Source organism: Henckelia pumila, chromosome 4 (assembly GCF_033568475.1).
Source record: "Henckelia pumila isolate YLH828 chromosome 4, ASM3356847v2, whole genome shotgun sequence".
Lineage (NCBI taxonomy): Eukaryota > Viridiplantae > Streptophyta > Magnoliopsida > Lamiales > Gesneriaceae > Henckelia > Henckelia pumila.
Window position 1 is genome coordinate 208782843 of NC_133123.1, and position 144179 is coordinate 208927021.

General features: G+C 36.7%; 4 protein-coding genes across 9 annotated transcripts; 3 read left to right on the top strand and 1 right to left on the bottom strand.

Moving 5' to 3' along the window:
- Positions 1 to 28518: 28518 nt before the first annotated feature.
- LOC140862689 (uncharacterized) lies at positions 28519 to 29571 on the top strand. The gene has a single exon (XM_073265721.1). The coding sequence runs from the start codon at positions 28519 to 28521 to the stop codon at positions 29569 to 29571; it is 1053 nt and encodes a 350-aa protein (XP_073121822.1).
- Positions 29572 to 58575: 29004 nt separating this feature from the next.
- LOC140864210 (protein DETOXIFICATION 35-like) lies at positions 58576 to 70478 on the top strand. 4 transcript variants are annotated; one of them, XM_073268219.1, is made up of 8 exons: positions 58860 to 58999; positions 67328 to 67398; positions 68385 to 69010; positions 69330 to 69386; positions 69453 to 69691; positions 69789 to 69907; positions 70002 to 70088; positions 70201 to 70478. In XM_073268219.1, exons 3-8 carry the CDS (start codon positions 68391 to 68393, stop codon positions 70300 to 70302), a joined length of 1224 nt encoding a protein of 407 aa, XP_073124320.1. In that variant the 5' UTR covers positions 58860 to 58999; positions 67328 to 67398; positions 68385 to 68390; the 3' UTR covers positions 70303 to 70478. The 4 variants fall into 4 exon arrangements, with proteins under 4 accessions (XP_073124317.1, XP_073124320.1, XP_073124318.1 ...); XM_073268217.1 differs by having other exon boundaries at positions 58867 to 58999; positions 67289 to 67398; XM_073268220.1 differs by having other exon boundaries at positions 58898 to 58999; positions 67293 to 67398.
- Positions 70479 to 77052: 6574 nt separating this feature from the next.
- Positions 77053 to 78520, bottom strand: LOC140862690 (uncharacterized). The gene is made up of 5 exons (XM_073265722.1): positions 78185 to 78520; positions 77960 to 78101; positions 77669 to 77824; positions 77466 to 77554; positions 77053 to 77127 (listed from the first exon to the last, which is right to left on the bottom strand). Exons 1-5 carry the CDS (start codon positions 78518 to 78520, stop codon positions 77053 to 77055), a joined length of 798 nt encoding a protein of 265 aa, XP_073121823.1.
- A 16474-nt stretch (positions 78521 to 94994) lies between these two features.
- Positions 94995 to 100802, top strand: LOC140863046 (mitogen-activated protein kinase kinase kinase YODA-like). 3 transcript variants are annotated; one of them, XM_073266155.1, is made up of 11 exons: positions 94995 to 95401; positions 95603 to 96052; positions 96389 to 96467; positions 96632 to 96694; positions 96976 to 97136; positions 97252 to 97336; positions 99126 to 99185; positions 99262 to 99369; positions 99455 to 99694; positions 99960 to 100051; positions 100116 to 100802. In XM_073266155.1, exons 1-11 carry the CDS (start codon positions 95121 to 95123, stop codon positions 100507 to 100509), a joined length of 2013 nt encoding a protein of 670 aa, XP_073122256.1. In that variant the 5' UTR covers positions 94995 to 95120; the 3' UTR covers positions 100510 to 100802. The 3 variants fall into 3 exon arrangements, with proteins under 3 accessions (XP_073122256.1, XP_073122255.1, XP_073122257.1); XM_073266154.1 differs by having other exon boundaries at positions 94996 to 95401; positions 96389 to 96476; positions 100116 to 100800; XM_073266156.1 differs by having other exon boundaries at positions 94998 to 95401; positions 96389 to 96476; positions 100134 to 100798.
- Positions 100803 to 144179: the final 43377 nt, after the last annotated feature.

The window sequence follows — 144179 nt, forward strand, 5'->3', positions numbered from 1 at the left end:
TATTGTAAAAAGTTCGTTGTCCACAATACTTGTCCTCCAGAAACATTGAGGGTTACACCTGAGGACCAATTTCCAACCTGTTAAACACTCAAGTTGATTAATACCACTCTCGATACTAATAATCCTGATTGAATAATTACATTTGTATCCCAGTGTACAACTTGGAATAATATTACCAAAATGTCGATCAAATGATGTTGATTATCATCTCACTGACAGAAATAAACCTTTATCAAATCCTGAATAACTGGTCTTGAGAAAAACAAACTAAGTCACTCGATAATTGCAAAATGTTATAACCCTACTCGAATCGACTCTATTTATCCTGTCACAACAATGATCTAGTGCATCCAAAAGACACCCTAGAAAAATCGGTGACAATAATCCCGCCAGACCCGGAAACTATAAGTCTCAGATACTGTCTTTTTCCCATGACTAATCACTTGATGCTATTCTGTTGGATCAAAACCTGTTGATGATAATCTCAAAAAAATTGCAGAGATTCCTGAGTACCATGCTCTATGTACCATCCCTCAAACCTGACATTCTATAATATGCTCGTATCAATTATCTAGTCTAGTCTCGGATTACTGGGTTGACAGCCTCTGGTACCAAGCTAGGTATAAAATTGAGTCAACCTTTTCTAATAGGGAAATACTTACCTTGTCTGATACTGGTTTCCTCTATCTGTGTTCTTGCAACAGATTTTCTTAGAAACACATTCCGACTGAGTCACGTTCAAGACTATTTAACATCAAACTGTTTGACCACAAAATATCAAACCATACTGATCCGTTCATCTTATTACTGACAATTTCCAGACTATAACAAACTAAAGTTAATATTGTCATGTAAACAAGAGTTGAATCTCAACTATTCTCCTTAGGTAGAAGACAATTATGAAATATCTAGCATAAGAATTCCCAATAGTTTCCACAGATCTAAGGAATTTTGATTATAAACAATCTATATGGATCTAAACATCCTTTTGAGGCAACATCAACTGGCTAAATCCCTAAGAACTACAGGCTTACAAAAATATCATATTTACCTCAGGAACCACAATATCCCATTACCTAACTACAAGTCTATACTCATCGGACTTGATGGTATCATCTCCTGATATTGATCTATTGCGGCTCATGCTTATCCTGAAAGGATTAATAAATTTATGCAATCACTAATTAGTTCCCGATCACTTAGAACTTACACTGTTGATAAACAAACTCCCATTACTAAGTTCATTTCACCTATATATTACATAGTCAGACAATAACCAATATTAATCACTGGCACCGATTCTGTACCAGTCTGGATTCTATTAAAAAAGTTGTTCCTGCCCAATCAGAAATGAACATTAAATCGCATACTGAGCCCTGGACTAATTCCAATCAAATAATCATCCACTACCTTGGAAAATCTATCACAAGAATACCTCATTCCATATATATGACAAAGTCAGACGATAATCTAAATTATCACTCATATTAATTTGTCCACATACTAAATTTATCCATCTAGTTAAATCCCAATAACAAATGCATAACCTATCTGGTTAGAACTATCACTCGTCAAGGGATATCCATTCCAAGAATATTCTGACAACATAAATTCTTAGTCTGTATCTCTGACGACTGACGAAGTCAGACGATAACTAATTTTCTTTGATACTAAATCTGGCATCAAACTATATCTCCTACGAGAGAATTTGAATGACTAATTGTTATCCCCTTTCTGTGACTGTTGCAAAACAACTACACTAAGGTAGCCTCCCCCAAATACAACATCTCCCTGAAACAGTAAAGGTTTCCAGAGTAATGCTGACATATGGTCTGTAGTGACCCGCACAGTGATCACCTTCTAATCAGAACTTAAGCATGCATTTAAATTAAATAAATCTTAAGCAGAGTAAAAAGCAGAAATTAAATAAAGTATGTACCAGAAAGAAAATCCTATTGGTCAACACTGCCATCCAGCTTGGTCACCACCTAATCTCTCATTTCTCAGGAGAACTACCTCCATCTGCCCCATTGAATGGGGTATCCAGATAACATAAAATAATCGGAAGTGAGCATAAAACTCTCAGTATAAGAGTATGAGTATACGGTATTATACATGCATGTATGCAAGTGAACTGGGTACCAAGACACTCAGGTCAAGAAACAAGCTCATAGACCCGGCTTAGGGTATATAGCACACTGCGCCATTGCATCAGGAGGTGGCTCCTATACCCAGTGGATAATGGTGACCTGATACTAGTACAAGTGTCCAATCATAATGGTGACCTGACACAAGACTTATGTATCCAACCATCCATAAACTCATAGGGTGATTGTAATGGACTGGGCTCTCACCTTTTCTCAGGCGGCCCAGCCATATTCAAACTTATGGGCCTTCTCCCCACCTAGAAAGGGGAGTTTCATGTCCTCCCCATGAATCGAACATGTACCATCAGGCTTAAGTACATATTCTTTCAGATTCCTGGTACCACTAAGCTGATCAGATAAAGTTTTGAGAGTTGTTGCAAATAAGGATGTAGGAATAAGAACAATCTCAGTCTTGGGAATTGGGTCTCTGTATAATACCAATGCCCGACTGGTGTGATCAAAATATTCCGTCATAGAAGAATATAAAACTGGACTCTCCAAGTCCATGAGTTGTTCTTGGTGAGGATCAACATTTTGTTCCATTTGTTCTTGCAACTGAAGATATTCTTAAAGAATTGAGAGCTTTAGTTCGGATTTGATTTTGCCTTTCACCTGCTGCAACACTTAATCCACATTTATCCGAGTGACTTCAGGCAAAGATGAATCACCCAATAGTTGTTCTTGAACTGGATTTAACAAAAATTCAGTTGGGTGAACTGCAGTTTGCTGATTCATCTGATTAGTTTCTATTTCAACCTCCTAAAACACGTGATCAATTGTGTGTTTTAAAGACTCGGTATCTTGTTGAACGGGTTTGGAAGCAGATTTTGTCTTAGATTTGAGTTTTTAAAACTTGTAAGGCTCAAAGATAACCAGCTCTTGGTCTTGTTCCTAGAAATTAAATTGTCGCTGAGGAGAATAAAGATATGTATCCAACTGAGTAAAAAATGTTCTATCTTCATATGTTGTTCTAGACGTTGGATCATAATTCTCATTCAATTGAGCAACTGAAACATCAATTGTTTTTAATATTCTCAAAACACTTTCCTCCAAAAAGATAAAAGTCCCGAGTTTGCCCTTCTTCTTCAAATTCCTGCCTAGAGTGAATGTTTGAACTTGCACCAAACATCAAATACGACATCTGTAGCATTTTTTTGCATATTTCAATACCTCATCCATAGTTAAGTCAATTTGATTTTGGATGGCATTGGTTGGCATGTCAGCATCAGAAGAAGTAGCCACTGTTGTTTTATCTTTCCCAGTTGTCAAATCGAGACTAGAATGAGTATATTGAGAAATTTGACTAGTGATAAGACCTCCAAAAGGTGTAGCTGGCGGCAAGATAGTAAGAGTAAAAACAGACTGGAGAGGAGCTGGACTTCTTTTAACAAATTCTTCATCTTCTTCAGGACTAGTTTGTTGATCAGCTACAACTGACTGAATAGGTACATCCATTGGTATTTCTTCCCCTTTTAGATCTGAATTGAGCTTTGTGCGCTTTTCAAATGCTTCATATGATGAACTCGGACCAGGTTTAGTCATGGTGACTGTAGTTTTTGAAATTGGGTGGACGATCAGTTTTGATGGTGAGGTAGTTGGTCTATATTTAGAAGTCCTGGCTTTATTGGTCAGAGGTTTGACTGTTACACCTTCTTGTTGACTATCATCAACATCACTTTGATGAACAATTATCTTTCTTTCAGCCTTGGAGATCTTCTGGACTGCGGTCTTGGTCACTCTAGAATAATTTGAAGTAGCAAGCACCTTAGCTGTGGACTTAGCAGCTTTACGAGTAGACTGCTTCTCAGAAATGTTCTTTGAACAAAGATCAATAAAGTATTGACCATTAAGAACCCTATATTTGTGCATAGAGGTGGTCTGCTGCATAGGAATACCGAACTGGTCCAGCAAACGGCTAAGTTGTAGAGCATAGCCAAAAGATTGCTTAGATTCGACCAGCATGTTGTGGAACACTTTGAAAAGAACATGCAGCCCAGTTTACTTTGACGTTCTTCAATATAGCTGTCATGACTCGAAACTTCTCTACAGTCAGTTTAGAAAATGACCCAGCCTTAGCAAGAATACTTTTAGCCACAACATCAGCCAGAATTTTAAATTACATTTTCACTTATCTCTTGAAGTCTGATAAACTCACAGCTTGATTGGAGTTTGAAAAAAACATTTGCATTTCATTCAGATCCTGAGCTAAGATAGTGTTGAAATCACAGATTCCTTCAGTTGTAGATTGAAGACTTGGGAAAAATAAGATTCATCTATTATGAGTTGATGTATAGCAATGGATAGTTGTATAGATCCATTTTCATTCTCAGTACACTTCTGATACAAAGAAGTAAGATCTTTTTCAAAGATATCCAGAGATTTTGCTGTAAGGAAGAACCGAAGTCCAGATGCTTCAATTTGGGAAAGACTGAGGAGATACCCTCATCGTTCATCTCATATAAGGACTCAAAATCTACTACCATTGCATTTAAAATGTATGCTGGAGGTGAGTTTGCCATTGAAATTGTTGATTATGCAAAAACAAAAGGATTTTAGGGTTTTGCAATTTTTTCGAGTGAAGCAAGAGTAAATAGTGGAAATCAAATAAGGCGGTAATACTGAATATATCAAATTAGTGGTATATATGTACGATGAACCGATTCAAATTCCCTGACATCACACGTGGCAGTCATTCATAGGCAAAAATATTTTAATACGAAAAAAGAGTTTCATATGAGATAAAAATAAATAAAAACTTAAAAAATTTCAATTGGTTCATCTATTTTGATATAACAAAAATAAGTCACTAAATAACTAACGTAAGTGATAAGATCAGTTGGTCCAAAAACTTAGTTGACTAAGATCAGTTTTCCAACTAGACTAAGTCAGTTGACCAATCTATTTGCGAAACTAAATTGAGTCTTCTTAGTTTGAAGACAACTAAGTACTGGCTTATCAGTTGATCTTTCAACAACTCAAAATTCACCCTGAATGAATGCTTTAAGATAAATCAATGAGCCCTAAAATATTTCTAAAGTAAGAAAACTTAGTCTCCAGAAGTGGATTAGTGAAGATGTCGGCTGCTTGTTGTTCAGTTGAGATGTATTCCAATCGGATGTCCTTCTTCAATGAATGATAACGAGTGAAATGATTTCTGAAATCAATATGCTTCGTTTTGGAATGAAGAATAGGATTGTATGTAATCTCGATTGTGCTAGTATTGTCACAAAAAATCGATGACTCCTTAGCCTCGATCCCATAATCTCTCAACTGTTGTTGCATCCAGATCGGTTGGGCACAGCAACTTCCTGCAACTAGCTAGGTACTTTTCTTCAATTTTGGAAGTGTCAATGGACATTTTTTCTTGCTAAACCAAGAGATCAGTCTATCTCCAAGAAACTAATAGGATCCACATTTATTTTTCTGTCCAGTTTACTCCCTGCATAATCTGCATCTTAATAGCCAAGTAAATTGAAAGAATTATCCTTAGCATACCGATAAGTGCATTTTTTGTGCATTATTTTATGTCTATTTTCCATGCATTCGTATGGTCTCATATTGTTTTATGTGTGTTTTTATGTGATTTATTGCTTATATGTGTATTTCACTCTCCAGGTTAATTTTGTAGGAAAATGGATTTTTGAATAATGAATTACGGAGCAGCCATGATACAAAAATCATTTTTTATTTTAGAGAAATCCAAATCCAATCTCCACCGTTCAAAATGAAGTTCAACTGTTGTCCAAATTTCAGCTCGATCCGAAGGCTAGATCTCGAGATATGATTTTTTCAAAAACGCTGTGCATTGGACAGAAACTTGCTCGCTCGAGCGAGATTTTCTACCGCTCGAGCGAGTTGGGAGATTTTGAGAAAAATAAAACAGAAGTGTGCTCGCTTGAGTGCAAATTTTTGCCCCTCGAGCGAGGCGTCGTGGATAATCAGAAATTAGAATTTTCGGGAATTAAAAATCTTAACTTTCCGGTCTTTATTTCGTGGCCTTTCAAAGACATATAAATAGGAGAGTTGAGATCAGATTGGGGGAACACACACATCAGACAGAGAGGCGGCTAAAGGCTGGGAGCAGAGAATATTTCTACACTTTTTCTTCTTCTATTCTTCTTTATTTATTTTATTTTTGAATTATAGTTTCAATTATTGAGTAATTTGTTTTCAACCAAGACAACGAGGTTGGGCCGAAAAATTTTATGTCGAACATGTGGATTCTGATTTGGGATTTTTGATTTCTATCTAGATTATTTATTGTTGGATTTATGTTTTGTCTTGGGAATAACCTGATCAATTGTTTTCTTGCTTTTTTATTTTTTCTGAGTCGACAGAGGAGGAATTGATTTCGATCGCTCCAATAATTGACATATGGCAAAATCGACTAGAAATAGTATTCGGTTTCAGTATGCGATTTTAGGTGAAAACTGAATTATCACAAATATTGAATGCGTTCATGTTTGATTAGAATTATGAAAATTAATCTGTCATAACTTGAATAGGTTTAACAGGTTATAGAAATAGACTGTTAAAAAAGATAGGATAATTCTCCGTGATTTAGATTAAAATTGGATCTTAGATTTTGCCACTTGTTTGCATAAATTGTTCGGTATCTGCGTGTCTTGGTTGTCTCATTTTAATTAAATTTACCTTTTAGCTATTTTAATTATTATTTCTTTTTAGTAATTATATTTTTATTTAAATCATCTAAACATTTTTATTATTTTGTCTAGATTAAGTAAAATAATTAAATCTTGAGAATTGACAGCAGTCCCTATGGATCGATACTTGGACTTATTGTCCACTTACTATTACTTGACCTAGTGCACTTGCTAGTTGACACCGAATTAAGTGGTCAAGGTTTTGGCGTCGTTGCTGGAGACTGTTTAGTTAATATTATGATAGATTATTTTCTTGAAACTAGACATTTTTATTTCTTGCATTGTTTAATTCTTAATTTTAATTTTAATTTTTCTTACTTTTGAGGTATTTGGAGATGGATCATCGACAGGTGTTCACAAGGTTTGACCAACAATACTCAGAGCCTTTTTATGATGCTTGGGGGAGATTCAATGATTTGGCGAACAAATTTCGATGCCATGATTTTTCAAACTACACTCTAGTTTAGATTTTTTATGATGGTTTGGATGCGACAACAAGAAGTTGGGTAGATTATGGAGATTTGTCAACTGGAAGTCACTTGTTTCAAAGAGATTACGACATTGATATGCACTTGTTAAATGATATGACAGATTTCGACTACCATTGGCATTCAAACCAAACACCTAAGTATCAAGAAGAGTGTATAGGGTGTTTTGAAGATCATGTGGCTCAGTTGGAGAACATTGTGAAAAAACAGACTGAGATAAATAAGTTCTTCAAAAGTCACATCAACTCTGTGAGTTTCTTGGATGAACAGATTGCGCTTCTTATAAAAACATCTTCTGAGATTCGCCAAGAGACTGAAGCGATTTGTGTTGATCAGTTATCATGGGCATGTGATCCTACAGCAGTAATTGAGCCAGATCAAGAAGAAATATTTTTTGAAGAATCTTCATGTGACGAGGAGCCTAAAGTGAAAGTGGAGGAGAAAAAAATATACAAGGAGACAGATATGACATCGTCAATGGATTTTACATGTATACCATTAAAAGATCCGTTCTTGCCATTGACGCCAACTCCACACTATTACGTCCTCTATGAGCTTCAGCCTGAATTCCAAGTCTCTTCCCAAATAATCAGTTCGTGAAGACTATTGTTGGACCGACGAGCTTACAAAGTCAATATCACGCCAAGCTTGAGGGCGTAGAAAATCAAGACCCATACGTAGAGTCGTATGATTCTTACTATGGGCGGCAGCCGCTCTTTGATTGCTGCTACAGGAAAGTCGGGCAATAGACTATAAACATAGCGCTGACTGAAAGATAACCCAGTGTTTTCTTTCTTTTATCTATTTTTCTTATTTTCTTTTCTATTTTTTTTTGCTAATCCACGGCCTTACCCGTATCCTTTATATGTTCAATAGGTTTCCCCGATAAGAGAAGTTGCTTTGAAATCTTTCAGATGGAGGAAGAGGACGAATCATAGACGAGGGGAGTGTTATTTTTATTTTGTTTCTTGTATTTTGTTTGTCTTGCATATGTTTGTTCGTTTTTGCATTCTGTTCATGGTTATATATATAAAGCATTGAGGGCAATGCTTTGGATAAGTATGGGGGGCTAGTATATTTTATATTTCATTGTATTTTATTTTTGTGTTGCATATAGTTCGTTTTGTCTGTTTGCATCTTATTTGTTTTGTGTTTGTTTGCATGTGTGTTGAGTAGGATGATAATTGGGAGCCAGTGATGATATGAAGTTATGATATTTTGTAGAAAAATTTTAAATTTTTTTTCTTGACTTGACATGAGAAACTATAGGTTTACCCGTGAATATTTTAAGCACTCATGTTAGACCAGTGAATTGTAGCAAAAGATTTGATGAAGTTTCTGTTTGTTTGATCATTGCATGGCAATAGGTGTTTTGTGGATCTTAACTGTGTTCTGTGAATTTTGATGAGTCTCTAACATTGCACTTATGATCATGGGTGCACCAAAATTATTGAAAAAAAAAATTGATAAAAAAAATTTTTAGTTTTGAAAAACTCAACTCCATCGGGGTCATGGACGAGGAATTGAAGTCCTAATTACCACGTCCAAGGCTAAGTATGCGGATTCAATGGGGTTGATGCTCCATCCGGGCTATAGACGAGGGGATTGAAATTTAAATCCTTTCAAAGTTATAGCTAACTATGCGGGTAATTATTGGGGCTTAAGAAAGTCGGTTGAAAAATCTAGCGATGCGTAAAAATAATCTCAAGGAAGGTGTGTTTGTTAGAGGTTGTTGGAAGAAATGGACACTTGAGAGTGAAACTTGCACTGATATGTTATGTGTCGCTAAGCAGTCTTGAAACGGATTCTTTTTAAGTTTCATGTAGTTGGAATAACATTTCACACACACACGTTCACGTTAAACTGAGGGTGTATTGTGAAGAGTTGAGGGCGTTGTTTTTTAGTTGATATAGAAATTCTCTGAGGCTATTTATCCTATGAATTTTCCCTGCTCGTTGCATTGTCTGTCTTGCTCGAGGGCGAGCAAGATTTAAGTATGGGGGTGTTGATAAGTGCATTTTGTGTGCATTATTTTATGTCTATTTTTCATGAATTCGTATGGTCTCATATTATTTTATGTGTGTTTTTATGTGATTTATTGCTTATATGTGCATTTCACTCTCCGGGTTAATTTTGTAGGAAAATGGATTTTTGAAAAATGTATTATGGAGTAGCCATGATACAAAAATCATTTTTTATTTTAGAGAGATCCAAATCCAATCTTCACCATTCAAAATTAAGTTTAACTGCTATCCAAATTTCAGCTCGATCCGACGGCTAGATCTCGAGATATGATTTTTTCAAAAACGCTGCGCGCTGGACAAAAACTTGCTCGCTCGAGCGTGATTTTCTACCGCTCGAGAGAGCCTGGGAGATTTTGAAAAAAATAAAACAGAAGTGTTCTCGCTCGAGTGCAACTTTTTGCCGCTCGAGAGAGGAGTCGCGGATACTCAAAAATTAGAATTTTTGGGAATTAAAAATTTTAAATTTTCGGGCTTTATATCGTGGGCTTTCAAAGACATATAAATAGGAGAGTTGAGATCAGATTGGGGGAACACACACATCATACAGAGAGGCGGCTACAGGCTGGGATGAGAGAAGATTTCTACAATTTTTCTTCTTCTATTCTTCTTTATTTATTTTATTTTTGAATTATAGTTTCAATTATTGAGTAATTTGTTTTCAACCAAGACAGCGAGATTATGCCGAACAATTTTATGTCGAACATGTGGATTTTGATTTGAGATTTTTGATTTCTATCTAGATTATTGATTGTTGGATTTATGTTTTGTCTTGTGAATAACCTGATCAATTATTTGTTTGCTTGTTAATTGATTCTGAGTCGACAGAGGAGGAATTGATTTCGATCGCTCCAATAATTGAAATATGGTAAAACCGACTAGAAATAGTATTCAGTTTCAGTATGCGATTTTAGGTGAAAACTGAATTATCACAAATATTGAATGCGTTCATGCTTGATTAGAATTATGAAAATTAATTCGTCATAACTTGAATAGGTTTAACATGTTATAGAAATTGATTGTTAAACAAGATAGTATAATTCACCGTAATTTGGATTAAAATTGGATCTTAAATTTTGCACTTGTTTTCATAAATTGTTCGGTACCTGCATGTGTCTTGGTTGTCTCATTTTAATTAAATTCACCTTTTAGCTATTTTAATTATTATTTCTTTTTAGTAATTATATTTTTATTTAAATCATCTATACCTTTTTATTATTTTGTCTAGATTAAATTAAATAATTAAATCTTGAGAATTGACAGCAGTCCCTGTGGGATCGATATTTGGACTCATTGTCCACTTACTATTACTTGACCTAGTGCACTTGCTAGTTGACACCGAATTAAGCGGTCACATACCATAACCCAACATTTTGAGTTACTTTAAGATATTTCAAAATATGCTTGGAAGCTAAGTAAAGTAGTGAACCTATGAGACCACAATACATGGTTACCTCAACTGGAATTTTCCCAAAAGTTCGAGGTGGACTTAGGATCAAGTGTTGTTGCAACAACTCCCAAAACTTCGTTGTACCATTGAACCAAAATCTTGGAATGTGAGACCTCGTTTTTAAACCATTATTCTTGGAGTAAACAACAATTAAACATACAAGAAACCAAGAATCAAAGTGATCACAATATTTTTTTTTTTTGGAAAACGACCGCGCGCCCGCGTCGAAGCCAACGCGCCCGCGCTCTCAGAATGCGCGCTCGCGCCCTTACCTCGCCAAAAGGCCGCGCGCCTACGCCAATATCCACGCGCCCGCGCCGTCCTCTCGCCTAGAAATCCAAGGCACCGAAAATAAATCCAACCAAACCTAAACACTTGCATTTAAAGTATCTGACAAGCCAATACTTCAACAATTCTAAAACGATTCGAAACCCAAAACTCAAACCGGCGGCATAACGGCTAAAATTGAACAAACCAAAAACGCAAACAGCAGTTCAATAACGATATAACCTCATATCAATGCCCAAAACAACAACAACAAAGCAAATCCATCAATCTCAAAATCCACATTTTCGAAAATGGATTCCGAAAATCATAACAAATCCGAACGTCGTTCTAATTCAAAATCGACAGATAATAAACGATCAGAACTCTATCAAGAACAACATACTCGAATCTCGAACGATTCTAACAACAGCCAAAAATTAGAATGTATCCGATCGTAGAAGAACTTACAATATAACAGAGCTCTCACTGCAGTGATCGATAATCTGCCTTCAGAAATAAATTCCAACGGCCGGATCGAGCTCGGACTGAAATTTGGAAGATTGGAAAAGCTTGGAGGCGTCTTCAATGGTGCTTCTTGGTTGGGAGGAAGATGAGGGAAGACTTCTCAATCAATTCTAAGTGTAGATATTATATAAAATCCAATAATTGCGTTTTAGTCCCTGAAATTTCCAAAATTTGCAAAAAGGACCCTGATCAAAATCAAGTCGGCTCTTGAACTCTGGAAACTCAGATTAACTCAAATAAACTCATTTAAGATAAAAACGGGGCATTACAATTCTCTCCCACTAAGAAGAGATTTCGTCCTCAAAATCAACGAGAACCACAACTCATAAGATAGAATAAAGAACTGAAAACAGTAAGAAGAACTCACGTCATCCGAATAACTCTGGAAAACGCTGTCTCATGTCAGATTCTGTCTCTCAAGTCACTTCCTCGACGCCGTGACGGCTCCACTGCACTTTCACCAACGGAATCAACTTGGTTCTGAGTTGTTTCTCCTTCCGATCAAGGATCTGAATCGGTCGCTCAAAGTAGCTCAGAGTCTCGTCTAACTCGGCTTCGTCAGGATGAAGGATATGAGAAGGATCTGGATGATACATTCGCAGCATAGAGACGTGAAAAACGTCGTGAATACCAGATAAATACGGAGGAAGTGCAAGTCTGTAGGCAAGATCGTCTATCTTCTCGAGAATCTCGTACGGCCCGATGAATCTCGGAGATAACTTCCCTCTCTTCCCAAATCTAACAGTGCCTTTGAAAGGTGAAATCTTCAGAAAGACTCGGTCTCCCTGATCAAAACTCAGAGGTCTATGTCTGACATTTGCATACTTTGCCTGTCTATCTTGAGCTGACTTCATTCTGGTCTGAATGATCTTAACTTGCTCTGCCATATCTCTAAGCATATCCGGTCCCAAATCAGGTGACTCAAACAAATCATCCCAAAACAACGGAGATCGGCATTTCTTACCGTACAATGCCTCAAAAGGCGTCATACCGATACTCGCTTGGAAGCTGTTGTTGTAAGAAAACTCAACAAGAGGCAAAGAATCCTGCCAACTAGTGCCAAAGTCTAGCACTACCACTCACAGCATATCCTCTAAAGTCTGGATAGTCCGCTCTGAGTGTCCATCTGTCTGAGGATGATAAGCTGTACTCAGATGCAATCGAGTACCCAGTGCCTCCTGAAGACTATGCCAAAAGTGCGAAGTGAATCTAGGGTCTCTATCTGAAACGATCGACTTCGGCACCCCATGCAATCTCACAACATTGCTAACATATAACTCAGCCATCTGGTCGTGACGATACATCATCCTATACGGAATGAAACAAGCAGACTTCGTCAATCGGTCGATCACTACCCAAATAGCATCGCATCCTTTAATGGATCGTGGTAGCTTCATGAAGAAATCCATAGAAATATGATCCCATTTCCATTCAGAAACAGATAGACTGTGCAATAGACCATCTGGCCGCTTCCGTTCTGCTTTCACTTGCTGACAATTCAAACACCGAGATACAAAACTCGCTACGTCGCTCTTCATTCTCTTCCACTAGAACTGGTTCTTCAGATCATTGTACATCTTATGACCTCCAGGATGAATACTAAACCGATTGCAATAAGCCTCTAGGAGAATACGCTGTGTCAACTCCGAAATATCAGGCACAACAATACGGTTATTCACAAACAAAACATCATCTCTAACCTGGAATTCATACTGATGTCACGATCTGACTTTCTCTACTGAAATCTGAATGCTTGGCTCAGACTTCTGTGCTTCTCTGATCGCAACAAACAACTCCGGCTCGGCTTGAATAGCAAACACTCTGATATTCTCCCTATCTGTTTCAAACTCTAAACCAGAAGTGCAACAATCATCGATCAACTGAGAAACAACAATAGTAGAAAGAGATAAAGAACATAGCTTTCGGCTCAAGGCATCTGCAACTGCATTAGACTTCCCCGGATAGTACTTGATTTCGCAGTCGAAATCTTTCAACAGATCTAACCATATTCTCTGTCTCATATTCAGCTCTGCCTAAGAAAACAAGTACTTAAGACTCTTATGATCAGAAAAGATCTCGAAAGACTCACCATAAAGATAGTGACGCCAGATCTTCAGAGCAAATACAATCGCAGCTAGTTCAAGATCATGAACCGGATAACGAGTCTCGTGCGGTTTCAGCTGCCTCGATGCATACGCTATCACATGCTTATGCTGCATAAGAACACAACCCAAGCCTTGGTTAGAAGCATCGCAATAGATTATGAAACCTCCAGTACCTTTCAGAATAGAAAGAATCGGAGCACTGGTCAGTCTCCTCTTCAGATCAACAAAACTAGCCTCACAATCTGAATTCCAGACAAAAGGCGCATTCTTCTGAGTCAGCTGGGTAATAGGCTTGGCAATAGACGAGAAACCCTCGATGAATCGGCAATAATAACCAGCTAAACCCATGAAGCTTCGGATCTCAGGTACTGATGTCGGTCTAGGCCAATTCATAACCGCTTCAATCTTGCTGGAATCGACAGAAATCCCATCTCCAGAAATGATGTGACCAAGGAAGACAACTCGATCCAACCAGAATTCACACTTAGACAACTTGGCAAACAACTGCTCAACTCGCAAAATCTGCAGTACGGTCCTCAAGTGCTCTGCATGGTCAGTACGGTTCTTCGAGTAGATAAGAATATCATCGATAAAGATAATGACGAACTCATCTAAATAATGCTGAAAGATACGGTTCATCAAACCCATAAAAACCGCGGGAGCATTAGTCAAACCGAACGGCATGACTATAAACTCAAAATGACCATACCTTATTCTGAATGTGGTATTAGGAACATCTTCCTCTCGCACTCTCAGCTGGTGATAACCTGACCTCAGATCGATTTTAGAATAGACAGAAGAACCCTGCAGCTGATCAAAAAGGTCATCTATTCTAGGTAAAGGATACCTGTTCTTAACTGTAGCCTGATTCAGTTGACGGTAGTCAATACAGAGCCGCATAGAACCATCCTTCTTCCGCACAAATAAAACAGGAGCACCCCAAGGCGATACACTAGGTCTGATGTATCCCTTGGCAATCAAATCCTCAAGCTGTTCCTTCAACTCTCTCAGTTTAATAAGTGCCATACGATAAGGAGCTTTTGAAATAGGTTGAGTTCCTGGCACTAAGTCAATACTTAATTCGACTTCTCGAATAGGTGGCAATCCAGGAACATCTTCCGGGAACACATCAGCAAAATCTCTAACCACTGGTAAATCTACCAAAGCTGGGCTAGATTTTAGTACATCAATTGCATAGACCAAAAATCCTTCTACACCTCTCTGTAAAAAATGAGTCATAGATAACACTGAAATCAAAGGAATTCTAGATCGAGAACCCTTACTAAAGAATTTCCACTCGTCTGCCATTTCAGGTCTGAACCTGACAACTTTCAGAAAACAATCGATTGTTGCCCTGTACTTGGTTAAAGCATCGATACCGACAATACAATCAAAATCTGACAGCCCAAGTACAATACAGTCGAACTCTAAAATATTACCCTCAAAACACAGTTCACAGTTCCTGGCTAATCTGACAGAAACAATTCCTCCACCCAAAGGTGAAGTAACAGCTACTACAGTAGGCAACAACTCAGTAGGCAAAGCATGCAATAACACAAATTTCTCAGAGATAAAGGAATGGAAAGCACCTGTATCTATCAAGACATGAGCAGAATAACCTAAAATCGAACAGTTACCTGCTATAACATCGTCAGGTGCTGCCTGAGCCTGATCCTTTGTCAATGAAAAGACTCGTGTCTGCTGTCTCGGAGGCTGGTTCGCACTAGAGTTACCTCCTTGTCTGTTCTGCTGCTGAGGCTGGAAAGAGTGCACTGCAGAAGACTGCCTCTCAGGCTGAGCTGCAGGTCGAGATGAACTCCCACTCTGTTACGCTGAGGGCACACCTTAGAGAAGTGTTCCGGTTGTTGACAGGTGTTACAGTTCCCAAAGACTCCCACACACTGATCTGGTGAGTGTCTACCTCCACACTTGCTGCAATACAAGGAAGATGATCCGGAACTCTGTCCAGAACCAAACTGTTTGGAACCACTGGAACTAGAAGAACTGTTCCCCTGCCTCTTGAATTGTTTACCTCTTGCTTTATACTGATCCTTTCTGTTTCCCCCACTGCTTCCACCTTCATATCTCTGCTACTGGTTCTGATGCTGAGGTGGCGGATTCTGATACTGAGATGGTTGATTCTGATACTGCCTCTGCTGCTGAGGTGCTACCTGATTACCACTTTGCCTCCACAAGCCTGCTTCTGCTCCCTTTGCATGATTCATGGAATCCAAAAAGTTGTTAGGCCTGTTGGTGTTTACTAACGTGAAGACGTCGGGGTTCAAATCATTGATGAACTGATCGGCCTTTGCTTCCTCATCTCCGGCAATTAGCGGTGCAAAACGCAACAGACTATCAAACTTAGCCACATATTCTTCAATGTTCAGATTCCCTTGCCTCAGATTGGCAAACTATGCTCCCTTATCTTTGGGATATGAGATAGGGAAAAACCGCTTATAAAACTCAGATTTAAAAAGTGTCCAAGTAACTTCCGTACCTCTACTCTCCATTGCTTTCTTCGTCATGATCCACCAGCTCTTAGCAACCCACGAAGCTGATGAATGACTAACCTGATTCGGCGGTCATCAGTGTAGTCAATGGAATCGAACAACTGATCAATATCATCCAACCAACTCTCGCAGTCAACTGGATTTTCTGAACCCATCAACAACAACATATTGAACGACTGAAACCTCTTCAGCAAGGTTTCCATAGGCGTCGCTGTAGCATCCATCTCAACCGTTTCAGTACTAGCTTGCTCAGTTGTAGGAATGACTGGCGTTGTGTTTCTGTTTATCACTCGACTAGGACCCATCTGATAATCAAAGGTTAGGACACAAGATATCTCAATCGCTACAATCGGAGCCCTTTACAACCGCTCAGAAAACCGGATACCAGTCGATAACAGAAGCAGTTATATCTCAAATAGATCATGCTTTATAAATATAAATCACATAACCATGTAATTCAAATAATTCTCAAACAATAAAGCATGCTCGCATGGAATTAATTATACAACTAAAATAATTCAAACACATGCGAGGAGCCAATACACGCAGACTTGATCTACCCCACTCACTCTAGTTCAACCAAGAATCTTAACGCTCTGATACCACTTAATGTGAGACCTCGTTTCTAAACCATTATTCTCGGAGTAAACAACAATTAAACATACAAGAAACCAAGAATCAAAGTGATCACAATATGTATATATTTTTTTTTGGAAAACTACCGCGCGCCCGTGCCCTCGCCTCGCCAAGAACCAGCGTGCCTGCGCCCTTACCTCGCCAAAAGGCCGCGCGCCCGCGCCGTCCTCTCACCCAGAAATCCAAGGCACCGAAAATAAATCCAACAAAACCTAAAAACTTGCATTTAAAGTATCTGACAAGCCAATACTTCAACAATTCTAAAATGATTCGAAACCCAAAACTCAAACCGGCGGCATAACGGCTAAAACTGGACAAACCAGAAACTCAGACAGCAGTTCAATAACGATATAACCTCATATCAATGCCCAAAACAACAACAAAAAAGCAAACACATCAATCTCAAAATCCACATTTTCGAAAATGGCTTTCAAAAATCATAACAAATCCGAACATCGTTCTCATTCAAAACCGACAGATAATAAACGATCAGAACTCTGTCAAGAACAACATACTCGAATCTCGAACGATTCTAACAACATCCGAAAACTAGAATGTATCCGATTGTAGAAGAACTTATAATATAACAGAGCTCTCACTGCAGTGATCGATAATCTGCCTTCAGAAATAAATTCCAACGGCCGGATCGAGCTCGGACTAAAATCTGGAAGCTTGGAAAAGCTTGGAGGCGTCTTCAATGGTGCTTCTCGGTTGGGAGGAAGATGAGGGAAGACTTCTCAATCAATTCTAAGTGTAGATATTATATAAAATCCAATAATTGCGTTTTAGTTCCTGAAATTTCCAAAATTTTCAAAAAGGACCCTGATCAAAATCAAGTCGGCTCTTGAACTCTGGAATCTCAGATTAACTCAAATAAACTCATTTAAGATAAAAACGGGGCGTTACATGGAATCTCCAGTCAGCTTGAGTTTTCGCTAAGATCGTTTTGATTGTAGATTTGTTAGTCTTATTTTTCTTAATGAACAGTGTGAAAACCGTAATTTTTCTAAATTACGTTTACGATCTTTTATTATTTAATTATTTATTTGTGATAATAGTTAATTTATGATAATTAATATTAGTATATTTTATGTCATCGAGATAGTGTTGGAGATAGAATATAATTTTGGGTATCTTGATAAAATATTATTAAGATAGGTGATCAAGATCTAAGTGTGGTCAAATCTTGGGAGATAGATTTGAATTAAAATTTTGAAAGTTATAATCCTAGTCTATCTCAAACTCCTTTTTGGTGCTTATAAATAGAGGAGCAAAGCTTAGGAAATACCACACAAAAATTTCTCTATTTTCTCTCTTTTCCTCTCCTTAATTTCGAGTAGCACTTTAGCAAAATAGAGAGTCCCTTTTTCCTCCTTAGGTTTTCGAAAGCTTGTCAAATTTTGTCTTCAATAGTTTCAAGTGAGTGGCCTAGGAATTTGGAAGGGAAATTTTCTCAACTTGTGTCAGAGAACTTTTGAGAGTTGAAAATAGAAATAAGAAGATAAGTTGCTTTAGAAGTTGGACCAAGGATCAGCCTTTTGTTTGAGAATTCAAGAACAACTTTCGAGATTTGTTTCTGAAAACTTTTGGTCCAAGCTTCATCTGTGAAGTATTTAATCTCGCACCAATATATTCAGGTAAGTGGGCTTATGTTTTAAAACCTTATGTATGATTTAAAATTTCGATCGTTCATGATATTCCTTCGAATTTTTCTATGTAATTGATATTCTTGATGAATTTGTTAAGAGTATGTTTTGGCATTGTTATGACTCAAATTATGAGTGGAAAGGAAATTTTCGAACCATGTTATGTTATGGCCCTCATGCGGTGGGTAATAATAACCGTTCTATGACCTCACCCCTTAGAGAGATTACATATAGGGGACTGATCAGTTAGCCACGATTAATGAAAGGAATTTCAGTGTCTGGCCAAAATTATGTTATGCTATGTTATGCCATGTCAATTATGTTATGATGATGTTCATGCTATGCTATGTTAAGACATGATATGAAATATTTACGCTTTGAATTATGCTATGAGTTTTTGAAATAAATATATATATGTATATATTTGATATGATCGATCGGCCCCCACTTGCTGAGTGTTTCCCAAAACACTCACCCCCTTTACTTTTCCCCTTCCAGATGATGAAGATGGCGATTTAGAGGATCGTGAACAAGATATGTTTTGGGGATGGTGATAGAGGAATAATAAGACTACATTTCGTTATTTTTATTATTGGAATTTTTGCTTTAATATTTTGTTATTAAATTTTTAGACGCTTCCGCAATCGTTTCATTATTTTGGATTTATCGAGTTGTAAAGACAATGTTTTGAAGTTTATTTATGATAATAGACTGGTTTGGTTTATACTGTACTACGAGGCTAGTTGTTTTATAATTTGTGTGAATTTGAAACAACGCCGGTGGCACGTCTTGGTCTCGGGGCATGACATTTAGTGGTATCAGAGCCCGCCAGGTTCATAAATCCGGATGGGATTCCGTACCGAAAAATTTGACGTTGTCAAATTTCGACCTTAGCCTAGCGTATCCTGGCCCGAACCGACCTTTGAGTCAAACTCGTACTTTGTATGACTAGTGACGCTTTTAGCCCTAATTCGTTTGTTTGAACCCTCGAATTCGCGTTTTTGCTATTTTTGGAAATGTTTGTTTTGCCTATAACTTTTTGTGGGAAACTCGAAATTTGATTCTGTCGATTGTCTCATACTCCTTGTGATCAGTAGTTTCGATCCTTGGAAATATCTCAAAATTTTATTTTCTGGAAAAATCGCCTAAAAAATCTTGTTCTATATCAATTCTGCCTGAAGTTTCATCAATTTGAATTTTAACTTGAACCCATTCCTATTTATTTTAGGAAGATGGCTCGCACCAAATTTACGGCTCGCAAAAGCGTTGTGCGAAGCAAGGATCAAGTTATCGAATCATTGTGGTCTTCTCTATACGTGGAGCAATACGAGAAAGAGGAAATGATTGAAAACATGAAAATGCTAAAGGCTAACAAGAGCGAGATGGAGGAGCATCAGGACCACCTTAAATCCGATGTTGAAAGGTTTGCATATTACCTCAATAAGGAGGATAAGGAACACGAGGAAACAAAGAAGGAACTAGCATCTGCCCTAGCTAACGTGAAGGAACTTCAAGCCATACTCCTTGAGGAGGCACGCAAAGAGGCTCTACGGAGTCAAGAGTCGGGAATCCGTATCCAAGGTTTACAAAATCAAGTGCAAGAACTGCAACACACTGTGCACAACTTAGAGGCACAAAACTTAACCGCACTCCAGTACATTGATCAGCTCCTTATGGCAGCCCTTGTGGGAAATGAGGACCCAGAAGACGTTCCGGCAGAAGATGAAGCCGCGGGCGATGGAGAAATCATAGATTAGACTATCACCTAGCTTATTCCTTTTATTCAGCACTATTTTTATTCAGCATGGTTCTGATATCTTGGTGTTTTGAGACTTGACTTGTTTTGTTTACCTTCATGAAATTTTGGGAATCAATAAAATAATTTTTATCCTTTGGATTATTTATTGATTTATTTATTCCGCTATTTCCTTTCTTCTTAAAGTGTCATGTTTCGACAAACTCTTAGAACTCCTTTACTGTAGGAAATGGCCGGAGCACCCCCTAGAACTCGCAACAACAACAACAACAACAACAACAACCAAGGGGATAATTTGAACCCACCTCCAAGAGTCAACCTTAGTAGAGAAGACATTGCGGCTATTGCAGCAATAGTGGCAACAACTATCCAAGGGATGGGAAACACAAACAGAAATGGCAATGGAAATCCGCCACCTCCACCACCTGCCCAGAATGGAGTCAAATTCCATTACGAGGCTCTTCTCAAGAACCGAACTGAAATGTTCAAAGGGGATGCCGATCCAGAAGTGGGACAAAATTGGATGAAGAAGATGGAGGACCAACTTCGTTTACTTGAAATTCCTGAAGCACTGAAAGTAGAGGTGACGATTCCTTTTCTGGAGGACAAAGCAAGGAATTGGTGGGAAGCCGTTTCACCTGCTATGCTAGCTGTGGGAGCAATCACATGGAAGCAGTTCCGTACCGCATTTCTGAAGCAGTACTTTCCAGCTGAAGTTAAAATGCAGAAGCTGAACGATTTTGAGAATCTTACGCAAACACCAGACATGACAGTGGTGGAATACACTTCCAATTTTAATGAGCTTGGTTCCTATGCCCCAACAATTATGGGAGACGATGATCTGAAGTTGCATCGTTTCAAGAAGTGGTTGAATAGTCATATACAGTCGGCATTAGCAGTTTATCAGCCTGCCAACTTCGCGGATTTGATGGGAGCGGCCATTCGAGCTGAATCGGACATCAAGCGTCGTGAGAATGACTTCCACAACAAACGACCTCTGACGGGCCAATATTCTTCACACAAACATGTGTCCAAGCGTTCGAACAATTTTGATAAATCCTTCAAGGAAACTTATGCTGCTCCAAACTGTCCACAGATCAAGCTATGCCCCACCTGCAACCTCCGACATGAAGGGGAATGTCGTCGAAACACTGGTGCCTGTTTCAACTGTGGAAAATTCGGACACCGAATTGCTCAATGTCCCGAAACCATGAAGGCAAGGACAGGACCACATACTAGTACTACTACCCAAGGCCAACCAAAGGAAAATAAACCCAATGCTCGTGTCTATGCAGTTACTCAAGAAGAAGCAGGCGGTGCAAACAAAGTCGTGGAAGGTACCATTCTAATCAACAATGTTTCTTTATCTGTTTCGTTCGATTTTGGCGCCACCCATTCGTTTACATCTAAGAGATTCGTAAGATGCTAGGGCTTATACCTGAGTAACCGATCGAACCATTTAGCTTAGCGACCCTTACTAGTAAGTTAATCAAAGTTTCGAGGACGAAACTTCTTTTAATGTGGGGAGAATGTGAAAACCGTAATTTTTCTAAATTACGTTTAGGATCTTTTATTATTTAATTATTTATTTGTGATAATAGTTAATTTATGATAATTAATATTAGTATATTTTATGTCATCGAGATAGTGTTGGAGATAGAATATAATTTTGGGTATCTTGATAAAATATTATTAAGATAGGTGATCAAGATCTAGGTGTGATCAAATCTTGGGAGATAGGTTTGAATTCAAATTTTGAAAGTTATAATCCTAGTCTATCTCAAACTCCTTTTTGGTGCTTATAAATAGAGGAGCAAAGCTTAGGAAATACCACACAAAAATTTCTCTATTTTCTCTCTTTTCCTCTCCTTAATTTCGAGTAGCACCTTAGCAAAATAGAGAGTCCCTTTTTCCTCCTTAGGTTTTCGAAAGCTTGTCAAATTTTGTCTTCAATAGTTTCAAGTGAGTGGTCTAGGAATTTGGAAGGGAAATTTGCTCAACTTGTGTCAGAGAACTTTTGAGAGTTGAAAATAGAAATAAGAAGATAAATTGCTTTAGAATTTGGACCAAGGATCAGCCTTTTTGTTCGAGAATTCAAGAACAACTTTCGAGATTTGTTTCTGAAAACTTTCGGTCCAAGCTTCATCTGTGAAGTATTTAATCTCGCACCAATATATTCAGGTAAGTGGGCTTATGTTTTAAAACCTTATGTATGATTTAAAATTTCGATCGTTCATGATATTCCTTCGAATTTTGCTATGTAATTGATATTCTTGATGAATTTGTTAAGAGTATGTTTTGGCACTGTTATGACTCAAATTATGAGTGAAAAGGAAATTTCCGAACCATGTTATGTTATGGCCCTGATGCGGTGGGTAATAATAACCGTTATATGACCTCACCCCTTAGAGGGATTACATATAGGGGACTGATCAGTTAGCCACGATTAATGAGAGGAATTTCAGTGTCTGGACAAAATTATGTTATGCTATGTTATGCCATGTCAATTATGTTATGATGATGTTCATGCTATGCTATGTTAAGACATGATATGAAATATTTACGCTTTAAATTATGCTATGAGTTTTTGAAATAAATATATATATGTATATATTTGATATGATCGATCGGCCCCCACTTGCTGAGTATTTCCCAAAACACTCACCCCCTTTACTTTTCCCCTTCCAGATGATGAAGATGGCGATTTAGAGGATCGTGAACAAGATATGTTTTGGGGATGGTGATAGAGGAATAATAAGACTAAATTTCGTTATTTTTATTATTGGGATTTTTGCTTTAATATTTTGTTATTAAATTTTTAGACGCTTCCGCAATCGTTTCATTATTTTGGATTTATCGAGTTGTAAAGACAATGTTTTGAAGTTTATTTATGATAATAGACTGGTTTGGTTTATACTGTACTACGAGGCTAGTTGTTTTATAATTTGTGTGAATTTGAAACAACGCCGGTGGCACGTCTTGGTCTCGGGGCGTGACATTTAGTGGTATCAGAGCCCGCCAGGTTCATAAATCCGGATGGGATTCCGTACCGAAAAATTTGACGTTGTCAAATTTCGACCTTAGCCTAGCGTATCCTGGCCCGAACCGACCTTTGAGTCAAACTCGTACTTTGTATGACCAGTGACGCTTTTAGCCCTAATTCGTTTGTTTGAACCCTCGAATTCGCGTTTTTGCTATTTTTGAAAATGTTTGTTTTGCCTATAACTTTTCGTGGGAAACTCGAAATTTGATTCTGTCGATTGTCTCATACTCCTTGTGATCAGTAGTTTCGATCCTTGGAAATATCTTAAAATTTTATTTTCTGGAAAATTCGCCTAAATATCTTGTTCTATATCAATTCTGCCTAAAGTTTCATCAATTTGAATTTTAACTTGAACCCATTCCTATTTATTTTAGGAAGATGGCTCGCACCAAATTTACGGCTCGCAAAAGCGTTGTGCGAAGCAAGGATCAAGTTATCGAATCATTGTGGTCTTCTCTATACGTGGAGCAATACGAGAAAGAGGAAATGATTGAAAACATGAAAATGCTAAAGGCTAACAAGAGCGAGATGGAGGAGCATCAGGACCACCTTAAATCCGATGTTGAAAGGTTTGCATATTACCTCAATAAGGAGGATAAGGAACACGAGGAAACAAAGAAGGAACTAGCATCTGCCCTAGCTAACGTGAAGGAACTTCAAGCCATACTCCTTGAGGAGGCACGCAAAGAGGCTCTACGGAGTCAAGAGTCGGGAATCCGTATCCAAGGTTTACAAAATCAAGTGCAAGAACTGCAACACACTGTGCACAACTTAGAGGCACAAAACTTAACCGCACTCCAGTACATTGATCAGCTCCTTATGGCAGCCCTTGTGGGAAATGAGGACCCAGAAGACGTTCCGGCAGAAGATGAAGCCGCGGGCGATGGAGAAATCATAGATTAGACTATCACCTAGCTTATTCCTTTTATTCAGCACTATTTTTATTCAGCATGGTTCTGATATCTTGGTGTTTTGAGACTTGACTTGTTTTGTTTACCTTCATGAAATTTTGGGAATCAATAAAATAATTTTTATCCTTTGGATTATTTATTGATTTATTTATTCCGCTATTTCCTTTCTTCTTAAAGTGTCATGTTTCGACAAACTCTTAGAACTCCTTTACTGTAGGAAATGGCCGGAGCACCCCCTAAAACTCGCAACAACAACAACAACAACAACAACAACAACAACAACAACCAGGGGGATAATTTGAACCCACCTCCAAGAGTCAACCTTAGTAGAGAAGACATTGCGGCTATTGCAGCAATAGTGGCAACAACTATCCAAGGGATGGGAAACACAAACAGAAATGGCAATGGAAATCCGCCACCTCCACCACCTGCCCAGAATGGAGTCAAATTCCATTACGAGGCTCTTCTCAAGAACCGAACTGAAATGTTCAAAGGGGATGCCGATCCAGAAGTGGGACAAAATTGGATGAAGAAGATGGAGGACCAACTTCGTTTACTTGAAATTCCTGAAGCACTGAAAGTAGAGGTGACGATTCCTTTTCTGGAGGACAAAGCAAGGAATTGGTGGGAAGCCGTTTCACCTGCTATGCTAGCTGTGGGAGCAATCACATGGAAGCAGTTCCGTACCGCATTTCTGAAGCAGTACTTTCCAGCTGAAGTTAAAATGCAGAAGCTGAACGATTTTGAGAATCTTACGCAAACACCAGACATGACAGTGGTGGAATACACTTCCAAGTTTAATGAGCTTGGTTCCTATGCCCCAACAATTATGGGAGACGATGATCTGAAGTTGCATCGTTTCAAGAAGGGGTTGAATAGTCATATACAGTCGGCATTAGCAGTTTATCAGCCTGCCAACTTCGCGGATTTGATGGGAGCGGCCATTCGAGCTGAATCGGACATCAAGCGTCGTGAGAATGACTTCCACAACAAACGACCTCTGACGGGCCAATATTCTTCACACAAACATGTGTCCAAGCGTTCGAACAATTTTGATAAATCCTTCAAGGAAACTTATGCTGCTCCAAACTGTCCACAGATCAAGCTATGCCCCACCTGCAACCTCCGACATGAAGGGGAATGTCGTCGAAACACTGGTGCCTGTTTCAACTGTGGAAAATTCGGACACCGAATTGCTCAATGTCCCGAAACCATGAAGGCAAGGACAGGACCACATACTAGTACTACTACCCAAGGCCAACCAAAGGAAAATAAACCCAATGCTCGTGTCTATGCAGTTACTCAAGAAGAAGCAGGCGGTGCAAACAAAGTCGTGGAAGGTACCATTCTAATCAAAAATGTTTCTTTATCTGTTTCGTTCGATTTTGGCGCCACCCATTCGTTTACATCTAAGAGATTCGTAAGATGCTAGGGCTTATACCTGAGTAACCGATCGAACCATTTAGCTTAGCGACCCTTACTAGTAAGTTAATCAAAGTTTCGAGGATGAAACTTCTTTTAAGGTGGGGAGAATGTGAAAACCGTAATTTTTCTAAATTACGTTTAGGATCTTTTATTATTTAATTATTTATTTGTGATAATAGTTAATTTATGATAATTAATATTAGTATATTTTATGTCATCGAGATAGTGTTGGAGATAGAATATAATTTTGGGTATCTTGATAAAATATTATTAAGATAGGTGATCAAGATCTAGGTGTGATCAAATCTTGGGAGATAGGTTTGAATTCAAATTTTGAAAGTTATAATCCTAGTCTATCTCAAACTCCTTTTTGGTGCTTATAAATAGAGGAGCAAAGCTTAGGAAATACCACACAAAAATTTCTCTATTTTCTCTCTTTTCCTCTCCTTAATTTCGAGTAGCACCTTAGCAAAATAGAGAGTCCCTTTTTCCTCCTTAGGTTTTCGAAAGCTTGTCAAATTTTGTCTTCAATAGTTTCAAGTGAGTGGCCTAGGAATTTGGAAGGGAAATTTGCTCAACTTGTGTCAGAGAACTTTTGAGAGTTGAAAATAGATATAAGAAGATAAATTGCTTTAGAAGTTGGACCAAGGATCAGCCTTTTTGTTCGAGAATTCAAGAACAACTTTCGAGATTTGTTTCTGAAAACTTTCGGTCCAAGCTTCATCTGGGAAGTATTTAATCTCGCACCAATATATTCAGGTAAGTGGGCTTATGTTTTAAAACCTTATGTATGATTTAAAATTTCGATCGTTCATGATATTCCTTCGAATTTTGCTATGTAATTGATATTCTTGATGAATTTGTTAAGAGTATGTTTTGGCACTGTTATGACTCAAATTATGAGTGGAAAGGAAATTTTTGAACCATGTTATGTTATGGCCCTGATGCGGTGGGTAATAATAACCGTTCTATGACCTCACCCCTTAGAGAGATTACATATAGGGGACTGATCAGTTAGCCACGATTAATGAGAGGAATTTCAGTGTCTGGACAAAATTATGTTATGCTATGTTATGCCATGTCAATTATGTTATGATGATGTTCATGCTATGCTATGTTAAGACATGATATGAAATATTTACGCTTTGAATTATGCTATGAGTTTTTGAAATAAATATATATATGTATATATTTGATATGATCGATCGGCCCCCACTTGCTGAGTGTTTCCCAAAACACTCACCCCCTTTACTTTTCCCCTTCCAGATGATGAAGATGGCGATTTAGAGGATCGTGAACAAGATATGTTTTGGGGATGGTGATAGAGGAATAATAAGACTAAATTTCGTTATTTTTATTATTGGGATTTTTGCTTTAATATTTTGTTATTAAATTTTTAGACGCTTCCGCAATCGTTTCATTATTTTGGATTTATCGAGTTGTAAAGACAATGTTTTGAAGTTTATTTATGATAATAGACTGGTTTGGTTTATACTGTACTACGAGGCTAGTTGTTTTATAATTTGTGTGAATTTGAAACAACGCCGGTGGCACGTCTTGGTCTCGGGGCGTGACATTTAGTGGTATCAGAGCTCGCCAGGTTCATAAATCCGGATCGGATTCCGTACCGAAAAATTTGACGTTGTCAAATTTCGACCTTAGCCTAGCGTATCCTGGCCCGAACCGACCTTTGAGTCAAACTCGTACTTTGTATGACCAGTGACGCTTTTAGCCCTAATTCGTTTGTTTGAACCCTCGAATTCGCGTTTTTGCTATTTTTGGAAATGTTTGTTTTGCCTATAACTTTTCGTGGGAAACTCGAAATTTGATTCTGTCGATTGTCTCATACTCCTTGTGATCAGTAGTTTCGATCCTTGGAAATATCTCAAAATTTTATTTTCTGGAAAATTCGCCTAAAAATCTTGTTCTATATCAATTCTGCCTGAAGTTTCATCAATTTAAATTTTAACTTGAACCCATTCCTATTTATTTTAGGAAGATGGCTCGCACCAAATTTACGGCTCGCAAAAGCATTGTGCGAAGCAAGGATCAAGTTATCGAATCATTGTGGTCTTCTCTATACGTGGAGCAATACGAGAAAGAGGAAATGATTGAAAACATGAAAATTGCTAAAGGCTAACAAGAGCGAGATGGAGGAGCATCAGGACCACCTTAAATCCGATGTTGAAAGGTTTGCATATTACCTCAATAAGGAGGATAAGGAACACGAGGAAACAAAGAAGGAACTAGCATCTGCCCTAGCTAACGTGAAGGAACTTCAAGCCATACTCCTTGAGGAGGCACGCAAAGAGGCTCTACGGAGTCAAGAGTCGGGAATCCGTATCCAAGGTTTACAAAATCAAGTGCAAGAACTGCAACACACTGTGCACAACTTAGAGGCACAAAACTTAACCGCACTCCAGTACATTGATCAGCTCCTTATGGCAGCCCTTGTGGGAAATGAGGACCCAGAAGACGTTCTGGCAGAAGATGAAGCCGCGGGCGATGGAGAAATCATAGATTAGACTATCACCTAGCTTATTCCTTTTACTCAGCACTATTTTTATTCAGCATGGTTCTGATATCTTGGTGTTTTGAGACTTGACTTGTTTTGTTTACCTTCATGAAATTTTGGAAATCAATAAAATAATTTTTATCCTTTGGATTATTTATTGATTTATTTATTCCGCTATTTCCTTTCTTCTTAAAGTGTCATGTTTCGACAAACTCTTAGAACTCCTTTACTGTAGGAAATGACCAGAGCACCCCCTAGAACTCGCAACAACAACAACAACAACAACAACAACAACAACAACAACAACAACAACAACCAGGGGGATAATTTGAACCCACCTCCAAGAGTCAACCTTAGTAGAGAAGACATTGCGGCTATTGCAGCAATAGTGGCAACAACTATCCAAGAGATGGGAAACACAAACAGAAATGGCAATAAAAATCCGCCACCTCCACCACCTGCCCAGAATGGAGTCAAATTCCATTACGAGGCTCTTCTCAAGAACCGAACTGAAATGTTCAAAGGGGATGCCGATCCAGAAGTGGGACGAGATTGGATGAAGAAGATGGAGGACCAACTTCATTTACTTGAAATTCCTGAAGCACTGAAAGTAGAGGTGACGATTCCTTTTCTGGAGGACAAAGCAAGGAAATGGTGGGAAGCCGTTTCACCTGCTATGCTAGCTGTGGGAGCAATCACATGGCAGCAGTTCTGTACCGCATTTCTGAAGCAGTACTTTCCAGCTGAAGTTAAAATGCAGAAGCTGAACGATTTTGAGAATCTTACGCAAACACCAGACATGAAAGTGGTGGAATACACTTCCAAGTTTAATGAGCTTGGTTCCTATGCCCCAAAAATTATGGGAGACGATGATCTGAAGTTGCATCGTTTCAAGAAGGGGTTGAATAGTCGTATACAGTCAGCATTAGCAGTTTATCAGCCTGCCAACTTCGCGGATTTGATGGGAGCGGCCATTCGAGCTGAATCGGACATCAAGCGTCGTGAGAATGACTTCCACAACAAACGACCTCTGACGGGCCAATCTTCTTCACACAAACATGTGTCCAAGCGTTCGAACAATTCTGATGAATCCTTCAAGGAAACTTATGCTGCTCCAAACTGTCCACAGATCAAGCTATGCCCCACCTGCAACCTCCGACATGAAGGGGAATGTCGTCGAAACACTGGTGCCTGTTTCAACTGTGGAAAATTCGGACACCGAATTGCTCAATGTCCCGAAACCATGAAGGCAAGGACAGGATCACATACTAGTACTACTACCCAAGGCCAACCAAAGGAAAATAAACCCAATGCTCGTGTCTATGCAGTTACTCAAGAAGAAGCAGGCGGTGCAAACAAAGTCGTGGAAGGTACCATTCTAATCAACAATGTTTCTTTATCTGTTTCGTTCGATTTTGGCGCCACCCATTCGTTTACATCTAAGAGATTCGTAAGATGCTAGGGCTTATACCTGAGTAACCGATCGAACCATTTAGCTTAGCGACCCTTACTAGTAAGTTAATCAAAGTTTCGAGGACGAAACTTCTTTTAAGGTGGGGAGAATGTGAAAACCGTAATTTTTCTAAATTACGTTTAGGATCTTTTATTATTTAATTATTTATTTGTGATAATAGTTAATTTATGATAATTAATATTAGTATATTTTATGTCATCGAGATAGTGTTGGAGATAGAATATAATTTTGGGTATCTTGATAAAATATTATTAAGATAGGTGATCAAGATCTAGGTGTGGTCAAATCTTGGGAGATAGGTTTGAATTCAAATTTTGAAAGTTATAATCCTAGTCTATCTCAAACTCCTTTTTGGTGCTTATAAATAGAGGAGCAAATCTTAGGAAATACCACACAAAAATTTCTCTATTTTCTCTCTTTTCCTCTCCTTAATTTCGAGTAGCACCTTAGCAAAATAGGGAGTGCCTTTTTCCTCCTTAGGTTTTCGAAAGATTGTCAAATTTTGTCTTCAATAGTTTCAAGTGAGTGGCCTAGGAATTTGGAAGGGAAATTTGCTCAACTTGTGTCAGAGAACTTTTGAGAGTTGAAAATAGAAATAAGAAGATAAATTGCTTTAGAAGTTGGACCAAGGATCAGCCTTTTTGTTCGAGAATTCAAGAACAACTTTCGAGATTTGTTTCTGAAAACTTTCGGTCCAAGCTTCATCTGTGAAGTATTTAATCTCGCACCAATATATTCAGGTAAGTGGGCTTATGTTTTAAAACCTTATGTATGATTTAAAATTTCGATCGTTCATGATATTCCTTCGAATTTTGCTATGTAATTGATATTCTTGATGAATTTGTTAAGAGTATGTTTTGGCACTGTTATGACTCAAATTATGAGTGGAAAGGAAATTTCTGAACCATGTTATGTTATGGCCCTGATGCGGTGGGTAATAATAACCGTTCTATGACCTCACCCCTTAGAGAAATTACATATAGGGGACTGATCAGTTAGCCACGATTAATGAGAGGAATTTCAGTGTCTGGACAAAATTATGTTATGCTATGTTATGCCATGTCAATTATGTTATGATGATGTTCATGCTATGCTATGTTAAGACATGATATGAAATATTTACGCTTTGAATTATGCTATGAGTTTTTGAAATAAATATATATATGTATATATTTGATATGATCGATCGGCCCCCACTTGCTGAGTGTTTCCCAAAACACTCACCCCCTTTACTTTTCCCCTTCCAGATGATGAAGATGGCGATTTAGAGGATCGTGAACAAGATATGTTTTGGGGATGGTAATAGAGGAATAATAAGACTAAATTTCGTTATTTTTATTATTGGGATTTTTGCTTTAATATTTTGTTATTAAATTTTTAGACGCTTCCGCAATCATTTCATTATTTTGGATTTATCGAGTTGTAAAGACAATGTTTTGAAGTTTATTTATGATAATAGACTAGTTTGGTTTATACTGTACTACGAGGCTAGTTGTTTTATAATTTGTGTGAATTTGAAACAATGCCGGTGGCACGTCTTGGTCTCGGGGCGTGACAAACAGTATTTTGATCTCTATTCAAAACTTTGTGTGGACATCCATCAAGTTATCTTTAGTTCCACATTGTCGACTAAGATAACTTCATTAGAGATCAAAATCTTAATGTTATTATATCTACAATCAATGTGTTATGACATACCATTGTACTCGTAGCTCCGTGTCTTTCCAATGATCATTTGGCCATTACAATGTAGTATCATTGAAAGTACTAGCTTTAAACAATATGAGATATCCTTCAACATATTTATCAATCATGCAACCTCTTTGATGGCTTTATTCAAGGCTATAACGGATTCTATAATAGATCAAGTTATACACAATGGTTCCTCAACCAAGTCTTTTTTGTTCAATATGCATTTTGCATAACAATAGTCTTCTAATGACATTTCATATCTCATATACATGTTCTAAGTTTGTTAACCTTATAATCAATATCCAAACACGTAATGTTTGTGACGTACATCAAAATTTCAATTACACTTGAATATTTCAATCATAATATGGGTTCTCCATTGTTCTTATCCAAATTTAGATTTACATCTACTGGAGTTTCAATATGAATAAGATTATAAGAATTGACTCTTATTAACACCATATCAATGCAATGAGAATGTGTGAGGACAATTCCTTCACATGTCTTAATTAATTATTTTAGTTCCACATATCACATTCGTTGTACTCATATCCTTCATGTCAAAGTCATTTGTCAACAAATTTTGTGTTCATTATCACTATAGACAGTGAAGATTTCATTCAATCACAACTGTATGATTGTTTGCACTTTTGTTTCTTCTCATGTTGCGACAACTATTGCAACAAATTTTATTTTGTCAAGAATCCGTTGAATATTTTTTTTGTAATGAACTTCAAATTTATCTCACTTAGGACGAGTTCCAGTTACAACTTCATCGTCATTTATTACGACGAACATTCTGCCTTAATCATGTCTTGACAGTTGTCGCGACATGCTTCACAACATTAAATTTTCTTTGCAATGTTTCAACGGTTTACCAATTTTGATTGTCACCGTAATTATTGACATATTCAATACAAGAAAATCCACCAATTTTGGTGTATACATCCATTTGTTCTTGAATGGGAACCTTTCATTTTCCAAATACCCCCACATTTTCAAGATATTCGTAGAAATGTTTATGGCATTTCTACAGTTCATAAGAAGTTTTTATTTCTTTTTATGTGGTTTAAATTGAGAATACATTCTGTAAATTCAATCGCTTCACCCACATCTTTGGGTAACCATAGCTTTTCGGATTATAAGCGTTAAAACTTAGAAATCCAAACTCAAGACTTCATGTCAATTTGGATTTAAGCAAGATTGCATAAAGAATTCAAAGATCATATATTGTCATAAAATTTGACAATATTGTATTCTCCAATTTATCACTTCGCTTGTTATTGGATTGATTTTCAAACTTCCAAGTTTTTCAAATTTTAATCATTATAGCTTAGAACTCAAAATTAAAGATTTTATGTCTTGTAAATTTAGATTAAGCGTGATGGCTTATCAAATTTGAACTTGAACTATGAGGTTACATTCATAACATGAACTTTAAGCGCAAAAAGGCTTATAAAACTTGATTTAATATTTTATTTCTTATAAATACAAAGTTTTAAGCGTACAAAACTTACAAAATTCACTTTGAATGAAACGACAAGTATCACAATAACTTATCACAATAATAAAGCATTTTGTATATAGTTGACACACCATTTCACTTGGTTATCGAACAAGTTCTTCACATAAATCATCGATAATGAAGTCTGTCTCCCAGTCTGTCTCATGACCTATTGCAAGAGGATCTGAAACAGTCATGTTAACTTGATTTCGTTTGCCTTTATTTGGACGTTAACAGTCCTTGGCCATGTGACTTGGCTTATCACAATTATAACAGTTCACTTCGAACCTTTTGACATTGCTTTTGTCAGGATACTAAATCCCTATGCTAGAATTTGGTTCAACCAAATTAGCCATTTCATATATGGATAATTTCTCTTTTGGTTCAGATTGCTTGCGATTGTCTTCTTAAATATGCAATCAAACAATCAGACCTTCGAGACTCATTTTCTTTCATTTATTCCTTAAATAATTTTTGAAATCCATCCATGACGACGAAAATTTCTCAATTATTGAAGAAACTTGAAATTGTTCACTTATTTACATACCCTCGGCATGCAAATCATGTAATAACAGTTGCAATCCTGTACTTGGCTTATAATAGATTTGAAATCAATAATTTTGAAATTCATGAACTTACTAATTTCGTTTTCATGCCTCATAAGCCATTATTTTTCCACTGTCAATTTTTTTCTCAGATATTTTTGGAGCCCCCTCATGCAGAAACTCTACCAGATGCAATGCATCATGATAGAACATCATATTTTCAATGTCGGGGCCTCCAAACTTCTCTGGTTTTTCAACATGTGTCATTGGAACAGTCAGTTAAACATGGAAAGTAGATGAGAAAGCCATTTCAGAATGTACAAAAAAATTCGTCTTAAGATTGTTGAGTTTGGGTCCTGTATAAAACTAAAACTGTTTGACTTGTGTCTTGACCAATGTCACAATATGTACTGGAACACGACACCAACAAAAAGTTAGATTCGATGCTAGAGTTAGATTCTATGTCCTTAAGACGATTTTGCCCCACACACGATGCTTATGGAATATGATAATCGCCTCCCAAGATAAAAACAACTTTCATTTTGTAATAGTAGCACTCCAAATTACAAAACCCAACGAACTTCAAGATTTTTTTTGAACTTTCTGACAATTTTGAACGAAAATTGTATGCAGAAATATGCTAGATAAAATGAACGTTAATTTCTGGTTCAAAATGTCTAACAACCAACAATCATTCTGCAGAACATATGGTCTCTATATATAATATGCAAAAAGACTTAAATAAAAAAACACATATTTTCATGAAATAATGAAATTATTGATACATATCATTTCTCTTCGTACACTTGACTCTTCGATTATAACTGAATGGTTTGGTGTATCTTTCATTGTAGAAATGTCACCTCACACAACCAATTCTCAATTCACAATTCCCAATTCCCAATTCACAATTTGAATTGTCACCTAAAGCACTTATTTCCTTTCCTTTCTCATTTAATTATATATTATATAATATATAATATTTTTCTATTTAATTAATATTTTATCAATTTTAAATGAGTACACAACCTAAATTTCTTAACACTCATTCTCTCAAATTCACTCAATTTTCTTTCTTGGTTTCGTGCCAAGGAAAACCATTAATTTGACAATGAAAAAGCATTAAAAGAAAAAAATTTCTTGAAGCACTAGTGGTGCATCTAATTGGATAATTCTAGACAACTCTTAGGTGGCCAAATCATTGATCGATCTTTTGCAATTTTGGTGCCGTTTTACTTTTGACAGTTGTCACCATCTGCAACAGAATGCTCTAGAGGAGTCCGCATACTCGAATTGACAGCTGCCAAGATAAAATAACATGGAGAACAAGACCAAAGACGCAAGAGTTCAATCATTGATATTTGATATGACAGTCAATTATTAGATTTACAATTTATCATATTTAATAAATGAGTGACACATTATAATTGTATAGCATTTAAAATTATATATATAATTAAAATTGACTGGACATGTACTAGAGACGTCCACATAGGGCTAATATATATTAAACATCTATGTATACCAATAAAGATGATTGTTAGAATTTATCATTTTGTTAATAAAAAGAATTATGTTTATCATGCTCATGAGAAAGTATATCTAAAAAAATTAAATGGATACGATGATTATTCGTGAACAATATAAAATTTACCCTAAACACTTATTCGTGAACAATATATATATATATATAATTGCTCGAATTTTTCAACACATTTATTCTAAAAAAATTATGAGGTAAAATTGAAGAATGATTCATCGGATTGTTTCTACTATTTTTTTCATAGTTTGAAAAAAAAAATTAAAAAAATTATATTTAATAAAAAAACCATTTATTTGACAAAAATATCAAATTTATATTATATTTTTACCACTGATTGTGACCTAGTCCTTCAGTTTTCCAAACAAAATTTTATGAAAATGAAAAGTAACACATGGAATTATAGATGAAATCGAGCCGAGCTAAATCAAATAAGTCAATATTTGGGTTTGATTCGTATATAATTTATCTGAGTTCGAACATTATTTAACGAATATATTCATGACACACGATATTATTTGAATTTTTATCGAGTTAAAATTAATAAATATAAATTATAAATTTAAATATTCAATAAAAATAAATATGGACAAAATATATATAATATTCTATTTAAATTTTATAATTTATTATAATAAATAGTTAGATATATATATATATATATGTATATATATATATGTATGTATGTATATATATATATATGTATGTATGTATGTATGTATGTATATGTCATAAGTAAAAGCGTAAAATGTATAAATCAAATATCATTACTGTTATTTTTTTTCATCTAATTGATGACTCACGAACCTACTAACTAGCATGTTCACGAGCTGAATATCGTAAAACTTGGGCTTGGTTTGTTTATCTTAACAAGTCACATGAGATCAAACAAACTTTTATCGAATCGAGCTTCGAATAGCTCATGAATGGCTTGGTTCATTTACGTCCCTAATTGAATAGGCTTTTCGTCACTACCCTAGAACTGAGTGATGGACACCGACATTGTTCCCAAATTAATCATTCGAAAACAACAAGTCTCAGCAGAACAAAATTTAGAAATATAATCAATCTATATTCATAAATTTAAATGAATTGTGTCATTCTTGAATTTGGAATTTTCACTGTTTTTACAATGCTTAAACTAATACACAAAATCTAACATAGCGGCTGAACATTACAAAAACTGAACAGCTAACAAATCTAGCGCAGTGGGTTAACTATAAACGAAACTAACAGAAACTAAATGGAGATTAAACAATAGAAATCATGGTCCTTATTCACCAGTCCCAGATCTGATTTTTCTCGTCATCTTCAATTTCCTCTTCGGTCTTACCTGAGATGGTTTTGGGTGGTGAGTAATATGGTCTTCACTCAGTAAATGGGGGATATAATCCCAGCTTTTAAAAATCATTTTTAACATAAATATTTACAGAAAATCCAGAACAAAAATAACGTGTTTTTCAAGACTAAACAGTAATCTTTTTATGCATAGTTTACTTATAAGTTTCGTGGCTAACTGATATCAGTTTCTTATATGATAATCTTCTAAAAGGTGAGACTACTAATAAGTAATCAGTATTTAGTAGTGTTCAAAATATATATTCCTACCACTAGTTCACAAGTTTAAGTGCATCAGAAAAAAGATTCGAAATTCATAATTTGAATAGATAATAAATATATTGGAATCGTTTAAAGCATAATATCAGGTTTTAAAACAACAATCCCACTTACAGTAATTGCTAAAATGATTTCGGTTTTCTTGCCCAAAAATTTTGCACTTGCTCAACTGACTACTTGTTCAAATGAACTTCTCAACTGAATGCTTTCTTGCACTCAACTCACTCGAATTTTCTAGGTTTTTATGCTAAGAATTTGTGTAACATTGTATCAGAAATATGAATGTTATTTATAGACGAAAATTTGACATTTAGGTTCTCATTTATTGCCCTTAATTTACATGATTTGAGTTACTATGTCAGTTGAAAATCTAGAGCAGCAGCTGATCTGTTGAACTCAACTAAACTCAAATAAACTCTGCTAAACTGAAGTCTGCTCAATTGAAATTTTATGCTCAACTGAAATTTCGGGTTCTCACATCCCTCCTTCTTTATGTGAAGTTTTGTCCTCGAAACTTGACTCTTCCGATGGTTTGAAGAGGTAAGGATATCGCTTATGCATATATTTATCTAGTTCCCACGTAGCTTCATGTTCCATATGGTTGGACCACAGGACCTTGACATATGGTATAGTTCTTCGTCTCAAAACTCAGTTCATAGTGTCTACTATGCGGATGGGAACTTCTTCAGACTGCAAGTCCTCTTTAAGATTTTCTATGGCTGTTAATTGTCTCATTTCAAGTACATGACTAGGATCATATATACATGTATCCTCTCAACTGCAATACATGGAAAACAGGGTGAATTCGGGACAAGTTACGGGGTAGGGATAATTGATAAGCCAGTGTCCATACTTTCCATACTTTCTTCAATATATCAAATGGTCTCACATATTGTGGACTCAAATTTCCGACTTTGATTCCCCCTTCATTAAATAAATTTTCACATACGCTTTTTCTCCAACTTAAAAATGCTAAAGGCCTTTTTCAAAGGTTTGTCCAAATTTTTTGATGGTCTTGGGCTATCTAGAGTTGTTCTCGAATAATTTTCACCTTTTTCACTGTGACTTGAACTAACTCAGGTATGGTAATGGTTTTCTCTCCTACTTCATCCCAGTACAACGACGACCGACACTTCCATCATTACAAAGTGTCATAGTGTGCCATACCCAAACTTCTTATCTTCCTTGTTCTTAGATTTAATCTATTTCTTAAATATTTTTGATTTTTAATTCTTGGTTGAGGAAGACAAACCCTTGAAGTTTTATTTATCTTGTGAGATTTTGATTTTCATTGTTAGTTTTTATTTGAATATCAAAAGTTGTTTGAAATTGATTGTCATGCTTGTATGTGAGATTATTGGCTTGATCACCCTATGATTTTATCATACAATCTAAAGCTAAATTAGATATCAAATCCGTAATTGTTTGATCTCTCTAATGTGTGAAGCAACTATGATTAATGATTTCCGCTTGTGAATTTGTTAATTCGTAGGAACAACAATTGACTGGATTAAATACAACCGCTTGTGTTTGTGTTGTCAAGCTTCATCAATTTCACTAGTTTGAATGCTACCTGGGTTTAAATGTTAATCGCTAGTATTTGGGTTAATTCATTGGTAAGGGTTTATTTTGAACACTTGTGTCTAATTAACTAAAATTAAGATGAGATAGGAATTAAATTTCAATGATGAATATTCAATGAGAATTAATTATTTTTAGAGAATCGATGATCGAGTGAATAACTTCAAGGGTGTAGTCGACCGATACCAAGACTTGTTTTTAATTGATTTCTTCGTTTAAACCTAATCTTGCATGCTAGTTAATAAAATTTTGTTTAATCTGTTTTTAATTATTAGTAATTAAATTGAAAACCCAAAAACCCCCCCTCCCTCTTTTTATTTATTTTCAGTAATTTTAAGAACACAATTAAATTCACTTTCCTCGTGGAAACGATCCCTACACTCGCTACTATATTTTATTTATCTAAGTTGAGTTGGGTAATTTGGGCGCGATATGACTAAGCTATACCAAGTCCTAATTACAATTTCAATTATACTAAAAGTTTAATCTCGATTCTTGACTTCTATTTACTAATTCAAAACTTAATCTCTGTGCATTAACTTCAATTTCCCATCAAATATCATGAGATAAGATCTGATATGTAGTGATCCAACCCGGATCCACTACCTAATCAGAGTTACAGTAAAAGCGCACGCAATAAAAGCTTAAAGCGTAAAGTGCGGATAATTAAAATACAACAAATTCAATCGGCAGAATACAACCGACGATATCACAAGTGTATAAGTACTGTTATACAACCAAATCGAAGGTTCAGGGTAAATAAATCTCTACCCTCTACAACCTCACACCCTCCCAAGCTCAATCCTGCTGAGAGACGCCTGGACCGTCCAGCCTCAAACCTGCCCCGCCACAAGGTACACAACGAATACCCAAACACAGGGGCGTGAGCTAGAACGCTCAATACGAAGCAATGATATAAATACAAATATGCACACACAGATGATTTAAAACTCAAGTGAAAACACTTGATCATGGCGCCGAGAATATACAGTACCGGCTAAAGAGCGACTCCGCGGGGTACTCGTATACTCCATATCAGGGTTGAGCCAACCCCATCCTGACCCGAATCCAAAATAGGATACAAGCCCCATATGGACACTGTCATACCTGACTCGAGTCCAAAATGAGATCATAGTGCCCTATGGAGACTGTCAATGACTCACATCTCTTCGGATGCAGTCATACGTAAAATCATGCATGTGCTAAGGCGATAAAACATGATAAAAATATAGCACATGCTCATGCAACATACATGCAAATATATCATGCCGGCTATCTCGGTCAGTACTTACATACCTCTAACACTGCTGGAAAAACCTAGCTCCACTGGCCTATACTCCAAGCCTACTAGTCCAGTCTACTACTACTACAATGAAAATATCCATGAATCAACAATAAAGCTCTAAAAGCCTTAACTAAGCTAAAGGGTACTCCTAAATATTTTTAGGATGCCAAAGCTATACCTGCGTCCGTCGTTAGCCCTTTTCTGTCGATAGCCTCAAAACTAGGCCATAGCTCCGCGACGATGCCTAGATCACTAAGCCACTTCCGGATTACCGATAGGACGCCTAGATCTCCCTAGATCTGAGTTAGAAGACTTAGGAATCAGAGAGAAGAGAGGAATTGGTGCGAAGAAAAATGAATTTCGGATCCCCTATTTATAGACACAGTTCGGAGCCTCCGAACCCGGTTCGGACCCTCCGATCACGATCGGAACCTCCGAACCCCTCTTCGGAGCTTTCGATCGCCCGATATTATGTCAGCCATGATGTCATCTTGCTGACATAAGCGATGACGTGTACACTGAGTCTGATCGGAGCTTCCGATCTCGTCGACGGAGCTTCCGATCTCGATCGGAGCTTCCGATCCACTTCGGATCCTCTAAACTCCTCTTCGGACCGTCCGGTCTACCTTGGACTATTTAGGTACATTTTAGTAAGTAATTACCTTAATTACCTCGATTAATTGCGGGTCACTACATTCTCCCCCACTTAAGAAGATTCATCCTCGAAATTTATGTCTTAGAGGAAAATAGGAATAGTCAACCAAATAATCTTATTACAACTGAACAAGTACAACTTGATATAATGAAATACAAAATCTCAAAATAACTCGGGGTGCTCGGCTAACATCCGGCTCTCCAACTCCCAAGTAGCTTCCTCTATCCCTCTGCGTTGCCACTGTACCATCACCAACAGTATACGCTTGTTACAAAGTACCTTGTCCTTCCTGTCAAGAATCCACAGGGGTTTCTCCACATAAGATAGATCCCGATCTACCTTTACCTCGGTTGGATGCAAAATATGCGACTCGTCCGCCACATACTGCCTCAACAAGGACACGTGGAACACATTGTGGATCCCCGAAAGATCGGGTGGCAAGGCCAGACGATAAGCCACATCCCCAACCTTCTCGAGAATCTCGAAAGGACCAATAAATCTAGGTGTTAGCTTACCCTTGCGACCAAACCTCATCACCTTCCGAAAAGGTGACACACGCAAGAAAACATGCTCTCCCACCTCGAAGTGTAACGGCCTCCGGTGAGTGTTCACGTAGCTATCCTGTCGATCCTGGGCCGCCTTAATTCTGCGTTGGATCAACTCCACTGCACTAATCATTTGCTGAATCATCTGAGGACCCTCAACCTGACGCTCTCCAACCTCGTCCCAAAACAAAGGTGTACGACAACGACGTCCATAAAGAGCCTCAAATGGTGCCATGCCAATGTTGTGATGGAAACTATTGTTGTAGGCGAACTCCACCAAGGGTAAATGATCATGCCACGCTGGACCAAAATCCATCACCGCCGCGCGAAGCATATCCTCTAGAGTGCGAATAGTACGCTCCGACTGTCCGTTCATCTCTGGATGATAAGCCGTACTCAAGCTCAAAGTAGTACCAAGGGCTTGCTGGAAACTACCCCAAAATCTCGAGGTGAATCTCGGATCTCTATCGCTGACAATGCTCAATGGAATCCCATGCAATCGAGCAATCTCCCGCACATACAATTGCGCCATCCTATCAAAGGTATAATCGCGGTTATAGGGAAGAAAATGCGCTGACTTCGACAACCGATTCATGACAACCCAAATAGCATCACAATTCCTGGAAGACATAGGCAAGTGGGTGACAAAGTCCATCGTCACATGCTCTCACTTCCATTTAGGAATCTCTAAGCTGTGAAGTAACACTTCGGGTCGTCTAAACTCTGCCTTGACTTGCTGACACACAAGGCATCGGGACACAAACTGATAAACACTGCGCTTCATCCCTTTCCACCAAAATCGAGTGCGAAGATCCTTATACATCTTCATGTTTCCTGGATGTATAGAGAATCGACTGCGGTGAGCTTGCGATAAGATCTCATCCCTCAAAGTAGAATCCTCGGGTACCACAACTCGACCAAAAAGACACAACAGACCGTCTCCCTACAAATGGAAACCAGAAGTATTATCACCCTCAGCCAAACGGGTTAACTTCTGCATCTTCAGATCCGAATTCTGAGCTTCCCGGATTCGTCGATAAAACGCTGGCTCTGCAAGAAAAGAAGAAACACGAATCCCTTACTGTTATTTCTTATGATGGAATGTGAATCCTGAAGAACAACACTCTTCCACTGCCTTCCGTACCAAATTGGTACGAAGGGAACTCGCATAGACTTTGCGACTAAGCGCATCAGCAACAGGATTTGAAGAACCTGGATGGTACTTGATCTCACAATCGTAATCCTTCAACAGATCCATCCAACGACGCTGCCGCATGTTCAACTCAGCCTGAGTGAACAGATACTTCAAACTCTTATGATCGGTGAAGATCTCAAATCGTTCTCCGTACAAATAGTGACGCCATATCTTAAGAGAAAAGACAATGGCTGCAAGCTCTAAATCATGTACGGGATAGTTCTCCTCGTGAGTCTTCAGCTGTCTGGAGGCATAAGAGATCACGTGGCCATTCTGAGTCAACACACACCCCAAACCATGGAGAGAAGCATCAGTGAAGACTACAAAACTACCTGATCCAGACGGTAAAGCAAGAACTGGAGCTATCGTCAGACGACATCTCAACTCACGAAAACTGTCTTCACAAGCATCAGACCAAACGAAAGAAACGTCTTTCTTCGTCAACTGAGTCAAAGGCTTAGCTATCTGAGAGAAATTCTCCACAAAACGACGATAGTATCCTGCTAAACCAAGGAAACAACGAATCTCAAAAACTGTAGTCAGACGTGACCAATTCAAAATAGCCTCTGTCTTACTAGGATCAATAGATACGCCCTCCTGAGAAATGACATGACCAAGGAACACAACTCGGTCAATCCAGAAGTCACACTCACTCAGCTTCGCGTACAACTGTCTCTCCCTCAAGACCTGCAGTGCAGTATAGAGATGGTAGGCAAGCTCATCCAGGCTGCGAGAATACACCAAAATGTCATCGATGAACACCACCACGAACTTATCCAAAAAGTTGCGGAAAACTCTGTTCATCAGACCCATAAAAACAGCTGGAGCATTTGACAGACCAAACGGCATCACTAGAAACTCATAGTGTCCATACCGCGTACAAAATGTTGTCTTAGGAACATCCTCCTGTCGAACTCGCAACTGATGATACCCAGACCGAAGATCAATCTTCGAATAGACAGAAGTACCTACAACTGATCAAAGAGATCATCTATCCGCGAAAGAGGATACTTATTCTTCACTGTCACCTGATTCAACTGACGGTAGTCAATACACAACCGCATCGACCCATCCTTCTTCTTGACAAACAGTACTATGGCTCCCCATGGCGAAACACTAGGTCGAATATAACCCTTATCAAGAAGATCTTGCAATTGCTTCTGCAGCTCTTTCATTTCTAACGGTGCCAATCGGTAAGGAGTTCTGGAAATCGGTGCAGTCCCTGACACTAACTCAATGTCAAACTCAATCTCCCTTACTGGTTGAAAACCTGGAATCTCCTCCGGAAATACATCTGGAAAGTCACAAACCACTGATATCTCTCGGATATCTGGCTCTCCTAAGGATGCGTCAATGGCGTAGATAAGGTAGCCTTTCCCGCCAGACTCTAAAGCACGCCGGGCCTTCAGAGCTGAAACCAATGGCATTGGGGGTCGCACTCCCTCACCATAGAAATACCATGACTCGTCATCCTCTGGACGAAACTGAACAAACCTCTGATAGCAATCCACTATCGCTCGGTAGGTAGTTAAGACATCTATCCCAATGATGCAATCGAAATCCTCTATTGCTAGAATCAACAGGTTAGCACTAAGCTGATGTCCCTCGAAATCCAAAACACAACCCACAACTAGACGCTTGGCTAAAACCTCGCTCCCCATAGCAGTAGAAACCACTAGCAACATGTCTAAAGGAATAAACGACAATCTATACTTCTTAGCAAAACGTACTGAGACAAAAGAATGCGATGCACCGGTATCAATCAAAACAAATGCAGGAAAACCACACAAACTACAGGTACCTACGATCATCCGATCACTGTCAGCCTCTGCCTGTTCCTGATTAAGCGTAAAGACCTGACCATGGGCACGTGGCCTCAAAGAAGAATGACCCCGAGAAGGAGTCTGAGTAGGCTATCTCTGAGACTGCTGGCGCTGCTGCGAATACTGCTGCTGGAAAGGTGGCTGCTGGTACTGAGTTGGCTGAACAGATGCCTGAGAACCTCCGGAACCACTCACTGCCCCAATCAGCATAGGACAATCTCTCTTCATGTGACCCTCCTGGCCACATTGGAAACATGCACTGGTCGATCGACCACACTGCCCTGGCAGATGTCTGCGTCTGCATTGATGACAACGGTTCGGCCTCTGACCACCAAAATTATGCACTCCACCAGATCCAGAGGAATAAGAAGAAGTACCTCCTGGCTTCTTGAAGGACTGCCCCCTAGGGCTCAAAGCACTAGCACTCGCTGACTTGGAAGAAGAAGAGTAAAGTCCCCTGTTCTTCCGAATACTGTCCTCGGCCTGGCGACAACGGTCCACCAAATCCTCGTAAGTCCCATCGCCGCCCACAGCAACCATCCGATGAATATCAGGGTTCAACCCTTGAAGGAAATGATCAAACTTTGCCATAGAACTATCAGCAATATGAGGACAAAAAGGTAGCAAACTTCTGCTGGTACTCCTCGATCGTCATCGTCCCCTTTCGCAAACTCAACAACTCACTGGATTTCGCCTGACGAAGAGCAAGAGGAAAATACAGTCTCTGATAAGCAGCACGAAACTCAACCCAAGTAGCTGCACCTCTAGATGCTATGAATGGTGCGGAAGTAGATCTCCACCACTTCCTCGCTCTGCCCTCAAGCATAAAGGCAAGAATCTCCATCCTATCCTCAGCCGTGCAACGGAACTCCTGGAAGCACTGCTCCATCCTCTCAAGCCAATCCTCCGCCTCTTCAGCTGTCTCACCTCCAGTAAAAGGCTTCGGGCTAACCTCCTTGAATCTGCGCATACTCACTCGCTTGCGCTCCTCTGGCTGACCACGACGATGTCTACGATCATCTGGATCACCCCAACGACCGCCGCCTCCACTATCGTGGCTCTCATCGTAATCTGCCATCTATTGCATAAGAACAGATAATTTACTTAATCCGATTTACGATATTCCCAGTTCAATGCGTGCTCTGATAACAAAAATGTAGTGACCCAACCCGGATCCACTACCTAATCAGAGTTACATTAAAAACACACGCAATAAAAACTTAAAGCGTAAAGTGCGGATAATTAAAATACAAAAAATCCAATCGGCAGAATACAATCGACAATATCACAAGTTTATAAGTACTGTTATACAACCAAATCGAAGGTTCAGGGTAAATAAATCCCTACCCTCTACAACCTCACACCCTCCCAAGCTCAATCCTGCTGAGAGCCGCTTGGACCATCCAGCCTCAAACCTGCCCCGCCACAAGGTACACAACGAATACCCAAACACTGGGGCGTGAGCTATAACGCTCAATACGAAGCAATGATATAAATACAAATATGCGCACACAGATGATTTAAAACTCAAGTGAAAACACTTGCTCATGGCGCCGAGAATATACAGTACCGGCTATAGAGCGAATTTGCGGGTACTCGTATACTCCATATCAGGGCTGAGCCAACCCCATCCTGACCCGAATCCAAAACAGGATACAAGCCCCATATGGAAACTATCATACCTGACTCGAGTCCAAAATGAGATCATAGTTCCCTATGGAGACTGTCAATGACTCACATCTCTTCAGATGCAGTCATACGTAAAATCATGCATGTTCTAAGGCGATAAAACATGATAAAAATATAGCACATGCTCATGCAACATACATGCAAATATATCATGCCGGCTATCTCGGTCAGTACTTACATACCTCTAACACTGCTGGACAAACCTAGCTCCACTGGCCTATACTCCAAACCTACTAGTCCAGTCTACTGCTACTACAATCCAAATATCCATGCATCAACAATAAAGCTCTAAAAGCCTAAACTAAGCTAAAGCGTACTCCTAAATATTTTTAGGATGCCAAAGCTATACCTGAGTCCGTCGTTAGCCTTTTGCTGTCGATAGCCTCAAAACTAGGCCATAGCTCCGCGACGACGCCTAGATCACTAAGCCACTTTTGGATTACCGATAGGATGCCTAGATCTTCCTAGATCTGAGTTAGAAGGCTTAGAAATCAGAGAGAAGAGAGGATTTGGTGCGAAGAAAAATGAATTTTGGATCCCCTATTTATAGACACAGTTCGGAGCCTTCGAACCCGGTTCGGATCCTCCGATCACGATCGGAACCTCCGAACCCCTATTCGGAGCTTCCGATCGCCCGATATTACGTCAGCCATGATGTAACCTTGCTGACATAAGCGATGATGTGTACACTGAGTCCGATCGGAGCTTCCGATCTTGCCGATGGAGTTTCCGATCTCGATCGGAGCTTCCGATCCTAACTTCGGAGCTTCCGATCCACTTCGGATCCTCCAAACTCCTCTTCGGACCGTCCGGTCTACCTTGGACTATTTAGGTACATTTTAGTAATTAATTACCTTAATTACCTCGATTAATTGCGGGTCACTATATGATACCACTTAAATGTCACGCCCCAAGTTGTATGGCATGAACATCAGCAGTTTTCTCATAATTATTTACAATTTAAAGTTATTTTTAAAAGAACACTAAACCTAAAAGAAACGATATTTATTCAAAAAAAAATAACAAAACAAATATTTTACAACCCCATGAAAATAAATTCAACACAGTACTTCACTGTCAAACCTAACAATCAATTACCCAGAATTTAAATAAACATTTCCAAACTTAAACAAGGAAAAAATAGCAATATGTTCAATCTCAAGGCAATTCACCAGCTCAAAAACTTAGCAAATATCACAATATTTTTATAAATCACAAGATCAAAATTTCAGGTTTAATAATATCACAATATTTTTATAAATCACAAGATCAAAATTATACACAAGTATCTGGCTCAACTCCTGTAAGGCCAGGGATTATTTGATTTAGTCTGAGATTATTTAATTTTAATCCGAGAATATTTAATTTGAGAATTTTTAGAGTTTAGATTTAAATTCTAATATTATAAAATTATTTAGGATTGAAATTGAATTAAAAAGAGGGCCGAAGACTATTTTGAAATTTATGAAGAATTGAGCACTCCGATTCTGTTTGTACGTAAAAAGGATGGATCAATGATACTGTGCATCGACTATTGGCAACTCAATAAAGCAACGATAAAGAATCGATATCCTTTGCCTAGAATAGATGATTTGTTTGATCATTTGCAGGGTTCTTCAGTGTATTCCAAGATCGATCTGAGATCTGGTTATCATCAGCTGAGAGTACGAGATGAAGATATACCCAAGACTGCATTTAAAACGAGGTATGGTCACTTTGAGTTCATTGTTATGCCGTTCGGACTGACCAATGCACCTGCAGTGTTTATGGGTTTGATGAATCGAGTATTTCAGATATATCTTGATGATTTTGTTATTATCTTCATTGATGATATTTTGATATATTCAAAGAATCTGTGTGATCATGTAGAACATCTTAGAACTGTTTTATAGACTTTGAGAGTAGAAAAGCTGTATGCCAAACTGTCAAAATGTAAATTTTGGTTGAATAAAGTTGGTTTACTTGGGCATATCATTTCGAAAGATGGGATTTCTGTTGATTCGAACAAGGTCGAAGCAGTGATCAGTTGGCCTAGACCTACTTTAGATCCGGAAATACGTAGCTTTATGGGCTTAACAGGTTACTATCGCAGATTTATCAGGGATTTCTCTAGCATTGCGAAGACTATTATGCAACTGATACAAAATAATGCACCGTATGTCTGGACTGAAGCATGTGAAGCCAGTTTTCTTGAGCTGAAGAAGAGATTGAAAAGTGCACCAGTCTTGGCAATTCCTTCAGGTACTGGTGATTTTACAGTTTCTTGTGAGGCTTCTCACAGGGGATTGGGATGTGTTCTTATGCAGTGAGGACATTTCATTGCTTATTCCTCGAGACACTTGAAGTCACGTGAGATTCGATATCCAATCCATGATCTTGAATTGGCCGCCATTGTATTTGCAGTGAAGATCTGGCGACATTATTTGTATGGTGAGAAGTTTGAGATTTATTCTGATCATAAGAGTCTGAAATTAATATCTGTTTTCGCAGTCTGAACTGAACATGAGACAACGAAGATGGTTAGACTTATTGAAAGATTTTGATTGCGAAATCATTATTATCCAGGAAAGTCGAATACCGCTGCAGATGCCCTAAGTAGGAAGGTATGTGCTCTATCCTTATCTACTATAGGTGTATCTAACTTGATAGAAGAATGTTGTGTTTCTGGATTGATATTTGAGACAGATATGAGTCCTATTCGAGTTTGTGCTATCAATGCTGAACTAGATTTGTTGATCAGAATCAGAGAAGCACAGAAAGATGATCAAAGTATTCGGAAATCGATTGAGATGGTCAGATCAGGGCATTAATCCGAATAAAAGGTCAGTACTGATGATGTTTTATACGTGAATAACAGACTTGTTGTTCCAGATGTTTCTACTTTGAAACAGTAGATATTACAAGAAGCTCACTGTAGCAGATTCATTATTCATCCTGGTGGCAGTAAAATGTACAATGATTTGAAAAATCAGTATTGGTGGAAATAGATGAAGTCTGATGTCACCAAATATGTATCCCGTTGTCTGAATTTCCAGCAGTTGAAAAAAGAAAGAAAGAAACCTGGTGGTCTAATGCACAACTTATCTATTCCTGAATGGAAGTGGGATCATATTTCTATAGATTTCGTTACGAAGTTACCGCGTTCATCCAGAGGTTGTGATGCCATTTGGGTGATTATTGACATATTGACGAAATCAGCATGCTTTATTCCATACAAGATGACATACAAACATGACCAGATGGCAGAGATCTATGTTAGAGAAGTGGTCAGACTGCATGGAGTGCCAAAGTCTATCGTATCTAATCGAGATCCTCGATTCACATCTCACTTTTGGCACAGCTTGCAACAAGCACTAGGTACTCGTTTGCACTTGAGTACTGCATATCATCCTCAAACTGACGGACAGTCAGAACGAACTATTCAAACACTTGAGGATATGCTTATATCTGTGGTGTTAGATTATAACACTACCTGGCAAGATTCTCTACCACTCGTGGAATTCTCTTATAATAACAGCTATCAGACGAGTATTGAGATGACTCTATTTGAAGCATTATATGGTAAGAAGTGTAGATCTCCTCTGTATTGGGATGATGTTTCAGAGGAACCTGAACTTGGGCCAGATATGATTAGAGAAATGACTGAGAAAGTGAAGCTTATTCAACAGAGAATGAAGACAGCTCAGCAAAGTCAAGCCAGATATGCGAATGTCAGACGCAGACCGTTATGTTTTAAGTAAGGAGATAGAGTATTCTTGAAAATTTCTCCGTTCAGGGGTACTATCAGATTTGGCAAGAGAGGAAAGTTGTCTTCGAGGTTTATCGGTCCGTATGAGATTTTGGAGAAGATAGGCGATCTTGCCTATCGACTTGCATTGCCTCCATCTTTATCTGGAATACATGATGTCTTTCATGTATCGATGCTGCGGAAGTATGAGCCTGATATATCTCATATTCTTCAATCTGATGAAGCGGAACTTGACGAGACTCTGAGTTATTTTGAACAGCCTATTCAGATACTTGATCACAAAGAAAAGCAACTCAGAATCAAGACGATACAGTTAGTCAAAGTTCAGTGGAATCGACATCGAGTTGAAGAAGCGACATGGGAGACTGAAGAGGATATGAAATAGAGATTTCCTGAGTTATTAAACTGATGTGAGTTTTTATTCAGTATTTCTGTTATTTCCTTATCTTATGTGTATACAGATTTCATGCGATTTCGAGGACGAAATCATGTCTTAGAGGGGGAGAAATGTAAGGACCGGGATTATTTGATTTAGTCCGAGATTATTTAATTTTAATCCAAGAATATTTAATTTGAGAATTTTTAGAGTTTAGATTTAAATTCTAATATTCTTAAATTATTTATGATTTAAATTGAATTAAAAAGAGGGTCGAGGACTATTTTGCAATTTATAAAGAATTGAGGGGCCAAAGTGCAAATTTTGCACATAGTGGAGGAAACATGGCATCTTATGTATATGAACGTATATATTGAAGTATTTGCATCGGAATTATCATCCTAAAACCGAGAACATCATCTTCTTCAATTCCTTTCATCTTAAATCTTTAATTTCTCAAGATCCGGCCGTCCGAATTTAATTTCGAGCATACTTCTGTGATCCTTGAAAGAAGAGCTTCGATTTGGTGTAATTATTCTGATGATTCAACATATTTCAAGATTGTTTATGTGAAGAAATCAAATTATGATCTTGTATTTGTGTTTTTGAGTTTGTATGTCTTACCGTATCGAAGTCAGATTGAAGATTGGATGCCGTTTGAATTTGATATGAATTTTCAGTCTATTTTAGAAATTTAGACAATCTAAATTTCTGATTTATTGATGATATATTGCTGTTATGTGATGTATATGATTGTTGGATTGAATTCGATATAGTTTCGATTATCGGTTTTCAGTCGTTACGCCGCTGGTCTATTTGAATCAAGAATTCGATCAACTATCACCTTCGATGAGCAAGCGTGGAATGAATAGAAGTTTATATCTGCCATCAGATATTTGAAGTCGTTTTGAGTCTTGTTGATGCGATCATGGATGGCTCGCATGCTGATCAAGTGACTAAGGATCCGTTGGAGATACCACGAGGACCGGTTACGAGAGGCCGAGCTCAGAAGTTTAAGGAAGCACTTCAATCTTTGTTGTTGAAGACACAAGAGGGCGTTGTATTTCTTGATATTCAATTTGGAGGAAGTTATAATCTTATTGAGGTCAAAGAAGGTCAAGAAAGTGAAGAAATTAAAGACCCTGCTCGAAGCCAAGGCGCGCCCGCGCCATTATTTTGCGAAGAAGAAGCGCGCCCGCGCTTACGGATGTCAAATTGACAATGTTTTTGCAAACTCTCGGCGCGCCCGCGGTACTTTATCGCGCGCCCGCGCCATTGTCTGCGCAACTTCGGCGCGCCCGCGCCATGCCCTTTTACATGCACCGAAGGTGTTTGTGTGTGTGTTCGGGATTTTTAATATTTTGGATTTACTTTGTTTATTTTAGGTCTTTTATTCCTACTAGGAAACTTTAGGAGATATCTTTGATATCTTTTTGATTTATTTTGCGTTATCATTCAATATTTTGGGTTGTAATATAAATATTACAACATTCATTATTTTAATAATAACTAAGATTTTCAGATTATTGATTATTTAATACAAAATTCTCTCTAGAATTTTATCAAAGCTTTTGCTTTACCCAAAATCAAACTTATCAAAGTTTCATAGCTTTGTGGCATTTGTCAATCGATTTTCAATTGGGTTTTCAAAGACAAGTTCCTTTGAAGGTCTAATTTGAATCTTCGATTGTTTTCTATCGTGAATTCTCTGTTGCTAGTTACAGGTTCAACTAGAGGTGGAGATTCCAAAATCTGTTACTTGTTTCAAAGTCGGGACAAAAATCTTTGAATTCTTTTGTTATCGAATTGAGGTGCGATTCATTGAAATCGCGTTGCCTTTCATACATAAGATTCATATCATTTCAAAGCTTAAGGTTTTGACTCAAGTAAGTCGTATCCTTCTTTAATCTATATTCTTTCTTCGTTCTTCATTCTTCGTTCATCGTTCGTCGTTCTTCGTTCTTCATCTATCTCATCTCAAATTTCTATTTCATTCTTTCAAACTTGTTATCCAAGTCTCGTGTCTTGTGCTACAAGTTATAAATTCAAAAACAAAAAAAAAGGTAGAGACCGAAAAAAAAAAGAAAAAAAAGAAAAGGGGCTTCAAAAAAAAAATATAGAAGAAGCAAAGATAACTTGTGGACAATTTTCGTTCTTGTTCATCCTTGGGTGCGAGTCAAAATTCGAGCATCCATAAATTTCTTCTTCTTGTTTTTGTCGATCTTTGAGAGTCGATCTTCAAGAGTCTAAAAGTTGTGAACTTGAGAATTTGATTCACTTTTACACAAAGCAAAAGCCTACATAAATTGAGTGGAAAGAAAAAGAGTATTGGAGTGATTCGTTTGGAGTGATCTGTGAGAACTTGTGTGAGGAATTTTACTACTAACCTTTTTCTTGCAGGTACCATGAATCCTAATAAAGATGCTAGTGAAAGTGTGAATCAAGAAATTTCCAAGGTTCAAATGGATGCGTTGATGGGTCAATTTACTAGGGTGATGAGGAAGGAGTTGGAACCTCTTCATGAGCGGATGAGTAGATTGGAAGAGAGTAGTGGTAGTGAAAAAAAAAATAAAGATAGGAAGGGGAATAATTTTGAAGGAGATGAGGAGAGTTTTGATGAGAATTGGGATGGAGAGAGGAGAGTACATGGGGGTAGACATAGGCGAGAAGCAGTACGGGGAAAATATACGGAGGGGAGTAAGGAGGATGGAAATATTAGTAGTATTAAGATGAAAATTCCAGCGTTTCATGGGAAATCTGACCCAGAGGCGTATTTGGAATGGGAGAAGCGTGTAGAGTTTGTGTTTGATTGCCATCACTATTCTGATCTTAAGAAAGTGAGGTTGGCAGTGGTTGAGTTTGTAGACTATGCGTTAATCTGGTAGGATCAATTAGTGACCACTAGAAGGAGGTGTGGAGAGCCGCCTATTGAGACGTGGGAAGAGATGAAGCGTGTCATGAAGAAACGGTTTGTGCCTAACTATTATTATCGTGACATGTACAGGCGATTACAAACTCTGAAGCAAGGTCCAAGAAGTGTGGAGGATTACTACAAGGAGTTGGAAACCATGATGATCTGGACCAACATTGAGGAGGATAATGAAGCTACAATGGCCAGATTTTTGTGCGGTTTGAATAGAGAAATCCAAGATCAAGTGGAGCTTCGCCACTGTTTTGATTTGGATGAGATGGTGCAGACAGCCATGAAGGTGGAGCAGCAGCTCAAGAGGAGAGGAGCTGGTCGACTTCCTACCGGTGGAGGATCATCAACTCCTTGGCGTCTAAGCATTGCAAAATGGGAGGACAACAAGTCGGTGTCCAAGCCAAAATTTGACACCAAATTGGAGGCACCGAAACAAGTGGGTAAAGGTACACCTGAAACTACTAATACTCGTTCTAGGGATATTAAATGTTTTAGATGTCAAGGACTTGGTCATATTGCCAGTCAGTGTCCTAATAAAAAAATTATGATTATGAATGCTGGTGGTGAGATTGAGTCGGAGAGTGAGGATGAGAAATATGATAGTATGCCTGCGTTGGAGGATCCTGATGAAGAGGGATATGATGCAGTGGTTGGAGAATTGTTAGTGACCAGGAGAGTGTTGAATGTACAACAAAAGGAGGAGGAAGAAACTCAAAGGGAGAATTTATTCCATACTAGATGCTTTGTGAATAACAAAGTATGTAGTGTTATTATTGATAGTGGGAGTTGCACTAATGTAGCGAGTTATGAGCTGGTGGAAAAGTTGAGTTTGCCTGTTATAAAGCATCCTCAACCTTATAAATTGCAGTGGTTTAATGATAGCTCGGAGGTGAGAGTGCATAAGCAGGTGGTAGTACCGTTTTCCATTGGTAAGTATGTAGATGAAGTGTTGTGTGATGTGGTGCCTATGCAAGCTTGTCATATTTTGTTGGGTAGGCCGTGGAAATTTGATAGGAAGGTGATACATGACGGTTTTAAAAATCGTTATTCTTTTACCTTGAAAAAGGAGCCTATTGTATTGTTACCGATGACTCCAAAGCAAGTGTTGGAGGACCAAAAGAGTGAGTTGCGATAAAAGATGAAAAAAAAATTGAAAGGAAAGAGGTCGATAAAAAAATATTTATGGCCCAAAAGAGTGAGTTGCGAGAGATTTTACATGAGCATACTCCACTTGTGTTGATTTTCTATAAGGAGTTTCTCCTTAACACAAGTGATATAGCAGGAAATCTTCCGAGCAATGTTGTTTCTCTTTTGCAGGAATTTGAAGATTTATTTTCGGAGGATTTGCCTCAAGGATTACCACCTTTGAGGGGGATTGAGCATCAAATTAATTTTGTGCCCGAAAGTGCGTTGCCAAACCGTCCAGCGTATAGGAGCAACCCGGAGGAAACAAAAGAACTACAAAAGCAGGTAAGTGAACTTCTTGATAAGGGGTTTGTACGTGAGTCTATGTCTCCTTGTGCAGTGCCTGTTTTGTTGGTTCCTAAGAAAGACGGTTCATGGAGAATGTGTGTGGATTGTAGAGCCATTAATAACATTACCATCAAGTATAGGCATCCTATTCCTAGACTAGATGATATGTTGGATGAGTTGCATGGTTCTAGCGTCTTTAGTAAAATTGATTTAAAAAGTGGTTACCATCAAATTAGGATGAGAGAAGATGATGAGTGGAAAACTGCTTTTAAAACTAAATATGGCTTATATGAGTGGTTAGTTATGCCTTTTGGACTAACTAATGCACCTAACACTTTTATGAGATTGATGAATCATGTGTTGCATGCTTATATTGGAAAATTTATTGTGGTATATTTTGATGATATCTTGGTGTATAGCAAAAATTTGGATGAGCATGTCGAACACTTGAGAATTGTGCTAATCACAATAAAAGCTGAACATTTGTATGCTAACTTGAAAAAGTATGTGTTTTGTACAAAAGAACTTGTGTTTCTTGGCTTTGTTGTGAGTTCCCAAGGTGTCAGAGTTGATGAGGACAAGGTAAGTGCAATTCGAGATTGGCCAACGCCTACTTCTATTGGTCAAGTTCGAAGTTTTCATGGCCTTGCAAGTTTCTATAGGAGATTTGTGAAAGATTTCAGTACTTTGGCGGCACCTATGACTGCGGTGATAAAAAAGAACGTTCCATTTCATTGGGGCGAGGAGCAAGAGAAGTCTTTTAATATTGTCAAGCATAAATTAATTAATGCTCCTTTACTTGTTTTACCTGATTTTTCTAATACCTTTGAAATTGAATGTGATGCGTCAGGTGTAGGGATTGGAGGTGTCTTGATGCAAGGTGGGAGACCGATTGCATACTTCAGTGAGAAGCTAAGTGGGGCGTCCTTGAATTATTCTACATATGACAAGGAGTTTTATGCGTTGTTAAGGGTACTTGAGACATGGCAACACTATTTGAGGCCAAAAGAATTTGTGATTCATACAGATCATGAGTCTTTGAAGCATCTCAAAGGACAACAAAATCTGAACAAGAGACATGCCAAGTGGGTGGCTTTTGTGGAAACTTTTCCCTACGTTATCAAATACAAGCAAGGGAAGGAAAATGTGGTAGCGGATGCTCTATCACGAAGGGTTAACATGGATGGTAAAAAAAAAGCGAAATTTGTGAGAAATTTGCATGAAAAAGTGAAGGCGAACATTGAGAAAAAGAATTTGCAGTATACAAAGTAAGCAAATAAGGGAAAGAAGAGAGTTGTGTTTGAACCAGGAGATTGGGTATGGTTGCATTTGAGGAAAGAGCGGTTTCCTGAAAAACGGTGCTCAAAGCTTCTACCTAGAGGCGATGGACCATTTCAAGTATTGGAGCGCATCAATGACAACGCTTACAAATTAGATTTGCCAGGTGAGTATAATGTAAGTGATACTTTTAATGTTTCTGATTTAACTCCGTTTGATGTAGGTGACGATCAAGATTTGAGGACAAATCCTTTTCAAAAAGGGAAAGATGATGCGATCATGGATGGCTCGCATGCTGATCAAGTGACTAAGGATCCGTTGGAGATACCACGAGGACCGGTTACGAGAGGCCGAGCTCAGAAGTTTAAGGAAGCACTTCAATCTTTGTTGTTGAAGACACAAGAGGGCGTTGGATTTCTTGATATTCAATTTGGAGGAAGTTATAATCTTATTGAGGTCAAAGGAGGTCAAGAAAGTGAAGAAATTGAAGACCCTGCTCGAAGCCAAGGCGCGCCCGCGCCATTATTTTGCGAAGAAGAAGCGCGCCCGCGCCTCATGATCACGCGCCCGCGCTTACGGATGCCAAATTGACGATGTTTTTGCGAACTCTCGGCACGCCCGCGCTACCTTATCGCGCACCCGCGCCATTGTTTGCGCAACTTCGGCGCACCCCCGCCTCTCTCTAGCACGCCCGCGCCATGCCCTTTTACATGCACTGAAGGTGTTTGTGTGTGTGTTTGGGATTTTTAATATTTTGGATTTATTTTGTTTATTTTAGGTCTTTTATTCCTACTAGGAACCTTTAGGAGATATCTTTGATATCTTTTTGATTTATTTTACGTTATCTTTCAATATTTTGGGTTGTAATATAAATACTACAACATTCATTATTTTAATAATAACTAAGATTTTCAGATTATTAATTATTCAATACAAAATTCTCTCTAGAATTTTATCAAAGCTTTTGCTTTACCCAAAATCAAACTTATCAAAGTTTCATAGCTTTGTGGCGTTTGTCAATCGATTTTCAATTGGGTTGTCAAAGACAGGTTCATTTGAAGGTCTAATTTGAATCTTTGATTGTTTTCTATTGTGAATTCTCTGTTGCTAGTTACAGGTTCAACTAGAGGTGGAGATTCCAAAATCTGTTACTTGTTTCAAAGTCGGGACAAAAATCTTTGAATTCTTTTGTTATCGAATTGAGGTGCGATTCGTTGAAATCGCGTTGCCTTTCATACATAAGATTCATATCACTTGTTGATTGAGCTGAAGAGTATATGAGTTCATGCTGATGTTTTGAAATATATTTGATGTATTTTCAGCCTTGTATTGAAGAGATCAACTTAAGGAATTCCGTATTTGAATCAGCGAAGAAGTGAAAAAGGTTTGAAGTTAGTTTGATTGGATTAATTTCTATGATCTTGAGCAGTAGTTGATATGTTTTATTGTTTTAGATTGTCCAGATTGGGAACGCTCCAAGAACAAGAAAAGAGAAGGTATAAGATGACATCGAGAGTTAAGAGCTTTGACACTCGAGAACTATGATTCTTGAGTTATCCCGCTAAAAAAATCACATACTTGAATTGTGAATCCATCTAAGGTAAATGGATCTTCGAATTATGTTATTTACCTTTGATGTTGAGTCGGTTACGATCCCCAAGGCCCGGATATATCCAGATAAAGATCGTTTACGAATCTTGATTCCAAGATCGAAAATGAACAAACGAATCTTGAGACCGAGATCGGATACAAAATCTCGAGAACGTGGATCAATTGTCTTTACTAAATATGCGTCCTATTTATGTTATAGCTTGAATTGAATTTCTATCGTTAACGCATGTTTATGTCGATTATACTGAGAATTATATTCTCACCAGAGTTATCCGGCTGTTGTCTTGTTTTGTATGTGTACATGACAACAGAAGGGGCAGGAGCTAGACAGAGACGTCGAGGGTATCTTGAGAGAGAGTCTTAGCATGTGGTGACTCGGGTTATAGCAGATGATGTAATATATGTGTTGTGAATCAAGTTGGAAAAGAAACAAGAACTTAATTTGTATATATGTTCTACTCATACTTGCTTTTAATCTAGCTTTTCTTGTATTCGGATCACTAGATGGATGTAATATCAACTTGTGAATATGTGTAGAACTTGATATCAATGTATGTGCTTGTTTGAGATTGAAAAGAACATGTTATAGAAAAGATTAGAAAGAGCAAAGGAGGGCTGCAGAAAATAGAGCCGAGCATCTGCCTAGGACAGGCTCGAGCTACAATATTTTGCAGCCGAGCGCACCCTATTTTGAGCTTCTATTTTGCGCAGCGGAAAGGAGCGCTCGAGCTGCAAATAGTTGCGGCTCGAGCTCACCCCAATTTGAGAAAAAAAAATTGATTTCTTGTCTATTTAATTAAGGATGCTTATTTTTTAATTGCCCTTAAGATTAGATTAGCACCCAAGGTCCCCACAACTCCCCATATTGGATCATGAGTTTCTAGCTGAACTCATAATGTTTGACTTAATTTCCCAGACTGGATCGTAGGTATCTGGCTTAACTTCCTAGATTGGATCATAGGTATCTAGCTTAACTCCCCAGATTAGATCATAGGTGTCTATTTTAACCTATTAGACAAGGTCATAGGCAAGATCAACTCAAACATAATAATTGTAGAAAACTATCCCCAATTAGTGAACGTAGATTTATACATTATAATATACCATGAGATTTAAATAATATAAAAATATCAAGAAAACATATGTTCCACTTACCATCTTCTCCTAGTATTGAATTTAAGGTTGACTGCAAGAGGGTTTGAATCCTTCCAGATAACATAGAAATTTACGAGATAAAAATTCAACATAAAAATAAGACTGTTTCACGAATATTATTTACGAGATAAAGATTCAACGTAGCCATCTTAAAAAGAGTAGAAAAATTAACATATACGAGAAATTTCCACAATAGATTCCGTGTTATTTAAAAATTATAATATTTTAAATTCTATATAAATAAAAATATTAAAAAAAAGATAAACAGAAGAAGACGAATGGAAAGTTTTTGGCAGTTGTCCTGTGACTATATTAAGATAAGAAGAAGACCGATCGAGGCCATATTTTTGTCTCTTAGAGGTCCGCCAATATAATTTATACATACAATCATTCTTAGTGGATTCTCTTATAGGTATATCGTCTGACATAATTATATATTATCTATCATTCCTTCAAAAAAGAAAAAGAAAAGAAGTTGATCGTTATACAAAATTTTATTTCAATATATTTGTTTTTAAATTTAAAATATAATAATTAAATTTAAGACAAATAAATAAATTGTCATAAACTCATGGATCGACAAACTAAAAATATCTATAATATTCCAACATCAATGCACATTGTCTCAAAACAGTCGAACACAAAAAAAAAAAAAAAAAAATGGTATCCACATTTTCAGATTTATTTCAAAGTTTTGAATATCTGATTATTTTTTTCTACAATAATAAACGTTATTTTTAATACAAACATGAAAAGCCTACATTAATCTTATGCATGTTTTTCACGACTTCTAGATGCCCGTGCTATTAACAAGAGAAATCTATTGTTTTGCTTGGTTTGTTAGAAAATCACCGACAAAATTAATTAATATATCGGTACAAATATATATTACAAGCACTATATAAATTTTCAAGGACTCTGCAGCTATCGAAATGGAGGCGCCGCTTCTCGGGGACGGCGGCGACTATCCGCCGGCGAAAAGTCTGAGAGCGTGGTGGCGAGTTTTCTGCAACGAATCATCGAAGCTGTGGAGGATTGGTGGGCTGATCGGACTGCAAATTTTGTGCCAGTACAGCGTCAGCTCCGTCAGTATTGCGTTCGTCGGCCATCTAGGCGATGTTGAGCTCTCGGCTTTTTCTATTGCGCTCTCTGTTGTCTGCACCTTCTCTTTCGGGTTCATGGTTAGTTGAGATCATACTTTTTTTTTTTTTTTAACGTGAAACGAGCCGCAGTTGCTATCTTTCGGTGTGTAACGGATAAATTACGGATTAACGCAATAATTCCTAATCATTACTGTATCCGAAGATGTTCAAATTGATGGAGCAGGTGAACTTTTAATCAAAAGTCAGAGTCCAATTCTCCTATCATCACCTTCAACACACTGCTTATCTAACTAACTTAGTTTGACTATCTTGATCATCGGGTGAGACTTGAGACTATGGGGCATTGTGTTGGAGTGGATAAAGCCAATCAAACTAGATCAAAAGTAGTATTTGATTCTAGTACGTAGAGAAAGTTGGGTGTTAGAAAAATTAGATGATGTGTTTCGATGCATATATGGAATTATTTTGTAGATTTTGGTATTGGATCACTAACATAAATCCACTTAAATTGTCGGGTTCTTGGGTAATCTGTGGTCTTTTTTGGTTTTTTGGTTGTTCGCTCGGGAGAGCTTTTAGAAATCATTTCTCCGCTTTTCCTTAACAAAATTTTATAAATTTTCAAAATTTTATAGAGAAAATGCTAAGTGCTTTCTAGAAACTCTCCCAAACACTACCTTAGTTTTCGGTTGTTATTCAATTTTAGAAATTTTCCATCAATTCGATTTTCTACCGATATTTTGGTTTTGACAATTATGTAAATTAATTATTAAAATATATTTTAAAATATTATATACATGCAACATGTTCGACTGATAATGAGCAAATTGGTGATAAATATCCAAACCCAAACTTGACTTTGCCCTAGTTTCCTACCCATTAGATTCTTTGCAATAGCTCCCTAGGATCACCAAACTTGAATAATTAAATGTTTAATTCTTGTACTTGATTTATGCTTAAAATCTAAAGACTTTATGCTAAAATCTGAAGATTTTGTGCTTAATTATGGTACGAAGAATTATCCGTAAAAATGGTATCAAAGCCTTAGGTTAATTATTCAGACGTTATATTATTCGTTAATTCATACTTTTCTTTGTTGAGGAGAATATTTTTTACAAAATATGACTTCAAACGAAGGTTTGAATCAAGAGGATTTTATGAAATCCTATAAACAAGTTAATCTATTCAAAATATATTCCTTACAACAGGTTTTGATTAATAATGCTCTCGATTTTGAAGGGATTAAGAAAGATGATTTCTAACTCTCAATTTTTAGAGATTACCTCAGATTCCTCTAAACTCTCTGGAGATCTTAGAGAAATTCAAAAGACAATACAATATTACAGCAACCAGCTGTATGAAATACCTCGACAAATTGGAGAAATCCTTAAGAAACAAGAAAAAATTCTTGTAACTTTAAGGGAACTTCAAATGAAAATCCAAAATCTAGAACAAACATCGAGTTCTAGGAAAGGAGGAAGATTACCACTCTCGTTTGGTACTAAACCTTTGTTACATCAGAAAGGTAAAACCAAAATGGTACAAAAATCTTTAACTGATGAAGAGATGATGATTAATCTTATAAAAACAGTATCAGAAAAAAATACGATCTGATGACTACTTTAGAAATATTAAATCTTGAGGATCTACAAGATCTTGCAGATTCATTTGCAAATCTTAAAGTTGTAGATCTAAAGATGAATTTCCATGAAGGTGAGCTACCACCTACTGGGAATCCTCCGAGATATGTTGTTAAAACAGAAGAACCACCTAGTGAATTTCCAGGTTCGAGAAAATTCACATCCAGCAGGAACAAGGACAAGACGGAGTAAAAACCCACTCCATCAAACTCCTTACGAAAAAACTGTTTTAGATCAAATACATCCTTATGGGGTTATGTTAAACCTTGACGTGCTGGATTTCAAAAACAGAGAAGATCTTATAGATGATTGGACGTCAGCTATGAGAATTGCAACAGGGACATTAGATCTCAATAAAGAAGAATTCATTAAACTTCTAGAATGAGTCTAATGGGATCTGTTAAGATCGCTTGGGAGATGACTACGCAGAAACTAAAGAATCAATCTTAGCAGGAGAATCCCTCAGCGATATTGGAGGAAGAATGACCACCCTATTTAAAACACAATTCATAAGGGTAGACTATTTCAATAATCAAGATACAGAGAAAAAGAGAAGATATACTCAAGCTCTGTATAGCCTCGAGTTACATGATATCTGTTTAGTTAATGAATACATCATGTTATTCACTAAATATAGATGGAGTTCGGGAGTCGAGGAAAATGTAGCTATTCAGCTATTTTTCGCAAAAATGTCAAGTCCCTGGAGAGAAATGCTGATAAAAGAATACGTTCCAGGTAATCTTGATGCATTGGCAAGACGCGCCTCTTTTTTTAAAGAAAAATTGGCAGAATAGTGTCACATGACAACATTACAAAAGAACTACAAAAAAAGATAAGGGTATATATAAACGTACTCCTTTATGTTGTAGAGAAAATTATCTCCCAACAATCATTGGGAATAGATCACAGGAATTTAAAAGAAAGAAATTAAAAAATAATCCCTATAACAAAAGAATGAGAGGTTCTTGGAAACCAAGGACAGTTTGGTCCAAACAGAAGGCCAGATCTTATAGATTAGGGAAAAGAAGTGGACCTACAAGAACATCCCCAACAACAAGCTCATCTCAAAGCAGGGGAAGAATATCATCTAGAAGAACTTTCAGAAGAACTCATACGAGAGCAAATGAAAGTTTTAAAGATTGTAACAACTGGACATGCAGAGCAAGGGGACATATTTCAACAAATTGTCCAGAAAATGAGTAGAAAGAAGTCAAACTCTTTGAAGCAACACCTGACATGGATGATGCGGTCTTCTTTCAGGATCTTGTCCAAGTATATCAGTTTGAAGATATACCCTCAGATGAAAGCATATACGAGGAAGAAATACTATGTAGTCAAGAAGAATCTGATGATGAATCAAAATCAGAATCAGGATCAGACTAAAGAATAAGTGTTCAGCATGAAACACATGAGAGTTTGGTTGGATTTTTTAGTCAAACTAATGTATCTCATAATATGATCCAAAGTATTATGAGAGAAAATCCTACTCTACAAAAATATCAAGGATTTTTGGCAGGACAAGTGGAAAGAGTTCTAGGAAACCTGGGCCTTAGACAAAGAAGACACAATCTGATTTACAAGGTATCGAAAAGGTAATTGGCAATCCCAATGGAATTAACTAGTAATCATATTAAAATGCAATTAATCCCTTTTGAAGAAATAAGAGAAGAATTGCAAAAGCTTAAAAGTGAAGTAGCAAGGACGATGTCCTGGATTCATATTGGAGCAATCCAAATAATGATCAAAGCTACTTTTAAAGAAGGAATAGATTCACCCATAAAAATCGTAGTATGCGATAAAAGAATGGTGAATATACAAGATGTTATTCTGGGAACTATCTCACGAAATTTATGTGCAGGAAAAATTGTAGGAGTTATTTACCCAAGAATAGCCTACAATTTAGCTGACAGAGATTTTAGTCGAGCCTTGACGTTGCATCAAAATTTCATGAAAAATTGATTAATGAAAGAAGGTAATAGACCATACTCTATTACATATCAGATTTCATATGCTCTTTCTAATACTCATCATTCAGAATTATTTATTAGAAATGATTGATTGAAATTCCAGAGATTTTCGGAAAGGTTGCGCAGGAAATCTACCCGGAAAGAATCAAATTTTCTTTAATTTAGGAAACAGATATTCAAATCCAAGACAAACTGGTTCTATACAGAGATCATAAAATAGAACCTAGAAGGTTATCTTTCCAGGGTAACCGAATGACAAGTCGGAGATAGGAAAAATCTCCTATTCAAGAAATTCCACTAGAAGAAAAGGATTTTTCCATAATGGAAAAACATAGATCTCCTATAGGATGGAAAGAAATCAAAATAGTATTCGAAATTACGAGTTTCAAAAACCAATTCCCTTGTAATTCGATTTACTATTTAGAACAACAGGAAAAAGGAACTTACCAAGGAGTGATAAATATTGGAGAATTGGAAGTTCAAATCTGTGGAATTCCAGGAAAAGAAGTAGATCAGCTTATTCTTGGCCTAGAATTCCTTGATGACCATAAACCATGGAAACACTTTGAAAGAGGAATATAGTTTATGGAAAAATAAAAACCTTGAAGAATTCAATAAAAATTCTATGAGATGGCCAATCAAGAAAATTAGGTAAGGGATAATCCCTAACCAGATTTGAAAACTCTTTTCACAAACAGAGAAAGAAACAACTCTTGAAGTTGGTAAATCATGAGCATGATTTACTAGAACACATCAAAGAAGTAGAAAAGAGTAACCATACTCTACCTACTGAGGCCTTAGGAAAATTAAGGCTAAATAGACTTAATCGGATAACTGAGTTACAACGCAGCTTATTAAAAATGGCAGGGCCATTTAGTAATCCCTTTAAGTAAAATGACAACAAGTCCTTTCTCCATATACATTCCAATTGGGATGTTGTATGAACAATATAAGGCTGAATACTTTGCAGCCTATATTGAATCAGGAGCAGGATTTGTACAGCAAAAAGAGGAGTCTTTCCTATAGATTGTGAAGAAGATTTGCCAAAAAATGCTGGACAAAATTTCTCGAAAAGAATTCTAATTCTTTGCAAACGAATAAACCAAGCAGAAATCTTTATGGAAGGCGCAGGTCAGACTCCTTGGTACAAGGTAAAGACACCGCCAATATATTTCCACGATACAGGAGCTGATATCTTGTTGGAGAATAACTTTTTACAAATGTTTAAAAAAGACACACAAGATAACGATTTAAGACGACTTATTTTCACTACCATTTGTGATCATAAGATTAGCGTTCAAAGACTCAAGATTTCCTTTTATCGACAAATGCCGATAATGTTTCGCAGCCAGCGTGGTGATAAAGGACAACTTTTTCACCCAAAGATGAAAGATTCCAGGAGATTTAGAGAAACCATGTTAAAAATAATAAGAGAACAAGAACTTTAAATAAATGATATGGATCTTCTCAAGGTAACTCTAACCCACAGAGATATAGAGTTGGAGAACAAGGTATCCCTTGAAGATGTCAAAAAGAGGCTCAAAGAAAGTTATAATGAGCATCCTCTAGCATGGTGGGATAGAAATCAACTCAAAGCCAACCTTACTTTAAAAGAAAAAAAAGAGTATAAATTCGTTAGATATAAGCCTATCCCGATGAACATAACAGATCAAAGGGATATGAGAATGATTATCAAGAAAAATTTGGATCTTGGTTTAATCAAAGAAGGATTTTCACCATATAGCAGCCCAGGTTTTCTGGTTAGAAATCATGGTGAAATAAAAATAAAAAAACACAGGCTAATTATTAACTACCAAGGTATTAATAAAATCCTAGAGTTTGATGGGTACTTTATACAAAGTAGAGAACATTTAATAAGATGCGTACGAAACATTAAAGTGTTCTCAAAGTTTTATTGTAAATCTGGTTTTTATCAAATTCGGATGGAAGAAGGCAGTAAAAAATTCACAGCCTTCTCTACTCCACAAGAACACTATATTTGGGAAGTTATGCCTATGAGATTGGCTAATGCACCCCATATTTTTCAAAGAAAGATGGATAATCTTTTTAAAGATTATTTTAATTTTATGTTTTGTTTATATTGATAATATTATTATAGCATCAAAAAACATAGACGAACATGTTAAACATTTAGAAATTTTCTCTAATATTTGTAAAAAGAAAGAACTGGTTTTGTCTGAAAAGAAAGCAATCATAGCAACAAGGAAAATCAAATTCCTTGGCATTGAGATTGATGAATCTGGAATAATTCTACAGCCCCATATTGTGGAAAAGGTACAGAATTTCCAAATAAACTTAAAGACATAAAACAGCTTCAAAGTTGTCTCGGAGTGGTTAATTTTGCAGGGATGTTTATAAAAAACTTAGCAATGTACAGAAAGGTATTCAATCCTTTGTTAAAGAAGGACGAAAGTTTATATGGACCGAAGAACATATTAAAGGGGTAAACCAACTGAAGGATATATGTAAGAAACTCCCGAAAATGGTTATACTAGTAGATGAGGATGATTTGGTATTATTTACAGATGCCAGCGACGATTGGTGGGCAGCAGTTCTTACTAAGCTCACTCCAGATGGAGAAATACCATGCAGATACTGTAGCGGTTTTTTTACAAAATCTGAGGGAATCAGATGGCATATCAACGAAAAAGAATTTTACGCAGTTAAAAAGGCTTTTGAAAAATGACCTTTATTTTTACTTGCTAAAAAATTTACCTTAAAAGTTGATAATACCCAGGTAAAATCTTTCTTAAGGAATAAGATTGAATCCAAACCAGAGAAAGATAGATTATTAAGATGATAAGCCTTATGTCAAAATTATATTTTTGATATTGTTATTATTAAATCTCATGAAAATATTCTTGCAGATTTTTTAACAAGGAATGGAAGGCAGTGACGTGGATTCCATCATGAAAATGCAGAGGCATCTCAGGAAACACCTTGGGTTGCTTCAAACCGAGTTCAACCAGTTAGTCATTAATGCTGAAATGACTGGCAGGATACAACAAGCTGATCGGATCAAAGTATCTAATCGAATTACAAGATGTTTGCAAGCTCAAACTCAACTATGGGCCGCTATTCAAGGGCCAATTATGAGGGCTATAGAGAAACCATTGGTTTCTCATAAACAGAAAACGATAAAACCATTGGTTTTACCAGAAGAAAAAATACAGCCACTGGTTGTAGAACAAGATATTGGGGATTCTAAAACCCAAGAAACAAGTTCTAATATACCATCAGCTTTTGATGAATTGGATGAAGCAACAATTGGTGAGAAGAACTCATCAAGTCAACCCTCCGCCTCTTGGGTAAAAAAAGAAGAGATCAATCTTAGGCCCAACACTGACAAGGGAAAATCTAAGATTGATACTAATCCATCTATTATTTTTCCATTCCAGGTTTATCAACAGAGGTAGGAGAAATTGAATACAAGAAGTAAAATCAACCCAAACACTTGCAGGGTTGATGTTGCAGGAATATATCCAAGGGTTTGGTTAAAAAACAACGTCAATCCCAAGGATGTAAAACTCTGATATGAATTTGGGGCTTTGGCCTCAGTTTATACAACATCACCAGGCTTCTCGGAGATATCACAGTTACCAAAATGGATCCAGGAAGCAGTCCAAGAAACATGGGCAAATAATGATCATTTGTCCAGTGTACTAAAATTATATTTTTTCAGTGCAGCTCCAGAACCAACAGGGAAAGGATCACACGAACCCTTTCATTTCATCAAGCTCAGGAGACCTGATATAAATAATCATAAATTTATCAAGGATCCTAAAACTGAAGAAATACCCTTGGCATCCACTTTCGGAGGAGATGAGATCTCAACCAGAAGGGCATGGGGTATTTGGGTCTGTCTTACCGAGATGGACAAAGTTAAGTTTCCATTCAAATTTTATCAGGATTCTGTGAATGGATTGTTCCTATTAAATACAATGATAGGGAAAACTACGACTTTCGCGGAAAAACTCTTCGAAAAGAAGAGGAACTTTTTGTGGAACAACAAGCTGCCGAAAAGTAAAGAAACTCGCCGAAAATTTTGTAACATGGCTCATATCGGACGATAGTCAGAGATATCTGCCCCGAATGTCCAAATCAGAAGGATCCAGAATTCGGAAAAACCTTTAGACCTCGAACGGATCGGAAGGATTTTCCGAGACAAGCAAAGGTGGACAGGGACCACTAAAGATGTGTTTCACAGGGGCCTACTACAAAAGTAAAAGATGTCCCGACAACAATAAAGAACGAATGTGAGGAGAATAAAACAAAAAAAAAGTGGCAGGTATGCGATTCCTCCACTAGTAAAAGATGTCATCAATAATGGAATAAAAAATACAAGACAAGCTGTAATGACATGTGACTCTTCCACTAGTAAAAGATGTCATCAATAATTACATAAAGAATACAAGACAGATGTAAGATTCCCTGAAGTTTTTTAGTGAAACGAGTGGAACTATATTTATAAATACAGACATTTGAGGAAGCTGAAGACTTCGATCATTTCTTTCAGTTTTCTTACAAATAAGTTGTTGTAATATTTATCTCTCTTTTTAACTAAGTTTTCTTTTATGTATTTCAAGAACAAGGCTACCATGAGTAGCTAAACAAGTTGTCTTCTCCTCTTCAAAGAAGTTGATTTATGTAATAATGATATATATGTCTGAATAAATTTCCTAAATCTCTCGTTCTTTCATGCTCATATTTTATAATTATATTTATATACCATACGTCTTAAGGTAGAAAACGAATTAAGGCTTTGCTGGGTGTCATTGAAGGAGCTTGTGCAGAAACCATCTGTTGCGACTGCGTGGTTGGAGTGTGAGGAGCACTTCGTAAAACTCGGCAGGTATGACCCGACGACATTATGGTCAAAGAGGTATTTAAATTTAATTAATCTTACGGAAGCATGTTGGACCCTATTCCAGAGTATATCGGCTGGAAACCTTGCGTAACTGATAGTCTTGCATGGCCGGGACTGGTTCGATAGGTATAACAAAGCCACATACAAAGGATTAGTTTTAATTAATTATTAATTCAAAAATGGGGACCACTAAGGAGTGAAAACAAAGAAAAGGGTGGGTAGGGAGTTAAGATAAATAGAAGTTTGATAATGGGGAGTTTAAAATAATTTGCCCGAAGATAATTTCTTAGTAACACCTTTAAATATAGAGTTGCAATAAAATAAATAAATAAACGACCAACTAAAAATGATTTACAATATTCTTCATTTAATTTACTAAATATAATCTCATGAATATATAATAATCTAAATAAAATTATTAATCTAATGAAATTTAGGTTATTCGGTCGGTTTGGTTTGATATACATAAAACTGAAATCGAACAATTTAAAATTCGATTTTAATATTTATTTTCAAGTTAAAAAAATTCGATTTTCATTAATTGGGTTTGGTGTTTGGTATATATATATATATATATACATACCAAATATATATATATATATATATATTGATTTATAGTTTTTTTGGGTTTTAAACTAAACTTTGAACACCATATATAGTTTTTTTAACCGCATTATTTGATTCTCTCCCATCCGTCTAGCGAATCAAATCCTACTTTCCGAACGCCGATAAAATCACCCATTATATTTAATTTTACAGTCGGGAAAGGATCGAGTTTGATCATATACCTGATCAAGCTTATGAAATGCAATGCGAACAAGAAAGGCTACATTATAGGGAATTGTAACAATCAAAATTTATATATGGTGACCGTTATAATTTAATTTGATCACAATAATATTGCTCTAATTATATTCTTGATTTTGATGACAAAGTTCTAAAGTGGACCTTTTAATATTTTATTTTTGTAGCTTGGTATGGGGAGTGCCCTGGAGACACTATGTGGGCAGGCATATGGTGCCGGACAAGTTCATATGCTAGGAGTTTACATGCAACGCTCGATAATTATTTTATCCGTCACTTGCATTCTTGTTTCACCACTATATATATTTGCCACCCCAATCCTCAAGTTATTAGGACAACAAGAAGAAATAGCAAATCTTGCAGGAGTTTACACACTCATGGTTCTCCCGCAATTGTGTTCTCTAGCTGTCATTTTTCCAACCCAAAAATTCCTTCAAGCTCAGAGCAAAGTTTCCATGCTTGCTTGGACCGGAGTTGTTGCTCTGATCTCACATACTTTTCTATGTTGGCTCTTTATCTATGTATTTGGCTGGGGAGCAACTGGTGCGGCTGTGGCATTTGATCTTTCCGGATGGGGATCTGCAGTTGCGCAATTTGTGTATGTCGTCGGGTGGTGTAAAGATGGCTGGAAAGGGTTTTCGTGGTCTGCATTTCAAGAGATTTGGGCTTTTGTCAGATTGTCACTTGAATCTGCTATTATGCTTTGTTTGGAGATATGGTATATTATGAGCATTATCATCCTCACCGGCCATCTTGATAATGCTGTGACCGCAGTTGGTTCCCTTTCTATATGGTGAGTTTTTAGCCATTATATTTTTCTCAAATCTTTGTGTAAATTTAAGTGAAAGCTGTTGTTGGGCCATCTTTCTTTAGCTCTAAGCTTTGGAAAAATTGGTTTCCAGTATACTTTTAGCAGTGAAGAGGCCACTTCACTATGAGGATACCATCTAATTTTCTTGTTGAACCAATCTACCTTTGTATCTTTATCTTATCTTCTAACGATTGGAACGGGAGTTGGTTTTTGTCAAATGGCAAATCTTTCTTTTCTTTACTGCAGGTATGTTATGTGGTTAAAAAGTAATGCCTAGTTTCTTTGGCTATATATGTTCCAGCATGACTATTGATGAGTGGGAAGCAATGTTCTTCATTGGAGTCAATGCTGCTATAAGGTAAAATTCAAGATTTTTATCCAAAAAATTACTCGTTTCATCACAACATAATCTTTCTTGATGCAGTGTACGCGTCTCCAACGAGCTCGGCATGGGTCATCCCAGAGCAGCCAAATATTCAGTCTATGTGACACTCTTTCAGTCCCTACTAATCGGGATCCTTTGCGTGGTGATTGTCCTTGCTGCTAGAAACCATTTCTCGATTATCTTTACTGATAGCAAAGAAATGCAAGCAGCTGTGGCTCATCTTTCGCCACTTCTTGGAATTACAATGCTTCTTAACAGCATCCAGCCTGTGATATCAGGTACATATATATATACCGATTGTTTCTAGTGCGACTCGCTTACTAGTTTCTGCTTATATTCACCGTCTGGTGTCTTTCATGGAAAAAATGTGCGCAGGTGTTGCTATAGGAGGTGGGTGGCAAGGGCTGGTAGCTTATATAAACTTGGCTTGCTATTACATTTTTGGTCTGCCTCTTGGATACTTTCTTGGCTATGTAGCTAATTTGGGAGTGGAGGTTAGTACTTTTAAACTCACATCTCTGTGTTATATTCGTACATTTTTCCATTCATAGTTGGTGAATAGATTATATTACAATATGCTTCATGCAGGGACTGTGGGGAGGCATGATAGCTGGCGTTGGCTTGCAGACACTGCTGCTCTTCCTGGTCCTTTACAAAACCAACTGGCACAAGGAGGTTAGTACTGTTGTTAATATGGTACCAAATTTACTTGTGAACACAAATTACGTGCATAATCCCCCTGATCTTGACATCTTGCTGATGACATATAGAGTTTTACTTGTTTCAGGTTGAGCTAACGACCGAGCGAATGCGAAAATGGGGAGGTCAAGACATTGATAGTGAGATATCATCAAGGAACCACCTTCATATTGAAAATGGGAAACCTTAAATTCAATTGATTTGGTTGATTTAATTTTGTCTATCATTATTTTTTAGTACTATCTTTATTATATCTTTAGGACTCTAGTTGGTATCTAGTATATATTAGACTTTTTCTACAAGTTTAGTTTGATTCGAACTCTATTTTCGGGATGTTAATTATCTTAGTATCTTAATCTTTTATATATGTAATTTAAAAATCTATTGTTTTTAGTAACTAATTTTCAATCTATTGGAACACTTTGGAAACAATATATTTAAGTTAATTGTCCATAATCTTAACTGACACTACAAAACTGGACTAGACAACCGAAATATTCAAAAAACCGTGACAGGAAACAGTTGAGTAAAAGACATAAATATACCGCGATTGAACTCAACACCTTGACTGAACCTTAACTAGATAATTTTCTCGACTTAGTCAAGGATTCTCAGCTGGTCCCGACCATAACTGAAAGGCTAGGGACGTCAACAGATGTACTTCAAGGAATATTCAAATTTCCCAGTCATGCTTTTTAGAGAATAATCAGTTGAGATCAAGCTATTTGTGGATAAAGTTTTTCGTACAATTAAATGGTTATTTTAAAAGCTGCAGGCACACTGCCACTACCAGTGTACCCATGAATAGTACATATGACATGTACAAGAGAACATTAAAATGGATATTGTTTTCCACAACAAATCTACTTCGAAAAATCTGACCGTTACAAAAGTTTGCCTATAAAAAGTCGTGGTGATTCAGTTGAGAGAAATCTCGAATGTTTGATCAAAAACATCAAGTCGTTTATTCAAGCTCTCAAATATTCAAAGAAAAACTTATCACACTCAAGAAGCGCACTATCAAAATATTGTATCTGATCAATGAATGATCAAATAGTGCATGCATTCATTTATAAATCATTATATTTTAGATCAGTCAAGGACTATTATTGTAATCAGAGTTTTAGTTTGGCTGTGTTCAATACAAATTGAATTTGAGTTTTGCAAAGTATTGTAAAACTCAATGTTTTCTTGTGAAATCCAAATATCATTGGAAGAAAGGGTGACTTAGAAGTATTTGAAAACTTTGAACATCCAGAAACAATCTTTGTAATTCTTAATTTCATCTTCTGCACTTCAGTTTACCAAGTCATTTCATATATTTTTCTCATCTATCAGTTGACCTATTTTCTCACAATTACTTGTTGGTCAATTGATATTGACATTCGAGAAAGATCAAGTTCAGTTTTCAACCCAACTAAATTCAGTTTCGAAGGAGAAAATTTCATGGTGTGTGTATTCATCTCTCCCCCACTCCCTCTCTACACACATCCACGATCCTATCAAGTGATATCAAAGCGAAGGTTATTTATCGCTTCTGAACACATAATCTAAAGATGACATAAATTAGCGAGATCCACATGTTCTCCAAAGAGGACTCTAAAGATGACATAATTTATAAGAGACGTTAATAATAAGTGTGCCGCCCCACTAGCAGATCTTCTCTGTGATTAATCTATTATATTTTATTAAAATTGAGGGGTTGGTACATTGGTACGGTTAACCCCCTTTATTTTACCCTTTAGTATATATTTAATTACCAAAATGACATTTTATTTAGTCCATTTATAGCTACTTATTTACGAAAATACCATGTTTATAAAATTAATTTATTATTTATAAAAAACACTTTTCAAATTTGTTCTCTAATTTTTTGTTTATATTTAAAAAATGTATTGCATAAGCATGCAACGCGTGCTTTCGAGTATTAGTAGATAAGTAAGAGACAGGCATAGAGAGAAAAATGATGTCACGGTGATATTTTATTTTTCGTTTTTTTATAATTTTAAATTGCAGTGTAGCATTTCATTCATTTTTACAATTTATGACCATTATTTGAACATATTAATTTCAAATTGTAATACGATTTTTGATTTTTTTTTATTACATTATAACCTCAATTTGAATATTTCAAATTAATTATAACAATTTTTTTAGAAACACGTCGTGTGAATCGAAATACTAATAATTAATAACACACAAATTTCCATTGTCCCGAATTAATTAAAAAAACTAATTTTTTATAGTGACCGAACCCTGATCACCTACTAACCAAAGTTTTAAGAATGCAATAATAATAATTAAAATACTTAATCAGAGTTACTACGAAAAATAATACAATCCAAGGTAAATAGAAAAATATCAGTTTACAAACTTAATCTAGAAACCACCGGCGACCCCTGCTACTAGGCCCGGATCACCGACTAACCACTGGTCTCGCTCCTAGTCCACCTAAAAACCTGTCCCGTCGAATGTGGGTGTCCAAGAAACACAACAACATGGACGTGAGCGAACTATGCTCAGGACGTAAAGCACGAGTGTAGTAGCTTAGTTCCATTTTACGAGATTAAGTGGTTATTCATGTTTAGATTTAAGTAAACATGATTAATGAATTTGAATATGATCAACCGGACCAAGAAATCGGATACAGAACCTCCAAAAAGTGGTTAGTGGGCTTATTTGGGCTCGGAGAGTTCGAATGGTCCGAACTTAAGCCCATGAAGGATTGGATGATCCGATGGAGATTGGACGCTCCGATCTGGAGATCGGATGATTCGAACTCAAGTGAACACATGTCCAAATTCAGTCAGATGGATGACATCATGGCTGACATTAATGAGCTGATCAGACAATTCGAAGAGGGATCGGAACGTCCGAACTTCACATGCAGGCGACGTAGCCCTCATGCAGGATGAAATGCTCCGATCAGGAGACCGGACATCCGATCTTCGCCTATAAATAGGCCATCTAAAAATCAGATTTTTGCTCACCAATTCACAACTCTCCTCTCTTTCTCAGTGTGTTTGGGGCATTTTCAGCCTTCCTAAGCTTGGTCCGGGAGTTGGCGAGGTGATCCGAAGTCGCAGCTGAGTGTTGCCCAAGTCCTGGGATAGTCGTCATCAGCGGGCTGACGACGGACGAAGGTATAACTCTAGCTTCTTATAGAAAATAGGGAGTATGCAATAGCTTAGTTAAGACTTTTAGAATAAGATTATGATGCATGAGTATTTTTCATTGTAGTGCGGACTATAGGCTTGGACATAGAGCTGGTGTAGCTTTCCTAGTAGAATTAAGGTACAAAAGTACTGTTCGAGATACCCTGACTTAGTATGCATGTATTATGTGTTACATTATTTATATTGCATGATTTTAACTGCATAAATTATGACATGTTATTATGCCGCATTCCATGAGCATCTTGAGCTATATACTTGTGATATCCGAAATTAGGGTTTTGACCATATCTTGTTAGTAGATGGTTGGACATGTTGATAAGTGTCAAGTAACCGGTATCTCGATTGGACACACAGACTCATGTTAGGTTACCGGTATTATTTCCATTATTGGGTAGGTGAGTCACCTCTTGGGGCGACGGCGCAGAGTGCTACATTACCCAGGGCCCATGTTTGATCTTGATATTTTTGATCTCGTGTCTTGGTAACCCGTACACTTGCATACATGTTCATATAATATCGTATACTCATACTCTCGTACTAAGCATTTTATAGTCACGTCTACGTACTATTTTTGGACACCTATTCCACGGGGCAGGTCTCAGACTTGATGGAGCATGAGGCTCTGGGAGACCATAGATGCAGTGGTGGAGCTAGGATCCAATTTGGTTCTTTAGTGTTTGATTTTGAATTTTTGATACAAACTTTTGATTTGGTTGTATAAATTAAGTATTTACATATTCCTTTCTTAGGATTGTATTTGGTTATGTTTTATGCAGTTTATTTCTAATTAATGTTTATTTAAGTTAAATGCATGCTTAAACTCTTGATTAGTAGGTGATCACGGTGCGAGTCACTACATTTATGGTATCAGAGCGTGCATACAAATATTGGGATCTATATTTTTGCCTTGGGTTTAACCGTTAAATCATTTTGTTGATGGCGGGATATGATGATGATAGTAGCCATGGTAGCGTGAGTGGACTTTGGGGGCATTGAGGGCGATCGCGAGCATCGTCGGGGCCATCATCACCATCGCCATGATGATCGTAGACGCTTCAGTATGCATCGATTCATTCAGATGAGTCCTAAGACATTGGTTGGAGGCAAATCTCCGAAAGCTGCAGAAAATTGGTTAGAATGCATGGAGAACTGTTTCCAAGAATTTCATTGCACAGAATAGAAAAATATGGAGACTCTCAGTTTTCTGGTAGAGGGACGTGCTCGAAAATGGTATAGATCTACGTCTGCACCTATTATCTCAACACGGAGAGTTGTTACCTGGATGGATTTTCGCACAACTTTCCATAAGCTGTATTTTCCACCAGCACTCCGACAGACGAAGGTTAGTGAATTGATGGATATGAAGCAGGGCTCGATGTCGATTGACGAATACCAGCACAAGTTCTTTGAGTTTCCCTATTGTCCCCATATTTCTGACAGCACTGAGGCAAAGTATAATTTGTTTCTCCAAGGCCTTAATCCAGAAATACATGATTGAGTAGCGGTGGGTGATGACATGACTTACGAGGGATTGGTTAGTCAAAGTCGCCAAGCAGAGGACAACATTCTTCGTAACATGTCTTTTCACCCTTCTAGACCTGCGAGTTCTTTGGTCCTGTACTCAGTCTTTCAAGAAGTCTGCTTGTTCTTCTTTCTTCTGATCTGGGGGAGTGATGCGTTTTGGAAGGAAGGGTCAGTGTAACCATTGTGGTAAGAATCATCCATCAGACAAGTGTCGGAAAGCCTCAAGAGCTTGTTTACTATGCGGGGAGACTGGTCATATTAAGTCGAATTGTCCACAGGCTGGGGGAGTAGGTTTTGGTTCTGGTTCCCAGACTACTGTTCAGCAGAGGCCACCAAGGCAATCAACAGGGAATTCTAATATGCGACCTCGAACTTCGAGCCAAGTATTTTCTCTTAGGCATGACCAAGCAGTGGAGGAGAATGAGAAAGTGATAGCGGGTACGTTTCTAGCCACCAAGAGAGTTATTTTGTTTCTATGCCGTCCAAAAATCTTCATCCTGATTCCCAGCCTTCAAAATTCAAAAATATATAATTTAATTAAGGCTAGAGTCCTTAAAAATAAAAATTCCTAATTTAAAGATTTATTCCCGAACAGCCCGTCTCGCTCGATCGGTAAAGATTGACCGATCGAGCGAGCTAAAATTCCATGCCCTACTGTTTTCATTCTTCATGCAGCCGCTTGATCGGTAGAAGTTAACCGATCGAGCAGCATAAATTCTGATTCAAATCTGTACGCATCACAACACCTGCGCAGATGCATTCTTCCCATGCGCAAACGTGCCTCACTTCAGCGCTTCACACTCCTCAACCGCGCATCACTTCACGCAAACGCGCAACATGCATCTCCAACCACGCATCATCCTTGCGCAAATCTCATGCGCAATCGCGCATGGATTTCTTTCCCATTCTCGTTCTGCTCAGCTGCTCTTTCCTTTCTTCTTGTTTCCCTTCTCACTTCTCCATTCCTGCGCATCATCCTTGCCTCAAGGCACAGCAACAAAGCCCCAATATTTCTTCCTTTCTTAAACACCGAGTTTCCGTCATTTTATAGCTTGTTCCTAAATCAAAACACAAATTACATTAGGAACTATACAATGAATTTAATCAATGCAAACTCTCTTAATCACACCAATTAACACACATAAATGTAGGAAAATATCATCACATCAAACATCCCCATACTTAATCCTTGCTCGCCCTCGAGCAACACAAAATCAAAAATAAGTTCGAGCTCATAATCCATAATAAAAATAACCATGATTTACACATTTGTGCCTCAGGAATTAACTCAATGCATGATCAAGAAAGGCGTTAAAATGCTAACAACGGAACAATTTCAATATCCAGACATTTCAACAAGAGAAATAGGCCCGAACGTGTGTGTGTGTGCATCGTCATTAGCAAGTGTCATGCAAATTTCACAGATCCATTCATTGTAAATCCCCACAATAGCTCAAGTTGCACACCAACAAATCAAATTAAACCATTGAGAAGTTTTACAGTTTTTTTACCTGTCCGAGTAATTGCACCCGGTTATCCTCAACTCCATACATTCTCCTCCATATTTAGCTCTTGGAATTTATAGGATTAGAATTTCAATCCTCATTATAATGTCTCCCCTCACCTTACTAACTCCATTCTTTGCTCTTTTTTCGATTAAGCTCAAAAGGGAGGTTGATAGGCTAGCGACTTCCTAAGACTATCACAAGGCTCACACGACCTTCACTATGCCATATGCAATTCACAAGCCATGACTCATGCATGCTAAAGAATATTCAAGAACCATATCAAAGTCTAATTTTCATTGGAGATCAAAGTGTTCCAAGGTTAGCAAATCATATATTTTCAAAAGCATGCATGTCATCAATTAGATATCATAATGGGCTAGTGAATTTCAACAGTCAAATTCATCACAAATTATGAGCTCTAAAAAAAAATTTCAAAAACACGGCTAAAATCTCTCAATGACTGGCTAAGTCCTCTCCCCAATACTTAAAATCTTACATTGTCCCCAATGTAAGTAAAAATGCAAAACAAAAAGAAATAAATACTAAGAATGAAAAGAAAAACTCCCGTTGGGTTGCCTCCCAAGCAGCGCCTCTTTTTACAGTCGTCGTCCCGACTATATGCTTCAGTTCATCATGGTGGTTCATATCTAGCTCCCTTGTCCACCTTCACCCACTTGAACAGTTTTGCAGTTATTTTCTTTCTATATTTTCTCTTCTTGGGTATCCCCATCTCTAGACGATTTCTTCCTTTTCCTTAGGCATTCCTTTTGCTCGATCTGGAGGAAGTTTTGTCTCAATTTTAGGTACCTGCAAATCAGAGATAAAAATTTCAACAATAGAATTTTTAGCAGGTTGTGCCATTACTTCCTTCAACCCATCCTTATTCACAACTTCCTTGAGTTTTTGTGACAAGTGATCATTGACATCAATAAGGTTAACACTTTCACACCCAAGAATTTTCAGGGTATCAAAAATATGAAACTTAACAATCTCCCCATAAAATTCCATAGTAAGAGTACCATCAATACATCTATAATGGACTTTGAAATTTTCAAAAATGGTCTTCCTAGCAAAATTGGACTATTCAAATCATTGTTTTTCATGTCAAGCACATAAAAATCAGCAGGAAAATCCAAGTTACCAACTTGCACAAGAACATCCTCTAACACACCTCTAGGATAAATAATAGACCTATCAGCTATCTGAATAACAATTGCGGTTTCATTCAAAGGCGCTAGGTTTAAAGAAGAATAAACAGAGTATGACATGAAATTAATCGATGCTTCTAAATCTAACATGACCGTCTCAAGCTGAACATCTCCTATTTTACAAGGAATTAAAAACATACCTGGATCATTGCATTTTGTGGGTACCTTTCTTTGAATGACAGCAGAGACCTGTTCTCCCAATTCAACTTTCTGAAACCCCTTCAGTTTGTGTTTTCTCTTCACAGTACATAATTCTTTTAAAAATTTAGCATAGCGAGGTACTTGTTTGATATCATCTAACAAATGAATATTTACCTCACATCTTCAAAAAATTTCATACAACCCCTTGATACCTTCATCCCTCCTAGACTCTTTTAATGCTAAGGAAAAAGGGGCTACAGGTTTATACTCAAAAAGAGGAGGAAACTTACCTCTCGGTGCCTCTTCGTTATTAAGCTCAGTCTCTTCCAGCTTGGATTCCTCCACCTCTTCGTTCTGTACTAGCTCTTTCACCACTTCTTCATGAACTTTCAACTCTCTTCCACTCCTTAAGGTGATTGCACTCACATTCTCCTTTGGATTCACCAATGTCTATGATGGTAAGCTGCTAGAATTTTGTGCCTCCAACCTGTTTATTGTTGTTGTCAACTTCCCACCTGAGTGTTCAAGTGTTGGATACTTGCTCTCGTTTCCTGTTGAAAAGTTACAGCATTAGTAGCAAGATCCTTAACGATGTTTTCTAGAAACTCACCAGGCGCAAAAATTTGCGGACGATGCTGTTGTGGATGATATGGTGGCCTATATGCTTGATTTTGTGGTGGAGGTGCAGGGTGGTCCATCGAAGGATTGTCATATCTAAGGTTTAGATGATCCTTCCAACCTGTATTGAATGTATTCGAATAAGGATCATAATTTCTCTGTTGTGGTGGCCCAGGAAATCCTACTGCTGCATTAACTTGCTCAGTAGATCCTTCTTGAAGCGTGGGACACATGTCAGTTGCATGTCCCCTTGCAGTGCAAATTCCACAAACTTTCATATTTTGTCCATTCCTACAGCCATTTGACGCACAAGAGACGTCAGATCAATCAGTTGTTGTTCAAGGGAATAAACATTTACCTCATTACTCCTTCTAGGTGCAGAATCACTCCTGTTAGTGCCAAATTGCTGAGAGTTAGCAGTCATATTCTCGATCAAATTCCTTGCTTGTACTGGAGTTTTGTCCACAAAAACTCCTCCACTGGCCGCATATAGCATATTCCTGTCATAAGACAATAAACCTTCATAGGAATATTGGATTAATAAATTTTCACTTATCTGGTGCTGCGGACAGCTAGCACAAAGCTTCTTGAACTGCTCCCAATACTCATGAAGTGATTCCCCTGTAAATTGCTTTATCTCATAGATCTCTTTTCTGATATTTGCTGCTCTTAAAGTTGGAAAGTACTTCTCTAAGAATATCCTCTTCATCTCTGTCCATGTGGTAATGGATCCAGGAGGTAGGTAGTATAGCCAATCCTTTGCAGCATTCTTCAATGAAAACGAAAAGGCTCTCAGCTGGATTTGCTCCTCTGTTACTCCATGAAGTTTCATGCTTGTGCACACCACATAGAATTCCATTAAGTGCTTGTGGGGATCCTCACCTTCAATACCATGGAAAGCAGGCAACAAATGTATTAGCCCAGAATTTAATTCAAAAGTAGTATTAGTTTCTAAGGTAGGGAAAGTAATGCATAAAGGCTGCTGGTTCAGATCAGTAGTGCCCAGTTGTCGAAAGCTCAAATTTTCGTTGTCAGCCATTGCTCAGGGATTTCAGTACGAATCTCGTCCTCTTCCTCTTCCTGTTTCCTACGAACTTCTCTCCTTCGCCTGCGCAGAGTTCTTTCAATCTCCGGGTCGTAGGGAAATTCTTCTTCTAAAGAGTCACCTGAAAATATTAACAAACCCGAGAAGCACTTGGGAAAAGAAAATAAACAAAATAAAGAAAATAAAAATAAAAGAACACAAATAAATTAAACGCCTTCCCCAGCAACGGTGCCAAAATTTGGTAGCGCTTAATCGTATCACGCCCAAATTACCCGACTCAACTCAGATAAATACGATATGCAGTAGTGAGAGTAGGGATCGTTCCCACAAAGAAAGGAAAATTTAATGTGTTCTAAAATGAAATAAAGGGGGTTTTGAATTTGGAGAGTAACTACTGAAAATTTAAGCAAATTAAAATTCAAGTTTATCACTAACATGCAAGATTAAAATTATACTGAAAAAATCAATGAGAAACAAGCCTTGGTATCGGTCGAATACACCCTTGATATCATTCATTCAATCATATATTACCTAAAAATAATTAATCCTATCAAATATTTATCATTGAAAATTAAATTCATGTTTCGCCTTAATCTTAGTTAATTAGACACCAACGTTCTAGATTAACCCTTACCAATGAATCAATCCAGATACCAGCGATCTAGATTTAAATTTAAGCTAGAATTCACATGAGTAAAACTGATGAATCTAAATAAGACAAATACCAGCGATTGTATTTAATCTAGTCAATTGTTGTTCCCACGATTTAACAAATTCACCAGCGGAAAATATTAAACGCAGTTGCTTCAGAAATTAGATGGTTCAAATAATTAAGGATTTGAATTCTAATTTAGCAGTAGATTGTATAATGAAATCCTAAGATGGTCAATCCGAAAATCTCATACACAAGAATAACAATCAATCCAAAACAACTTTTGATACTCAATAATAATCAAACACTGAAAATTAAAATCTCATGAATAACCTAAATCAAGGGTTCGTCTTCCTCAACCATGTTCTAAAACTTAGCCAACAATATTAATGAATTCTACAGAAAAATTCATGAAAAAAAAATTAAATCTAAGAAAAGAGGGAAGAAACCTAGCCGCCAAGAGAGTTCTTTTGTTTCCGTGTCGTCCAAAAATCTTCAGCCTGATTCCCAGCCTCTAAAATTTGAAAATATATAATTTAATTAAGGCTAGAGTCCTTAAAAATAAAAATTCCAAATTTAAAGATTTATTCCCGAACATCCCGTCTCGCTCGATCGGTAAAGATTGACCGATCGAGCGAGCTAAAATTCCATGCCCTATTGTTTTCATTCTTCATGCAGTCGCTCGATCGGTAGAAGTTAACCGATCGAGCGGCATAAATTCTACTTCAAATCTGTACACATCACAGCACCTGCGCAGATGCATTCTTTCCATGCGCAAACGCGCCTCACTTTAGTGCTTCACACTCCTTAACCGCGCATCACTTCATGCAAATGCGCAACATGCATCTCCAACCGCGCATCATCCTTGCGCAAATCTCATGCGCAATCGCGCATGGATTTCTTTCCCATTCTCGTTCTGCTCAGCTGCTCTTTCCTTTCTTCTTGTTTCCCTTCTCACTTATCCATTCATGTGCATCATCCTTGCCTCAAGGCACAGCAGCAACACAGCAACAAAGCCCCAAGCTTTCTTCCTTTCTTAAACACCGAGTTTCCGTAATTTTCTAGCTTGTTCCTAAATCAAACCACAAATTACATTAGGAACTATACAATGAATTTAATCAATGCAAACTCTCTTAATCACACCAATTAACACACATAAATGTAGGAAAATATCATCACATCAATATCCCAAATTAGGGATTTGACCCTCTCTTGTTAGTGGATGGTTGGACATGTTGATCAGTGTCAGGTCACCGGTATTTTGGTTGGACACATAGACTCATGTCAGGACATCGGTATTATTTCAACTATTGGGTATGTGAGCCACTTCCTGGGGCAACAGCGCAGAGTGCTACATTACCCAAGGCCCATGTTTGATCATGATATTCTTGACCTCGTGTCTTGGTAACTCGTAAACTTGCATACATGCTCATATAACATTGTATACTCATACTCTCGTACTGAGCATTTTATGTTCACGTCCTCGTACTGTTTTTGGACACCTTATTCCATGGGGCAGGTCTCAAACTTGATGGAGTAGGAGGCACAGGGAGACCATAGATGCAGTGGTGGAGCTGGGATCCAGTTTGGTTCTTTAGTGTTTGAGTTTGAATTGTCGATACAAACTTTCGATTTGGTTGTATAACTTAAGTATTTACAGATTACTTTCCTTGGGATTGTATTTGGTTATGTTTTCCGTTGTTTATTTTTTAATATTGTTTATTAAAATTAAATGCATGCTTAAGCTCTTGATTAGTAGGTGATCACGGTGCGGGTCACTACAATGAGTATACAAACCTAGTATGATGAATGCAAATGACTGGGTACTTGTTTACATAATATTTGTTCAGTCTGTGCGCCAATGAGTATGTATTACCATCTGGGGTGAACTCCGCTGGGTACCTCCACAAACTCGTCTGAACCACCGTAGCATCAGTTCCTGTCATCACGACGTCTCCCGGTGTCAGACAGTATAACAAGGGATGTAGGGCTCAGTGACCCTACTACTATGGCTATCTCGAAGGAGACTCGGCTCAACATGAATATTCATATGTAGCATAATATATCAAAGAAGTAAAACATGTATCATGACACATAATATGCAACATATAAGCATGCATACTCGCTGGGTATCTTATTCAATACTTACGTACCTCAATCACTGGCCTAGATGTACAAGTATCTACAGTCCAAGTCTACAAATCATGATAATACCATATCACTAATACTGGTCTATAAGTCTTAACTAAGCTAATAGATACTCCCTAATACTAATAAGGATTTCGGACTATACCTGCGTCCGTCATCATCTCACTGATCTCGAAGGACCTGACCCAAGCACAGCTCTACTACAAGCCCCGTAACACCTCGTTAGTGCCCGACCCTCGAAAATATAACCCAAAACACTCAAAATATAGACTAATGGTTCAAAAAACCTCTGAATTTGCACTTGAAAATGTGGTTTGGACGCCTATTTATAGGCCAGGGGTCGGAAGGTCTTGTCTGGGTTCGGAAGCTCTGGTCTGTGCATGAACTCCACGTGTAGAGAGCATTTTGACACCTCAGGCTTAAGGGTGGTATACCGTACCGTATCGTACCGAAACATCCATACCGTATACCGTACCAAAAATTACGGTATAAGAAAATATATACCGATACCGTACCGAAAATTTTGGTATACCGAATCTCGATATACCAAAATTTTGGTACGTAGAACTTACATTCCGATTATATCGAAAATTTACGATCGAATCTCGGTACGGTAACGATATTATACCGTGCATACCGACAAATAAATTTGAAAAGATAGGTTATCAAGTAAAAATTATTAATTAGCATCAAATTAGCAATGTCACTTCAGCAAACATCAAATTGGGTTCAAAATTACACTCTAAACAATTGATTTTATAAATTGAATTTACCACCTTCATAATCACAAAAAAAAATTCTAAAGTCTTCATAATTATCCAACAGACAACACTACTACACTGGTCATTAGAACTTAATTAGTATTGGCATGGTTCTGGTTCATTTCTTGGTTGCAAATTCACCTCCCAAATTGCATGCCTTGTCAAAACAATCTATCAAAAGTGTCAACGTTATCAACAAGATCCTGATCAAATCCCAGTAGATTTCTCACAACTTCAAACATTCGTTCTCCAAGTCAAAGTTGAAAAAAAATATATCGTGCCCCCAGTTACATGATCCAATCCTATTGTTCTTCAAAAAACAAACGAAGTTTGTTAGATAGAAATAACATGAATAAGGCTAAAACCAACAAGTACAGCAGGAAAAGTTGAAAATCAACAAGTACAGCAAATAAAACCTCAAGTTACAAGTTCCCAGTAACATGCCCTTTTAACATTAGAAATAGGATTACAAAATAAAATAAAATAAATAAATTCTTCCAATCAATACAACTCAACTCCAAGATTTATCTCCAAAACTAGTTCAACACTTCAAATCCAAAATTTAAACTTCTCTTACTATAAAATATGAATTAAACCTTCATCAAAACTTCAAAAACATAACAAAATCTCAAAAGATGCAACCTCTCAACAGTCAACCCATACTTCAAGAATAGTATAAAAATATAAATAAACAATACCAATTGAACACAGTAATTCTTCTAGTATGAAATATTAGGGCTCTCTCCCTTCCTGTACCGACATTTTTGCACACCAAATTTCATTTTATGCATACAGGCCTTTCAAGCAAACAGGTCCCCAACTGCTGCCAATTTGAAAAATATTCTCACCACTCTCAAATCATCAACCAAAACCTTTAGCATCACAGAAAACAAAATTTGAAAGACTTTATGTCAACTCCACTGAATAAATAAAAATATAGTCTTACTCTTCATGTTAGACTAAAGTGGAGGTGGAAGAGGGAGATCGAGGACGGTCTTGAGTCGCATTTGTAGCTGTGAAAAAAAATATAAATTGATAATGAATGTTAGATTAGAATAACCATAAAAATTAGATAATTTGAAACTAAAATAATTAAAACAAAATCTTACTTCTTTCAATTTCTTCAATTTCCTTAAACCATTCAAGTTCATCATCCGTAGGATCTTTCCAAAAGGTAAAATTCTCTCCTCTTAGCCAATCACTAGTGCACACCAATGCTTCTACCCTTTTAGGACTCAAACTGCTCCTAAAAGGATCCACTACTCTTTTACCCAAACTAAAAGAGGACTCACTAGCAACTGTTGAAGATGGGATTGCAAAAATATCCTTAGCAATAATTGAAAGGATTGGATACCGAGTTTCACTTCCTCTCCACCACTCTATGATATTGAAAGATAGGTTGGATCATTTTTCAATTTCATCAGCAAGGTATTTATCCACTTCATTGGATATCTCTTGAAGTTGTTCTTCTTCATTTTGTGCTTCCACATCATCAAATAATTCATCACAAAGACCACCACCACCACTACCACCACAATCTATTTGCATACTTTGACTCTCAATATTCAAATTATCATTACCAAATTTTGTTTGACCTTATCAACAAACTCTTGAACCCTTGTGGGGCTACCTCCCAATTTTTTGATGCTAACTTTAATCATTTGAAGCTTTTCCTAGGGTCCAAAACATTTTCCATAAAAACCAAAGGATTCATAGTATCCTAATTACCCCAATACTTGTCAAACTTTACCTTCATTACACCTGCCACTTTTTTAAGAATGGGATCAGAATCAACATTTCTCTTTCTCTCAATCTCAACTTGTAGTGCAATCATTGATTGGTAAATCAATGGAGAGGTTGGACTTTTTGATGCACTTAGTTCCAAAGTGGCATCATAAAACTTTTTGAGAAAATGTATAAAAGCTTTTGCGTCATCCCAATCATCTTTCATCGGAGGCCCTATCCTTTCATTACCCTTATCATCTTTTTCATGAAAATAGTTCATAAAAGGCAATCATTCTTCAGTCATCCTTTCAAACACTCTTCTATACTTCAATGCAACTTCCAGCATTTTATAAGTTGCATTCCATCTTATTTTAACATCCATAGGTACCGTTAACGTTCTAGAAAAATTGGCTAGCACAACAGACTCCCTAAATTTGTTCAATCTAGATGGAGAAGAATGAATAAAAACAACTGCATTCCTTATAGATTTGATCGAGGTATTAAGTTTCTTCAAGCCATCCTTAACAATTAAGTTCAATATATGGCACGCACACCTCAAATGCAAGTACTTTCCTTCAAAAAAACAATGTATTTTCAATTTTCATTCTTCTTTTCAAGTAATGAATTGCAATATCATTATAGGAAGCATTGTCAACTACAATTGAAAACACTTTTTCTATCCCCCACTCTCTCAAGAAAACCTCAACCATCTTACCAATTTCTTCCCCAACATGACTAGTGATTTTTGTGAAGTTTATTATTCTTTTGTGTAACATCCAATCACTGTCAAGAAAATGAGTTGTGACTACCATGTAATTTATGTTTTGAATGGACGTCCAAGTATCAGTTGTAATACTTACTCTTTGGTCATTAATCACACTTTGAATCTTAGCTTTCTCAACTAATAATAAATCATAAACCATGCCTGCAACTTTTCTTAGATTAGGAACCTTGAACCTCGGTTGTGCTTCATGCATTAAACTCACAAACCCCTTCCCTTAGAGAGCCTTAAATGAAACTTCGTCGATGATCACATACTCTATCAATTTCATTTCACACCTTTTTTGACTAGAAGTATGAGGAATCAAGGCACTTGTTTGCCCCATTGTATTTGCCTCATTTGTCAATATGGTTTGAATTTTATCACCCTTACTCACTTCGTAGAGCAGAATCAACTTACACATCTTTACTAAGTGGTTTTCAAACCACTAGTACATGCAAAAACTGCTGGGATCTCAACTTTACAGTAATTTCATACCCCTATATTTTGTAGGCTCCCATCATCCAACTCTCTCGTCTTGTTTTCACAATGTTCCCAAAATTTACTCCTGTACTTTTTAGGAGCTTTAGGGGGTTTTGATTTCGAAGCTTTTCTTACTCTCTTTCGAGCCGTGGACTCTAGCGTTTCAGATTCTGTTGTGTTTTGTGTTTGGGATGAATTTGGCAGCATGCTAGAATCCATTCTGAAAGAAAAAACCAAACACTTAACTACATTGCACTAAACTCAATTTAAAACAGCTGGTATGTAATCTGCATTAATTAAAACAAAAAAAGTTTTTTTATTGTATTTATCAAGTCTTTGCTATTTGATTCTCTCGGCTAATTTGAAGTCAAAATTAGAGACCTAACATTTTAGTTTTGTCAAATCAAGTGAATGACTAGTAAGCGTTTGTATGAATTTATTATTCTTTATCTAAATTTTCAGTTTCATTTCATTATATACACGTGAATTCTAAATGTTTAAGCCCACCTTAGGCTCCAGGACACCCTTTTGTTTTTTTTAATGAAAAGTGTCTATTCAGTTATCAATCGTAGACATATTACTATATTAGGAAAATGAATATGATAAAACTTGGAATGATTTATTTGAAACAGAAGGAAAAAAAAACACATTTCAGTAACTTCATGAAGAATTTTATACGGTCATACCAGCGGCCAGCCATTCTAAACCATTTCTAACATATCTATCATTTTTCATACTCATTTAGTCACTTCTCCTTTTAAAAAATTATTTTAAAAAACAAGGGTTTCTGTAATTGATGAGCATCGAATATTTTATTCTTTTGAATGTAAATGTCCCATTGTGAAATTAAAATATTGGACCTATTTTTTGAAACAAGAAAAAAAAACCATGTACAAAGGAGAGAGAACAAAACGTAGAGAAATAAGCGGCCGAGCAACTACAATGGTGGAGGAGCGACGACAGTGGAGTGCAAAGGTGTAGGAGCGACGGAGGTGGAGTGGCGAAGGAGCGAAGGGGGTGGACTGGTGGAGTGCGACGGCGAAGGAGTGTGAGAGACAGAGTGACTGTGCGAGAAGTGGAGAACTGAGAACATAGGGGATTTGATTTTTGAATTGGGTTTCACGATTTACAATATATGATAATATATTTGATATTTATAAAATTAGTTTTTTTAACTTATTATTTCGGTATTTCGGTATATACCGAAATTCCAAAATTTGCATATCTTCACACTGATACCGTACCGTTAATTTTGATATTGTTACCGTAACGTACCGTACCAAAATTTCCGGTATACCAAAATTTTTTATATTTTCGGTATTTTTTGGTACGATAACTTCGGTATATCGTAAATTACGGTATTTTTACCACCCCTAATCAGGCTGCACCTGAGTTCGGAAGTTCTGAACTGGGATAAGAAGCTCCGAACTGATTTGGCTGCTTCGGAACTGTCCGAGACCCTCGGGACCCTCCCTACCATTTTAAGACGTTTCGGAGCTGATTTTTCACTAATTTCACCAAATAATGACTCCTTAATCATGTTTTTCCATTTTTAAAATTATATGTCATTTTCTAACATGTAAAATGGAACTCAGGTTACTACATTTTCCATAGTCCCTATGAACATTTTAAAAGAAATTATTATTTACAAATTAAATTCGTAAATTGTTTATATATATATATATATATATATATATATATATACTAGAAAACAAGCACGTGCATTGCAAGTGGGGAACGTACGATAGAGTAATTAAAAGTCGAAACAAAACTAAAACAAAAATTCCAATGAAACTGTAATGGGCTGGGTGCGTCCCTCTGCTTCTGGCCCATCTGGCCTTCTGCTCTGGGGGCCCAGGCCCATTTCTCATGGTCTTCTCCCCACGTGGAAAGGGGAGTTTTTGTTCTCCCCAGGATTCGAACCTTGGACACCAGGCATATATCCAAAGTTCACTCAATCCTGGTATAATGTAATGGGCTGGGTACGTCCCTCTGCTTCTGGCCCATCTAGCCTTCTGCTCTGGGGGCCAAGGCCCATTTCTCATGGTCTTCTCCCCATCTGGAAAGAGGAGTGTTTGCCCTACCCAAGATTCGAACCTTAGACATCAGGCATATATCCAAAGTTCACTCAATCCTGGTACCACTTGAGAAGATTTTTCAAGTAGGACCAGGATTGAGTGAACTTTGGATATATGTCTGGTGTCCAAGGTTCGAATCCTGTGGAGGGCAAAAACTTCCATTTTCAGATGGGGAGAAGATGATAGGAATTATTGAAATCTATTGTCAAGATAGAGACTTTAGATTTATTTTCTAGATTGTGGCACTGATTGTCAGATGTTCTGAGTGTTTGGTTATATGAGATTTTATTACATAAAAGGGCGCCCTTTTATGTAATGGGCTGGGTGCGTCCCTCTGCTTCTGGGCCCCCAGAGCATAAGGCCAGATGAGCCAGAAGCAGAGGGACGCACACAGCCCATTACAGAAACAGTCTTCCGAGTCAATTTTGTAAGATTGATTTCTTATTTAGACCACCCATAAAAAATTATTAATTTTTATATCAAAATTTTTATTTTTATTTGTAAATATGAGCAAGAGTGACTGGTCTCAAGGATAAAGATCATCTGAAAAGAGACCTGAGCCAAAATTAATTAACTAGACTAAAAATAATAACAATAGTGTTAAATTTCAACAAATCATGTTAATTATTCATATTAACAAATTTGAAAAAAAACATGTTTTTAATTTTTTTAAAAAAAGATTTGAACTACTAAATTGTTTCTCATATATGTTATTATCGTATCATTTTCTTTTGTCATATTCTTATCGTAATAATCTTTTATCATGTTTTATTAAAGTAATTTATAAATGTATTTAAATCACAAGAAAACATTGGTTGGAAAAAATGATTACAAATTATAAAATTAGAAACACTAAAAGAATCATATCAAAACGGTCTTTTATTGTGTTTATTTAAGTAATTTATAAATAAAAATCATAACAAAATTTTGGTGGCAAAATATTTTAATTTAAACACATAAGTTAAAATAGACGTGAGATTCTCATACCTAAGTGCAACAGAGTTTCTTGAACTATTCAGTCAATATTTGAGTGTTTCTATCCATATTATCGAGGGCTAGCAAGGAGCAGTGTGTTATTGAGGTGGTAACAAAACTATGCTCAGTTGCGGGGTTCTCGACTTCTACGGACTAACGACAGATGAAAGTATAGTCCCGAATACTTAATAGTTATTGGGATTATCTATTGGAATAATAGAGACTGTTAGATAAAAAAAATAGTGATATGATGTTCACATATCTTTAGGCTGTGAATTTATAGACTTTGTGCTACTAACAAGTTTTTAGAGATTTGTAAGTATTGACTGAGATATCCAGCTGAGTATGCATCGATATTTGTATGTTGCAGTATTATCTATCATATGATGCATGATTATCATGTAATGTATGTATGAACATGTGCTAATCACGTTGAGTCTGATATCCCTTGAGATAGTCAGTTGAGTAGGTTGTTCAGCTCTTGTTTCTTGTAACCATGTGACACCCACTGGATCCATAGAACATGTGTGGTTCTCTAGGACAGTGTATGTCCAAGATCACGATCAGTATTTGTGGCATCCAGTGGATTTTCAGAACATCGAGCTCATATTGAGGGGCTTACACTCTAAGCATGAGTTCCAATTTTTTTATCCAAGTTTACCAAAGTAGCCTGTTTTATGCATTGTACTCATACATTGCATATTTGGCAATTTCATTCACGTCCTTGCTTCTATCATGGACACCACATTCGATGGTGCAACTTGAAAGTTGTTAAGAGGTGAATCAATGTTCAGTCAATTACCAGGACCTAGGAGCAGAGGGCCCGAATCCTTAATAGTTTTTTTTAGTATCTATTGGATTTAGTAGATACTTATAGATTAAAAAAATAGTGATATGAAGTTCACTTATCTTTAGGCTGAGACTTTAGACTATGTGGTCATAAATCAGATTTTTAGAGGTACGTAAGTATTGACATAGGTATCCAGCTGAGTATGTGTAGTAACCCGGTCCCATTTTACAAGATTAACTTGACTAAACACGTTTAGATGTAATAAAACATGATTAATGAAATTTTATATGATTAAATGGAACAAGAAATCGGATCCTGTATGCCCAAAAATTGTTAATGGGCTTAGATGGGTTCAGGTAGTTTGGATGGTCCAAACTACATAGCTTGTGGGGTTCGAAATGTCCGAAGTGTTCGAAAGAGGCGATGGAGTTTGAAAGCTCAGGGTGAGTTCGGATCGTCCGAACCAGGGATTGGAGCATCCAAACTCAGCTAGGCCATGCAGCTGGTGAGGTGTCATCACCCTTGGGACACGCAGGAGTTCGGATCATCCGAACTGTACATGCTGCAATGTGGCTTGCATGCGAGATCGGGTCGTCCAAAGTAGGGGATCGGATCGTCCAATCTTCGCATATAAATAGGGGATTCAAGATTCACATTACTCACACCAAAATCATAGTTTTCCCTATTTCTCTGAATTTTTTGGGGCATTTCCAACATTTCTAGGTGTTGGCGAGATGCTCTGGAGTCGTAGCAAAGTGGTGCCCAAGTTCTGGGGCTATCTTTTTCAAAAGACTGACGACGGACGAAGGTATACTCGAGATATTATAAATAGTTTGGGAGTATCTATTAGCTTAGTTAAGGCTTTTAGATATTGTTTAGTGATATAGTGATCTGATGATTATAGTCTTGGACAATAGTGCTGGTGTAGCTTGCCTAGTAGAATTAAGGTACGAAAGTACTGTTCGAAATATCCAGACTGAATATGCATGTATTATGTGTTGCATTTTTTATGTGGCATTATTTTATCTATATATTACATGTTACGATATTATGCTTCTTGCATTAGCATATTGAGCTTATACCCTTGAGATAGACGATAGTAGGGCGCTCACCCTACGTGTAGTGGATGGTTGGAAACGTGGACTCGTGTCATGTCACCGATATCCACATTGGGTATATGAGCAACCTCTTGGTACGACGGCGCAGAGTGCTATATACCTAGGGCCTGAGTCAGTGAGTGGGATTCTTTACCTAGTGTCTTGGTACCCGTACACTTGCATTCATGCTCATATAAAATTATATAATCTTACTCTCGTACTAAGCGTTTTCTGCTCACGTCCTCGTAATGTTTTGGACACCCTATTCCACGGGACAGATCTCAGACTTGATGGAGCAGGAGGCTCAGGGAGACCGTAGTTGCGACTTTGCAGCTGAGGTGGAGATAGCTTCCGATGTAACAACTTTTTAATATTTGGTTTAAGTTGTTGATACACAGTATTTCGATATGGTTGTATAATAATTTCAGATTTCCTTTAGGATTTTTAAATTATTTAAGTTTCCGCTGATTTATCTTTGATTATGTTTAATTATGTTAATTACATGCATAAGTTTCTGATAAGTAGGTGATCACGAAGCTTGTCACTATAGTATGTATGTTTATGTATTGCATTATTATCTATCATATGATGTATTTTTATCATTTCATGTTATGTATGAACATGTGATAACCATGTTGAGTTTGATACCCCTTGAGATAACCAGTTTTGTTGGGTCGCTCAGCTCTTGTTTCTTGGTAACCGTGTGACATCCACTGGATCAGTAAAGCAACGTGTGCGGTTACCCAGGACAGTGTTTGTCCAAGATCACTGTCAGTATTTGTGGACAACACATTCGAAGGAGCAAGTTGCAAGTTAATTATATGGTTATGAAGTTATTGGTAGTGGATCCTAGTAGGGTAACAAGTAATATGATTTAAAAATTTAAAAATTTAAACAAAAAAATATCACATTAATTTTTTTGGCTATATTTTATTAATTAGTTTTTAAATACAAACCATAAAATTTAAAAATTTAAAAAACAAAATATATATGGAAAATTAAGCAACATGCTATAGGTGATATTATCATTTAAATATTAATTATATCATATAATTTATTATTAATGACCACAAGTAGAGTAAATATCAACTTAGAAAATTAAAAGCTTTGAAAAAAGCATATAAATTTTATATTTACACATATAATTCGTGTCTAATTGTACAAGTAAAATAAAGAGATTATAGAATTATAAAATCTAAAAAAATGGTATCAAAATAATCTTTTATCATGTTTTATTAAGTAAATGATAAATGTAATCAAACCAATTGTTGCAGAATTTTTTTCTTTAAACACATTAGTCGTAGTCAACGCCACAAAATATTGGTGGCAACAAAGTTTATGTAAGTACATAAGTTCTAGCTTTATTTTTAAAGTAATCAATGGACATAGAGACAAATTTTTATCAAAAACCACAAAAACATTGACAAAAAAAAATTAATGAGAAAATGAAAACAAAACAATTAATTCTAGCTTTATTTTAAAAATAATCAATAGATTACTTGTTAAAAATTAAGTGTTATGAAAAAAAACAAAAAAAACAATGCACAAAACAATTAATGAGGAAATAAAAAAATAATTAAATTAATTGTATGTTTAAACTAAAAAATAGTGGTTGCATAATTTTTTATTTGAAATCATAAGTTTTAGCTAACAACCACAACTAAAAAAATAAAAAAATAATAAGAATTCAAATGGAAAAAAAAAAATTCAGGATAGATTACAATAATATTTTCACCATGTTTTATGCAAGTAATGTATAAATTAACATAAATCATATAAATTAAATTAATTAGAAATTCACTAAGAAACTAATTAATTAAAGTCATTAAACAAACAAGGGTATGTTTATAAATTCACAATGGAACTTGTATATATTTAAAAAATAACTTTTAGCCAACGCAAACAACTAAAGAATAAGAAAGAAGAATTAAATGATCACAACAATTTTTTCACCATGTTTTATGCAAGTAATGTATAAGCATAAACCATATAAATTAAATTAATTAGAAAAAAAAAAAAGAAACCTCGTTAATTAAAGTCATAAAGCAAACAAGAGGATGTTTGTAAATTCATAATAGAACTTGCATATTTATATATATAAATAAAAATTATTATTTGAAATCATAAGTTTTAGCTAACAACCACAACTAAAGAAATAAAAAATAAGAATTCAAATGGAAAAAAAAAATAGCTCACAATAATTTTTTCATCATGTTTTATGTAAGTAATGTCTAAACATAAACCATATAAGAAAGAAGAATTAAATGAAAAAAAATAGCTCACAATAATTATTTCACCATATTTTATGCAAGTAATGTATAAACATAAACCATATAAATTAAATTAATTAGAAAGAAAAAAAGAAAACCTCATTAATTAAAGTCATTAAACAAACAAGAGGATGTTGGTAAATTCATAATAGAACTTGCATGTTTATATATAAAAATAAAAATTAATATAAGTTTTAGCTAACAACTACAACTAAAGAATAGAGTTATTTACACCAACCACCCCTGTGAAATATTGAAAATGCACACTTCTCCCCTGTGAAATTTTAATGAGCAATTTCAACCCTGACCTTTTAAAAAATTAGTACACTCGCCCCTTCAGATGAGTGATTGTTGCACGCGCCCCTCATGCGACTGGGCAAAGATTTTGATATTTTTTTTTGCACCAAATACCCCTGTGAAATATTAAAAATGCATATTTGACCCCTGTGAAAATAATTTTTAAATCTATTCAACCCATAATACACAATTTTCAATAAAATCCAATTATAAATATTTAGCAAACATTTTTTGTTTTATTAATTTTTATTTTTTATTTTAAATGTATTATCATTAATTAATTAATTTTTAAAAAATATTATTACTTTATCCCGTTATCATTATTTTAATAAACTCACTTCGTATTTCCAACTTTTTCATTAAACATGCATTCATAAACAAGTATTTAAATAATTTTAAGTACCAAAATATTGAACTAAACGGATAAGTTCAAACATATTGCTTTTTCGATTTAGGACTATATATTATTGAACCAAAATTTAAATTTTTCGAGAATATGCATTACACAATTTGTAATAAATAATAAAAAAAAATAACATGTTTATATAATTCTAAATTGAAAAGGTAACATTCATGAACTTATCATTTGGTTCAATATTTTGGTATTTTTAGATATTTTAATCCTTATTTATGAATCATGTTTATTGAAGAAGTTGCAAACACGAAGTGATTTGATAAAATAATGATAACGAGATAAAGTAATAATTTTTTTTAGAAATAAATTATTATAAATTATAAATTTAAAATAAAAAATAAAAATAAATAAAATTAAAAATGTTTGGTACTTATCATGCACTTATCATTTTGATTTAATATTTTGGTACTTTTAGGTATTTAAATCTCGTTTATGAATGCATTTTTAATGGAAAAGTTGTAAACAAGAAGAAAGTTTTATAAAATAATGATAATAAGATAAAATAATAATATTTTTTAGAAAACAATTATATAATCATAATAAATTTAAAATTAAAAAAAAAATTAATAAAAAAAAAATGTTTGCTAAATATTTTAGAATTAGATTTTAATAAAAATCGTGTATTATGGGTTGAATAAGTTTAAAAATTATTTTCACAGGGGTCAAATATGCATTTTTAATATTTTACAGGGATATTTGGTGCAAAAAAAAAAATCAAAATATTTGCTCAGTCGCATGAGGGGTGCGTGCGCAACAATCACTCATTTGAAGGAGCGAGTGTGCTAATTTTTTAAAAGGTCAGGGTTGAAGATGCCTATTAAAATTTCACAGGGGAGAAGTGTGCATTTTCAATATTTCACAAGGGTGTTTGATGCAAATAACTCACTAAAGAAATAAAAAATAAGAATTCAAATGGGAAAAAATAGCTCGCAATAATTCATATTTTATGTAAATAATGTTTAAACATAAACCATAAAATTAAATTCATTAAAAATTAATAATGAAAACTCATTAATTAAAACCATTAAATACACAAGGACAACAATAATTCACATTGGACCTAAAAAAATTATATAGAAAAATAAATAAATAATAATAGATAATAGATATGTACCCATTCTTGCGAGAATTTGACTTCCAAGTCTCTCCCGAAAAATGATCAAATGTGAACAAAAAATTCTCGTGTGTTGTTTAGAGATGATGATTCATCATTCATGCACTAACCCGTCTCTTTCCGAAGCATCCTTTCAAGAGAAAACGACCGGGCGAGGCCAAATATCAAGCACGTCACATACGGATTACGCGTTAACTTTCCTTCTTTCCATTTGGGAAGAAAAATGTCTCCGGTTTACGACAACTGGGGGAGACTGGTGGCTGCTGCTGTGCGCAAGCAGCAGATTTGGGAACTTTTTCATGAGCAATCAAGTATCAGCTCAGCTTCATCAGATTCCAGCTTTAGTTTCCAGTTGAATTCTTCTCTTCCTGATGTGTTTTCTGCCTTTTCGATTTCGAATGCTTCTGCTTCATATCAGAAAGATGATTCTGTTTCTGGGTTGGGGGATGCAGTTGATTGTGGTGTCATCGGAAGCAAAGAAATAGATGCAAGGAACCCATCAAGGTGGAATCTTGTACTTCAGTTTACATTTATCTGTTTGCTTTGAATTTCTGATTTTGGATTAAGTTGATGAAATTTAAAAAACACAGCATTTTCTATCTGTGTTTTGGAATTTTCATATTATGTGATAAATTTTTGTTGCTTGGCTCTTGATGTGTACTGAAGTTGTACCTCGTTTTGCATGTTTGTTTGTTTGCCCTGAAGCATTCCGATGAAGAATCAATCCCCTGTTGTTTCTGGGAACCTTTCTTCCCATAGAAATGTCTCCTCTTTACCTCGTAGAAAAAGAAATTTAAATGTTCAAGTGCCAAAAAGACAGTTTCATAACGATGATGACTTTTCTCACGCCCCAAATACTTCAGAAAATTATCCAAATCTTAGTCCTAGATGCCATCCAAGAAATGGAGAAATCCATTCTGAATCACCGTGTGATTGGCCTAATTATGGCAAACAACAGAGCTTCCCCCTACCTCTTCCTCCCACACCAACTCCCAATTCTTCACCTCCTTTATCCCATTCGAGTTTAGCAGCAACATCTTCATTGCCTCATAGTCCTGGAAGAATGGAAAGTCATATAAGCTCGCACTCACATTGGAAGAAAGGGGAGTTGCTCGGTGGAGGTGAATATGGACATCTTTATTTGGGTTTCAATAGGTGAGGAAATGTGAATCACGTGCAACTTTCCATTCTGTTTTGTGCTAACGTTTTCTCCTATGCTATATGGTTGTTATATCAATTAAGAATATCATCTTGGTTATAGATTCTTTTACGTGCAGAAGCTTTATTTTCTCAGACATAATGAGAAATTTGAACTCAATGCAGATGTTGGGGGATTCACAATTGTCATTTTTTTCCTGTTTGGTATATCTATGTACCACAAATATCTATTTGTAGTGTTTGGAGTGCTGTTTAAGAGATTTGAACATGTTATCATTGGCTAAATTTGTACAACCTCTTTTTGAATTTGATAAGTGGCCCTGCTGGTTTTAGTGAAACAGGTGAACTGTGTGCCATGAAAGAGGTTTCATTCAGATCTGATGATGCTAAATCGACTCAAACTTTCAAGCAGGTGGTACAAGTGAGTTAATTGTTCTTTCGACCATTTAATCACAGATGATATTTGTTATTCATATTGGAGTCCTATTCTCAACTGGATGCAACTTTTGATTTTAATCTTTCTGATCTATTTCCGGTATCATGTTAATGAGTAAATTCTTTTTCTGTTTCATATAGGCGATCCAGCTATTGAGTTGCTTAAAGCATCCCAACATTGTGCAATATTATTTTTCTGAAGTGGTTAGTTCTTTCATCAACATTTTTGTTATTAATTTCTTATAGGTTTCAGATTTGCATTGAAAATTTGAATGTATAGGTGTAAGCTTCTGTTATCCGAATGCATTATATATTTGAAACCAAATTTGTCGGATGATTAAACACCTATCATATAAATGTTTTCGTGTATTTGTCATAAATTTAGCAACTGGTGCCGAACCGTATTTGTGAGGTTAATTATACTTCATTTTGTGTAGTCATTTTTTTCAATTTCTATTGATATTGTATTTTATTACCACAATCAGGTGCATGATAAATTCTATATATATCTGGAATATGTATCTGGAGGTTCCATGGATAAGATTCTAAAGCAATATGGAAATTTAGGAGAATCAGCCATCCGCAACTACACTAAGCAAGTTTTAGCAGGACTTGCATATTTACATGCTAAACATACTGTGCATAGGTAAATCTGACATCCTTCTTTACTGGTTTTTTGCTGATAATTTTATTTTTGTTTATTCATTAGTTAGTAAACATTCATCATCATGCATAAATCTTTGTGCTTTTTCATTTGGAAGAAACATTAGAGGGGCCACCATACTTGTGGACCCAAATGGCTGTGTTAAGCTCGCAGACTTTGGCATGGCGAAACATGGAAGCCAGGTAATTTTTTGTGCTTAGGTTGTCTCAAATAAACTTAACCAATGCACAACATGCGAGATTAATTATTGGTGATCAAATTTGTTGGTGAAATGAGTTAGGATTGGTGGAAAATGCTTAAATGATTATTATTCCTAAGGCAACAGCCTGTAAATGCACAAGGAAAGAAAGATGGAAAGTATGACTAATGAGGAATCCTCTAACCAATAAGCATGTTTACCATGAATTTTCCAGCAACTATCTATGGTATGGTTCTTCACATTGTGGTTTCTCTGTGATTCGATGTTTTTTTGCTACAAAAGTGGAACTTTGATAATGTGCTGCAAGGTTGGGTGGGTAGGGTCCATAGACCATAGTGACAGCTTTTTTATTTTCCTTACGCCGACCTTCAGCAAAGACTTCCCTGGTGGTCGGCAGTGGTTGTGAGCTGTCCACACTTCATCAAGATTCTTGTTTAACCTTTGTGAAAAATCATACACTGAATTTTCTTTGAGTGCTTGATTGCATCCGCCTTGCAGTACAGTTGTCATCATAAATTGAATCTATCTGCTGCCATAATTCCGTGAGAGCGCTGTAGAGTTTAGTTACTCTCATGTATCCTTGTTTTGAATCTCAAGACTTTAAGGCTCCGCTTGGATAGAAGTATTTCAAATCCATGTATTTCAAATGCATTTTTATTGTTTAGAGAAGTAACACCACAAACATCAAATCCACTTCTTTTAAGTTGATATGGTAATTCATGCTAGCTAGGATGAATTTTAAGTTCATCCAATAAAGTGGTGATTTAGAATCCATTTTAATCCATCTAAGTAATGTGTAAATAATTAAGTTATGAATTTGAGATTCCTCTATGTTTCATTGTTAACACTAACATTATAATCGAAATCCATGGATTTGAAATACTTCAATCCAAGCGCAACCTAAATAAATTTGGAAATGTTCAGTTGTGTAAATAGAATTGGAAATAATTTCTGCAGCCGTATCACAAATCTCTTTTGTTATTTTGCAAAAGAGAGAGTATGCTTAATGTTGTTCCCCGTCAAATTTACCGACCAAGCAATCAGAATAGAATATTTCCATCCCAGTGTAACAGTGTGGAATCTGGTCCTGTGTTAGATTTACACCAGTGATGTTACCAACTTTTCCTTTTCTCTTCTACCCACAACACATAATGTGGCCGTACCTGATAATTTGATCCATGAGGTTATGATATGAATTTAACAAGTAAGGTTTTCTGAAATTGGTTGAGTTGTATTAGAGAATTCATTGCTGGAGCAGTAGTGAAACTTGTGCTGGAACATTTTGTGGATGATGAAACAGACGAGGCCGGGAAAAATTTGCGAAGGAGGGAAAAAAGAATAAGCCCAGATTAGGGCCGTGGTACCACTATATGAAGAAGAATGGGTATACTGGAATGGATATTATTCCCCAGCCAAAAGCCAATAAATAGATGTCATGGTACATACAAAAGGAAAGAAAGAAAGAATGAAAAGTAAGGCTTATTGGGAATTCTATAGTAAATGGAGAGCAACGCCCTGTACCTGGTCCAACAAATTAATGAGGAAATCAAATAAAAAAGATGACAAAGAATAATACAATTCCATATTTTATACAATGAACAACAGTTGAATTTTAGAATCTGTTGATGTATATAATGTCATAGTAAGTATACTGCTCCTTGGTGAATTGAAAAGGTCCTTGGCTGTTTCACATTTCATATCAGACATAAAGTTTTGGTTTTGCTTGATGTTTCACACCCCAACCCCCACCCCCCTCCCTGCTTTTTTAACAGATTGCTACTCAATCCAGTCCATTATTGCACAAGGATAACTTATATTGGATGGCACCTGAGGTTAGTTATTGTTATCGCAGGCCTTTATCGTACTGTTTTTTCCCAGATGCATAATTCCTTCTTTGTTATTCAATAGGTCATAAGGAATTCAAATGTATATAATCAAGCAGTTGATATATGGAGCCTTGGATGCACGGTTGTGGAGATGGCAACCTCAAAACCACCTTGGAGCCAGTATGGAGAAGTACTGAAATTTCCTAAACTGCAATTAGTTTCCTTTGTGTGTATGCTTAGTGTCTGACAAATTTTATCTACTTTCTGCGCGGAAGGCTGTGGCCATGTTCAAGATTGTGAACTGTAAAGAACTTCCAGTGATCCCCGATTATCTCTCGGCTGAATGCAAAGATTTCGTATGGCAATGTTTGATGTGGAATCCCTTGCAACGTCCAACAGCTGCTCAGCTTTTGGAGCATCCATTCTTAATGAAAAGTGGTGTATACCCGGGAAACCAAGTACTTAATTCTACACCGTCAGACCACATTGCAGTGACAAGTGCTACAATATCCTTGGTATTTTTAGCGTTTTTTGAGTAAATTAGCTTTGGCATGCAAATAAAGACAATGAAATCTGTGTATATATTGATATATGATGGGGTAGTTTGCATGTTTTCTTTTTTTTTTTACAAGTACGAATGGAATCCTGAGTTCGTAAAGTTGAACTTTTATATGCTTTGGGATTTTTGAATTATATGTGCAGTAATGATGTTTTTGGAAGCTTGGGTAAAGAATAAGTCATGATCTTTGTTTGAAAATGATGTTTATGAATACTTTACAGGGCATTGATCATGTGAAAACACCACACCAATTGGACTCACAGAGTCTTGCCATGCATACCTCTGCTGTATCAAAATCTACTTCTAATTCTAGGTATCTCTCACACACTATTGTCGTTACATTGTGCTATCCAAAGCTTTTCAACCCATTTTTCTAGTGATATTTGCGTGGCAAGGAACGTTTCAAGCCCGGGCTCTCCAGTCGGGACTGCTCTTCAACATCCAAGATCGCCTCAGCGCCTAAAAGGGATGTTACCCTCATCTTCCGAATCTACCTCTCGTGCATCATCTGGCTCTTCCACTCCTATAACCGCTGGATACGGTGGTGCCATTCAATATCAACGTCTCAATCAATTTATGTTGCCGCAAGATCCAAAATGCCCAACCAGTCCTCCTGGCAGTGGCCTGGCTTACTGGGATCCCAACATTCTCCATCGTGTGCATCCGACGTCTCATGCTTTCAGGGAATCAGAGTCAAGTACCCGGTATGCCCCAGGAAAGCAGTTTGGAAGATCGTCACTGCTAGTGGAGAAATTTTTTATGGGCAGCTAGTGTTGACCTAGCGTCTCTCGGCAAACTAGCAGTGTAGCAGACTCCTTACCTGGTAATTAGGATCTTGTGAAGTTGAATCCTTCCTCTGCATGGCATTCCACTATATAGATAAGAGTGTATGCATGTGTGTATACACATACACATTTATTTATTTATCACTAAAATTAGATTCAATCCATGAGTCTAGTATACCGTGTATATATGCCTTCAAACACAGATGGATCATTCTATTATTTTGCATCTAACTTAAGAGATTTGATGCAATGACACAACCAGGATTCAATGTCTAGGGAATAAATTTTAACCACTAAGGTGCACGTGCATCGTGCAAGTGCGATGCACGTGATGAACCTAGAATAAATATATATTTATAGACATATATAGTTTTCAACCTAAGCAGAAGGGATATAAAATCAGAGATCGAAAATACATGATGTTCGTATAAGATATATGTATTATAATCATCATTTGTTAAGTTTTCATAACAAACGGAAAAAATATAATTCAAAGTTTGATTTTGATCCAATAAATTTGAATTTTTTCTTTTGTCCGTTTTTTGACTTAAATCCATATGCATTGGTTTACTTTGATGTCAATGGACAATGGTCTCCTATGTAGTAGGTGTGTCGATAGTAAAGCTTATATTAACAATTGAAATTCATCTAATCTAAGCAAATATAGAGGAGAAAATAATGAAAAATGATACCATACATCGAAATAGGTGTAAGAAATTTGTTTGCCTTAATTTTTGTTTAGGTAGATTTTTAATGTATGTACGTAATATAGACTTTATTCTTATAACATTAGCAATGTAAGATAGCAATATTGTCAAATAAGTTATATTCGATGGATTTAAAAGTTTTGATCAGTTAAACAAATACTAGAACGAGAAAAAAAAAATTTCTTGGTGAAAACCAAATTTTAACAAGTTTCATGACTAGAACTCAAAACAACCTAACTTACAAGATTAAAATTACTATTTTTCCCAAAATATATTATGCATATAAGATATTGTGGGACCGAGCACTTGTCGCTTTACCAAAAATTATAGCTGGTGGTAACGGTGCAACAAATCTTTTAAATCCTATAGCAGCCCAAGTGTAATGGTTCGATCGCTCTATCTAGTAGGGACATTGCAACTCAACAATCTACCTCTCTATAATTGAACTCATTGCAATCAATGAGAATCAAACACATGACCTTGACTCTAATACTAGTTGTAGGACTGAACACTTGCCGCTTTACCAAAAGCTATAGCGGGTGTTAACGGTGCAACTAAAATCTTTTAAATTATAAAACAACTCAAGTCATGATTTGATCGCTCTACCTAGCAGGGACAATGTAGTAACCCGATTTTTATTTTAAGTAATTAAAATGCCAAGGGTTGTGTTAAATGGGTAAAACATGATTAAGAAATTTTATTATGATTAATCCAAGTGGGAAATCAACTCCAGGATGTTTGAAAATGGTCCATTGGACAAAGTTGGCTCGGCCAGTTCGGAAGATCCAAACGTGGACCATAGGGAGTTCGAAAGGACCGAAGTGTTCGGAACGAGTGATGGAGTTCGGAAGCAGAGGGTCCAGTTCGGAAGGTTCGAACTTGAGATCAGAACTTCCGAAGTTTATTCAATGCGCACTAATGAAGTGTCAGTAGCATTTGGGCACGCAGATGCATGCATGAGATCGGACCATCCAAATTGGGGGTTCGGAGATTTCAAAGTCGACATCGAAGCTTCCAATCAGTGGTTTTCCAAGACTTGGCATTCATGCAGGTTTGGCTGAACCCATGCTTATAAATAGGGGCCGAGACTTCACATTTTAGTGTATGAATTGTGTGTGTGAGTCTTGATTCATTAAAATCTTAGGGTTTCTAGTCGTCTTTTCGAGGGTCAGGCGATAGCGAGGTGCTACGGGGCTTGTAGCGGAGCTGTGCTTGGGTTAGGGCCTTTGACACCAGTGGGCTGACGACAGATGTATGTATAAATCTAGACTCTTATAGCTTTTCGGAGCAGATATTAGCTTAGTTAAGGCTTTTAGATATGTTATAGTGATATAGTATTCACTTGACTTGTAGGCTTGGACTGTAGCTAGTTGTGTAGCTAGACTAGTAGTTCAGATACGTAAGTACATACTGAGATAGCCAGATGAGTATACATGTTTATGTGTTGCATTATTATGTGTTTCATTATTATCTATCATATGATGCATTCTTATATTGTTCATGATTTGTATACAGCATTGGCATACCATGTTGACCCTGATATCCTTTCAAGATAGCCAGTGTTTTAGGGTCACTCAGCCCTAGTGTTTTCTTGTACGATCGGGTACCGTGTGACATCCATTGGACCGACATAGCAGCATGTGAGGTTTACCTAGGACGGTGAGAGTCCAAGATCAGTTTCATTATGTGTGGCACCAACTAGATCTTAGGAGCAGTATGCACATACTGTTTGCACCTACGTTCTGAGAAGATATTCCATATCTTGATCTCAGTGTACCATAACATTCATATTTCATGTTGCATGCATCATATATACATGTATACTCATACTTTCGTTCTAGACGTTAGCGCTCACGTACCTACTTTTATCTCGGACACCCCATTCGACGGGACAGGTTTGTAGGTGGACCAGGAGTGAGTGTAGTGTTTGGTCGGAGATGAGGACTTGGGAGCAGATTCCCCAATGGTTTAGTTAAGAGTTGTTTCTGATATTTTATTTGATTATTAGGTTATTATATTTTCTTTTGGTTTCCAGTTGATTGCTCCAGTTGTATTCTGTCGGGTTCGTAGTTGGTTTTAAGTTTCTGCAGTAACTTTGATTATTTTCTGTTTAAGTTTAATTACATGTTTAAGTTTATAATTAGTAGGTGATTCCGGGGCAGGTCACTACATTTATGGTACCAGAGCATGGAATAGGATTTTGGGGCATAGTTCAGGTATTTTGTGGTTAAATTGAGTTATATTTGTAGAGATGGTTAAATAAGAAAATGGTAATAGCCACGGCAGCGACGGGCATTGGGGCAATGCACGTAGACATCCACAAGATTGTCGTCACCAAGATGATCGTCGTAGGTCTGAGTTGCATAGGTTTATCCGGTTGGGGCCTAAGGGCAATGGGACACCTGATAGTTGTGTTTTATTTGCATTTTTAATGTCATTTTATTGTTGTTTTACATGCATTCATCTGTTTTAATTAAGTTCTTGTTCATATTTCATGCATCCCTTCTACATAATGTGCTCTCGGGTTCTTTGTGTAGGAAATGACATTATGCTGGAGAATTTGATCAAATTCATGCTCGCTCGATCTGCAGTTTTTCACCGATCGAGCGAGAGAGAAGTGAAATTTTGGACAGAAGTGTTGGCGATCGATCGGTGATTTATTAACGATCGAGCGGAAGGAAGAAAAGATGCGGGTCAGACTTATGTTCGATCGATCGATGATTTATTATCGATCGAGCGAGACGCGAATTTCAGAAAATTTTATCTGAAAAGGAAACTTGCTTTTGGAGGACTCTAGTCTTTATTTAATAGATTTATCTCGATTTTTTAGGTATCTTGTAATCAGTTTTAGACGGCTGAAAGGTGGAAGAACTCTTGGCGGCTAGGTTTTCTTCTTAATTCTTCTTAGATTTTTTTTTATTTTCTTTGGAATTTTCTTAGGATTTTCATGTATATGCGTGGCTAAGTTTTAGTACTTGGTAGAGGAAGACAAAATCCTTTGAAGTTTATTTTCTTCGTGAGATTTTGATTTTCATTGTTTAATTTTTATTTGAGTATCAAAAGTTGTTTGAAATTTATTTTATGCTTGTGTTTTTAATTATTGGCTTGATCACCCAATAATTTTCTCATACAATCTAGAGCTAAATTAGATATCAAATCCGTAATTGTTTGATCTTTCTAATTTGTGAAGCAACTATGATTAATATTTTCCGCTTGTGAATTTGTTAATTCGTAGGAACAACAATTGACTAGATTAAATACAACCGCTTGTGTTTGTATTGTTTAGCTTCATCAATCTCACTAGTTTGAATGATATCTTAGATTTAAATCTTGATCGCTTGTGTCTTGATTGATTTATTGGTAATGGTTAATTTAGAACGCTTGTGTCTAATTAACTAAAATTAAGGTGAGATAGAAATTAAAGTTCCAATGATGAATATTCAATGAAAATTAATTATTTTTAGAGAATCGATGATCGAGTGAATAATTTCAAGGGTGTAGTCGACCGATACCAAGGCTTGTTTTGATTGATTACTTCATTATAATTTTAATTCTTGCATGCTAGTTAGTAAAAATTTATTTTAATTTGCTTTTAATTATCGGTAGTTAATTTCCAAATATAAAAATCCCTTTTTATTTATTTTCAGTAATTTTAAGAACACAATTAAATTCACTTTTTTCGTGGGAATGATCTCTACTCTCGCTACTACATTTTGTTTATCTGAGTTGAGTCGGGTAATTTGGGAGCAATATTACTGAGCGATACCAAATTTTGGCGCCGTTGCCAGGGACGGTGTTTAATTTATTTGTGTTCTGGTTATTTTGTTTTATACTAATTTTTTCTTTCTTTTCTTCTAGAACTTCTCTGATCGTTCATGTTTTCAGGTGAATCTTCATAAGAAGAATTATCTTACGATCCTGAGATAGACAGAACTTTTCACCGACGGCAAAGAGAAGCTCGAAGGAGACTTGAAGAAGAAGAAGAGATTCCACTTGAAGAGCCTAGAGAAGAAATGGTCGCAAACGCAATTCCAAGCTTGAGACAGGTTGGAACCCCCGATCTGAATCAACAGCCCTTATGCATTACTTTCTTTACTTTAGAAGCTAATGCTACTTTTGAGTTAAAATCTGGGCTAATACACTTGTTGCCTTATTTTCATGGTCTTGCAGTTGAGGATCCCCACAAACATCTGATGGAGTTTCACGTGGTATGCACAAGCATGAAACCTCATGGAGTAATGGAGGAACATATTCAATTGAGAGATTTTACTTTTTCTTTGAAGAATGCTGCAAAGGATTGGCTATACTATCTGCCTCCTGGATCTATCACAACCTGGACAGAGATGAAAAGGATATTTCTGGAAAAGTATTTCCCAGCGTCGAGAGCGGCAAATATCAAAAAAGAGATATATGGCATCAATCAACATATGGGGGAGTCACTTCATGAGTATTGGGAGAAGTTCAAAAAGCTTTGTGCTAGCTGTCCGCAACATCAGATAAGTAAAAACCTCTTGATTCAATATTTCTATGAAGGTTTGTTGCCTCATGATAGGAGCATGGTGGATGCGGCCAGTGGAGGAGTTTTTGTGGACAAAACACCCCGAGATGCTAGGAACTTAATCGAGAACATGGCTACCAATTCTCTGCAATTTGGCACTAACAGAAGTGATCCTGCACCCAGAAGGAATAACGAGGTAAATGTTTCGTCCCTTGAACAACAATTGATTGAAATGATGTCTCTTGTGTGTCAAATGGCTGTTGGGAATGGACAGGATGCAAAGGCATGTGGAATCTGCGCTGCAATGGGACATGCAACCGACATGTGTCCCACGCTTCAAGAGGAATCGGTCGAACAAGTAAATGCTACTGGAGTATTTCCTGGGCCACCATAGCGGAAGTATGATCCTTATTCCAACACGTACAATCCAGGTTGGAAGGATCATCCTAATCTTAGATACGGAAACCCAACGGTGAATGATCATCCTAATATTAGATACGGAAACCCAACGGTGAATCAACTTGTACCTCTTGTACAATCGAATAATCAAGATTATAGGCCACCGTATCCTCTACAACAGTAGCGTCCTCAAATTCCAACGCCTGGTGAGTTTCTAGAAAATATAGTTAAGGATTTTGCAACTAATACTCTGAATTTTCAACAGAAAACTCGAGCAAGTATCCAAAACTTGAACACCCAAGTAGGACAGCTCGCAACTGCAATCAACAAGTTGAAACCACAACATTCCAGCAGTTCGCCATCTCAAACAGTCCCGAAACAAGGGAGAATGCAAGTGCAATCACTCTCAGGAATGAGAAAGAGTTGAAGGTCAAGGAAAAGGTAGTTGATATTTCATCAAAGAAGGAACAGAACGAAGAGATGAAGATGGATGACAAGGAACTAACTCAAGGAGACACGCAAGAAGGCATGTTTCCTCTCTCTGAGTATAAACCTGTAGCTATTTTTCCCTTAGCACTTAAAGAGTTTAGAAAAGATGAGTGAATCAAGGAACTCTATGACATTTTTTGTCGTTGTGAGGTAAAAATTCCTTTGTTAGATGCTATTAAGTAGGTACCTCGCTATGCTAAGTTTTTAAAGGAACTATGCACTGCAAAAAGGAAGCAAATGTTGAAAGGGTGCCAAAAGGTGGAGTTGGGAGAGAATGTGTCTGCTGTGATACAGATAAAATTACCTGCAAAATTCAAGGATCTAGGTATGTTCTCTATTCCATGTACAATAGGAAATGTTAGACTTGAAAAGACCATGTTAGATCTAGGAGCATCAATTAATGTTATGCCTTATTCTTTTTATGCATCATTGAAACATGGTCCTTTGAACAAAACTTGAATTGTTATACAATTGGCTGATAGGTCTAATGCATATCCTAGGGGAGTATTTGAAGATGTGTTAGTGCAAGTTAATAACTTGGTATTCCCTGCTGATTTTTATGTACTTGACATGGAAAATGATGATCATAATAGTCCTATTCTGTTAGGAAGACCATTTTTGAAAATGTCGATGACTAAAATTGATGTTCACAGTGGCATACTTACTATGGAATTTGATGGTGAGGTTGTTAAATTCAATATCTATGATGCCATGAAATTTCCTAATGGTGACGACTTTGTGTATTCTGTTGATATTATGGATTACTTGGCACAAGAATGTTTTGAGCTTGCAGGAAAGGATGAGTTAGAGGTGGCTATTGTAGCACCCATTCAAGAAGAAAGCAAAAACGTTTGTGTTAATGAGAGATTGAAAGAAATCGTGTTCACTCTGAATCATACCCCTGAGCTATCTCAGTCAGGTAACCTTTCCTATATTTCTTTACCCGTCTTTAATACTCGGTGTCTTCCATCTATTTTGCAGGAACCAGTAATTGAATTGAAAACTTTACCCAAGCATCTCAAATATTTTTTCCTAGGAGAAGTGAAAACATTACCAGTTATCATCTCGAGTAGCTTGAAAAACGAACAAGAAGAACAACTCATACAGGTTTTGAAAGAGCACAAACTGCTATAGGATGAACTATTGCAGATATCAAGGGAATCAACCCTTCCACATGCATGCACAAGATCTTGATGGAAGAAGTAGCTAACCCCACACGTCAGCCGTAAAGGAAACTGAATCCACCCATGATGGAGGTGGTAAAGGAAGAAATCCTCAAACTTCTTGAAGTTGGAGTGATTTATCCTATTTCCGACAGCAAGTGGGTTAGTCCTGTCCAAGTGGTTCCCAAGAAAACCAGAATTATAGTGTTCAAGAATAAGGATGACGAATTGATTTCCACCCGAATTCAAAATGGGTGGAGGGTTTGTATAAATTACAAAAAATTGAATGCTGGAACCCGAAAGGACCATTTCCCTTTACTTTTTATTGATCAGATGATTGAAAGATTAGCTTGTCATTCTTACTATTGTTTTCTTGATGGATATTATGGACATTTTCAGATTTTGATTGCACCGAAAGATCAGAAAAAGACGACGTCCACTTGCCCGTTTGGCACTTTTTCTTATTGGCGTATGCCCTTTGGACTCTGCAACGCACCAACCACATTTCAGCGGCGTATGGTTAGCATATTCTCTGATTTTATTGAGCACATATTAGAGGTTTTCATGGATGATTTTACTGTCTGTGGTGATTCATTTGAGAAGTTCTTGTCAAACCTTGACCTTGTCCTCAAACGGTGTGTCAAAAAAATCTTGTATTGAATTCTGAAAAATGTCATTTTATGGTTGGGCAAGGTACGTTTTGGGTCATGTTGTCTGTTCTAAGGGTATTGAGGTAGATAAAGCTAAAATTGATATCATTCAGTCTTTACCTTATCCCACTTGTGTGCGGGAAGTGCGTTCTTTTCTTGGACATGCAGGTTTTTACAGGAGATATATTCACGATTTTTCAAAAATCGCATCACCCATGTGCAAGCTATTGCAAAAAGATGTCACTTTTGAGTTTGATGATGCATGCAAAAATGCTTTTGACAAATTGAAAGACTCGCTAACCTCTGCACCTGTCATCCAACCACCTGACTGGAGTGAACATTCGAAATTATGTGTGATGCCAGCGAATACGCAGTAGGAGCGGTATTGGGACAACGAGTTAGGAAAGCATCACATGACATCTATTATGCCTCACGCATTCTGAACGATGCCCAGCAAAATTATTCAACGACTGAAAAGGAGATTTTAGCTGTGGTTTTTGTTTTAGAAAAGTTTAGATCTTATCTACTTGGAGCTAAAGTTATTTTTTATTCTGATCATGCAGCTCTTCGCTTTCTGATGGCGAAAAAAGAGGCAAAACCAAGGTTAATACGATGGATACTGCTCCTAAGAGAATTTGATTTGGAGATCAAGGATAGGAGAGGAACAGAGAATAAAGTGGCAGATCACTTGAGCTGTTTAGTCCACATTGATGAGAAACTGTGTTTGAAAGAAGAATTTCCTGATGAGCAACTATTTTCTATGAGCACAGTACTACCCTGGTACGCACATATTGTCAATTATTTAGTTACTAATGGGTTTCCCTTTGATTTTTCTAAGGCACAAAAATATAAAGTAAAAAGTGATGCTAAGTACTATGTGTGGGATGACCCTTACCTGTGGAAACATTGCGCTGATCAAGTTATATGAAAATGTGTGCCTGAAAGCGAGGTGATCCCTATCCTCACGTTTTGTCATTCTTACGCTTGTGGCGGGACCTTTGGAGCTAAAAGGACAGCGAGAAAGGTACTGGACTACGGTTTCTTTTGGTCATATATTTTTCAAGATGCGTATTTTTTCTGTAAGTCGTGCACTCAATGTCAAAAGACAGGTAATATATCTCAGCGTAAGGAGATGCCTCAACACCCCATTCTTGTTTGCGAAATTTTTGATGTATGGGGCATCGACTTCATGGGACCTTTCCCTAGTTCTTTTGGATTTATTTACATATTACTCATTGTGGACTATGTCTCAAAGTGGGTGGAAGTTAAGGCCACCCGAACTGAAGATTCAAAAGTGGTTGAAGATTTTATCAAGCACGATATTTTTTCTAGGTTTGGGATTCCAAGAGCCATCATAAGTGATAGAGGAACTCATTTCTAACCGGACTGTAGCAAGTTTGTTGAAAAAGTACCATGTGACACACAAGGTCTCTACTGCATATCACCCACAATTCAATGGGCAAGATGAAATTTCAAATAGAGAAACCAAGTCTATTCTGGAGAAAACAGTGAATCCAACGAGGAAAGAGGAGTTTGAGATTGGACGATGCTCTGTAGGCCTACAGAACTGCATATAAGACACGGATTGGCATGTCACCATACCGATTGATATTTGGGAAACCTTGTCATCTTCCAGTGGAATTGGAGAACCTATTGGGCTATCAAGACATTCAATATGAAGATGGATGAGAGTGGAGAACATAGGAAGCTACAGTTGCAAGAGATGGATGAAATACGCAATGATGCATATGCCAGTTCAAAGATTCACAAGGAGAAAACGAAGGCGTTCTATGATAAGATGATCTCTAGAAGGGAATTTGAAGTTGGTTAAAAAGTCCTTCTCTATCATTCACGACTTCGGTTATTCTCAGGTAAGTTGCGTTCACAATGGATTGACCCTTTTATGGTTACTAATGTCTTTCCCTATGGTGCAGTTGAAATTCAAAGCTTGAAAACATCAAAGATATTCAAGGTCAACGGACACAGACTGAAACATTACTATGACGGAATCCGAGCAAACGAAGTGGAGGATGTGCATAAACTGGAAATCGAGGATCCGCAAGAATTTGAATGAATCGAAGCATACAGTCGAGTTATAGACCGTAAATTTAGCGCTTACTGGGAGGCAACCCAGTTTTTTCCCCTTCTTTTAGATATTAAGTCTTATTTTCGTTTGTTTTACCGAGTTTTAAATTAGGTATGTTAATTTTTCTTATTTTCCAAAATTTTTTTAAAAAAATAAAAATTCCGCTCGAGCGGTAGATTTCTACCGATCGAGCGGACATCGGTCTGGATTTGGGATTGAGATATAATTATTTTTGCTCGAGCGGTACTTTCTGCCGATCGAGCGAAACCTTTTCTTAATATGGGCATATTTTTCTCGCTCGAGCGATAGTTTTCTACCGATCGAGCAAAAGATTTTCTAATTTCAAAAAAAATTATTGTCTCGCTCGAGCGGTAGCTTTCTACCGATCGAGCGAGACTACATCTGGGCCTAATATAATAGATTCACTCTTCTCTCCCACCTCACTTCTTCCTTCCCTCTCTCGTTAAATCCCTAAATCCCCAAAACCCTCACAATCATCATCTTCACAAATTTTCTTCTTAAATCGCAGGGAATCACTGGCGCGATTTGGTTCTAGCTCTTCACCATCTTCTCCGACGATTTCCTCCGAATTCTTATCGCTCCAGTCGTCATTCTTCTCCACCCTATTTTTGCTCTACGTTCGGTCGATGCCCCTGCATAAAAAACCAATCGCCAATCGTCGTTCTCTGGTCTCACCACATCCCTACTGATTTCTGCCCCTGTTCCGGTTCTTTGTTCGCCCGTTCGCCAACCACGCACGCCGCTAGCCACACCTCGCTCTCTTGGATATAGTATCTCCAATTGCCGCTTCTGTTCTTGCCGTGTCCGTTATTCTATCTACAACCGATCGCGATGCCGGCCAAACGAGCTCGTATTACTGGGGAATCTTTTTCCCAAAATGCCGCGGCACCCGTATCTTCAATGGGACTTGCCGAAAAATTTGTTAATCAAGCGGCACGTGAAAGGTATGATTTGGCTAAACTCCATCGATCCCCAATTCCCGAGAGAGGAATTTAATTTACTTTTTGAGATAGCGGAGTTGCAATTAAGTTAGGACATAGAGGTTGGCGTACATTTTGTCAACAGCCAAAAGCGGCCATTGTTCCTCTTGTGCGTGAATTTTATGATAATGCTGCTGAAAGAGAGGATGGGAAAGCCTATGTCAGAGGGAAGTTAGTTTCGTTTGATGAAAATGCCATAAATGCTTTACTTGAGACTCCGAATGTTGATGATAGCCTTTAACAAAGTCTTAAGGCAGATCCTGATCTTCATGAGGTAATAGCCCAACTGTGCTATGATGGTGCATCTTGGCATGATCCTGATAATTTTCAGTTTTTCCCGGAGCGATATCTGCAAGTGGACCCAGCTACTTGGTATGTGTTTCTCACAAAGAGGTTGATGCCTATTCTGCATACCAGTGATGTGACCATTGAGCGTGCCCTTCTTCTATATGCCATTGATTTATATTGGTCGATAAATGTGGGATGTGTGATACACAGTGAGATCAGACAATCAATATACTCTCCGTCGTTGGGGCTCTTCTTTCCAACGATTATTTCAGAACTGTGTGTACAAGCTGGGGTCCAAACTTGAGGCGATGAGGAATGGTTGAAACCAATGCGAGCTATGGATAAAGCAGATGTTGACGCTAAGAAAGCCAAATGAGCTAAAGATTTTCCGTCGGGTGGTCGAGCCTCTTCTAGCAGTGCTCCCGTTCGACCTACTCAACCTTCTCATCATTCCACCACTGATTATGTTCGAGAACTCACGGAATTTTCTCATTATCAGAACGACAACATAGACACCACCAGAGCCCATCTCCATGCCATTGACAGTATGATCAGAGGGCTGACCACACAGCTTGGTCTCGATGCCTCCTCGTTCCCCGCCACACCGCAGTATAAGCCACCTTTCCAGTTCCAATTTTGCACTTCTGTGATTCCACCGAAAGTTGAAGAGGACGACCAAGCCGACACTTGATCCAGAGGAGTTTTGTTTTGCATTTGCATATTGTTTTTGTTCTTGTTGTTCGTGTTTTCGTTTCGTGTTTGTAATTTTGATCTCGAGCATTGAGGGCAATGATTTGGATAAGTGTGGGGGGTACATTCATTGTTTGTCATTTTGTTTGCATTCATATTGTTGAGTTATATGCATATAGTTCATTTGCATGTCATTTGTCAATTTGTTTAGTTTTTGTTTTGTTTTGCATGAGTAGGATGGAGATTGATAGCCGATGATGTTGTGAAGTAAAAAAAATGAAATTTTTTTTCTCTTGATTGGATACGAGAAACCGTAGGTTGAGTAGTGAATATTTTAAGCACACATGTAAGACCAATAAAGTATAACAATGTATTGGATAATGTTTGTGTCTGTTGGACCATTGCATGATAATAGGTGTTTGTAGAGCCTCATAGTGTTTTTGAATTCCAATGGTTTTTATAACATGACATATACGATCTTGAGCGCACCTATAAATTTTATGAAATTTTTTATGAAAATTAAATTGACTCCATCTGAGTTATGAATAAGTTATTGAAATCCTAATCACCTTATTCCCGACTAAGTATGCGGAATACATGGGGTCTAAAAAGTTTAAAAAGTTGAAAATTTTAAAATAACAATTTCATCCGGTCTTGGAAAAGTGATTGAAATTCTATTCACTGTTTAATAGCTAAGTTTGCAGATCCAATGAGATTGTATCTCCATCCGGGCTATAAACGAGGGGATTGAAATTCGAATTCTATCTTAGTTATAGCTAAATTTGCGGGTAATTATTGGGGCTTAAAAAAAATCGGGTGCAAAATCCGGAGGTGCGTAATTATATCTCGAGATTTGTGTTTTGTTTAAAGATTGTTGGGAGGAAGGGGCTCTTGATGGTAATACTTACACTGAGGTGTCATAGGTCGGCGAACAGTATTAAAACTATGTCTTATGAAGATGCATGTAGCTGGAATAACATGACATACACACGTTCACACTTGACTGGAGGTGTATTGTGGAAAATCAAGAGTATTCGTAAGTTTGTTGGAACTTTTCTAAGGCTATGGTGTTCATGATTCATCCTTGCTTATGTTTTTGTTATGTTTGTATATTGTTTTTTTCATATCTTGCTCGAGGGCGAGCAAGGTTTAAGTATAGGAGAATTTTATAGTTGTGTTTTATTTGCATTTTTTAATGTCATTTTACTGTTGTTTTACATGAATTCATCTGTTTTAATTAAGTTCTTGTTCATATTTCATGCATCCCTTCTACATAATGTGCTCTTGGGTTCTTTGTGTAGAAAATGACAATATGCTGGAGAATTCGATCAGATTCATGCTCGCTCGATCTGCAGCTTTTCATCGATCGAACGAGAGAGAAGTGAAATTTCGGACAGAAGTGTTGGCGATCGATCGGTGATTTATTATCGATCGAGCGGAAGGAAGGAAGAAAATATGCGGGTCAAACTTATGTTCGATCGATTGGTGATTTATTACCGATCGAGCGAGATGCGAATTTCAGAAATTTTATCTGAAAAGGAAAGTTGCTTTTGGAGGACTCTAGTCTTTATTTAATAGCTTTATCTCGATTTTTTAGGTATGTTGTAATCAGTTTTAGACGGCTGAAAAGTGGAAGAACTCTTGGCGGCTAGGTTTTCTTCTTAATTCTTCTTAGATTTTTTTTATTTTCTTTGGAATTTTCTTAGGATTTTCATGAATATTTGTGGCTAAGTTTTAGTATTTGGTAGAGGAAGACAAAACCCTTTGAAGTTTATTTTATTCGTGAGATTTTGAATTTCATTGTTTAATTTTTATTTGAGTATCAAAAGTTGTTTGGAATTTATTTTATGCTTGTGTGTTTAATTATTGGCTTGATCACCCTATAATTTTCTCATACAATCTAGAGCTAAATTAGATATCAAATCCATAATTGTTTGATCTCTCTAATTTGTGAAGCAACTATGATTAATATGTTCCGCTTGTGAATTTGTTAATTCGTAGGAACAACAATTGACTAGATTAAATACAATCGTTTGTGTTTGTATAGTTTAGCTTCATCAATCTCACTAGTTTGAATGCTATCTTAGATTTAAATCTTGATCGCTTGTGTCTTGATTGATTTATTGGTAATGGTTAATTTAGAACGCTTGTGTCTAATTAACTAAAATTAAGGTGAGATAAGAATTAAAGTTCCAATGATGAATATTCAATGAGAATTAATTATTTTTATAGAATCGATCATCGATTGAATAATTTCAAGGGTGTAGTCGACCGATACCAAGACTTGTTTTAATTTATTACTTCGTTATAATTTTAATTCTTGTATGCTAGTTAGTAAAAATTTATTTTAATTTGCTTTTAATTATCGGTAGTTAATTTAAAAATCTAAAAAATCCCCTTTTATTTATTTTCAGTAATTTTAATAATACAATTAAATTCACTTTTCTCGTGGGAACGATTTCTACTCTCGCTACTACATTTTATTTATCTAATTTGAGTCAGGTAATTTGGGTGCGATACGACTGAGCGATAACAACACCGGAGGTTGCTGAGGATTGGTTGGAGCACATGGAACATTGTTTTAGGTCTTTCCATTGCTTGGAGGATTAGAAGATGGAGGCCACTGAGTTTCTTCTGGAGGGTAGGGCACACAATTGGTGGAGACTTGTGTCCGCATAGGTGTTGGCTGAGCGAGGATGTGTTACCTAGACAGATTTCTACAAGGAATTCTGTAAGGCCCAAAAAATATTAAGTTAGTAATTACGGGTTTGAGATTTAAATTTCGAATATGAGAAAATATTAATTTGAAGAATGTAAGAAATTAGAAATTTAATTTTGGGTCAAAAATATTTAATTTGAGGATTTTCGGATTTTAAGATTTTAATATCCGAAATTTTTAAATTAAAAGATAAAAATATTTGAATTAAATATTTATAGAATTTAAGATTTAAATTATGAGTTGGGATATAAAAATAATTTAATTTGAGGATGAAATCCGAGCAGGGACCAATTTGCAAATAGTAAGCAGTTCAAGGATTAAAATGCGATAAGGTCCCAAATTATTTAATTTTAATCCAAGAATATTTAATTTGAGAATATTTAGAGTTTAGAATTAAATTCTAATATTCTTAAATTATTTAGAATTGAAATTGAATTAAATCGCTTGTCCGGGGATTGATTTGCAATTATGCCATAGTACAGGGACTAAACTCCAAATAGGTCAATATATATCTACTTTCACCTAGAAATTCACGTGGGAATCATAAATCTCAGCCAAGAAAAACAGAAGAGTCGAAGAGAAGGGTTCCAAATTTATTTTCAAGATTTCAAGCTTTGATATCTTTTGATCCTCCTGGTAGAATTTTCGATTGATCGTATATTTACGATCAAGGCTTTGAGTGCTACGTTTTGACGTAAGTTTTATGAAGTTCTATCATGTTTGAATTTTAAGATGTTGTTAGAATGAAGATTTAATTGTTTAAACATGTTCTAGTATATACGACGATAGCATATCTAAGACGGATCGAAAAAAGATCGTCATTTGGACATATTTTTGAATTTTTAAAGAATTAATAGAAATCTGAAAATTTGGGGCTAATATTCACGAGAATGTGTTGAAGAATTGGTAATGATATAATGTTTAATTGATGATAATATTGATGTTTATATTTTGGAATTACCGACTTCGAACCGTTACGCCGCCGAGTTGCATTTTAATCCGATTTCAGCTATAGAATGTACTTGGAAATGAATATCAGAATTGATAATGATATTATACATGTTGTACACTTCATTTCAGTTGGGAATTGAAGTTATCGAAATCAAGTCGTCGAGTTCGAGCCGTTTGAATATTGAATCAGAAATGAGAGCAACAAAGAGCTTGAGTTATCAAGATTAAGAAGAGCATAATTTTGCAGCTTGTAGTTGATCAGAATTTGCAAGAATTTGTACAGATTCAAGATGTTTGAATCGCGATGAAAGGTATGAATAGACATCAAATAATATGGGAAGAATAACTTGAGATCGTGATGATTATCGAGTTTCCTAAAATCACATACTTAATTGTTTATATGCTCTTATATGATTTATTTGTTATTGTTGATTGGACTGATTATATGATTTGTGTTTTCAAGATGTTTTAAAGTATTTAATGCATACAGATTATGTTGCATTCATCTTGAACCCTACCTTGATAAGCACAGAGGGCTGAATGGCCTATAGTGCAGATGACGTTTGGAGGGCTATAGTTGAGTGGCACAGAATGTAGATTTACTTCCAGAGCTAGATGACTTACTATAGTTGCACCAAAGTCAGGAAAATTGAGATATTTAACACCACCTCGATTGGATAAGTTGGTGGTCGGTTAAAGATTTTATTTCCCTGTGATTTATTGATATCAGATTTGATAGTCTATTCCTTGAAACATGAATTACATTTATGCATTAACCTAGAGATTTTTATGGTTTAGAATATGCGTTTATAAATGCTAGCATGTGATTATATGTCATTCAAGTTATGAATGAGTTTCTATGTTTGAAAGTGTATTGCTGTATTGCTGTAGATAAATCGTTATGCTTTAAGAATTAAGAATGGAATATTCTTTTATGATTTACATGTTCTTACATGTTTGTGATTTAAGATTATTATGGAATATAGATTCAATATGCTTAAATGATGTATATGCATGTTGTTCATACTGAGATTTATTCTCACCTGATTTATCCGGTTGTTGCTTTGTTTGTATGTGTGCATTGCATCAGGTTGGGGCATGAGCAAGCCAAACTTGGCTTGGATAGTTCGAGATTGAAAGATTAAAAGTGGTGACTCGGGTTTTAAGCAAAATGACATGTATTTTATCAAATTGGTAAACATATTAAGACAACCAGCACCTTTGTATATGTTGCTGTTGAGTATTGATTTATACTTGAAAATTCATGTATTATAGATTTTTAGATTGATGTTTAAATGCATGTCAATTATATAAAATCATGTTGAGAAAGTTATATAATAGATTATATCAGGTTTGAGATTTGAAATGTTAAGAAGGCTAATTTTTAGTGCAGGGCACGGAGCCCGTGCATATTTTGGGTAAGGGTCTGTGTACCCTACTGCTTCAATATGTGTTTAGAATAATGAAGACATGGACCCCATGCATGCCCCGTGCCAAGGTCCGTGTAGCCTACTGTTTCAAAAACTTCTTTATTTTTTATTTCAGCTTTTGGTACAGACCTGTGTCCAGAAGATGCATGGACCCCTTGCCATGGTCCGTGCATGGTCCGGACCAAGGTCCGTGTGTGGGCTATTCATTTAAAAAAAATTATTCTTTTAGCGATATGTTTTTGCGTCGCCAAATGTAAGGTTTTGCGTCGCCAAATGTTCTGTATTAGTTTTTTTTATTATTAAGCAGACTAGTATTCAGATTGAATATTTATAGTTATTAATCGCTACATTAATGATGTTTAATGTATACTTTGCCCTAAAACAAGATTAGAAACCCGAGGTCCCCACACATTCACAGACTTGTATTTTCCTTCAGCACTCCGCCAGGCAAGGAATATGGAATTGTTGAGCTTGAATCAAGGAGATATGTCGATTGATGAATACAAGCAGAATTTTATCAACTTGTTGCCTTTTTGTCCCCACATCAATGAGAGTTCGACAGCGAAGTATGAGAATTTTCTACGAGGGTTGAATCAGAGGATTTTTTTATTGTGTTTCTATTTGCGATGATCCCACTTCTTACGAGAAATTGGTGAATCGATGTTGGAAAGCAGAGATCAGCATTTTGAGACGGAGGTCTTTATAGATTGGTGGGACTCCGAGTGTGTTGGCACCGAGAGGACAGTCGTTTAAGAGATTTGAATCTTCACCTCCTGCATGTTCTGGTGAGACCTGTTAGTCTAGAAAGAAGAAGTTGCAGTGTGATCATTGTGGGAGAGAGCATCTCACTGAGTAGTGTCAAGAAGCTTCTGGAGCTTGTTTCATTTGTGGAAGTATGGATCACTTCAAGAGGGATTGTCCCAACACTACAAGAAAAAAGGCTAAAGACAACGGTGAAAAACCGTTGTCGTAGGCCTTTTAAAACTGTTGTTAAAGAACATGTTGTTAAAGGGGGTGCTTAGAGACAAAGACAACGATTTTTCACCGTTGCAAAACCATTGTCTTTGCTATTTGTCTTTAGAGACAAATACAACGGTTTTTCACCGTTGCAAAACCGTTGGCTTTTCTATTTTCACCGTTGCCTTTAAACACCCCTTTAATAATACAATATTTAACAACAGTTTTAAAAAGCATATGACAACGGTTTAAAAACGTTGTCTTTTTTTAGATAAAAAACAAAAGAAAAATAAATTAAATACACTATTTCTAGTATTATAAATAATTTAAAATAAAAAATTCAAAAATAAAATTTAATATACAATTTTTCAACGTTCGAAAATAATATTTACAATGTTCTAAAAAACATTCATAAACAACCAATAAAATAACTACAAATGACACTAATAAAACAAAGGTCAAGCAACACAACCACCAAAAAGATCTTAGAAATATGTTCAAAAAAAAAAAAAACTCTTAGAAGACTGCAGAACTCTGATAAGCTGATTTTCCCATCTTCGTCGATATTTGCGGATCAACCGAGTTCCTCAGACACGTGTGCTACCATGCAACAAAAGAACACAAGTTGAGGCTTTAATTTGAATTAAAGGACGAACAATATTTTCACAAAATTTTTATATTTGTGAATGATGTAAGAATAGATACTTCATGTTGATTGTCTAATGTCATAATATATTGCAACGTCAACTATTTTTAAAGCATTGGATCAGTCCAACCTCGTAGCATATGATAGTGATGTTTTTTCTATATATTTGGTTCTTTGCATAAGGTAACGTGACTTAAAAGTGATAAACACAAATACTAAGCATTCTAAGTTCATCTGAAGTTATAAATCCATCTCCATCCACATCGATTTTTTCAGTGTTGCTATCGATCTGCACACACCCCACAGTGTATACATATATTAGCAATCTACAAAGTTGCCAAATATGAAAATGCTTGTGCTAACTAGGATACAAATTTGTCTTAATATGATTTGAAAATCTTCCCCTTTATCAGTTTTAGTTAAAACTTCTTATAGTGTTACAGAACTTGCATAGTAGAAGCAAAATCATACAGCCAACTCTTGTTCTTAGTTCAACAACTATACCAAACTTGCGGTAGAAAAGGTTACAAAATTAAACATTATAATATATTAAACAAAAATCGAGATTAATGATAATTATGCAGATTATAATCATTTCCATAAACACATACCGCCCAATTTTGAGTCTTCGACAACCTTCTTGCAAGAGCATGTATGCAATAAGCAACATCTGCTCGTGGCTGTGTCGCCAATAGTACACAATAAAAGACAGCTGAAAACAACAAACCATGATTAATAAATGTATAGATCACTGCCCACACACCGGGGCGCGCTAAATAGCGACATGTGGGGGCAAGCGTGCCAATACACACCGGGGCTTCGCGTGGCTCACTCAACCAGAAGCCACGGGGAAGAGTAGAGTCAATGCTTGGTCTTTTAGCATTAATTGAGTTAATTCACTCAAAATTATGGAATAGGCTTCAAGCTTGGCTCAAATATAGAAATATCAGATGCCTGGCCTTGTTCAAATTAAAGTTTGGCATATTTTAATTCGATTTCTGATCGAGTTTATTTTTTTTATTATGGGTTTCGATTAACAATGGTTCGAGTTCATAAATTTATCATATTTCAAATACATATCTATACATGAAATATGAATATCTGTAAACGAGCCACGAGGCTGACAACCAAAAATTGAAAATAAATTAATGCTCATGTCATGTTGCACTCAATTCAAACAAATAAGCACAATTAATAATTACAGAGATTCCCATTTCTTGAAATCATTCAAGTCTTCTTCTTAAGACATAAACTTTCTCCTCAAACAGTAAACACACAATAGCATACTACAAATTAAAGAACCGAAGCAAGAAAATCCTACTAAATTAGCAGTATTCCCTTCTAACACTACTAAATTCTCATATCAACTAACTGTTTTGATCTTTAAAATTTATATCGATAGTGTAAATCTTAGGGAGACTTCTGATCTTTTCCAAAGGATATATGAAATATGTGTCTAACAATTCATAGATTGACATTTGAAGCTAGGTAACCCTTTACTAGTGCGGTCATGAATTAAGACCGAGTTGAACTCTGTAATCCAATAAGCAAGAAAACGGGCTACTTTAGCTAGCTACAGGTTGGCATGAAAATGTTTCTTAACACCACCCGAGCTTGAAGAATAAATTATCGTTTAGATGCTCAATCCAAAGAGTAAATTTTGAACAAAACAGACATATATCCTAGCAATTTTTCATGGATCCAAAACATATTTGTAGTTGACAGACCTCGCTAAATTGGGGGAAAAAAACTAAACTTCTTAGACATATTAACCTCTTACATGATAAATTGAATAGCTCTGTAAAATGAAGATTAGGAACATACCAGCCTTGTAAAAAGGAGGTACAACCAGAATAGTACGAATAAAAAATCACCTCAACTGGTTGGTCGAAACAGTACGAATAAAAAATATGCAGAAGATTTTTATCTTAAACACCTTACTTTATTTTTCACTTCGAGTGCGCAAAGAGCGATCCAGAATTAAGGACACACAGAAGACCGTCGTGGAGCTACTGTTTGAGGAATTGAAGCTGCAGGAAGCTGAAACTTTAAGAAAACATTAGCATGCAGATATGGTACTACTCGACGCTAAGAAAATGAAATCTCACAACCAGAAAGAGGCAGACAAGTGCAATTATGGAATGGAAACATATGAAGAGGCAATAGAAAAGGCTGAAGCAGCTTTATTTGCACAGAAACAGTTGACTGCTAAGTGGGTGCTGAGGGCTAGTCAAAGAGGTTGGAAGGAAGGAATAACAAATCAACAATCCTAGACTCCTGGTAATCACAGACTGATGTAAGATGGGAACACCTCAATATTTTTCATTAACTCTGGTTGTTTTGTATGCATACTAAGTGTAAATTATCATGGTAACCTCTAGAATATAAGGTTTCAATATTAGCATATGAGATTACACTAATATAGAACTTGTAACAGAACGAAATCCTCCTTAATTTCGAGGTCAAGTTTAAATTAGAAAAACTCACTCAAATTTTCCCTTATTACCTTTAACCCAAGGTTTGAAAATGAAATACAATCCATTCCAATTTTTTTGTCGAACTTGCTGCAACTAAACACAGCAAATCAAATAACTAGATAATGTAAAAATCCTCTGTCGAAGCTTATGATGTAAGCAACAAATTCATATTACTTTTCAATGAGGCACCACTACTCCTCTGTCACAAATTTTGTGAAAAAGCATGATATAACATGAGAAAGAATAGCATTAAAGTCCTCTAGAGAGCAAGACAGCTCTATTAAAAAGAGCAATGCTCCCATACAACTTTGAAAAATAGAAAGCATTGCTTCAAGTTTTTGAAATACACTCAATTGTGAAGTACATGTGTATATTCTCAAAACCTTCTGCAAATCAGAACCATATTCAAAAGAAAGACCTTCAAGTGCTTTTGCCAATACCTGTGCAGCAAGTTACAAACAATTTGAGAGAATGAAATCATGTATTGGTCAATGTCCTACAATATTCTCACAAAGTGCAACACTTTACTAACTTAAATGGCAACTTCATAATCAATAAAAATTTTCACATGAAGGAGCAGTAATGAAGGTTTTAATGCAATAAAATTCCATAAAAAGTGTGACAAAAATAAATGAAATCTGAACTTACCTCATCATTAGGGTAGTTGTCCCCCAACGATCAAAACAGTTCTGTCCCGAGCTATGCTTGTCCACTTTACTTGGGGTAGCTGTCTTGTTAGGTCTCGAATGTAACATATTGTTTCTTGATGCTGAGATATAAGAAGTCATTGTATTTATCCAGACAAACCAATTGACAAATTAGTAGGAAAAAACATTAAAATTTGGTAACTATCGTACCCAATACCCGTTGAGAAAAGTCGTATAATATCACCCTTTCCTATTTCAAGGCTCCTTTTTGTTTCATCTGTACTTAGACTTCACCTCATCAGCTGTGCCTCAGCTATCACACCACCCATTCTGCTATCAAGGAGTCATTGAATTAAATATTATGAAACGCGAGTATAAATTTTAGTATGATGATGGGATGTGAAACATCGTACCTCTGTGTTTTACAGGATCAACCTTCAGTTTATTCTGAACAGATGATTGAGTGCAATGAGCTCTAACTCGAGCTTGAGCTTGAACAAGTGACTGGATGCACCTAAGTGTTAAGGCGGCTTGCTTTCTTACCAGTCATCCCCGAACTATAGCTTGTAGTGTAACCAATGCTTTCAAGGCCAGTAAAGCACGCCTTGCCTTTAAGTATTTGATTCAAGAGTAAACAATTGAATCGAAATTTATTAAGTACACACTAAATATTTTCTGAGTGAAACAAAAAATAAAAAATAATTTATTATTGAAAAAGTTCAAAAAAAAAACTACAATTTCTTCTTGTAAAAAAATTTATTGTGACATCTCATAATCATTAAGTACACATAATAATATTTCAAAAATTAGTAAAATGTCACATTTAATTTATATATATTTAAGCAATAAGATCGTAAATACATAACAAAATATGCACATATTTTACATAATTAAATACTTAATTAATTAAGAATACATGCACACATATTTATATATACATGCATGCATGCAGGGCCGACTCCAGAATATTAGAGGCCCTAGACAAATATTCAGGAGCGAGGATTTTTTTAATTAAATATCGATACAATCACTTCATACACAAATCAAAATTTTAAATTTTTGTAACTAAATATAATGATATAAACAATTGAATCGAAATAAAAAATAAAACTAAAACTAAAAAAGAAGTCGATGAATTCTCAAATCCCATGAGTTAGAGATGAATTAATGCATAATACAAATAGAATAAGAATCTCCAAATTAAGGAAGCATATATAAATAATATATTTTTGTCACAATAAATCTGAAAAAAATATAAATTATAATTTAAATAGTAACATAAACAAAGAATAATTATAATTTAATTAAGTAAAAATCATTTTCATTGTCGAATAAGCAAATTACAAGTTTCTAGTATATCGAGACAAAAAATTAAATCAATTAAAAAAAATCAACCGCAGTACAAAAATAAACAAAAATAAATATCATTCAATAAATAAACAAAAGATGATTGACCCAATTTTAATAATCTAACTCATCTGAGTGGATTAATTTAACGAAAAAAGAGATTTTTGTTTAAATAAAAAGTGATATTTTTTTTACTAAAGAAATTATGGAAAAAGTACAAAACATTGACCACGATTTCGAATTTTAAACAAAATAAATAGACTCACGTAATATTTTAAATATAAAAAAATAATACTTAAAAAAAATTTAAAAGAAATTGAGGCCTCCGCCAAGGGGAGGAGGCCCTAGGCGGCTAGGCCGCCTCCCCTTGGAGCCGGCCATGCATGCATGTAATTGATAAGTGCATTTTATGTGCATTATTTCGTGTTATTTTTATGTCTATTTTGTGTGCATTCATATTGTTCTTTGTGTATTTTTATGTATTTTATTGCAAGTGTGTGCATTTCACTCTCTGGGTTTTATTTGTAGGAAAAACAAAGAAAAGAAGAAAAGAAAAGCAAAGAAAGATGAAAAGATTATAGTGCTAAGATGAAGGAGTAGAGCTGTTGTATAGAGCTACAGATCTATACAGTAGCTCTAGGAGAGAGAAATGACGAAAAAATAAAAGGTAGAGCTATTGCGTTTTGGAGCAGCACAAGAAGAAAGAAGCCACACTTCTGCGAAAAGAAATGACGCAACTGTGTAGGCTAAGAAAGTGAAAGAAAGAGCTCCTGCGCATGGATCTGAGCAGTTGCACAAGTCCTGGAGAATGAAGAGAGGCGCTTCTGCATGCCAAGTTGCGCATCTGCGCAAGCTAAGAACTTAGAAGAAACGCGCATCTGCGTGTAATGAGGCGCATCTGCGCTTGACATGTGTGGAAGAGAAATATCAGTGCAGAAAGTTGTCCGCTCAAGCGGCAACTTTCTATCGCTCGAGCGAAGAGGGAAAATGAAGACAGACAGAGGATTGCTCGCTCGAGCGGGAATTTTCTACCGCTCAAGCGATACGTCGTACAGAATCCTAATTTTAGAAAATTCTTGTTTGAGAAGGAATCAATCTTTTGGAGATATGGGGCATATAAATAGGTCATTTTACATCAGATGAAGGGTTCCGGACATCACAACAAAGAGAGAAGGCGGCCAAAGGCTAGAGGCTTGGAGATTTTCTTTTCTTCTCTTTTATTTCTTAATTTTTGTTGATTAAAACTTTGGTTTGAATATTGTTTTCAATTATTGAGTAGTTTTTCTTTGAACCAAGACCACGTGATTGAGCCGAACAAATTTATGTAGAAAAATTGAATGTTTGTTCGGGATTTTTTAGATTTGTTTTTTTATTATTGGTTTTTGGATTTAAATTTGTCTTGTGAATAATCTGGCCTATTGTTTACTTGCATGTTAATCGATTCCAAGTCGACAGAGGAGGAATTGATTTCGATCACTCCATAAATCAACACAAAGTTAAATTGACTAGAAATGGTATTCGATTTCATTGTGTGGTTTTAGGTGCAAACTGAGTTCTCACAATTCTAAATGCATTCGAAGTTGATTTGAATTATGAAAGATTGATCCGTCAATATTTGAATAGGTTTAATTGTTCTAGAAATATACCTTTAAACAAGTTAGAAGAATTCACCGTAATTTAAGATTTAAATCTGAGTCCTGAATTGACTACATGTTACATGATTCTTTAGGTACCTGCGTGTGTCTTGGTTGACTTATTTTAATTATAATTATTATTGAGTTCTAGTTTTTATTTAATTTCATAATTATTTATTATTTTAAATTCTTACTTTATTCAATTCATACTCCTTTCTATTATTTTGTCTAGATTAAGTAAAATAATCAAATCTTGAGAATTGACAACAGTCCCTGTGAGATCGATACTTGAACTCTCTGTCCATTTACTATAATTTGACCTAGTGCACTTGCTAGTAAATACTGAATTAAACGGTCAAGTTTTTGGCTTCATTGTCGAGGACTGTTTAGTTAATATTAGGATAGATTTTTGCTAGAGGCTAGACATTTTTTTTCTCTCATTTGTTCAATTTTTATTTTTATTTTTAATTTTAATATTTTTAATTTTTTATTTTACTTGTGAGGTACTTGGAGATGGATTATCGACAGGTGTTCACAAGATTTGGCCAACAATACTCGGAGCCATTCTATGTTGCTTGGGGGAGATTCAATGATTTGGAAAACATTTGGCGATATCATGATTTTTCAAACTAAATGCTAGTTCAGATTTTTTATGGTGGTTTGGATGCGCCAACAAGAAGTTGGGTGGATTATGGAGCTTTGGCAACTAGCAGTCACTTGTTCAGAAGAGATTATAATTGTGCGATGCACTTGTTAAATGATATGGAAGATTTCTACTACAATTGGTATTGTGATCCTTCACTGCAGGGTTGGAGTCACAAATATCCTCCAAATATCAAATCCACAAATTTTGCGAACCAACCACTTGAGCATCAAGAAGAGTGTATAGGACATTTTTAGGATCATGTGGCTCAGTTGGAGAACATTATGCGACAACAGATGGAGATAAATAAGTTCTTAGAAAGCCGCATCAACTCTTTGAGTTTTTGGATAAACAGATTGCGCTTCTTATAGAACCATTTTCTTATATCTGTCAAGAGAATAAAGTAATTGAGTCAGAGCAAGAAGAAATACTATTTGAGGAATTTTTATGTGAAGAGGAGCCACAAGTGATAGTGTAGGAGGAAGAAATATAAAAGGCAAAAGATTTAACCACGTCAATAGTCTTTACATGTATACAATTAGAAGATCCATTCTTTCCATTAATGCCAACTCCATAGTATTCCATCCTCTATGAGCTTTAGCCTAGATTTGGAGTCTCCTTCCAAAAGAAAAAGTTCATACCGAGTATTTCTAGACCGACGAGCCTACAAAGTCAATATCACGCCAAGCTTGAGGGGGTGGAAAATCAAGACCCACACGTAGAGTCGTATGATTCTTACTATGGGCAACAGCCGCTCTTTGATGGTTGCTACTATATTGTCGGGCAATATACTATAAACTTAGCGCTGACTGGGAGGCAACCCAGCATTATTTACCTTGATTTTTAGTTTCTTTTTATTAGTTTATTTTTATTTGATTTTTGCTTATTTCCCATGCCAGTTTTCCATGCCTATCGTTTTACCTAGTCTGCTGCTATCGCCCCAACTGATATTGCCGAGAAGAAAGCGGACAAATCTAAAACCAGGGGAGTGTTATTTTTGTTTTCATTGTGTTTCATTTCGTTTTGCATTTGCTTTTTTGTTTATGCATTTTGTTCATTGTTCTGAGATATTGAGGGCAATGCTTTGAATAATTATGGGGGGTAGACTAGTTTATTTCGGTGTTTTGTTATGTTTGTGTTGCATTCGTAATCATTTAGTTTGTTGTGTCTAGTTCGTGTAAATTTTGTTTTTGTTTGCATAAGTATTGAGTAGGATGATGATTGGAAGCCAATGATGATATGAAGTTATTATTTTTGTGAATTTTTTTTTTGTTTTTGCTCTTGACTTTACATGAGAAACTGTAGGTTGACCCGTGAATCTTTTTAAGAATTATGCTAGACCAGTAAAATGTAGCAATAAAATTGATGATATTTGTGTTTGTTTGACCATTACACGGAACTAGGTGTTTAGTGATCTTAATTGTGTCATGTGAATTCTATGATCCTCTAACAATTGCACTTATGATCTTGGGCGCAGTAAATTTTTTGAAAAAATGACATGGATACGAATTTTTTTTAAAAAAAAAAACTCAACTCCATCCGGGTCATGAACAAGGAATTGAAATCCTAATTACCTTGTCCTTGGCTAAGTTTATAGATTAAATGGGGTTACTTTTCTTAAAAAGAAATAATTTGTTTTTTGAAAATTAATAACAATTCCATCCGAGTTTCTGACAAGGGATTGAAATCCTAATCGCCTGGTTAAAAGCTAAGTTTGCGGGTTAAATGGGGTTGACGCTCCATCCGGGCCATAGACGAGGGGATTGATATTCTAATCCTATCACATTTATAGCTAAGTTTGCGGGTAATTATTGGGGCTTACAAATATCGGGTGCAAAATCCGGCGGTGCATAAAAATAATATCAAGGAAGGTGTGTTTTTTAGAGGTAATTGGAAGGAATGGATGCATGCGAGTGACTCTTGCACTGAGGTGTTCATAGGTCACTAAGTAGTCTTAAAACGGATTCGGTAAAAGTTTCATTGAACGAGAAGGACATCGCACACACGCACGTTCACGTTAAACTGAGAATGTATTGTGAAAAGTTGAGGGCATTGTTTTTTTAGTTGATATAGAACTTCTCTGAGGCTATATATCCAATGAATTTTTTCTACTTTATTTTTGTTGTGTGTTTATTGCATTGTTAGTCTTGCTCGAGGGCGAGCAAGGTTTAAGTATGGGGGAGTTGATAAGTACATTTTGTGTGCATTATTTCATGTTATTTTTATGTCTAGTTTGTGCGCATTCATATTGTTCTTTGTGTGTTTTTATGTGTTTTATTTCATGTGTGTGCGTTTTACTCTTCGGGTTTTATTTGTAGAAAAAGCAAAGAAAAGAAAAGCAAAGAAAGAAGAAAAGATTATAGCTCTAAGATGAAGGAGTAGAGCTATTGTATAGAGCAACAGCTCTATACAGCAGCTCTAGGAGAGAGAAATGAATAATAAATAAAAGGTAGCTCTATTGCGCTTAGAAGCAGAACAAGAAGAAAGAGGCCACGCTTCTGCGGAAAGAAAGGGCGCAACTGCGCAGGCTAAGAAAGTGAAAGAAACGCTTATGCGCATGGAGCTGAGCAGTTGTGCAAGTCCTGGAGAATGAAGAGAGGCTCTTCTGCATGCCAAGTTGCGCATCTGTGCAAGCTAAGAACTTAGAAGAAACGCGCATCTGTGTGTAATGAGGCGCATCTGCGCTTGACCTGTGCGGAAGAGAAATCTCGGGGAAGAAAGTTTTTTGCTCAAGAGGCAACTTTCTACCGCTCGAGCGGATAGGAAAAATGAAGACGGACAAAGGATTGATCTCTCGAGCAGTAATTTTCTACCGCTCGAGCGAGACGGCGTACAGAATCCTAATTTTAGAAAATTCTTGTTCGAGAAGGAATCAATATTTTGGAGATATGGGGCATATAAATAGGTCGTTTTACATCAGATGAAGGGTTCTGGACATCACAACAAAGAGAGAAGGCGGCTAGGAGGCTAGAGGCTTGGATATTTTCTTCTCTTTTCTTTTGTTTCTTAATTTTTGTTGATTAAAACTTTGGTTTGAATATTGTTTCAATTACTGAGTAGTTTTTCTTTCAACCAAGACCACGTGATTGAGCAGAAAAAAATTATGTAGAAAACTTGAATGTTTGTTTGAGATTTTTCAGATTTGTTTTTTTTTTATTATTGGTTTTTGGATTTAAATTTCTCTTGTGAATAATCTGGTGAATTGTTTTTTTTATTATTGGTTTTTGGATTTAAATTTGTCTTGTGAATAATCTGGTCAATTGTTTACTTGCATGTTAATCGATTCCAAGTCAACAGAGAATGAATTGATTTCGATCACTTCATAAATCAACACAAGGTTAAATTGACTAGAAATAGTATTCGATTTCATTGTGCGGTTTTAGGTGCAAACTGAGTTCTCACAATTCTAATTGCATTCGAAGTTGATTTGAATTATGAAAGATTGATCCGTCAATATTTGAATAGATTTAATTGTTCTAAAAATAGACCTTTAAACAATTTACGAGAATTCACCGTAATTTAAGATTTAAATCTGAGTCCTGAATTGACTACATGTTACATGATTCGTTAGGTACCTGCGTGTGTCTTGTTTAACTTATTTTAATTATAATTATTGTTGAGTTCTAGTTTTTAGTTAATTTCATAATTATTTATTATTTTAAATTATTATTTTATTCAATTCATACTCCTTTCTATTATTTTGTCTAGATTAAGTAAAATAATCAAATCTTGAGAAATGACAACAGTCCCTGTGGGATCGATACTTGGACTCTCTGTCTATTTACTATAATTTGACCTAGTGCACTTGCTACTAAATACCGAATTAAGCGGTAAGTAATATTTCCAAAAAAATAAAATAATAATTTATTATATTGAAAAAGTTCAAAAAAAAATTACAGTTTCTTCTTCTAAAAAAATTTATTGTGACATCTCATAATCATTAGATACACATATTAATATTTCAAAAATTAGTAAAATGTCGCATTTAATTTATATATATTTTAGAAATAAGATCGTAAATGCATAACAAAATATGCACATATTTTACATAATTCAATACTTAATTAATTAAGAATACATGCACACACATTTATACATGCATGCATGTAATATTTCCAACCATGGGAAAGAAAAAAAATAAGAAGAAAAGCACCTCAAAAAATAAGTAAAAAAATTAAGGAAAAATGGCGACACAAAGAAAATGACACACATACGTTATAGGATCGAACGCTTGTCACTTTACCAAAAGTTATAGCTGGTGGTAATGGTACAACTTAAATATTTTAAACTGCACAGCAGCCCAAGCGTCATAGTTCAATCGTTCTATCCAACAGGGACAATTATTGCAACCCAACAATCTCCCTCCCAATAATTGCACCCTTTGCAATCAATGAGAATTGAACCCATGACCTTGTCTTTGATACCAATTGTATGATCGACCTCTTGCCGCTTCATCGAAAGCTATAGAGCTAGTGGGAATGGTGCAACTCAAATCTTTTAAACTGCAAAAAAGCAGCGTCATGATTCAATCGCTCTACCCAGCAGGGTCAATTATTGCACCCCAAAATATGTAATCTGCAATTCAATAGGAATGAATAAAGTAAAAGAAGATGAAAATGTTGGAAAAATGTGAATGAATTAAAGAGAAAAGATCTTGTAAGGAGAAAGAGCTTGTCCCACATTGGAAGAATTTTAATGTGTTTCTCTCCTTAATTAGTTCAACTTTGGATTATGAGATTGGGTCCTTAGGACACCGGACGTTTTGTAAAGGGGCAAGATGATAGTCGATGCAACAAACACACACTTGCGCGCGGCCGGCTCGGCTCGACGTGGTGGGGTGGGGTGAGGTGGGGTCTTCTGATCCTATTATTCTTTTTGGATAAAATTTAATTAAAATAATATTTATTATTATTTTATTTGTGTACACCACCACCCATGCCTCTGCGGAAATTATAAGCGAGACAGAAACTTCGGCGCTTGAGCGCGAGCCTCCAAAACTAGTATGAGGCAGAAGACCTGCCGCTCAAGCGAGCCTTTAAAGCCAGGAAGAAAGCCTGGAACTCGAATGCGCAATTTTGCCGCTCGAGCGCGTCGTCTGTCTTTCCCGAAAAGGTATAATCTTTTGGGCTTTTTTCCAAAATGGTTGCATCTTTAGACCAAAAGACATGTTTCTTGGACTTCAGTCTATATATATTACTGATTATCTATGCAGAAACGAGTACGTTGATATCTGATAACATATAACGCGAGATTTCTGATTTATGAAACTTTCCCCACTCTTTCTATAACGTGAGAAATTTGTTGCATATTTTTGTTCGTTGAAGTTCGAGATATTTGTTGTGCTGCTATATCTCGTTCGTGAGTTGTTTTATCTTAGAGATGATTGCCGCCAACTTTTAGCACTGATAACGGGCAATTTCGTCTTGCAAAAAGAGAGAATCTCTAGTCTCGACTGACTCATTATCGTTGTTGTTGTGTTGTTCCCGTTGGTTCAGAATTCGGAATACTTCTTAATAACAATCGCAAGACAAAATTTTGTATTTCTTGGATTTCGAACATGTATACTATTTCATTCACTCCGCTCGCTTTGGCCCCCGCTCATGGAGAAAAGCCTCCCAAATTTTCTGGTGCCGACTTCAAATGTTGGCAGCAGAAGATGCTGTTCTATCTTACCATACAGAATCTATCTAGATTTCTTAAGGAGGATCCCCCTGTCGTCGTTGAACACAATTTTGACACCCAAAGAAGGACCGCGGTTGAAGTATGGAACCACAATGATTTTTTTTGTCGAAACTATATATTGAATGGCCTTGATGATACACTCTACAGTGTCTAATCCTCTGTCAAGACAACAAAGGAACTCTGGGATTCTTTGGAAAAGAAATACAAAACCGAAGATGCAGGCATAAAGAAGTTTTTGGTTGGCAAATTTCTGGATTTCAAGATGACAGACTCAAAAACAGTGATGAGTCAAGTGCAAGAAATATAGATTATCTTGCATGACTTATTGGCCAAAGAGATGAAAATAAATGAACCATTCCAAGTCTCATCTATCATTGAGAAGTTGCCACCGCTGTGGAAAGACTTCAAGAACTACCTTAAGCACAAACGTAAGGAGTTAAAACTTGAAGATCTGATAGTGAAACTTCGCATTGAGGAGGATAATAGAAATACCGAGGCCAAGTCATACAAAAAGATGATGGAAACTGAGGTCAAAGCAAATCTGGTAGAATCAAGTACAAGTCACAAGAGTAAGCGCCCCCATGATGGAAAGCAAAAGGGGAAAGCAATGAAATTCCAAGGAAGTTGCAATAACTATGGCAAACCGAATCACAGGCACGAGATTGCCGACTTTCGAAGAAAAACAATAAAAAGCAAAACAAAATCAAGAAAACATGGTTGAAAAAAGGTATGCACAATTAGATATTTCTGACATTGATCTAAGTGCTGTTATCTTTTAGACCAACTTGGTGGATGACCCAAGAGGATGGTGGATCAATACTGGCTCTACGAGCCACATTTTTGCAGCAAGAAATTTGTATTCCACCTAAGCCACCGTTGGTAATAGAAATTTTTATGGAAAACTCTACAACATCAGAAGTCGTTGGAGTAGGAAATGTGGTGTTGAAAATGACCTCGGGAAAATAGGTGACGCTCAAGAATGTCCTGCATGTGCCAGATATCCGAAAGAAGTTAGTTTTTGGTTTTCTTTTGAGCAAGGCAGGATTTAGAATGGTGTTTGAATCTTAAGTTTGTATTAACCAAATCTGGTGTATTTGTTGGTAAAGGGTACCAAGATAGTGGTCTCTTTAAGTTGAATATAAAGAATGTTATCCGCCCTGAGGCGAAGAATAAAATTATTGATTCTGCTTACTTGACTGAAAGTTATGATATATGGCATGAACGACTAGAGCATGTTAACTTCAACACGTTGCAAAGACTTGAAAATTTAAATGTAATACCTAATTTTAAAAGAAATCCACAAAACAAGTGTGAGATTTGTGTTGAAGCAAAAATGGCCAAAGCGCCAATTTATTCTGTCACGAGAAGTACTACGCCACTTGAGTTAATACACACCGATGTATGTGATTTAAAAATGATACAAACTCGAGGTGGCAACAAGTACTTTATAACATTCATTGATGACTGCACCAGATTTTGTTATGTTTATTTATTGAAAATCAAAGATGAAGCAATCGAAGCTTTCAAAAATATAAGATAGAGATTGAAAATCAACGAAGTTCAAAGATAAAAATGATTTGAAGTGATCGAGGTGGAGAATACGGGGATCCTTTAGAAGAATTTTTCTCAACTTCATGCATCATTCATCAAACGACAGCCTCATACTCACCTCACTCTAATGGCGTTGCCAAACGCAAGAATTGAACTTTAAAAGAAATGATGAACGTGTTGTTAATAAATTATTGCTTACCTCAAAATATGTGGGGTGAAGCGATACTCTCAGCAACGCATATTCTAAACAAGATACCACTCAAAAGGAAAGATGAAACACCATATGAATAGTAGATATGTCGTAAACTTTCTTACAAATACCTCAAAGTGTGGGGGTGTTTGGCTAAAGTAGAATTACCTAAGTCAAAACAAATAAAAATTGAGCCTAAAACGGTTGACTATATATTTATTGGATATGCATACAATAGTAGTGCATATCGATTCTTAGTGCATAAGTCAACAATTCCTGATGTAAATGAAGGCACAATCATGGAGTGAAGGAATGTTGTATTCTTTGAAAATATATTTCCTTGTAAAGAAAGGAAAGAAATAAGTTCGAACAAGCGAACTTATGAAAACACAACTGAAACTTCACAAAACAATGATGAACCAAGACGAAGCAAGCGAGCTAGAGTTGAAAAGTTTTTTGGTCCTGGTTTTCTAACATATATGTTAGATAATGAACCAAAAACACTACAAGAAGCTTTATCAAATCCAGAGGCTCCTTTTTGGAAGGAAGCAATACAAAATGAAATAGATTCCATCATGAATAATAATACTTGGGAGTTGGTTGATCTCCCTTCGAGATGTAAACCTTTGGGATCCAAGTGGATCCTTAAAAGGAAATACAAAGAATATGGATCTATAGATAAATATAAAGCGCGCTTAGTGGCTCAAGGTTTTAGACAAAAGAGGGATATGATTTATTTGACACGTACTCTCCGGTTTCTAAAATCACATCCATTCGTGTTCTCATAGCTATTGCTGCATTGCATGATATTGAGATTCACCAAATGGATGTAAAAACCACTTTTTTGAATGGAGAGTTGGAAGAAGAAATATATATGAAACAACCAGAAGGGTTTATTATACCCGAAAAAGTACAAAAGATGTGTAAACTTGTCAAGTCATTGTATAGACTCAAACAAGCACCTAAGCAGTGACATCAAAAGTTTGACACTACAATGTTGTCAAATGGTTTCAAAATCAATGAATGTGAAAAATGTGTCTATATTAAAGGTACTATAAATGCATATGTAATTGTTTGCCTTTATGTAGATGACATGTTAATTATGGAAAGCAACCCTGAATTGATTGTGAAAACAAAGAAAATATTGAGACAACATTTTGACATGAAAGATTTGGGACTGTGTGATATTATCCTAGGGATTAAAATCTCTAGAACATCTGCTGAAATTATTTTATCACAAACCCATTATTTATAAATTACCCAACTCAATCAGATAAACAAAATATGCAGTAGTGTGAGTAGGGATCGTTCCCACTAGGAAAGGGAAATTTAATAGTGTTCTTAAAAATAAAATAAAGGGGGTTTTGAATTTGAGATTAACTACTAAAAATTTAAAAGCAATTTAAAAATAAATATTATAACTATCATGCAAGATTAAATTAAAACTGAAGAAATCAATGAGAAACAAGTAATGGTATCGGTCGACTACACCCTTGATATCATTCATTCAATCATCGATTACCTAGAAATAATTAATCATATCAAATATTCATCATTGAAAATTAAATTTTTATTTCACTTTAATCTTAGTTAATTAGACACAAGCGTTCTAAATTAACCCTTACCAATGAATTAAACCAATACAAGCGATTAGATTTAAATCCACGATAGCATTCAAACTAGTGAAACTGACGAATGTAGACAACACATACACAAACGGATGTATTTAGCCTAGTCAATTGTTGTCCCTACAATTTAATAAACTCACTAGCGGACGATTATCAATTGCAGTTGCTCCGCAAATTAGTTGATTCAAACAATTACAAATTTGAATTCTAATTTAGCAGTAGATTGTATAGCGAAATCCTAGGGTGATCAATCCAAAAATCTCACATACAAGCATGAAATAAATCATAAACTTTTGATACTTAATAATAATTAAACACTGAAAATCAAAATCTCATGAATAAACAAAATCAAGGGCTTGTCTTCCTCAACCAAGTTCTAGAAACTAGCTACAACGATTCATGAAAAACGAAAGAAAAATCAAAAGAAGATAGGAATTCTTAAGAAAAGATAGAACAAAACCTAGCCGCCAAGGAAAACTTGGTCTCAAAGCTTCAAAGTCTGATAATTATCTCAGAAAAATGGAATAAAAGACTAATAAAAGGCTAGAGTTCAAAATAAAAAAGTTTCCAAAAATAAGAATTCTCTCCCAAACAGCCCCGCTCGCTCGATCGGTAAAACACCGCGGATCGAGCGAGCTGATTTTCTAACCCCTACTGTCTTCATTCTTCATACGACCGCTCGATCGGTAGAACATTGCGGATCGAGCGGCCAAAGTTCTGTCCGAATCTTCTTTTTTTCTTCGCATGACCGCTCGATCGGTAGACTTTGACGGATCGAGCGGCCAAAGTACTTTTCTTCAAAAATGCCTTGCATCATTTCCCTCGCTCCAAGGTTCTGTCCATATTTCCTCCAAAATGCACAACCTACAAAACAAATCGGGAAACAACTAATGTAGACACAAAATATGAAATACGAACAAAATACTCAATTAAAACACATAAATGAATGCAAAACAACAACGGAATGACATTAAAATATGAAACACAAACACAACTATCAATTTTCCCCACACTTAATCCTTGCTCACCCTTGAGCATGTCATGCAAAAATAAAATGAAAACACAACAAACACATAATCAAGGATGAATCATGCATAACATAGCCTCAGAGATGTTTTTCCACACACAAAAAAAACAAGTTCATACATACTCTCGATTATCAATGATACACCTTCAGTCGAATGCGAACGTGTGTGTGTGACATGTTACCCCAGTTACATGCAACTTCAAAAAACAAGTTTCAAGACTGTTCGTCAAACTAGGAAAATTCATTCTAATACTTCACAATCAAGAACCCTCATCCCAACAATCCATCAACACAACACAACTCTCTTGAGATAAAATTACGCACCATCGGATTTTTCACCCGACATTTTTAAAAGTCCTAGTAATTACCCGCAAACTTGGATATAACTATATATGATTCGAATTTCAATCCCCTCGTATAGCTCGGATGGAACTACAATCCCATTAGATCCGCAAACTTAGATATGAAATAGTGAATAGAATTTCATTCACATTCCAAGCCCGGATGGAATTGTTATTTTAAAATTTTTAAAATTTTAACCCCATTTTATCCGCAGACTTAGTCACAAACAAGACGAGTAGTATTTCAATCATCTTTCTTGCAACCCGGATGGAGTTGATTTTTCACCAATGCTTTATAAAAAAAAATTCGAAAAGATGCGCCCAAGAGTGTATATGTCATATCAAAGAAATCATCGAGATTCAAGAAACTATCAAGTTCCGCAAACACCTATTATCGTGCATTGGTCCAACAGACATCCACAAAATCCAATACATCACTACACTTCATCGGTAAACATGCGTGCTTGAAATATTCAACAATCAACCTACGGTTTCTCATATCCAATCAAGAGTAAAAATTTTCACCAAAAAATCCAATTTTTTCACTTCATCGTCATAGGCTAACAAATTCATCTTCAACTCATGCATTCGAACAAACATGAACAACGACACAACAATTCAGAAACTAAATTCAACTAGGCAACAAAAACAAATGCAATGTTATGAATGCACCCCGCCACACTTAAATGAGGCATTGCCCCCAATACGTCAAAATACAAAACACAACAAAACAACAAAATGACAATGCAATGAAAAATGAAAAATGAAACTCCCCTGGTTTACTGTTTGGCGTCATCCTCCTCTTCAACCTTAGGTGGGGGAACAGGACTGGCGTACTAAAACTGGAAAGACGGAGGTTACGGTAGAGCAGCAGGGACAGCAGCCGCATCAAGGCCGAGATGCAATGTGATATTCCAAAGGAGAGCATCCACAGCTTGAGAGTTATGAGAAGCCACAGTATTGTATGCATCTTGGTGATGAGCAAAAGCGGTGAGCTCGTGGATGGAATCAGCCTGGGAGCGACGACAGGGTGGATGTGGCCTTGGGGGATCCGAACGAAGAACAAACCAGCCATCTTGCACAAAGTGCTTGACTCGGTAGACTCTCTTGGCCTCAATTGCAGCGGCGTCCACGGGTCGCATGGGTTGCAACCATTCTTCATCGGAACAAGTGGGAACCTCAGCGCGGATACACAATGCTGTAATAATCATCGGGAAGTAGAGACCCAAGGCGGTGGAAGTAATCGACAGGAGGATCTCGCTGTGAATCACACGGCCCACATTTATCGGCCACCCCATATCAAGAGCGTAAAGAAGTAAGTCACGCTCAAGATTAACTTCACTGGTATGTAATATCGGCATCAGACGTTGAGTCAGAAAGGTATACCAGGTGGCCGGAACCAAGTGCAAATAACGTTTCTTAAAATTCAGAGAAGAACAGGGTCTAGCCACGAAGCTCCAGGGTAGGCCAGTTGGCCTATGACCTCATCCAAATCCGGGTTGAGTTTGAGGCTTTGATAAAGTGAATCGTCGACATCCGGAGTCTCAAGCAATGAATTCAACTCATGTGGCTCAAAAAAATCAATTTTCCTCTAACAACCGCTTTGCTATCCATCCTCTCCGCAGTATTTGGGTAAAATTCACGCACAATAAGAACGATCGCGGCTGGAGGTTGTTTGAAAAATACTTCCCAACCCTGTTGAACTACAGGATAAATCTCGAGATTCGAGGGATCAAGTTCAAATCCACATTCGGGAATGGGAGAGCGGGTTACCTTTGCGTGATCATATCGATCACGAGCCGCTTGATTGACAAATTTTCCAGCAAGGTTTTTGGAAGAACGAGCCGCTTCCACTCCTTGAGAAGAGGATTCGCCGGTGACTCGAACTCGCTTAGGTCCCATGAGAAATCTGAAATAGAGAGACGGGCGAAAATCCGGCGAACTTGGAGGAAAGGAAAAACACGGCCGGTAGACAGAGTTGGGAAGATAGCCGGAGATGATGACGTTTTGAATAAGGTGAACCGCAACGTAGCAGAGAAATTGGCCTGGCTGAACAAGGACACGGCGAAACAGGGGCGAGGCGGAGGTGATGGCCGGTGCAAGAGATGGCTGGAGAAGATTATCGGCACGGCAGCATAGCAGAGAGTATGACCGGAGAAGATGATCGAATCGGAAATATTCCTGCGATTCAGATGAATAGTGAGTGAGAATTGAGAGGGGAAGGTTTTGGGGGTTAGGGATTTAGATAAGACAAAGAAAGAATGAGAGTAAAAAAGGGAAGGAATCATGATTTTAATCGGGATATAAGGGTCTCGCTCGATCTGTAAAGATTGACATCTGTCTTGTGTTCTTGTGACAAGTAATTATTAACATCAAGATTATAAACAACACTTTCACAACAAGGAATTTTCAGGGTATCAAAAATATTAAACTTAACAATTTCCCCCATCAAATTCCATAGTAAGAGTACCATTATTGACATCTATGATGGACTTTGAAGTTTTCAAAAATGGTCTTCCTAGAAAAATTGAACTATTCAAATCATTGTTTTTCATTTCAAGCACATAAAAATCAGCATGAAAAACCAATTTACCAACTTGAACAAGAACATCCTCTATCACTCCTCAAGGAAAAATAGTAGATCTATCAGCCATCGCAGTATCATTCAAGGGCCCTAGTTTTAAAGAAGCATAAATAGAACATGACATGACATTAATCGATGCTCCTAAGTCTAGCATGGCCATATCAAGCTGAATATCTCCTATCTTACAAGGAATAGAAAACATACATGTATCCTTGAATTTTGCAGGTATCTTTTTGTGTATCACAACAGAAACCTGTTCTCCCAATTCAACACTCTGACATCCCTTTAGTTTTTGTTTTCTTTTTGCAGTACACAATTGTTTTAAAAATTTATCATAAAGAGGTATTTATTTGATATCATCTAATAAAGAAATATTCACCTCACATCTACGAAAAGTTTCATACAGTCCCTTGATACCTTCATCCTTCCTAGACTCTTTTAACGCTAAGGAAAAAGGGGCTACAGGTTTATACTCAGAAAGGGGAGGAAACTTACCTTTTGGTGTTTCTTTCTGACTTGTCTCATCCTACTCTAGTTTGGATTCCTTCACCTATTCATTCTTTACTGGTACTTGCACCACCTCCTCATGAACCTTCAACTCTCTTCCACTCCTCAAAGTATGGCACTCACATTTTCTTTCGGATTTACCACTGTCTGTAATGGTAGACTACTAGAATTTTTCACCTCCAACCTATTAATTTCTGGTTGCCAACTGCCCCATCTGGTTATTCAAGTTCTGGATGCTTGCTCTCGTTTCCTGTTGAAAAGTTACAGTATTAGTAGCAAGATCCTTAACAATATTTTCTAGAAACTCACCTAGGGCTGGAATCTGAGGACGCTGCTGTTGTTGAGGGTATGGTGGCCTATAAGATTGATTGTGCGGTGGTTCCTGAGGTCCAAGTTGATTTTCTTGAGGATTTACGTATCTAAGATTTGGATGATCCTTCCAACCAGGATTGTATGTGTTGGAATATGAATCATACTTCCGCCGTGGAGGTCCAGGAAATATTCCAGTAGCATTCACCTGTTCAACTGATTCTTTTTGAAGTGTGGAACACATATCAGTAGCATGTCCCGCTGCAGCACAAATTCCACATGCCTTCGCAGCTTGTCCATTCCCTACAGTCATTTGACGCACAAGAGACGTCAGTTCAATCAATTTTTGCTCAAGGGAAGAGACATTTACCTCATTATTTTTCCTTGGTGCATGATCATTCCTATTGGTGCCAAATTGTTGAGAATTGGCAGTCATGTTCTCAATCAAATTCCTCGCTGGAATTGGAGTTTTATCAACAAAAACTCCTCCACTGGCCGCATCTAACATACTCCTGTCATGAGGTAACAAACCTTCATAGGTATATTGAATTAACAAGTTTTCACTTATCTGATGTTGCGGACAACTAGCACAAAGCTTTTTGAACCGCTCCCAGTATTCATGAAATGATTTTCCTATAAATTGCTTGATCCCATATATTTCCTTTTTGATGTTTGCTGCCCTAGAAGCTGGGAAATATTTCTCCAGTTCAGGTTGTGATGGATCCAGAGGGTAAGTAATACAGCCAATCCTTAGAAGCACTCTTCAAAGAGAAAGGAAAGGCTCTGAGTTGGATTTGCTCCTCTGTCACTCCATGGGGTTTCATGCTCGTGCAAACCACATGGAATTCCATCAAATGCTTGTTAGGGTCCTCACCTGAAAGGCCATGAAAAGAAGGCAGTAAATGAATTAGTCCAGATTTAAGCTCAAAAGTAGCATTATTTTCTAGAGTAGGAAAAGTACTGCATAAAGGTTGTTGATTTGGATCAAGAGTGCCCAATTGCTTCAGGCTCATATTTGCATTGTCAGCCATCTCTTGCTCAGGAATTTCAGTACGAATCTCATCCTCCTCCTGTCTTCTACGAGCTTCTCTCCTTTTTCTGTGCAAAGTTCTTTCAATCTCCGGGTCGTAAGGGAATTCTTCTTCAGAAGAGACACCTGAAAGCATGAACGATAGGAGAATTAGTAGAAACAAAGCAAAGAAAATAGAGTAAAATAAAACAAAAATAAAAAGAAAAAGAACACAATTGTTGGGGATCGGTAGCGTGTGTAGAGGGGGGGTGAATACACACTTATGATAAACTTTAATTCTAATGCAATGTGATTGAGTGAATGTTAGTTTACTCAACCTATTTTCTGTTAGCTTGCTAGAAATATAAGAGCTACTTATAATAGTACGGAAACAACTCTAAATATGCTAGATCATAATAATGGAATAGTGTAATGCGGAAACGTAAATAAACACAGATATGTTTCTGGATGTTCGGAGTTCAATCTCCTACGTCACCCCTTCTTCCAACTCGGAAGGATTCACCAGAAGACTTTGGTTATTACAACGTCTTGCAATACACCCAATCCAAGTTAGGACTTATCCAATGCCCAAGATGGAACTCCTAGATTCACAATGATAAGATTTAAAGCTCTTATCAAACTTTTCTTCAGTTTGTGATGATAAATGTCAAAGTCTCTTAAAGACTTAAGACTCTCAAATCCTTGTAGCAGATAGTGTTCTTCAAACAACAGCTGGATTTTAGTAACCCTTGAAAAGATCTCCTTGTAGATCGGATAAACTTTTTAGCTAAGGGTTGAATGAGTGGTCGAGTATTCAAAGTAGATTCAAGAGCTCAAGTATGCAAAATCTTTGTAAGCATTGTTCTTTTCTTTGTAGAGAGGCTCTGATTTTTATATCAATTTTCCCCAACGTCTTTCTCTTCTGTCAACGGTAGGAAAGGATCTATGATGTCAGTTGTCAATCTCTGATAAGTAGGTAGTGATAATATCTTCTGAATATCCTATACTGGGAGCGCCTTTAATTGTCTATTCAATGTGTTGCTCACATTAAATGCTATTTATGGCTTTCTCACTTTATCAAATGGCTCCTTAAATGCTTCGTCATTTGCATTTAAGTTGTCTTGTCAACTTTTTGTGAACTGGGAATCTGTGACTTCTGAATGTAGCGTGTAGCTTACCACCTTCGAAGTTCAGTAGATATCTTAGCCGGTAGATATGTCTTGCTCGATTGACAAGTAACGGTTGACATGCTTTGATCAGCTGATACTGCTTAATCCAGTTGATATTTCGTGATCAGCTGATGTCTTGACGTCGGTAGATTACCTGTGTATACAAATAAATGGCGGCTGTTCTAAAACAATGATGTATTGTTTTGTTATCATCAAAAGTCAGGATTCAACCATTTCCCCCTTTTTGGTGATGGCAAAACCTAGGCCCCAAAAATAATTATGAAGAAAGTTTACGAAATGAATTCATTGCGAAGATGAATTGCATTGATACATGTTATGTTACAAGCAATCATTGATAAACAGCAATAAAAACCTATTACACCTACGTTTCTGAAACAAAGTAAATATACCTCATTTCCTTTGCATTCTTTGCTGTGGAGAGATGTCAACTGATTTTCTGGATACTTTCCCCTTTTTGACATCACCACGGTTAAGATGAGAGATAATCTCTCCAATTTGAGCATCGATGGTGGTTTGGAATGAGTCAATATGGGAGTCAATGTGAGCAGTCAAATCAGCTTGAAGAACTGATATTTGAGTGGAGGAGTGCTCATTTGTGCGACGAACAGTTTGTGAGACTTGTTCAGCAATGGTATCCATAGCCCAAAGATTGCGTTCTTTGTAGTTTCGCAATTCAGTAATGCATCGGCCGAACTCAGAAGACAGACTGTTTAGGCGAGACATAATTGCGGATCTTGAGTTTGCAATACCATCATCTTGTCCTTGGATGTGATTGCTAAGGCTTTGCGTTGTGGAGTGAAGTTTGTCTATGATGCGTTACAAAGCATAAGTTGTAGGTTATGGTTCAACAACCGAAGCTGAAGCAAGTTTGTCAGATTCATCGCCTGACGCATTGAGCGTGAGCATTTGAACATTGGCAGTAGTTGTGATAGGGGATGAGATGAGATGCTCTGTACTTGGAGGTGAGACGGTTGTGTTGTTCAATAATGAAGGTACATCGATCCGAATCGCCTGATCAGCTGGGCTAATTGGACTGGTAGGTTAAGATCCGTCAGTAGTCGGTTGAGGAGAGGAATCAGTAGAATGAATCTCATGAAGAGGAGATGTAGGCTGAACTTCATCAAATATCGACTTTATGACGTCTGAGACTGATGTGAGTGGGATCTCAAAAAGAGAATCATCAGCAACTGATGTGATTGGTTCAAGCAATGGAGGTTCTGAAACATGAGCAGTACTGAATGTGGTTTGTTCGGCAGAGGTGGAGGAAAAGGAGATGTATATCGAAGGACATTCTTCTTGTGCTGCGATGAAGTCCTGTTCCTCTGCTGTGAATATGAAGTCAGACGGTTCTGAGTTATCATGAGAATACAGAATTGGAATCATCTCCTGAACTTTGTCTTGGTACGTTCGCTCGTGTTCATCGTTTGGTAAAGGAATGGAGTGCTTTAACCGATATTCCTGTAGAAAGGTGTCAGTGACATCGACTGACTACTTAAGACATAAGATGACTTCACTGTCATCATTGGCAGTTTTGCTCATCAGTTGATAGTGCTCTTCTCTTTTAGAAAGAATGTATTGAGCGAGACTATCACGGAGCTGAACTTCAACCAATTTGTATCTGCTGAGTTCAGTCTCAAGACTTGAGGTAGCTGTAAGAATAAACATTTTGTCCTCTAACTTGGAGAGGTATTCCAGCTTATTCTCATGCAGAATCTGAGAATATGAAGCATTGAGGCGATAGTTCACCCATTCATCAAATTCCTGAAGTCTGAACCGTACAGCCCTGAGAATGTTGAAAATAATGATGAGGACCTCCATTTGCCTACTGATTGGGCTTTTGGAGGTGGGATGAGGATTCCTTTGCCTTTTCCCTGAAGATCGGTCGAGGTTTTGTTGAGTACTGAGGATGATGGTTCGTTGAAAGTGATTCCTTTTAGTGGAGGAACTTGGGTGCTAACAACCAGTTCCTGAGTCCTTAGAATTTTTCGACTGATGATGGAGACTACGTCGATCGATGAAGTAGGTAATGCCAATGAGATAGGTACAGCAGTAACTAAGGTGCTTTCAGCTGACTCGGATGTCGGCTGGGGAATAGGGACTGTTTGAGTAGAAAGATTCATTGATGCGGAGATTTCAACTGGTGCTACTGTCAGCTGAGATGTTGGAGTGTGAACGGTGGATAGCAGCTTGATCCTCTTGGGTTTCGGTTAAGATGG

Bases quoted from the DNA above. Each gene is read 5' to 3' on its own strand.
- LOC140862689 (XM_073265721.1), top strand. From the start codon at position 28,519: ATGGGAAACACAAACAGAAATGGCAATAAAAATCCGCCACCTCCACCA.
- LOC140864210 (XM_073268216.1), top strand. From the start codon at position 58,751: ATGGAGGCGCCGCTTCTCGGGGACGGCGGCGACTATCCGCCGGCGAAA. The intron at 59,000-68,384 runs GTTAGTTGAGAT...TTATTTTTGTAG, and splicing joins CCTTCTCTTTCGGGTTCATG to CTTGGTATGGGGAGTGCCCT. The intron at 69,908-70,001 runs GTTAGTACTTTT...TGCTTCATGCAG, and splicing joins TAGCTAATTTGGGAGTGGAG to GGACTGTGGGGAGGCATGAT.
- LOC140862690 (XM_073265722.1), bottom strand. From the start codon at position 78,520: ATGTGTCCCACGCTTCAAGAAGGATCTACTGAGCAAGTTAATGCAGCA. The intron at 78,102-78,184 runs GTGGGAAGTTGA...GTGAATCCAAAG, and splicing joins TCCAACACTTGAACACTCAG to GAGAATGTGAGTGCAATCAC. The intron at 77,825-77,959 runs GTAAGTTTCCTC...TTCATTTGTTAG, and splicing joins TAACGAAGAGGCACCGAGAG to ATGATATCAAACAAGTACCT.
- LOC140863046 (XM_073266154.1), top strand. From the start codon at position 95,121: ATGTCTCCGGTTTACGACAACTGGGGGAGACTGGTGGCTGCTGCTGTG. The intron at 96,477-96,631 runs GTGAGTTAATTG...TGTTTCATATAG, and splicing joins CTTTCAAGCAGGTGGTACAA to GCGATCCAGCTATTGAGTTG. The intron at 96,695-96,975 runs GTTAGTTCTTTC...TACCACAATCAG, and splicing joins AATATTATTTTTCTGAAGTG to GTGCATGATAAATTCTATAT.